Source organism: Eucalyptus grandis, chromosome 3 (assembly GCF_016545825.1).
Source record: "Eucalyptus grandis isolate ANBG69807.140 chromosome 3, ASM1654582v1, whole genome shotgun sequence".
Lineage (NCBI taxonomy): Eukaryota > Viridiplantae > Streptophyta > Magnoliopsida > Myrtales > Myrtaceae > Eucalyptus > Eucalyptus grandis.
Window position 1 is genome coordinate 66124409 of NC_052614.1, and position 143358 is coordinate 66267766.

At 40.6% G+C, this 143358-nt stretch overlaps 9 protein-coding genes and 1 long non-coding RNA gene across 15 annotated transcripts; 6 read left to right on the forward strand and 4 right to left on the reverse strand.

Moving 5' to 3' along the window:
• Positions 1-15138: 15138 nt before the first annotated feature.
• On the reverse strand, positions 15139-16905 carry LOC104438491 (GDP-fucose transporter 1). The gene has a single exon (XM_010051651.3). The coding sequence runs from the start codon at positions 16387-16389 to the stop codon at positions 15343-15345; it is 1047 nt and encodes a 348-aa protein (XP_010049953.1). The 5' UTR covers positions 16390-16905; the 3' UTR covers positions 15139-15342.
• Positions 16906-28902: 11997 nt separating this feature from the next.
• On the forward strand, positions 28903-32752 carry LOC104440475 (pentatricopeptide repeat-containing protein At1g31430). Of its 4 annotated transcripts, none has more exons than XM_039309005.1 (3): positions 28903-31235; positions 32009-32326; positions 32442-32752. In XM_039309005.1, exon 1 carries the CDS (start codon positions 28904-28906, stop codon positions 30896-30898), a length of 1995 nt encoding a protein of 664 aa, XP_039164939.1. In that variant the 5' UTR covers position 28903; the 3' UTR covers positions 30899-31235; positions 32009-32326; positions 32442-32752. The 4 variants fall into 4 exon arrangements, with proteins under 4 accessions (XP_039164939.1, XP_018727231.1, XP_010051700.1 ...); XM_018871686.2 differs by having other exon boundaries at positions 32009-32140; positions 32231-32752; XM_010053398.3 differs by having other exon boundaries at positions 32009-32752.
• A 366-nt stretch (positions 32753-33118) lies between these two features.
• On the reverse strand, positions 33119-35847 carry LOC104438492 (3-ketoacyl-CoA synthase 11). The gene is made up of 2 exons (XM_010051652.3): positions 35530-35847; positions 33119-34982 (listed from the first exon to the last, which is right to left on the reverse strand). The coding sequence occupies exon 2, from the start codon at positions 34975-34977 to the stop codon at positions 33442-33444; it is 1536 nt and encodes a 511-aa protein (XP_010049954.1). The 5' UTR covers positions 34978-34982; positions 35530-35847; the 3' UTR covers positions 33119-33441.
• Positions 35848-40501: 4654 nt separating this feature from the next.
• Positions 40502-45634, forward strand: LOC104438493 (26S proteasome regulatory subunit 8 homolog A). The gene is made up of 9 exons (XM_010051653.3): positions 40502-40824; positions 41633-41730; positions 41820-42044; positions 42155-42217; positions 42316-42479; positions 42952-43108; positions 43214-43312; positions 44201-44311; positions 45185-45634. Exons 1-9 carry the CDS (start codon positions 40602-40604, stop codon positions 45323-45325), a joined length of 1281 nt encoding a protein of 426 aa, XP_010049955.2. The 5' UTR covers positions 40502-40601; the 3' UTR covers positions 45326-45634.
• A 1439-nt stretch (positions 45635-47073) lies between these two features.
• On the forward strand, positions 47074-51350 carry LOC104438494. The gene is made up of 6 exons (XM_010051654.3): positions 47074-47564; positions 48275-48360; positions 48460-48606; positions 49068-49191; positions 50487-50773; positions 51009-51350. The coding sequence occupies exons 1-6, from the start codon at positions 47330-47332 to the stop codon at positions 51099-51101; spliced, it is 972 nt and encodes a 323-aa protein (XP_010049956.2). The 5' UTR covers positions 47074-47329; the 3' UTR covers positions 51102-51350.
• Positions 51351-57115: 5765 nt separating this feature from the next.
• On the forward strand, positions 57116-61146 carry LOC104438495 (boron transporter 4). 2 transcript variants are annotated; one of them, XM_010051655.3, is made up of 13 exons: positions 57116-57291; positions 57386-57468; positions 57542-57734; positions 57822-57960; positions 58049-58214; positions 58303-58469; positions 58603-58776; positions 58873-58968; positions 59064-59180; positions 59318-59628; positions 59928-60207; positions 60376-60513; positions 60862-61146. In XM_010051655.3, exons 1-13 carry the CDS (start codon positions 57188-57190, stop codon positions 60898-60900), a joined length of 2007 nt encoding a protein of 668 aa, XP_010049957.2. In that variant the 5' UTR covers positions 57116-57187; the 3' UTR covers positions 60901-61146. The 2 variants fall into 2 exon arrangements, with proteins under 2 accessions (XP_010049957.2, XP_010049958.2); XM_010051656.3 differs by having other exon boundaries at positions 58327-58469.
• A 298-nt stretch (positions 61147-61444) lies between these two features.
• Positions 61445-66835, reverse strand: LOC104438496 (potassium channel AKT1). Its single transcript, XM_010051658.3, has 11 exons — positions 66470-66835; positions 65829-66194; positions 65693-65750; positions 65282-65590; positions 64865-65110; positions 64658-64756; positions 64438-64470; positions 64174-64359; positions 63846-64040; positions 63681-63756; positions 61445-62487 (listed from the first exon to the last, which is right to left on the reverse strand). The coding sequence occupies exons 1-11, from the start codon at positions 66673-66675 to the stop codon at positions 61640-61642; spliced, it is 2622 nt and encodes an 873-aa protein (XP_010049960.2). The 5' UTR covers positions 66676-66835; the 3' UTR covers positions 61445-61639.
• A 9537-nt stretch (positions 66836-76372) lies between these two features.
• LOC104440476 lies at positions 76373-77318 on the forward strand. Its single transcript, XM_010053399.2, has one exon. The coding sequence runs from the start codon at positions 76564-76566 to the stop codon at positions 76990-76992; it is 429 nt and encodes a 142-aa protein (XP_010051701.1). The 5' UTR covers positions 76373-76563; the 3' UTR covers positions 76993-77318.
• A 3795-nt stretch (positions 77319-81113) lies between these two features.
• LOC104438497 (GTP-binding nuclear protein Ran1A) lies at positions 81114-93464 on the forward strand. 2 transcript variants are annotated; one of them, XM_039310432.1, is made up of 8 exons: positions 81114-81325; positions 81490-81541; positions 91817-91873; positions 91957-92074; positions 92284-92373; positions 92473-92652; positions 92730-92807; positions 93094-93464. In XM_039310432.1, exons 1-8 carry the CDS (start codon positions 81323-81325, stop codon positions 93161-93163), a joined length of 648 nt encoding a protein of 215 aa, XP_039166366.1. In that variant the 5' UTR covers positions 81114-81322; the 3' UTR covers positions 93164-93464. The 2 variants fall into 2 exon arrangements, with proteins under 2 accessions (XP_039166366.1, XP_010049961.1); XM_010051659.3 differs by lacking the exons at positions 81114-81325; positions 81490-81541 and adding exons at positions 90973-91132; positions 91338-91407.
• Positions 93465-119441: 25977 nt separating this feature from the next.
• LOC104452564 lies at positions 119442-121364 on the reverse strand. The gene is made up of 5 exons (XR_005548984.1): positions 120782-121364; positions 120598-120669; positions 120277-120335; positions 119739-120141; positions 119442-119553 (listed from the first exon to the last, which is right to left on the reverse strand). It is a non-coding gene; the product is annotated as an uncharacterized LOC104452564 (long non-coding RNA).
• Positions 121365-143358: the final 21994 nt, after the last annotated feature.

Genomic DNA, 143358 nt, shown 5'->3' on the forward strand with positions numbered 1-143358 from the left:
TTAAAAATAAAAAAAAATAAAGTAAGAAATAATAGCTTGCATTGTAAATGTCTCTTTTGAGGGTGATTGGAATGGGGGAGCAAACGTGGATAGAAAGACACTAAGTGATGGCAGTAGCTTAATTTAAGCAGTCGGCTCTTAAAATGGACCTGAAAATAACACTTTAACAGCTTGCATGGCCCTCGTACATTACTTTGGATGATTCAAGATTTCCATTCATTTGGATCGAACCCACGAACTAATTCAATAGCCAACGAGATTTCAAGCCTTTTTTTAGCTTTCTCGATTTTAATTCCATATTCAAAGAAAATAAAAAAAATATTTATGCTATATATATGTGAATATATAATAGTATATATATCGTCTACTGCAAGAACTTTATTCATTCCAAGATAAATTATTATTGCTCTGTTGTTATTTTCATCACTAAGCTTCTTGAGATTTGCAGCAGTCAACTTGGGACTTATGGGAATATTCACCCTGTCACCCACCCTCCTACCCTTCTCCCTTCTTAATTCAAGTTGACATAATTTATTTAATTTTTACTTCATTTTTCCATTAGAAAAATCGGACTATATATCCACGGTTCTGCAAGGATAAACTTATATATAATAAGGTAAGGTCTTGATTTTCCTTTTATTTTTCATGAGATTTTAAATGCGAGAGTGGTATGTGTTAGGTGATGATATTAGGTGGAGTGGCAATGCCATCGTGATGGGAATATTCCATCAAATGAGACAGGTGTCCCGAGATTGGGGCGACAGGTGTCAGTGTTGACGAATCAATCTACGTGCATCAGGTGTAATTATCATAAAGAAAGGAGGAATTTTGGGATTAAAATAAGGTAATCCGGACAAAAGGGTTAATTAATTTGATAACGAGATGGACAGCAAGTCGGCAGGTGAATTGTTTGCTTTAAATAATGAAAAAGTTGGAACTGACGAAGGAGTTTGCGGAGTTAATAAAGAGAAAGATAACGGGGTTTAATCAACTACCAATAACCAGAGCCAAGGATCAAATCCCGCTCTTAGCAAAATCTTGTGACGAATAAGTACTTACAAGATTTTCTGAGTTGAGATTGGCGAACTATATATTTGGCAATGCGATTAAGGACATTTATGTGTACAAACTCGCCCAAATTATCATCTGGTTATAGCGTTCAAATTAAAATCTTTAGTGGTGTGTTTGAGTAATTCAAAAACCCATTTGAGAAATACACACTTTGTGGGCACGGAGGGAGAGAGAGAGAGAGAGAGTTGGTGATTTAATAAGTATGAGAAGTGACTACACGAGCATAGTGGATACATCGAATCGAATCGAAACCGTGGAGAATGATATTTTATTTTATTTTTTTGGTGGGGGAGGGGAGAGAGTAAGTATGAGAAGCGACTGTGGGGGAGCGGAGAGAGTAAGTATGAGAAGCGACTATTAGAGCATAGTGTATGTATTGAATTGAATCCAAACTTTGAAGAATGTTGAGTCGTATATAGATATAAAGATATTTTTTGGCGCACGTATTGGATTGGGTGAAAACTTCCTCAATAAATACTGGCAGGGGTACGACGTGAATTATTATTTTAGGGCTGGAGGTCGTGGTCCTTCAAAAGTTGAAGGTTCAATTGATTGTCAGAACGTGGGCGTACCTGAGATTTCGTGAACAACTTGTCCAACCGTTGACCCCGCAAATCCTATGTTATAAACCAACAAATTCCAAAAGTCTAGGGAGTAGATTGCAACGATCAACCAATGAAAACTTTGAATACGTGAAAATTCATGGGTGGAATTATAAAATTTCTCAGAGAATTTCGGGCATTTTTCCCATGTGACCAAGTTCGAGTACGGGAAGTGGGTCAAACAATATTCAATGCGTGACATCTGCAGTGGCATTTACAACTAGAACAACTAAGGTGTGAAATTGAAGGGTACCTGCTTCGAGGCCGACTAGCTTAAACATAGTTTCGAGAGGAGTTACTGCTGTCCTCCGATGTGGCCAGAGAAGTTCGTCCTGAGCGATAGTTACGCCGTCACCGTCGATACGTATGATCGTTGCTGTCTTGTTAGCTCAGGTCGCCCTTAAAGTTGAGGAGTTGAGGGGTCGATTCCTAACGGCGCTAGCGCTCGGGCCCTGAACCATGCATGAGCTGCCTCGTACGGCTCTTCCTAAGAACTTGAAGCCCGTCTCTCTCGAAATAGTAACTTCAGGTCGCCCTTGTTCCTTGGTATTGTCTCGGTCCATAATTCCATCCTCTGTTCCTTGTAACCTAGTATGTATCCACTAGGACTTGATCGGTTCCCGGTCCGATCCGGTTCCAAGGTGGAACTGGGAATCGGACTAGGAGAACCAATACCCAGATTCCAAGACCGAGAATAAGATAGATCAGCCCCCGGAATCGTGAAGGACCAACCAACCGGGTCCAGTCCGGTGGGAACTGCTAAATTTGTTGTTGTTTGTTTTTTTTTTTTTTTTGTATAACCTGAGAATCCCGTACAACCGGTAGCTAACAAGGTAAACCCGGGGCTGCTAAGCCACCACCAGAGACTACATAGCAACGGGTGAGTCGCGCAATGGGGACGCAGGATTTCGAACTCCCCCCTTGCGGTGAGAGGGGAGAGCTCTAACCATCACGGTCACCGCGGGCGGTGATTTGATAAATTTATTATTATTTCTTAAGAAATTTAAAAATAATATATATAATTAACTGGTCCAGTCCGGTCGGTCCAATCAATCCAATTCCTATGTTGGAATCAAAACTGGACCACCCTCTTTGGGAATTGCCCAAAATCAGTCAATCCAATCTGGTCTGGACAGTTCTCAGTTCGAGCAATTCCAGTGCACGCCCCTAATATCCACAGCCGACGTGACCCCATACCAGCGCCTTTCCCTCGGTAGACGGCTAAGTGACTTCGCAACCTTAACCCACTTTCCTCCCTTTATTTCATAGGCCTTCGTCAGGGCTTTCGCCGGTCTCTTCACCAATATGCGAAGTCTTGGCTTCACCACTGCTCGTGACACGATATAGAGTCCGGGCAGTCGCCGGCCTCACGTGGCCAAAAGATCTCGACTTCCGGGTTATTCACGGCGGGCTTCAATTCGCGTCTTACCATTTACCGAGCTCGAAAGAGTCCACGAGACTAACCGAGTATTTCACGGATCCGAAATTTACTGTTCTTTTACAGAGTGAGTTTTCTTTTCGTAAAAGAGAGAAGATACTCTTGGGCTTCGACCGTGATTTTCTGACCTTGGTTTTATACAAATCACATTGTTTACAGAATTAGTGAACAAGTGTATTATGTATCTTATTAAATTATAAGATACAGAGATTCTCTGTCGTGTATATCTACGCCTTTTAAAGAAAATAACATAGTGTGTATAATATATATAATATTTTCTCGAAAGTTTCGAAGTAAATCATAAAGTACTAGAATATTTAGACGTTGGACGATCCATGCAAAAACCCTTTCTTTAATATCGCATGCACATGTCTTGCCCTAATTATTTTACGTTATCGAAAAGCAACCCTATCCCTCTCTCTCATCCCACGATTTAGGAAGACATAAACAAATGCTTATTTCAATCACATTTTAAACTTTAAGAAAAGGGACAAAAACATAATCTATTCTCGCGGCGGGAGAGAGCTGCATGTGAATTCGAATGAAACAAACTTAAATTAATTAATCGATATTTTACCGGTCAAAACATGGATTTGCACGATCGGGGTGCTTTGGAAGAAGTTAATTTTAGTGCTTTTATTATTCGGGAATAATTAGGGGCGACTAATCTCGATCCACAAGAGTGTCGTGGAAATCAGGGCATGTTTGGAAACCCTAGGCGGCTCGGTTCTAGGGGATTTGCACTACCCAAATTCTCGATTGTTTCATTTGTTTTTTTTTTTTCCCCTTTCGGGAAACTAAAGAATATCGTCCTCGCGGAACTGTAACACAATCGACAACGACTGAGAATCGAGAACTTAAGAATATAGGCGACCGCATGCGCACCCACCCGAGCGATTAAAAAATTATTCAATGTAAAGGCTCAGTGCGATCGGCTGTACGTTCATATGGCACGGCTCGTATATTCGAGATGCCGAAAACTATTGTAAAAAGAGCAGAAACGGGTTCGAAGAAGATTCGAGTAGCTTAGAAATCACTTATTTCGCGATTTCCCTCCGGGTTATTTAAGGACTAACATCCAGGGATGCGCCAAGGAAAGAAAATTCGTGAAAAAGCAGGCGAACGTGACGTGGTCCATCGAGTTAGAATTTGCATGGAATTTGGGGACCATCCCTTGGAATGGCTCCAAGAAATTCGAACGTATAAGGGCAAAAGAGCACGATTCTTTAATTACTTAGAAACATACATCATACGTATATAAATATATATAAAAACTAATTGAGGTACCGGCGGGATCCGAATGAATATGTGGGTTTTCGACACGTGTGATGTCGGGGCGGGTTTTGTAATTATTATTATATTTTGGGGTGGAAAAGAGGGAAGAGAAAAGAATTGGGGGACCTTATAGTATATATATGTGTGGGGGGAGACTTCGGGGACCATCAATTCCCGTTCTTTTAGCTGACATTATCATGTTATATTGCTCCTCCGTGATCCCTTTGGCCCATGGGGTCCGTTCCGGCGCGTCGTAATCGTGTGTGTAATTTCGCGTCAGCTCCTGCCGGCCCGAAGGCATCTCTCGATCCTTTCAGTCGCGTCGAATTCGCACGAGCATATGCGAAGGTGGGGCGTGCCGCGCTCTCGAGTTTTCTCCCCGCAATTCCCGTGTTGTGCACACCGGTCTCGTCCGGGGTCGCTGCCAATTCTACATAGGCCAGCTAAGTTGGATGGTGCAATTGGAATTTCGTGGACCGGCACGCGGTATTCTTTGATGGGCGACACCAGAACAAAGCAATGATTCCGCAATAATCTCTTGTTCTTTGCGTGGACCACTCCATGTGTCCATTCGAATCGGATCGATGGAGTTAGTCTGCAGTTTGGAAGACAGATCATTGGTAGACATGTCATAATGGGTCATAGACCCATTTTGCTCGCTCCTCGCTCTCAATTCAGTTTGAGTACGGGTTTTCTTAGATTTGGTTAAATATAGAATGTGTTTTAATATTATGAATCGAGTCGGGTATGAGTTACTAGATTTGTATTACATGAAAATGGGTCAAAAAATATTAAATTAGTCAATTTGGATCGGACTATTTTCATCCGATCCGATTCACCAGTTTGATAGATCTAATCATTAGTACTGCTTCACAAGCTTATTTAATTGTTTATGGCTTTCCAGGTCATCCGAGGCCAAGAATAGAGAAGTGAATACACTGGGAAAAAGGGTAGATGATCGTGTAGGTTTGCATATATGGCGAGTCAGCCAAGGACTGTGGTACATGTGAATGGTGGAGGGAGACTGAATTCCAACCTAACTCGGCTCGAGCACAATTATTCAGGGAGCAAATCTTGAAGTAGTTGGGGAGGGAAAGCGAAATAGTTGCAAAAATTGACGTGGATAGCAACTGCTACATGTGAGAAACAGTGTTCCATTTTGGAGAAAACAGTGAGATGATTTGGAGAAGCTTAAGAAACACCGACACTTTTCAAGAGCATTCGCGTCGTGTGGAATACTTCAACACGTGTCTGATACTCTCGGACGACACTCTGGTCAATTTTTTCGACACTCAAGTTGAAATTTCAACATTCGAGTTTCCAATAGCGATTCCGACATGTGAGGTCAATTTTAAAAAATTTCAATAAATGAATGGTCAAAATATATATGTGAAAAAAAAAAAATACAAATCAATAATAAAAATAACAAATTAGGAAAGAAGAAAAATCTAATATTTTATTATATTCTCTTTTGACTCTCACTTTTTGTGATACACAATTTACCCTCAAGTTTTTTCTTTTGACAAGTCTAACACGCAAATCTAGAATGTAAATTACTTTTTTTCTTTCCAAGTTTATGGATTTATTGAAATGGAGTTGAATTTTTCATATTTGAATAATAAATGATATTAATAAATGATGGATTAATATTTTTAGTATAGATTTATTATAGGATTTATAATTATTTATTTATTTGTGAATTTAAATCAAATTAATTTGATTGAAATAATCATAAAATTAATAATTGATTATTTATATATAAAATATATACTATATAATGTGTTCTAACGTGTCAGAATTCTTTATTTTTTAAAAATAACGTGTCAACGTGTCATGTCGTGTCGTATCACATGTCACGTGTCGGTGTCAATGCTACCTAAAAGATAACACGCTCAATTCTTCTTTCATTTTTTCTGCTTTTACACAGAGCCAACGTCCATTGGATGGGGGCCAGCCAGTAGGTGAGGGTCGGTAGCCCTCGACCCACGCCAACCTCTAGGTGAGGGCCGCCAAGCCCTCGGCAACCACAAGCGGCTCTCATCCAGCAATCGGCAGTGGGCTGCTGGCCCTATGTAAAAAGAAAAATAAAAAGACAAAAATAAAAAAATTATTTAAAAAATTAATTTTTTTTTAAATTGTAAAAATTGTCAGTGTCGGCGTGATCTATATTATATAGAATAGCCAATATCCATATCAATAACTTCTGGTTATAATTAATCAAAAGAATTAAATTGGCAAATCACTAATATGTTTAGGAATAAATTGGCCAACCAAAAGGTAAATTGAATTGGGGAAGGCCATGCATTGGCCATGGTTGAGGCAAAACAATCATTAGCAATGATGGGCTCTAGGGGGGTATAAGAGGAGAGGAGAGAGAGAAGGTGGCCGGATTTCTTTTGGCCGAGAGAGAGGGTGCGAGAGAGAGAGAGAGATTTCGAGAGAAAGAGGGAGAGGCCGAGAGAGAGAGGAAGGAAGGAGTCGCCGTCGCTGCCGTGTCCGTCCGCCGTACGCCGTCGTTTGCTCATCTTAGAGGCAAGTGGAGTCCTCTAGATTCTCTTGCATGTTTGTGTATTGTTTGCTTGCTAGATTTTGGGTGTTTTAAGTGAGAAAAACCGAGGTAAGGTTGGTTTGTTCTTAAGTCGTGTGACTGTTCTTGCTCGGATTGTGTGAGTCAGTAACTTGTTTGAGCTTGCATGTGTTTTTGGAGTTCGATTTTGGCTTCGATGTCTTCATGAAAGTTGTAGCTAACATCTTGAACTACCACATACTGAAATTTCGTGAAAAATGATGGCGATTTGAGGGGTTAAATTCTTGTTATACGGAGACCTCAGATTTGGAGACTTTTTACTGACCTCTTGCTAGATTCGTGGTTGCATGTTGGTTTTTGTTGAGAATCTCACTTCGGTTTCTTCATGAAAGTTGTAGGAGACATCTTAAACTACCACATACTCAAATTTGAAGTGAAATGAACAAGTATAGCCTAGTAAATCGACTAGATCTTGAAGAAGATGATTCTGGTGATGTATTCCGAGATACCCGAGACTTCAAGGACTTAAGTGATGACTATAATCTGGTTATTTGACATAGATCTCTTCATGAAACTTGTAAAGGACACCTTGATGCATAACATATCTAAATTTCAGAGGAAACGAAAGAGAATAACTAGGTGAAATCTCAATATTTCGGAGATGTGTTCACTGGACAATGCGGTAATGGATCCAGAAGCTTCGTGAGGTTGTATAAAATAATCTAGAAAGAATCTGGTTTGAAGTTCTTCATGAAAGTTTCACGAAAATGTCTTGGCTATCACTCTGTAAAATTTCGTAATTTCTGAAGGCCATATGGATATTTTAATCGAATTTATTCAGAAACTGTGCATTCTGGTTGTTATCCGAATATTATGTGCTATTTTGTGAAAATTGTGAAATTGTGTGAAATTCAAGTTGGCCATGAATTTTGCATGCAATTGTCATTCTATTGGTTTGATCAATGATTGCTTGAATTTTTATGATTTTGGGAAAATCATAGATATTGAATTTAATATTTATTTATGAAAATAAATAAATATGATAATAAAAATAATAATAATAATAATAATAAAATAATAATAATAATAAAATGGATTATTTTATTCGCCATAAATTCCATTGAATTTATTAGTAAATAATTATGCATTGTTGCATGTATGATAAGACATTGGTGTATGTATGACCATGAATTGTGATGCATGTGTGAATCACATGCCATGTTAAATGAGATCAAAGCAATGATAAATGTGGATAATGATAAGTGAGTAAGTTTTTGTGGTGAAGGATGAGGCCGGAATGTACAGAGATGTATTGCCGGAATTCCCTGGGAGATTCAGGATGCCCGGAATGTGGGGGGCCGGAAGCCTTGTCGGAGGTCTTTACCCGAAAGGAATGCCTCGCGATGCCAAGATTGGGGTGCGAGATGCCTGGCTAGAAGGGTAAAGGCCGGAAGCCCTGTCGGAGGTTTCTGCCTGAAGGGAATGCCTCGTGATGTTAGTTGAGATGCGAGATGCCCGGAATGTGGGGGGCCGGAAGCCCGGTGGCCATGGAATGGCTGGAATGCTGGGAACCCTGTCGGAGGTCTTTGCCCGAAGGGATGATGAAATTGATGATATGAGGAATGGGTGATGTGGTGATCAAACTTAAAGATAAAAGATGAAAAATGAACCCCTGATATGATATGCATGATGATATGCATGATGATATGTGATGCGATATGATGATCACCCATGATATGATATGCATGATGATATGCATGATGATAATGATGATGATGATATGTGATGCGATATGATGATCACCCATGATATGATATGCATGATGATATGCATGATGATGATGATGATGATGATGATGATGATGATGATATGTGATGCGATATGATGATCACCCATGATATGATATGCATGATGATATGCATGATGATGATGATGATGATGATGATATGTGTTTTGATATGATGATCACCCATGATATGATATGCATGATGATATGCATGATGATGATGATGATGATGATATGTGATGTGATGTGATATGATGATCTTCCATGATATGATATGCATGATGATATGCATGGTGATGATAATGATGATGATGACATGTATGATGATGATGATATACATGAATGTGTTATGAATTGATATGATGATGCATGATAGTATGCGCATGGCTGTAAGATAAGGAATGCCTACAATGTATGATAATATGCATGATGCATTGAGTTGTTATTGGATTTCTCTATCTGCTAAGTGGTTGTACTCACCCATTTTGGGGAATAACATTTCAGATTAGCAGTATGCCGCTTCCTACCGTCACGCGGGGGGTGTTTTACGGTCTACCATCCGATGTAGAGGTCGAGTGTGTTGAGATAGACTGTCCCTCTGTTCTAGGACTAACTTTTATTCGAGTACTGTTTGTCTAGTGATGTATGACATAGGCCTGGGCCGGGGGCCCCGTCATTCGGGAGTTCATTTCGTGCACGTTCGTCGGGATGGAGCAATGCGAGGGATGTTGCCGCCGCCACCGCCTGATGCACCGGGTTGGGTGTGAGACCCGCATGCGACGAGTAGGAGCCGGATCTTTTTGATGTAGATAGCCAACACTTTCGATGGGGGGTTTTTGTGCTCGTATGATGTTAAGGGTCGAGGGTTTTTTTGAGGTTTTATTTGGACGTGGCTGAGTCCTAGCCTTTCCTTTTGTTGTACCGACCGAAGGGAATCCCATCATGTTATATATGTATGTAAGTAAAGTGTCGAGGCATGTTTATAAAAATCCTGATGTTTAGTGGTGTGTATTTGTATCATGGTCAGTAGGGGGAGAGGCGGTGATGTTTTAATTGCTTCCGCATAATGAGTCGCGCCGGGACCGTGTTGTTTAAAAATAAATAAATAAAAATGTGTCTGCGAATTAGGACGCTTCTTCGAAAGACAGAAAGGTAATAAGGAGTAACATTGGCGTTGGTGACGACTGCGAAGCGTTCGGGGTGTCACAGCCACCCAACCCGGTGCATCAGGCGGTGGCGGCGGCAACATCCCTCGCATCGCTCCATCCCGACGAACGTGCACAGAAATGAACTCCGAATGACAAGGCCCCACCGGGCCTATGTCATACATCACTAGACAACGTACTCGAATAAAAAGTCATCAGGGGAACAGAGGGACAATCTATCTCAACACACTCGACCTTTACATCGGATGGTAGACCGTAAAACACCCCGCGTGGCAGGAAGCGGCATACCGCTAATCCGAAATGTTATTCTCCAAAGGGGTGAGACAACCACTCGGCAGATAGTGAAATCCAATAACAACTCAACGCATCATGCATATCATCATACATTGCATGCATTCCTTACCTTACATGACCATGCGCATACTATCATGTATCATCATATCAATTCATAACACATTCATGTATATCATCATCATCATACATGTCATCATCATCATTATCATCACCATGCATATCATCATGCATATCATATCATAAAAGATCATCATATCACATCACATATCATCATCATCATCATCATGCATATCATATCATGGGTGATCATCATATCACATCACATATCATCATCATCATCATCATGCATATCATCATGCATATCATATCATGGGTGATCATCATATCGCATCACATATCATCATCATCATCATCATCATCATCATGCATATCATATCATGGGTGATCATCATATCGCATCACATATCATCATCATCATCATCATGCATATCATCATGCATATCATATCATGGGTGATCATCATATCGCATCACATATCATCATCATCATCATCATCATCATGCATATCACCATGCATATCATATCATGGGTGATCATCATATCGCATCACATATCATCATCATCATCATCATGCATATCATCATGCATATCATATCATGGGTTCATTTTTCATCTTTTATCTTTAAGTTTGATCACCACATCACCCATTCCTCATATCATCAATTTCATCATCCGTTCGGGCAAAGACCTCCGACAAGGTTCCCAGCATTCCACCATCCCATGGCCACTGGGCTTAGGCCCCCACATTCCGGGGGCATCTCGCATCTCAACTAGCATCACGAGGCATTCCCTTCGGGCAGAAACCTCCGACAGGGCTTCCAGCCTTTACCCTTCTAGCCAAGCATCTCGCACCCCAATCCTAGCATCGCGAGGCATTCCTTTCGGGCAAAGACCTCCGACAAGACTTCCGACCCCCACATTAGGGCATCCCGAATCTCCCGGGGAATTCCGGCAATGCATCTCTGTACATTCCGGCCTCATCCTCCACCACAACCACTTACTCGCTTATCATTATCCACATTTATCATTGCTTTGATCTCATTTAACATGGCATATGATTCAGACATGCATCACAATTCATGGTCATACATACACCAAGGTCTTATCATACATGCAACAATGCATAATTATTTACTAATAAATTCAATGGAATTTATGGCCAATAAAATAATCCCTTTTATTTTATCATTATTATTTTTTATTATTTTTTATTATTATTTTATTATTTTTTATTATCATATTTATTTATTTTCATAAATAAATATTAAATTCAATATCTATGATTTTCCCAAAATCATAAAAATTCAAGCAATCATTAATCAAACCAATAGAATGACAATTGCATGCAAAATTCATGGCCAACTTGAATTTCACACAATTTCACAACTTTCACAAAATAGCACATAATATTCGGATAACAACCAGAATGCACAGTTTCTGAATAAATTCGATTAAAATATCCATATGGCCTCCAGAAATTACGAAATTTTACAGAGTGATAGCCAAGACATTTTCGTGCAACTTTCATGAAGAACTTCAAACCAGATTCTTTCTAGATTATTTTATACAACCTCACGAAGCTTCTGGATCCATTACCGCATTGTCCAGTGAACACATCTCCGAAATATTGAGATTTCACCTAGTTATTCTCTTTCGTTTCCTCTTAAATTTAGATATGTTATGCATCAAGGTGTCCTTTACAAGTTTCATGAAGAGATCTATGTCAAATAACCAGATTATAGTCATCATTTAAGTCCTTGAAGTCTCGGGTATCTCGGAATACATCACCAGAATCATCTTCTTCAAGATCTAGTCGATTCACTAGGCTATACTTGTTCATTTCACTTCAAATTTGAGTATGTTGTAGTTTAAGATGTCTCCTACAACTTTCATGAAGAAACCGAAGTGAGATTCTCAACAAAAACCAACATGCAACCACGAATCTAGCAAGAAGTCAGTAAAACCTCTCCAGATCTGAGGTCTCCGTATAACAAGACTTTAACCCCTCAAATCTCCATAATTTTTCACGAAATTTCAGTATGTGATAGTTCAAGATGTTATCTACAACTTTCATGAAGACATCGAAGCCAAAATCGGACTCCAAACACACATGCAAGCTCAAACAAGTTACTGACTCACACAATCCGAGCAAGAACAGTCACACGACTTAAGAACAAACCAACCTTACCTCGGTTTTTCTCACTTAAAACACCCAAGATCTAGCAAGCAAACAATACACAAACATGCAAGAGAAGCTAGAGGATTCCACTTGCCTCTAAGATGAGCAAACGACGGCATACGGCGGACGGACACGGCGGCGACGGCGACTCCTTCCTTCCTCTCTCTCTCGGCCTCTCCCTCTTTCTCTCGAAATCTCTCTCTCTCTCGCACCCTCTCTCTCGGCCAAAAGAAATCTGGCCACCTTCTCTCTCTCCTCTCCTCTTATACCCCCCTAGAGCCCATCATTGCTAATGATTGTTTTGCCTCAACCATGGCCAATGCATGGCCTTCCCCTTTGCCACTTGGCAAGGTCCATGCATGGGCCGGCCACCTCTTCCTTTGGGCCTTAATGGGCCGGCGATAGCCCTTCCGTGGGCCTCCATTTGGGCTGGCCATTCGGCCCACTAAGTTTAGGCCAATGGGCTTAAGGCCCATTCCTAAAAATTAACCATTTTTCCTCTCTCTTTTTTTTTTTTTTGAATTCCTTTCTATAATTATTTCCAAATTCAAATTCTATCTTGGCCAAAGTCTTGGGGCATCTTGGCTATTGAAATTTAATTTATTAAGCACATGGCCAAGCATAAATTATTAATCTATCGAATTTAAATTTTCGCAATCATAAACACAAATCATCTAATTAAAAGACTAATGGCTAAAACATAAGCCATGGAAATTCTATCACCTAATTAAAGACTTTAACACACTTTATGGCTTGGCTTTGAATTTTTGGGATGCCACAATTGGCTGACAATACAATAAATTTTATAACTAATTGACAATTTTCAATTTTCCCTATTAGCAATCCTCACTCTCACGCTGTGATACCACGTTGCTCTGTGCACGTCCATCTTACCTCGTAAATCGTTTAGCATACCGATCCTAACAAAAGGCAAAGGTACAGACGATGATGCTATTCATCATCATAAGTTCAGGCACCACATGCGGAAAATCCATCAACTGCTCTCGAAACAGACGATGGTTTCTCATCGCAAACTCTGCCTAGCGATATATAACGCTCGATCGCTCGGAATTTGGCATATGGTATCCTTATTCCTCCCGTTCCGAGGCAACTGCTCGCTTCGACTCGCCCTAGAATTTCTCCAGAAACATGAACAGAGCGGGGCGCCGTTGCAGTTCGAACTCAAAGTACCCTTAATTAGGCCTTAGTCAATCAGGGGTTGTGGCCTAATTCCTTGATAACTGAGTTCATGGACGATGTCTGCCATTGTCCTGGGCCTTAATTCACTCACCACACCGTACCTTCACAACAGACACGGGCTTCATGGGTACCAAAACCCTGAGCCCAAAACCAGTATGTTTTCTTTGAACCTGGCTTTCTTCCTCATCAACTCACCCTCCCCACGTCAGAGAACCATACAATGAGAAGAAATGGGCTGATGCAGGGATGAGGTTTTCTGAAGGTCATGCGAAACGGTTGCGAGGGCTGTATCGACGCTGGATACGGCTCCAGAACATAATTCTTGATGCTCTGGATCTCCATCAGATAATCAAAAATCGACCATGTAAACCCGAATGGTAAGGGTAGTATGGCTTGGAGTTGGCGATGTCTCATCAAATTATAAAAAATTCTAAGTTATATTTAGCTCAAGGTACAATTGCTGTGATATTTATGATGAACTGAAACACAGGGGTTCGGTTATGGAGTAGAGGCATTAGGAAACACAATTTCATCGGCTAGCTAGTTTAGAGATAGAATACTGAAAGCAGAGATCATAGCACCATGGATGACCTCAATTGATATCCAATGTAACTTTTACAAGACCAATATAGAAGATAAAACTCATCTATTCTTTTGGTGCAAATGGACAAGCAGCAATTGGCGTAGCATCCTTACATAATATGGGATTAGACATTCTTTAGTAGGATAGAATGAGGAACTTAAATGGATGATATAAGACAATAAAAGGCAAAGATTTGACAGCAAGACTCCTCAAGGTATCTTTCTTAGCAACAATATATTACATTTGGATAAAGTACAACCATAAATGGTTTCAAAACAATTCAACTGACATCCATATTATTTTAGCCAATGTGCATAAAAATGTAAGAGGTAGATTTTCACTTTATCAAAAACTTAAACCTTTTCAATCAAATGTGGTATTGGCTACTATGTGAAGACTTTCTACCTTCATCCTTTTGAATTATTAGCTCTATTTGTAATGCCAGGGATACCATAAGCTGCTGTACTTTATATACTCTATAATACTTACATTTTCAACCAAAAAAAAACAGAACGGTAGACTGCTTGATGCGCAAGGAACAACTGGAAGACATAGTAGTTGTGTACATGAGAGAGAGAGAGAGAGAGATTGAAGATCTCTACAAGTTAAGTTCATTGGATACAGGACTAGGTCTACAAAGGATAAAACCAGCAGTGCTTCTACTGGATACTGCAGCCAAGGGTGACCGAAACACGTTCAGAGGCAGCTATCAGCTATTTATACAGCCATTGTATAAGGCGCGTCACTTCTTTAACAAGTTCATTCTGCACAAATCTTAAGGTAGTGCCTAGATATAAGAGACAGAACATGTCGAAAGATGCAAACCTTCAGCCTCGTTAAACTTAGACTCTCACCAAACGATGAAAGAGTAAAACAGCCACATTGCCAGGTGCTTTATATGCATAACACGCAAGAATGCAGGGAAAAGTTGTAGAAGAAGCATCCATTGACATACGGTTTACTTGCAAAAGCGATTGAACAACACATCAAACATAATTCATAAGAACATCAATACATTCTAAAAGAGACAATAGAATCACAATAATAGTCAAAACACATTGCAAACTAGAGGCCTCAAATCTCAAGTAGCTTTATGCTAAAGATGGCGCATCACTATTCTATTCACCATCTAGAATAATCAAAGAGGCAATACAATGTAACTCATACAGCAAGTTTACTAGTCACCCTTCCCTGCCTATCCTCTACAAAATCATCACCTTCATTCTCACTGTCTACCTGCTTAGGCATAGTGGACTCACGCTGAGCTGTAGTATTGCTTGGTCCACTGACTGACTGCTGATATGTGACTCCTCCAATGATAGTAATGCAGAGACAAACTAAACCGAATGGACTCGCATGTTTCTCCCAGATCAGCACATTGATGACAACTGTAAGAAACTTGTTCACAACCCCCGTCACAGTAAATGCTGTTGCAGAGATTGCCTTTCTTGCGGCAAAACCAAAGAAGCTGATCAGCAAACCAAATACACATGACAAAGAGACGGCAAAGAATGCATCATAATCAAACCAGTTCCCTGCATTGGCTCCCAAAGCAGCGAAAACGTCACCGTACTCTCCTGTGAGAACCCAGAAGATTGGAGCCATCATCAACGACAGCAAATTGTTGTACAACACAAAACCCCAAGTGTTCAATCCAAGATTCATGACCATGTGCTTTATGTACACCATCTCAGTCGTGATCGTGATCAAATAAGCAACTGCCCAAGAATACGCAGTCAACGTGAAAGCCGAATCAGTGGCCACGTACCCAACAGCACCACCTAGGATAACGACTAGCGCCGCAAATGTTAACTTCGACGGGCACGGCTGTTTCCTGAATGCGGTATCGGCCAAGGCAACCAGAAGGGGCGTCAAGGACCGGAAGACAATGAACGTGTCCACATTGGCGTGGCGCAGGAGGTTCGTGTTCGTGAATATCGCGAGATAGAACACGAGAGCAGCAGGGAAGAACTTCTTGGCAGTCTCGACGACGAACGGATCGTGGTGCAGGAACCCGACCTTCCCCAGCACCCAGACGCCCAGAGCAGAAGTCAAGTACTGAAGCGCCGTCAAGAGGCCGGGGTAGTTGAACTTGGTGATGGCGTACTTGTTGATCACGGCAAGCAAACTCGAGGAGAGAGCGTAGCCCACCACGAGGCCGGTCGTGGCGAAGTACGGCTTCTGGGAATCTAATCGAATGGAAGACATGGTAAATTGCCAAACCCAGCTCCTAATTCAGCACCGAAGCTAGAAACTCGCGGGATCTTCGCTCAATTCAAGTGGGTCTAAGACAGATTGACACTTCCAATTCGGAGGACTTTCAACAAACACCTGACGCGCGGGTGCTCGAGGAAGCGATCCGCGTCGGTTTCGGGCGGAGCACGGCTCGCATTACCGGATTCGGGACGCGGGATCGGGGAAACGGGAGCCGGGATCTAGTGGGTCTGGCCGGAGACGGCCAGATTCAAGAAAATTCAGCTGCGAGGACGAGAATCGGAGAGCTACCCAGAAGAAGAGATCGAGAGAGCGAGAACCTGTCGGCGGGGAAGTGGAGGAGGGATCTTGCAGGAGATCTTGGAGCCTGGGATCGAACCGGATCGGGTTCGAGCGAGACGAGACGTGGTCGTGGGTTTGAGAGAGAGAGAGAGATGGAGAGGGCGTGGAGCACAGCGATTCGACGCGACAACCTCTGACTTGACTGAATTAAATGGTCGTCCCACATGAAGATGTTCCGACGCATCATCGTCAAGATGCAAGATGCAAGATCGTCGTCATTTCGGACCTTTTTGCACCCCGGCGATTCCACGTTATTGTCATTTTTTTTTCCCATTTGCTTTGCTTGCGATTTTCGTTTGGGTTCTCTATTTTCACAAAATAGAGAGATCTACACCTTTTTTTCATCTTGGCCAACAACTACACAATCAAATTCTAATCGAGTCATGCCAACCAAAATATAGCAAGTGAACTGGTCAGGGCATTACGCAATTGATTTTCACATCCATGATTCTAAAGTTAAGTAACTTATCTAGAAAAGTCAATTTTGATCTATGATACTCAATTACACATAACATAGGTTTCACCTTTAGCAAATAATTGAGCCGCATTGATGATATTGTTACGATATCAACAAAAATGGTTCAACACTAACTCCACATAGTGTCAAAGAAATTGAACTGATATATGCTACAATCTTCTTGCACATGATCAATCCGCATTGCAAACGTAATCACATTAGTTTAAAAATGGGCATAGAATACTTAATAGAATTTAAGCGGAGAGCAAAAATGGTTTACTCAAATTCATTGAAATATATGAACAAAAGATCACGATCACACTAAATAAAGATTTGGGAAAATTCCAAATAAGAACCCGAAGTTGATCAATTTTCTTAAATAAGGACTCGAAATAAATTTTGTATCAAATAAAGACCTTAAGTGAACTCATTGTCTCAAATAATGACTCAAAGTGGTTGAATCAATTCCAAATAAAAATCTGAACTTGTTGGTTAGCCAAATATTCGTCGCCTATCAAACATGTGACATTTTCGATGACCAGAGTTTGGGCAATTTTGTCCAAAAAAAAAAAAATCTAGGGAAAAATTAACAAATCCTAAAAAAAAAAAAAAAAAAAAAAAAAACCCTAGGTTTTCCAATGGTATCCCTGTTCCTTGTACTCATCCTCTACAAAGTCAAAGGCCAAAGTTCCACATTCCTTGTACCCATCCTCCGCAAAGTCGAAGGCCCAAATTCTCCGCCGATTGAGACACAAATTCAAAAACAAGAAAAAAAAAACCATATGCTTCTTTCTTTGTTTGCGAAGACCTAAATCTTCTATTTGACTTTTCTCTATTCATGAATCACAAAGCTTGAGCAGGCCCACCTCCCCATCAACTAAGGTTAGTTTTTCCATCTTAGAATTCACTCACGTTAAACCGACAAAATGTAGACAAAGCTTGTGTACAAAGCCCGATTCTACATCATCTTTTTCCAGGTTTTCCATTTATTTCAATTTGCACTCACGTCCAACCGTGGTTAGTTTTGTTCAAATTGGTGTACTCGATCCTTCATTCGTTGAATAGAAAGTGATTGTGGCTCATTGAAGCAACATGGCAACAAGGTATGGGCATGTGATGGGATGTACCAAAAAGCATCATTATTAATTCATTATTGAACACTTGAGTTAATTGAACTTCAATATTTCCATTACAAAAAGAGATAACAAAATATGAGTTTACAACTTTAATATGTATACATATTACGCGCACAACGCTACAAGAAAGAGAAGAAACAATTGAATTTACAAAACAAACTCCCACTGATCATATGCAGTTATCGCATCCCATCCTCTACTACAACCAATCTAAAGCACCCAATAAAAGTTGAAAGACTCCACTACTGAGCTAATGAATTGATGTGATTATAGTTCTTTGGGTTCCATCTTTTTGGTCAAAGATGACTATTCTGCTCATGACATAATAGGATGTTGCACCGTCGAGTCCACTAGTTGGCTTCGTCAAGGAAGAGAAGCTCTAGGCAGGTGACAAGCTTCAGGCAAATGCTAACTCTTCTCTTTATTCAAGTGGCCTTAGCTAAGGTGGATCTAATTGAGCCAGGTTGGCCGTCCGATCCAGTCAATTAGAGCCACCTTAGCTAATGGAATCGTGCTCGACCCGATTGTTCTCGGGCCTAGCCCAAGCCAACTCGGCAAATGCCTGAATTGAATGATGCTCTGTTGGAGAGAAATGTATTTTGTCCTTGCGGATCCGCCACGTGGGACCCACTACGTCGCCGATGTGGTGAGGCCGACCAGTCATCGTTGCTTGCTCATGTGCTATGAACTCATCTTGCTTGGCGTCAAGCATGTGTGTATCTCGCTTTTTGATTCATCAGTTAGACTATCTGTTAATACCAGGTGATGTATTCCTCGCGTTAAACATGTTCACAAGAAAGAGAGGATCGAAAACAGGCGTTGAAATATATAAAATTTTCTCAAATTTTTTTGTCACCGGTGGTTTTCAAGGGGATGAACTTAAAATCGAGATAATCTTCTAAATCTTGTAACCGATGATACATTCAGTGTGTGTATATCTTGCTTTCCGATTGGTTGGTTAGACCATTTATCATTGCCACATGATGTGTTTCTCACATTACATCCTCTTGGGAAAGAGGGGAAAGAAATGGAAGTAGGCATTAAAATATACAAATTTTCCTCAATTTTTTTGTCGAGGGTTTGTCGCGACCTACCTTTCAGGGATGAGAATAAGTTTAGGGGTATTGCATAAAAGGCGAGCTTACAGTTCATGATTAGGCACAAGTTATCCCAAACTCATATCTCGCGCGACATTAAAATGTTCATAAGAATTTTGTAATAAAGAATTGCCACTATTCTATTGGGGTTGGCTAGAAATCAAAAGAGGCACGTGGGTGTTTCTTACTTCCTACGCAACTAGAGAATGTAAGGTCGGAGACTTAATTATATTAATTAACTTATTAGTACAATTTCGATACCTAATCTTGTCCATTTTAGAAAGAAATTTTGTCAAACAATTTGTATTAATTTTAAATCAATCCACTAACACGTGATGTGATCATGCGGGTATGCAATCATTAAAATAATAGTAAGCAACCAAGGAAAGCATTTAAATAAATTGCATGGGAGAGCAAATATTTAACATTAAGGAAAAGATAAATGTTGAATTTAACTGGACTAAAGGGATCAAAACATCAAAAGCATGCAAATAAGAGTAATTATCTTTGAAGACCATTGAAGACCTAAGGTAGAGCCGTAAGGGCTTACTCAATTTTTTAGCACGCTTTAGAGTTAAGAAAATTCCATTTTTAAGAAAATAGCTCTAAAAGTTTGTTTTTAAAAATTTTCAAATGAAATTCTGAATTTTCTGACATTTTTAAAATTTTTTAATTTCTCAATTTTTTAATTATTATTTAAAAGACAAAACTCGAATTTTCAATATTTTCTGAAAGTTTCAATGTTCTCTGAAAGCTCTTGAATTTTTGGAAAAAAATTTTCGAATTTTTTTTTTTTTTTCGAATTTTTTAATTTTTTTAATTTTTAATTTTAATATTATTATATTCAGGAAAACAGGGTCGGACCAGGTAGACCCAATCCAACCCATTGACCCGACCTAAACCGGATCCAACATTGTCGGATTAAAAAGAAAGAATTTTTTTTTTTTTTTTTTTCATTTTTTATATTATTTAATGATTTTTTTCTTTCTTTTGTCTTTTCCTCATTTTGTCCTTTTTCCTGCACCTTTGCTCAATGGTCCTTCCCGAAGCCAAATTTTGCTATTTTATAGTTTTCTATTTTTTGTTTTTCTTTTTTTCCTTTTTATTCTTTATTTCTTTTTCTTTACTTCATCCCTTTTGGTCTTCTTCCTCACGAATTTTCCTCTCCGAGCATCTTCTTTTCCCTTTTGTCTTTTTCCACTTTTACACTTTTTTATTTCTTTTTTATTTCTTCTTTCTGCCCATCTTCTTCTTCTTAGATGGTTTCCTCCCACGCCCGAAATTGGCCCCCCCTTCCAAAGCCTCCAACGCCGAACGCCCAACTTATTCTCTCGCGCCGAGCCCTATAAACAAAGCAGCGGCCGCTTGACGCCGCCATCACTTCGTGACATCATTGCCGGCCCATCCGAGCCGCACACCACTTACAACCACCACACCCAGGAAACCACGCAGAAGTGCCCAAACATGGCCCGGTGATGCAAACGACAACTCGTATAAAACAAAAGGTTCATAACATGCAAAACATACTTATCCGTGTTCAAGAACACATGGGAATCGGTAATGCACGTGCCTAGGCCGGCTTAGACATATCGTCGAACATGTGGTGGGCATGGAATGGAGAAACGATGTCAACCCTTTTTGTACTCGGACTTAGCACCAAACTTAAAAAAAAAAAAAAAAAAAAAAAATCATCAAATGGGCATTTGAAATTAACCACATTAGCCCCTAGAAGCCCAGTATGCGTGACTAATAGGAGGAACAAAACTCAACGCCTTATCCTACCAAAATAGGGCGGAGCAGCGGGGGTTCGTAGGAACAGGCGTTTAAAATGAGAGATCCCTACTCGGCTTCGGCAGTGGTGACAGGAGAGTGAACTCGAAATGGATCGAGCGATGAGTGGTCGTCCCGCAATGTTCCTGAAGCGAGATCCTCGAGAAGGCGACGCAACTCAACACAAATAAAAAAGCTACCCACAAGACCTACCTGGTTCGGGGGAAGCACTACAAGGACGGTGCTTGACGAACGGACTCTGGCGACAGTTGACTACCCTCTCGAGCTCCCTCACAGGTAAAGCTATCAAATAGAAGTTAAGATGGTTAAAAAAAGCAATGTTGTAAAACTTGCGGAGATGGCCAAGCCACATACGGACATTTGGGTAGGTCAACATGGTAGTAACGTCAAACATGATTATGGCACACATTAACCACCATTGCTGCAAAAGAAAACAGCCAAACCCATACGAGCAATTATACATATGTCACGGCTCGAAAGAAAGACGATCCAAGAAGTTCCTATGGGACGGTCGTGACACATCAATGGATCAAGCGACCCTCGGCTTGTATCCCCGAGTCCTTAGGGTTTTCTTGAGTCTTTTAGAATACTCTTGAGGGCAGGCGACACGGTAATTGTAATCATATGTAATAAATGCGGATAGTTGGTAGTTGGAGAGATCTAATTTCCGCCGTTAGATCGATGAGAAATCTACGATACGATTTGCCTTGTATTTGTGTATAAAAGGAGTCTCATCCCCCTCATTGGAAGCATCTCATTCACAAGTAATACAAAACCAGAGCTTTTCTCTCTAGAGTTTCTCTCTCTAAGATCCTTGTGAGTCGAGTGTGAGAAATGTCTGCTTAGGAGAAAAATCCTAAGGCAGCACGGGTTAGCCTACAAGTGATCGAGAGTGATCAATCGGCCCGTGACAAATAGTATCAAAGCAAAGTTCATTCCAAGCGATGGCTGATCCACGATCTGATGAGGCGCTTGCCATGGGTGGTGACTGCGTTGATCGTGGGCGGAACGTCGAGAAGACCAAGGGAAGGAAAAACCATGGTGGTTCGAGTTCGAGGGATCCGACGGGGGATCTTGTGCAACGGATGACGAAGCTTGAGTTGTTCGTCACCGATGTCGAAGGATCGATCGACGATTTGACCCAGACCATGGATGGAGTGGACGACGGAAGGGAGGAGCTGGTTGCTGAGGTGTAAGAGCTTAAGATCGGCATAGGAGAGCTTCGACACGAGTTGCTAAGAACCCTACGGGAAGAACTCGCACAACGGTATGAACCCCTGGAGGCCATGGTGGCGGCCATGCGCGCGGAGATAACGAAGCTTAAAGGTAAGCTCGCTGAATTGGAAGCAGCACGCGTGAACGGGGTAATTACCGTGCAAGGTCCATGAGTGGACACGCTGAAGCCAAGGGAATTTCGGGGCTCACGGGTGGCCAAAGACATGAACAATTTCCTATGGTACATGGAGCGATACTTTCAAGCTATGGAGATCAACGACGAGCAATCACGGGTAAACACTACATCTATGTACTTAGCTGATAATGTATTGTTGTGGTGGCGTCGTCGGTCGAATGATAGGTATGGGGATCCTATCACGACTTGGGGTAGATTCGTCGAAGAGTTCCGACGGAACTGTTATCACACTTATGCAGAGGAGGAAGCTCGTGACGAGTTGAAGCGTCTAGAGCAAGGTACTCCACCCTTTCCTAGATCGGTTTGTAGTGGTTTATCTAGATGATATTGTGGTATATAGTCGGACGCTCGAGGAGCATGTCGAACATCTAAGGCAAGTCTTTCAAGTCTTGCGCGAGAATGATTTATATGTCAAGCGCAAGAAGTGTGCCCTTGCCCAAAAGGAAGTTCCTTTCCTGGGGCATATCGTCAGGGGTGGGCGTGTGCAAATGGACAAGGCAAAGATTCAATCGATCGTCGAACGGAAGCTGCCAACAAAGGTGACGAAGTTGAGGTCGTTCCTTGGCCTCACCAACTATTACCGACGGTTTGTGCAGAGCTACTTGAGCATCACCATGCCACTCGCGGACGTGCTGAAGAAGGAGAAGTTGTGGGAGGCTTATGTGAAGACTTGTCTGGTATGCCAACAAGACAAGTTGGAGCAACGATTGTCGCCGGGCTTGTTGGAAGGAGAAGTTGTGGGAGGCTTATGTGAAGACTTGTCTGGTATGCCAACAAGACAAGTTGGAGCAACGATTGTCGCCGGGCTTGTTGGAGCCGCTTCCCGTTCCCACTCGTCTATGGAGTATATGGGAAAGTGTTTCTATGAACTTCATCGTCAACATGCCGAAATCCAAAGGGTGTCGGACTTTCATGGTCGTGGTAGACCAATTTTCAAAGTACGCGACTTTCGTGTTTGCGACGAAAGATTGTCTGGCCGAGGAGGCGGCCAAGGTGTTTATGAAACATGTTGACACCTAAATTTTGGTAATATGGTTATATATTTATTACATAAAAAATTATGAGTCAATTTTTTATCCCTGAAAAAATATTAGTTGCATTTAGGTGTATTTACTTTTAATTTGCATTTTTTACATTTTATTGGACCGGTGGTGGATGTGTTCAAATTAATGGTTCTGAGTTTTAACTTGACAAGTTGGATTAAGCCCAAGAAATGAGCAAATTGGCCCGAGCCTATTTTCTTTTAATGATAAAAATTACCTAGATAGAGATTTGAAATAATATTACGGTGAATTTTTGGAATTTAAGAAAATCGGGTTGCAATCTTATCTTTAGACGATAAAATCGATAAAGAATATTCAGGGGATGAATTCTTACATTTTACCCCAAAAAAAAAAAAGTGTGCACAGAGGTCGAAGGGGATGGGGGCCTTCTCTGGAGTTTTAGGTTAAAAAAATTTCAACACGAAGAAGAGAAGAAATGTTTTGGGTTTTTTCTGCTCGTTCCTTCGAGGGAAAAAGAAAAGCTTTTTGAGGAAAAAGGGAAAAGTTAGCATAAGCTTTTGGGTTTTCTGCCGAAGAAGTACAACAGCAATAGGGGGCTGCAGAGAAGAAACAGCAGGGGAGGCGACGTGAGGGAGACGTGAAAAGAGAGAGAGAAAAAAAAGAGAAGGAAAAACAGGGGCTACTGTTCTTCTTCCTCGTGCAGCCCCTCGCCGACCCCCTGCGCTGCACCACCGCGCCTCCGAACGCCGGCGTATCCCTCCGACAGCCACCGTCGTAGCGATCTCCAGCAACCCGCGCGCCGGCCCGCGCCTGCCCCTCCACCCGAGCGCCGACGCTGCCGCCGCTGCCGTAGCCACAGTCTCTGCCCGCGCCTGCACCGGTGTCCCTGCTCGAGCCGCCAACCACCACCGTGCGAGCGCCACCCCCTCGCGTCGCCAGTGTCTCCACGAGCACCTGCGCTTCTGCCGATCCGCCTCTGCCGATCACCCTCCACCCGGGCACCAACGCCACCTCCACTGGACGCTACGCTTCTGCGATCTGCCCGTCCCCGGTGCTTGCTACCGATGCCAGTTTCCGCCGGTGCCTGACGCCTGCTGCAGCCACCGCCGCCCAAGCGACGCCCCTGCTCTGTTCACGATCTGGCCAAGTCCTCTCGCCCGCGAGCCCCACCGCGCACCACTGCCGCCCTGCTGATCCGACTGCGACGATCTCACGTTTCCTCCTCACCCGCGCTTCGCCGACGCTTGCCCGCCGCCGCGCCGGCCAGCCTCTGCTCCTTGATCGCCAGCTACAGCACCACCTCCGAGCCTCCTTCTGGCGAACCTAGCAGCTGCCCCTCGCTGGTCGACGCCTCAGCTCCGAACCCGCAGCCCGCCGGCCTTCGCCCGAGCACCAGCAGCACCGCCGTCCGCCAGCCTGCGCCCGACGCCAACTGGTCTGCCCGCTGCTGGTCCGGCCATCCGTCACTGCGTTGGCGCGCCCACACCCACCGCGGTTGCTACCCTTTTGAAGTCTCTCTTTAGGTGGTTTTTTTGTTATTTTTATTTTATTTTATGCTATTTTAGTTTATTTAAGTTCCATTGTTATTATACAAATTGGAACATTGGAAGTTGATTTTCGTTTTATGAATATTGTAGGCATTACCCACAGGGTTTTACGCAAAATTATTATAATTATTAATTTGATCCGTAAGAAATCATATTATTTTTTTAATTATATTAATTTTTAGGCATTTTGATAGTATTTTAATTATTAAATCAATATAAATATTAATTTGATCCGTAAGACTTCGGGCAAATTTTTAATTATTTTGAACCACTTTTTATTTTAGAGTTAGAGTAATTGTTAATTTAACTTACAAACAGTTTATTTTTCGATTATTTTAATCATTTATTTGGTGGATGGCTTGATTAGTTTAGATGTAATTTCATAATTGCTAGTCTTGGAAAAGCACTAAAAAAAAACATAAAAAAATAATAAAAAAAAATCAAATCTTGCATTAGAGTGTGTTGGTTTAATAAATTAGGATTGCATTTTTAGAATTGTATTTTTAGATAATTTTTTGGAATAGATTAGGATTGATATTTTATTTTTAAAAAATAGGCTTAGATAATCTTTGCACATTTTGATAATCTCATTTTTCTCAAAAAATAGTTTTCTAAGATAGGATAGGGTTTAAGTCAAATTAACTCCTAAAATAAATTAGAAAATTATTCCATTTTTAGATAATTTAATTAGGGTTTCTATTAATTCCGAATTTCAATAAAAAAAATACAAAAATATTAGGTGCATGTTAATTAGTTTGCATAATAGGTGCCTTTAATTAGAATTTGTTTATTAGTAAAGTTATGTCATGTAGTTAAAATGCATGTTTTGTAAAAAATCCTAATTTTAAGAAAACCCAAAAAAATAATTGCTTGCTTTGTGTAATGCAATTTGTTTATTTATCTTTTTATTCAATGTTTAATAATAATTGAGCATCTGTGTGATCACCCCATTGCATGATAATAATTTAAGTTAAATTAAATCCAAGCTGCCTGCAAAAATATTTTTGAAAATTAAAAAGAAATTGTACCGAAAGAGCATTAGAAAATTTAGTGTAACCAAATCCTTGTATTCAAAATCTCTAATTCATAGGAATAAAATAAATCTCTCATTATTTTATTTAGGTGTCTAATCGATCTACCATAAACTAATTAGTGGTAACTCTTGGTTAATAATCTTTTGCATGTTAAATATTTGAACTTAAGTCGCGAATTGGTATGGGCTTGGGAGAGCCCGAGCTAAGTTTAAAGACTTAATAGTCCATTAACCTAGTTTTAGGTGGTGTACCTTAAATTTAGGTTGCGATAAAGCACGTGGTCAAGTACTAGGGAGTGCCACATATGATCGTGATCCTCGTTTCACAGGGCATTTTTAGTTCGAGTTGTTCAAGCTGCTAGGGTCGGAGCTAAACATGTCGACAAGTTTGCATCCCAAACCGACAATCAGATGGAGTGGGTCAATGCACTCTTGGAGATCTATGGCATTATGTGAGCACAATGCAAGTGAATTGGGTGAAGTTGATCGACGTAATCCAGTTCTTCTATAACTTGCAGCGAAGCGAGTTGACCGACCAGAGCCCATTCGAGATCGCGACTAGGCAGCAACCGAATACCCCAAGCGCCATTGCTTCGAGTTATCGGGAGAGTAGTCCGCCCGCATAAGTTTGCTAAGGATTAGCAAGAGCAGGCCGACTTGGCAAGGGCGTGTCTACACAAAGCATCCAAGCGCATGAAGAAATGGGCGGATAAAAAGTCGAGGATCAAGTGTTGGCTAAGTTGCATGCGGTGCTTGATACAAGGACGTGCATAAGGGTTGATTCGTCGCTATGAGGGGCCATTTTGTGTGTTACAATAGGTCAAGAAGGTCGCATACAAGCTGAAGTTACCACCAAAACTGAAGGTACATCCGATTTTCCATGTGAGTATACTTAAGCCTTTTCAAGTTGATAAGGAAAATTCAGATTGTGGGGAGTCACAATGGGTGCCACTCAGGGCAAAAATCTCGTATGATCGAGAAGTTGAGAGCATCATGGCAGATTGAGTCATACGGAAGCGGTATTGCGTGCCCAAGCGAGAGTATTTGATCCGATGGAAGGGTCTTCCAAAGAGTGAAGCAATTTGGGAGCCCGCGGAAAGTCTTTAACAGTTCAAGAAAGAGATCGATGCCTTTCATGCCGAAGACGCGATGAAGGCGTTGCCTGATTAGGTGGGGTAAGAATGTCATGGCCCGGAAGAAAGACGATTCAAGAGGTTCCTATGGGACGTCCGAGACACGTCTATGGATCAAGCGACCCTTGGCTTGTATCCCCAAGTCTTTAGGATTTTCTCAAGTCTTTTAGAATACTCTTGAGGGCGGGCAATACGGTAATTGTAATCGTATGTAATAAATGCAGGTAAGTCTTTAGTGTTTTCTCGAGTCTTCTAGAATACTCTTGAGGGCGGACAATACGGTAATTGTAATCGTATGTAATAAATGCGGGTAGTTAGGGAGATCTAATCTCCACCATTAGATCGAGGAGAGATCTACGGATACGGTTTGCCTTGTACTTATATATAAAGGGGTCTCCTCCCCCTCATTGGAAGCATTTCATTCACAAGTAATACAAAACCAAAGCTTCTCTCTCTAAGATCCTTGTGAGTCGAGTGTGAGAAATGCTACTTAGGTCGAGTGTGAGAAATGCTACTTAGGGGTAAAATCCTAAGGCCTGTGAAAATCCTAAGGCCGCACAAGTCAGCAAGGCCTGTGAAAATCCTAAGGCCGCACAGGTCAGCTACGAGTGATTGAGAGTGATCGATCGGCTCATGACACATGCCTCTTGAAATTTATAAATCCAGAACAAACGCGATCAAAAGAATCTAAAATGACATAGTAACAAAGGCATATACCAAAAGGTTTGGAACGCAATTACTTACTAGTCATCTGTCAGACCACCACCGTACTTCTCCTGGTCAGCAGTATCCCAGCAGTTAAATGTAATTTTGCCTAAGTTGGTGATGAAATCGGCAGTATTCCAACAGTTAAATGTAATTTTGCCTAAGTTGGTGATGAAATCGGCAGTATTCCAACAGTTAAATGTAATTTTGCCTAAGTTGGTGACGAAATCGAACGAATAAACCTCAACACCAATGTTTGCTATTCAAGTCCAATCAAAATCCAATCAATTCCCATACAACCAGAGGGACACAATTGAGTGGGGCCAAGACATTAAGGCAAAGTCACGACACGTACGCTCACATTTCTTCTCAGACTCCACGAAAGTAGTCTTGCCTACAAAATGGATAAATATTTGAGCTCTGGCCCTGGCGGTAATAGCAAGTAAACATGGGGCGAACTAAAGTTTGAAAAAACACAGCCAAAGATTGAGAACATCAATGCCCAAGATTTCGAGAGGAGTCCTAACCATAAAGATCGATTTCCCCCTCCATTCGAAATCCAAGTTTTCAAAAGTAAAATACACCAATAGTCGTTGTTGATACTTATTATCTAGAATTCTAAAGAAGTGTTGCTGCCTTGCGTATGCTTCGATCGAGCATTTATGGTGGAAATGTGTATTTTACCTTTGAAAACTTGAATCTCGAATGGAGGGGGAAATCGATCTTTATTTGGAATTTTCCTAGAGATTTTAAGAACTAAAACCTCAGTATCATTTATTTTTCGTTTAATCTAAATATTCATAATAATAGTATTTAAAACCCCAAATTTTGTTTGAGTATTGAGCCTCGCACATGTTGACTCGACTGAGCGTCCCGTTCCGTCTGCCGACACCCCGCCCCGTCTGTTCAGCACGCTACCTCAACTCCTCCTCCCACTCCATCTCTCCCAGCCCGACAACGTTCGTCTCGTACCTCAGGAACTGCAGATCCCTACGTGAACTCAAGCGAATCCACGCCCGGGTCTTCCAGGCCGGGCTGGAGCAGCACGAGAACGTGCTCAACAAGCTGGTGGCCTTCTGCGCCGACCCTTCTCACGGGGACTTGCGTCACGCCGAAAATGTGTTCGCCCACGCCAGAGACCCGAGCCTGTTCGTGTACAACGTAGTTATCAAGGCGTTGGCGAAGAGCGGGGAGTTCGAAAAGGCCGTGTCGGTCTTCCGTAAGCTGAGGGAACGTGGGCTGTCGCCCGATAATTTCACGTACCCGTACGTGCTGAAGGCCATTGGGTGCTTGGGAGCGGTAGGTGAAGGCGAAAAGGTTCATGGGTATGTGGTGAAATCCGGGCTCGAGTTCGATGCGTACGTGGGTAACTCGCTCGTGGATATGTATGCGGAGTTAGGCAGGACGGCGAGCATGGAGCGGGTGTTCGATGAAATGCCTGAGAGAGATGTTGTTTCTTGGAACGTGGTGATTTCTGGGCACGTTAGGCATCGGAGGTTTGATGATGCTGTTGGTGTTTTCAGGAGAATGCTGGTTGAGAGTAACGCGAGGCCGGATGAAGCTACTGTTGTGAGCACTCTGTCGGCTTGTACAGCCTTGAAGTTATTAAAACTTGGCAAGGAAATTCATGATTATGTAAATAAGGAGCTTATATGCACGTCGATCATTAGCAATGCCTTGTTGGATATGTATTCAAAATGTGGCCATTTAGATGTAGCTCGTGAAATATTTGATGAGATGCTGACTAAGAATGTTATTTGTTGGACGAGCATGATTTCTGGATATGTGAACTGCGGTCAGCTTGATGAAGCCAGAGAATTATTTGATAGGAGTCCGGTTAAGGATATTGTCCTGTGGACGGCCATGATCAATGGCTATGTGCAATTCAATCGTTTTGATGAGGCAATCGATTTGTTTCGAGAGCTGCAAGTTAGGAGGATTAAACCCGATAAGTTTACTACCGTTGCTCTCCTCACTGGTTGTGCTCAGTGTGGAGCTCTAGAGCAAGGGAAGTGGATTCACGGATACATAGATGAAAATGGAATACAGCTAGATGCTGTTGTTGGAACTGCTCTAATCGACATGTATGCTAAATGTGGCCGTATAGACGAAGCCTTAAAAATCTTCTATAGGTTGAAGATTCATGACACAGCCTCTTGGACGTCTATCATATGCGGGCTCGCCATGAATGGTAGAACGGGGGAAGCATTGAATCTGTTCGTGCAAATGAGAGATTATGGATTCAAACCAGATGATGTAACATTTATTGGCGTTCTGAGTGCGTGTAGCCATGGAGGATTAGTTAAGGAAGGCCACCAATTATTTAGCTTAATGACAGAAACTTATGGGATTGTGCCAAAGGTAGAGCACTATGGGTGTATGATTGATCTCCTTGGTCGTGTCGGATTATTAGATGAAGCAGAGAAATTAATAGAAAAGGTTCCAACTGAAAATGATGAAATTGCAATTCCACTTTATGGGGCTCTGCTTAGTGCTTGCAGACTTCACGGTAATATAAACATGGGTAAACGGATGGCCGAACGGCTTGTGAAAATGGAATTTAATGATTCTAGCATCCATACTCTGCTTGCCAGTATCTATGCATCTGCTAATAGATGGGAAGATGTTGCAAGGGTGAGAAGTAAAATGGAAGATCTTGGCATCAAAAAGTCACCCGGTTGTAGTTCAATTGAAGTGAATGGTATCATCCATGAATTTATTGTTGGGGATCCATCGTGTCCTGAGATGTATGATGTATGTTTCATGTTGGACAAAATGATGTATCTGTTAGTGGGCTCTGAAGAAAGCAAAATGGGAGAAGAAAATGTGGCTACATTAAGTTTCTGAAGAGAACACGTTGCATAATGGAGTTCATTTTCAAATGAGACTCAAACATTCAACTTGAAGGATTACAACAGAGAGATGCATTTTGGCCATAACATTACTTCCATCATTCCTTAAGCCGTGGCCATGCTAGTGAGATCATATCTCTTTGCTTCTAAATTTGTCCTTGCGAATTCAAAATTAAACATTCTCTTGACAAATAGTCGTGGTTCGTCATTTCAGTTTCATACCCCCTACAGAATTATCTGCCCATATTTCTGTTGACAGTCACTGTGGTAATGCTGAAAGTTTATGCTGTGCTTTTTGGGGTATATCGAAGGAGTTAATCTTTCATATTCAGGTTGGTACTATTCCTCTTATCAGTCGTCATGGTTGCTTTCTCTTGTTCTGACTAAGTGCTTAATTTCTGAGTTTCATTTCTGCATAAGAGATCACTGCGTTCTGGTCACTGATAGTAGACATTGCTGAAGTTCCACTTCCAGGCTAGCAGTTCATACCCTATCCTTTTCCTATGAATGTCTAGTGTGGTTCCTTCTGTTAACCAAATGCATTCTATCCTCTAGAGAGAATATTTGGTTGTGAGTATAGCATCTGTGATGTTGTGCTATTAGTACCCTAGCTATGCTACCTATCTTTTTGGTTGGTGTGATTATCTAAATTGGGATACCATTTCTTAAGAAGTGTAATGAAGTTTCTCAGGCAGCTAATTTGGTGACTCCTAAATATCTAGGAATACAGGTCTATAACCAAGTGCCAATGTGCTTGAAGCTTCCTCGGATATTTCCTGTCTGCAAGTCTTGATCTTGAAAACTTATTTCTGTTGGTGGGATTGGCACTGTGCCGTAGGTTTTGACTGCTATAGCCCAATGCTCGATCAAGAAATTCATTAACTCAAGCGACTGTGGACTGAATGTTGAAAGTAGATTGTTGGTTTTGCACTATATCTCCTTAAAAGAGTGTTGTTATTTTCATTCTATATGACCTATAGAATTCTGCTAGTGAAGCTTTGAATCATACCAAGTAAAGATCTTGGAGATCTTCGAGCAACAATATTTTATTTCTTAATAGGAGACTTGATCAGAAAAATTTATGACAACAATACTCGACCTACAGGTCCCTGTGGGCTGAAAAAGTGTCTGCTCTGCTTAGGTCAAGGATACACGAGGTGGAGAGTGGGGTCTATTGGTGCAGTCTGCTCAAGTTAGGGAGCTCGCAGTCGCAGGAAATGCCAGCAAAGATCACGAGGTGCGCCTTATTACTCCCCGACACTTGCAGCTCAATATGCAGTGAAGAGATGAAGAGCTCAACATTCTTATTTAAAAAAACACTGGCCAGTGGAGGCTTTATTTCCCATTTTCAGGTCACTTCATGAATCAGCCAAGGACTAGATTCCTGTGCAGCTGTGTAAGAAATGCCAGCATAGATCATAAGGTTCACCTTCTTATTTCCCAACACCGGCAGCTCAATATGCAGCGAAGTGATGAAGAGCTTGACTTTCTTGTTAAAATAACTCTTGCCGCTGGAACTTTATTTCCCACTTTCACAGGTCACTTCAAAAACTAAACAAGGACAAGATTCCTGCGCAGCTGCATACCATTATAATGTTGTAACTAGAGCCTTCAATATGTGGTTTCTCTGGTAATGCGTCTAGTGTAATGAACGGGAGCACAAGTACGTTCACATTAGCTACATATATCTATGTTTCTATAAATTGCTTTATCAGTTGGCCAATAGGAATGCGGCGGCAGCTTCTATCATGTACTTTGTGCAAGCTCACATTATCAGAATCCTAGCGTAAGAGCTCTGTGCAAGACTGTCGTTCTCCATGAAACAAATTTCAATTGTCCTATTGAGATATTACACCTTGTAACATCAAGATACCATTTCATTGTTATTACCGTATTGATGATTGCAAGAAAAAGAAACAGTAGTTTTGCTTAAGAAGAGGAACCACAGCCTTGGATCCCAACTTCCAGTTTGGTTTCACGGAAGAAACTGCATTTAGGTGATACAGTGAGTCTAGCAGAGACAGGGAGTCCTTGCACAGGGTGAAAATAAAACATTTTATTGGCTAACTCATGTTCCCAGCAATGTAAAGCAGAGATGGGAGTCCCCAGGTAGATTTAATTTCAATTGACAGTACTAACACGAATCCGCATCTACTCACAATTCTAGATAGGAATCCAGTAACATCGCAAAGGCAATAACAATTCACAAAATCTGTACCGGAAATTGAGCCACTGATGAATTTTATGCAAACGAAAATAAATTCATGTCATTAGATGGTATATGTCACAATAACACATCCATGACCATCATACCAACAGCTGAGTTCTCCTCACCCATGTGTAACTACAAGAAAGTCCCCTGCTCCTCCAATAAATTAAAAGTCCAGCACTAGTAAGGGTAAGAGATAGCTACAACTCCACGGAAAATTTACATAAAGAATGGTAACGGCCCGATTAAGAAATCTAAAATAAAAGGAAGTTCGCTCAGCATATTTGGCAAGAAACTGCATAAGGATGATTGAAACCGAGGACCTGAAATCAGATGGTGGCCACCTTAGGAACATCCACTGGAAAGTTTTGGATTTCATCCATCCACGGGTTCTTCTCCTTCTGCGGGTTTATCGTCCTTAGAGCCTTCCATACTGCACTGTTACACTTAAACCCTGACCCAAAAGCAATCTGCCACGTCCTATCTCCCCTCTTGATTCTACCCTTTGATTCAGAATATGCCAACTCGTACCAAAGAGAACTGCTCGACGTGTTGCCGAAACGGTAAAGCGTCATTCTTGAAGGTTCCATGTGCCAATCCGAGAGATGCAAGTTTTTCTCTATCGCATCTAGCACGGCTCTTCCTCCAGCGTGAATGCAAAAATGCTCGAAAGCCAATTTGAAATCCGGTATATAAGGCTTCACCTTCATCTTCAGAAGTTTCTTCCCGACTAATGTGGCGAAGAACAGCAACTGCTCGGACATTGGCAGGACGAGAGGGCCCAGTGTGGTGATGTTGGTCTTCAGAGCTTCGCCAGCAACTCCCATTAGATCCTTCGACAATGTGACACCAATTTTTCCATTAGAGTCTTCTTCTTGGGTAACACAAGTGAAGCACTTATCATCAGATCCTTTGTGGGTCCGGACTGTATGTAGCAACCGGTATTTGGACCTTCTCCGGTCGGAGCTTTTGTTTGAAAGAAGAATGGCGGCTCCTCCCATTCGGAATAAGCAATTTGAAACCAGCTTCGAGCGGTCATTCCCAAAGTACCAGTTCAACGTGATGTTCTCCATGCTGATGACCACCGCGTATGAATTGGGGTGCACCTGAAGGAGATGTTTTGCGAGGTCGATTGAAATCAAACCTGCACTGCAGCCCATGCCACCTAAATTGTAGCTAACTATATTCCCCCGAAGTTTGTAATGGTTGATGACCATCGCTGACAGCGAAGGGGTCGGGTTAAATAAGCTACAGTTAACAATCAGGATGCCAATGTCCTTCGGCTTCACATTCGTCTTTGCGAAGAGCTCATCAAGTGCACCGAACATGACCATCTCAGCTTCTTTTCTAGCTTCCTGCATTGATGGATTTGGAGGAATATTGAGGACAGCTTCAGGAAGATAAGTCGAATCCCCAAGCCCAGATCTTTCGAGGATCTTCCTCTGGAATTCAAGACTCTCCTCTGTGAACGTACCAGCCAGTCGAGACTGGTCCATGAAGATCTTTTTGGTGCATTTCCGAGACTCATCAGCCTTGTAGCAGGAGAAATCGACAAGATAGACAGGACGGGGACGAGTGAGGAAATAGAGGGTGGACAAGAAAACGAGGAGAGTCGAACACACGATGACGGATATGAGGTTGTATTGCAGATGAATCCAGAGGTCATGGAGATCCTTTATTGAAAAGGTGGACAGCTGAGCAGCTATCAGCACAACAAAAGGGGAGAGGAAGAGGTACATTCCATGAGTGATCAGGATATGGTAACCGAGCTTCACATACTTTAGTTTGACGGATTTCTTGAAATCGGGGAGGTTCCGTGACGAAGATGATGGGATCAAGGGTGTATCCAGCTTCGGCTCTGTCATTTTCCCTGTCATACCATTCGCCCAGATTAGATCAGACACAAACAAAGGGCATCGAAGAACTACTACGGAAAACAGCACATGAAGAATCTTCCAAGTGACAAAAACTGTATCAAACTTTTCTCATACGGATCATCCTTCATATGCTTCCAGCATAGTTAAATTAGTTACAGACGGCATCAAAAGATGCAACAGAACATTGTTCAGATTATAATAACATTCCCAACACCAAACAGAATCTTCATTTTATCAAGAAAATCAAACAAACAATCTACATTGTCAAAACAAGCTGACCAAAACTGAGATCGGCATCACTAAAAACCTATTCTTTATCCCTCATTCGCATAACCACAGAAAGATAAAAACTTTTCAGGACCCACGATCGAAATTCGGAGGCCAACAAAAACGAACAACAAAACTTTCCCAGGACAAAACCGGAATGGAAGGGGCGACCAAGACGAAGAGATTCAAGAGAAACGCCAGGACCGGACGCCACCGAAACCAAAACCCATCAAGAACCCGCAAATCTAGACCGACCCAGATCGGAAAACTGACCTCGGACCTGGACGGCACCTCAAAAAGATCGATCGGAATTCGTCCCGGAGAGACGGGCTCAGGGGAGATCGAAGGTCAACGCGTATGCGACCGGGGAAACCAAGAACGGCCCTTCAACCACGCGACGTGGGGATCGTCAGACGCGAGGAGGGCGGAGTCATATAGGTGAGGGCCACGCGGAAAGACGAGGGAGGGAGGCGTGGTGGAGGGGGGAGGGATCGAAATTCGAACGAAAGTGGCGAGAAGCACGCGTCGCTGTAGCGTGTATATAATGTAGAATTCGGAGGCGGCGAAGCCGATTTTGAACGTTCAAAGGAAGACTTTTTTGTGGGGGGACAACATTGATGGCCTTGTTCAGATTCCGCGTCCACGCAAGATCGGAACGGAACGAACGAGGAGGGGACGAGACGAGAGACCATGTGGCCCACCGTTGGGACGTGCAGCGCCCGTCCTGGCCGCTTCCGCTTGTCCGAATCTCTCTCTTCGCTGGACAACATTATTTTTTGCTAATGGGCAGGAGAGAGAAGAGAACAAAATTGATGGAATTTCATTAATTTCCATCAATTATTTACTTTTTTTTTTTTGGATGCATGCGATACTTATGACCATATTATACTGAAATATTCTCCTCCTAAAATTTTCTTGTAAAAAAATAAAAAATTTGTTAGTTATTGTGATTTTTAGCGATTTTCCTTAGATATTTTTGCTTTTCTTGGAAAAGGAACTTTCAACTTTATTTGGGAAAAAGAAAGGAATCTCTTTGTACAGTCGAACACGTATAATATTCGAAAGCCGCTTTTATTATAATCTTTTCGTGAAATTAAACATATATAAAAGAGGGTATGTGCGATAAATGAGGTTGGGATGGCAATGAAGTTATTCTTTGGTATAATAAATGGGGCAGGGTTTTTATTTTATTAAAATCTAATTTTACCTGTATTTTCATTAATTAGTGATCTGAAGACTATTTTAAGTTATCCATGCCAGTTATAAAATAATTATACCCCTCCATGTCCTGACCACAAGCTACAATCCCTTTGAAACAGGTACATGCATATTTGATAGGAATGAGTTGTGTATGCAAGAAGACTCATGTCCATCATGCGTATTAAGTTGGGATCGAATTCTGCACTCAACCATCAGAACATGAAAGTTTCCTTTTTAACCCAAGTGAGGACATGTAAGACATATGAATAAACAAAGATGATTAAATAAAGGAATCAACAAATTTCCGCCCTTCATTTTAGAATTCTTTAGGGTTTCAAGCAATGTGACCAGATGTACATTTCAACAAGACATAATCGAGTCATTGAAAATAGAGTAGCACTAAAGGGCGAGTCTGGTTACACATATCCGAGTTTTCTGAGTAAAATTGGCGATTCTTTCATCAAGATTAATGTTACCTAAAACGATAAGGTAGTTATACGACAATAATCTAAGATGCGGTCCATCTGTGCATTTATTGTGCAGAATCTATGCAATAGAGCAAGGACATTACCAGACTCCCGACCAATCTGAAGTTGGCAATTCGAGCAACATTGAATGGACTGGGCAATGGGGGCCCTCTCAAAAACTTGGAATTATTCAGAAATACTTATCTTTTGGCAATGGAAATTAATGGGCATCAATGAAGGGGGCAGTTCACGTGCCTATAAAGAAGGAGAGAATATAACTATTTTAAAGTTATGTCCACTGTTGGTGTTTACAGTCCCTCATTATTATATTTGTTCGGACATCAAAAGGCACATAAGTGTTCCAAGTTGGTCACGTGGACATCGAGTGTTTTCACATGATGGTCCTCCTTGCGCAAGGATGGAAAATACCTAAAATAGGGCAATTGAAAGCTCAGTTTCCTCTCTGATGTCTAATCAGCCAGACCTCAATTAATGAAGCCTTTGAGAAAGTTCCTTCATTCATTCATCATTAAATGAACTTGGGACAAATCACAACCCTAGATCTACTATACAATTTTCGTGAATGGGCACCGTAACAAGGATAGAACTATAAATAGAATTTCTATTTAATGGATGCCGATTTATGAAGAATCAAAAAAATTGTAAACAAATATCATTGTAATTAGATGATCATGATACGTTCCACACTAGAAGTCAAATAAACCTGATCCAAATCTACCATTGTCAAAACAATTTAGGAAAAAGGGTTATGGTCCTTGGACATCAATCAATTATCCCAATACAAGGAAGCTTAGGTGTACATGAAAGAATACGATACATTAAAAAAATGAGAAATATACTGTATTTATAACATCTGGAAAAGTACCTAAAAAAGAAAAGAGGAAGAGTCGTTAGGAAAAGAGTTAGGTAAGCAAGCAAGAAGTAGAGGCGAGAAAAAGCAAAGACAAGGCAAGGGTTCTCATTCTCAAAGAAGATCGTGTCCAGAATCTTCATTAATATAAGTTGGAGTTTGCCCAAGTGCTAAACGAGATCAATACTTGAACACTTTCGTCAAGAACAAACAACCAACCAAGATGTAACGTGTCCAGAATCTTCATTAATATAAGTTGGAGTTTGCCCAAGTGCTAAACGAGATCAATACTTGAACACTTTCGTCAAGAACAAACAACCAACCAGGTCCGCAGATGTAATGTCCATCATCAATGGAACGGCAAGATTTTATGGGCTTCAACTCTAGTTCCCCCCCAAAGGCCTGTTGAGAGTGCCTCTGCTTCGAGAGAGGTCTATGGATCTGTATGCCCATTGGACTCTGGATTCTGCTTCCTGCAATGTTCTTCGGGTGCGTTTGGGAACCACTTCCCAAAGCCCCTTTGAAGCCAGAAGGTACTTGGGCAAATGCCAACCCGTTTGGCAAAAAATTTTGAGCCCGCATTCCTTAAATGCCAAAGCATTGTGAAGTTGAAAGCCCAAGGCAGGGAGGGACCTGCCTTGGGCTTTCGGCTTTTTCGGCATGCCCCTTTGACCTTTATTCATAATTTTTTTTTCCGAAATTGTCCTCACGAATTTTTTGTTTTTTAGGTTCTTGCCCTTGTGTCGCAACTTGTTCATCTTCTCAGGGGATTCTGCAGGCCGACGCGAGCGGCCGACGACCGCTAGAGGGACAAGGCGATCGTTGGGGGTGGCGCGCCCGACGCCGGAGGTGGCACAAACGACGCCGCAGGTGGCGCGGACCGAGGGCCGGTCACCGCAACCCGGATCTGGGGCGCTGCGCAGTCTTCTTCTTCCGCGAGCGATCGCCGACGACCGTCGCCCAGACGAGCGACGCCGGGCGGTGGCGCGACTGCCACGACCCACGGCAAGGTCTGGGTCGCGCGACCTCGCGGCCCGGATCTAGGTCGCGCGACCTCCGCGACCTCGCCGCCCAGATTCCGAGGTCGCGGGAGGTCGCGCGACGCCACCACGACCTAGATCCGGGCGGCGAGGTCCTCCCGCGACCTCGCCGCCCCGGATCCGACGTCGCCGGAGGTCGCCGAAGGTCGCCGCGGCCCGCCCTTTAGTCAAATTTTTTAATTTTTCTTTTGATAATTTTTTTTTTTACCACAAAGATCCTTTGTAAGTGTAATTCCCCAAATGCTATTTTGCTCAAAATACTTTACAAAGAGCTTTCAAAGTACAATTTACCAAACACGGTTGCATTTTAGAAAACACCTTTAACTCAAAGGTATTTGCGTTTTTCCTAAAAACTTTCCCAAAGTGGTTCCCTAAACGCACTCTTCTGCTTTGGAGCAAAATTTTTGCCCTAACTCTTGGGCCAAATGTTTAGGCCCAAGGTAGGCCTGCCTTACCTTGGGCTATCAGCATTTTCTTAAAGCTCACTCTGAAGTGAGTAAATATTTTTTTTCTTCCAACCATCATCGCCAATTTTTTTTTTCATTTTCCGATTTTGCCCTTGTGTACACTATTCATCTTCTCTATCTAGGTGAAGCTCTATCAAGAGATGCGTGAGGCCGGCCGATGTTTGCTCGACCCTAGGTAAGGGGTCATGTGACCTAGGCGATGGTCGTCTAGGTGGCACAACTCTAGGTGACGCTCGCTTGGGTAGTGTGAGCTAGGCAATGATTGCCTAAGGTCACTTGGCTAGATTTGAGCTTTTGGCCATTAATTCTTTGCTAGTTTGTAGTTTTTTTCTTAAATAGTTAATACCATGAAAAATCTTAAACCGATATATTTATGATAATTTTATTCAAAATTAATTTTTTGATCGCCAAAAATTCAAAATCGGTAGACTTATGACAAATATGCCTTCTATTAGTTTGCATTAAATTTTACCGTCAAGATGTTAAGTTGGATAACACATGACAATTAACAAATATATTAATTTGGAGTTTTATTCATTATTTGTGACAGCTATATCAATTATGACTTTTGATGATATTAATCTAATATAATTGAAATTAATGGAATTTGAATTTGTCATAAATATATCAATTTGGGGGTTTTTTGTGGTCAAAATTTTGTTTGGAAGTAAATTTATCACAATGATACTTTGGTTTATGGTTTATAATAGTAAAAAATTAACTTAAAGTAAATTTATTATAGATATATCAGTTTCGAGTTTTTTGTGGTATTAATCCTTTCAAAAAAAAATACTAAAACTGTTTTGCAAAATGTGATTTTTCCACGTATTGTTCCATATATTTTGAATCAATAGAATGTTAAAATTGAATATTTTTTACATAGGTTATGCACTAAATTTTAAAAAAAAATTAAAATTGTATGAATCACGTTGAGCAAACTCAAAATTTAAGAGTCATATTGTGCGTCGGGTCAAAATTGAACGCTATTTATGTCCTCATACCATGTTCAAAATGTCGATCCAATCGAAAAAAAACACATACATTCAGAACTTGCCAAAAGCCCACTGGGCCATCAAAGATTGGCGGCCCAAACTGCAAGCCCACGACGGCATCGAACGGCAACCATCCCCCACCTGCACCGCCCCTCCCCTGGGATCTCACCGAGGAGGCGACGATATAATCTCTCCCCTTTCTCTCTCTTCTTCCCCAGTGGAGTAACCCCAAAGAAACCTCTCTCTCTCTCTCTCTCTCTCTACATCTCGCCTGAGATCGTCTCTGCAAAGATCTTCCCTCTCCGGCAATGGCGGCGACGGCGTACGACAAGCCCCAGCCCGAATTGGCCCCGCCGCCGTCGGCGGAGGAGGGGGCCTGCAACTCCACGCGGGGGCCGGCCGCCGCGAAGCACGGCGAGGGGCTCCGGCAGTACTACCTGCAGCACACCCACGAGCTCCAGCTCCTCGTCCGCCAGAAGACCCACAACCTCAACCGCCTCGAAGCCCAGCGGAACGAGCTCAATTCCCGAGGTGCGTGCGCGGCTCTGCTCTTGTTCCCGGGAACCCTAGGGTTCGGACTTGGGGGGATTGTTTGTTCGTTCGATCTTCTGTTGGATTTTGGGGGGGTGGAGATGGTGCCCGTGTGTTTCGGATGGTGAATTGGTGAATTCCGATCGGTGGGAGGGACGGAGATTGTTAGTTTTCGGCTATGCGTGTGTTCATCGGGTAATGGTGGCTTATGAGGTCAGGATGGTTCTGTGATGTGATGCGAGGTTTTTGATGTAAAAATGGAAAATTGATGCGATTCTGTGCGATTATAGATGGGCTTGTTGTGGTGTGTTCTTGAATGAAGAGTGTGATCAGCATGCCAATGTTCTTCCTTCGCGTGAAATGGAGTCAAGTCTGTTTATAGGAGCCCTCCTATGAGAAGTGTGCCGAATGCTTGTTGTTTTGTAGATTGTGTGGACTGTGCAATTCCATGTGGATGTGTTCCCTGTAAATGGGCAAAGTAGTTCTTGTTGCCAGGCACTGTAGGATTTTCTATGCATTCTCCACTGGCAGCGTTGCTGTTAGATGTGCTAAAGTTCCTCCTTTGTTGTGGTTCTGATGTTTTCCCACCCAGCTCCGTTTTTTTGGGTGCGGGGATGGGTATCGGTGGTGTGATTTTTACACAGTTTTATTGGATATTGGAAAGCAACTGGAATTGAACGGATCGATTGCAAATTCTCTCTCTCCCTCCCCCTCCTTCTCCCCCTCCTCTTTGTATTTAACAGAGGTTCAAATAGTTGGTTTGGTTATCGAATTCTTATTTTCAATGTCAAATTTGCTCTTTGGACAGTAAGAATGCTCAGAGAGGAGCTGCAGCTGCTTCAGGAGCCCGGATCATATGTTGGTGAAGTTGTCAAAGTTATGGGGAAAAATAAAGTTCTAGTTAAGGTATGTTGTTGTTCTTATTTTGGAGTTAAAACTTTTGGAGTTAGATGCGATAAATAAAGTACCGATTCACTGACTTTTCATTTGTTCAGGTTCACCCAGAAGGAAAATATGTCGTTGATATTGATAAAAATATTGACATCACAAAAATTACACCTTCTACTAGAGTGGCTCTTCGCAATGACAGCTACGTTCTGCATTTGATCTTGCCTAGCAAAGTCGATCCACTGGTCAACCTTATGAAAGTTGAAAAAGTCCCTGACTCTACATATGACATGATCGGTGGTCTTGACCAACAGATCAAGGAAATCAAGGAGGTACTTTTGCTGCGCAGTTTTATTCTTTATATCTATTCAATGCCGTTGGCTTACCAGTTAGACCTGTTTTTATTGCTATTGCAGTCTTATATCCTGCTTGATTCTTTTAGGTTATTGAACTCCCAATTAAGCATCCTGAATTATTTGAGAGCCTCGGAATAGCTCAGCCCAAGGTAATGTTTTGCTCATTTGTTTTTGAATAGGTTCTGTTATCGTTTTATGCTTGGCTTCCTCTTCTGAGAGACTTACTTTTCTACTTTTGGCTTTATAGGGTGTGTTGCTGTATGGCCCTCCTGGCACTGGGAAGACACTTCTGGCAAGGGCAGTGGCCCATCACACTGATTGTACCTTCATAAGGGTCTCTGGTTCTGAATTGGTCCAGAAGTACATTGGAGAAGGCTCTAGAATGGTCAGAGAACTTTTTGTCATGGCAAGGTCAGTGTTCTTAGGTATTCTTGGACTTAAAATTTGCCATATCTTTTATCCGGCATTTCTACTTCTTTGCATCCTTTGGAGCTAAGGTTGCTTGGTTTCCTTAGTTTCCTTGTCAATTAGCTGAGTAAGGCAATGAAAAATGTGAGCTTTTATATATTATTCTGCCTTTTGGAGGTGGCAATTCCAAGTGATGAAGAATGTGAGGATGTTGCCGTTGTGCCCAATCTCTATGTTTTCTCCCTGTATCCATGCATCAGGAATCTCATTATAACTCTTGTCTCGTAGTGAAATTTTGAGCTTTGAACATGCCAATGTGTGGTTTAGTGACCTGCAATTTTGTATGAGTAGTTATTTTGCTGGTTATTTGTGTGGATGGAAGAGATGAGAGTCTTTCTATCCGAAGCTAATCTGTTTTGCCTCTTAGGCAGCAATTTTAACAGCTAATATGCTCTTTAATTTCATTCTCTGACAGGGAACATGCTCCATCTATCATATTCATGGACGAAATCGACAGTATTGGATCTGCTAGGATGGAATCTGGAAGTGGTAATGGTGATAGTGAAGTTCAGCGAACTATGCTAGAGCTTCTTAACCAGCTTGATGGATTTGAAGCATCCAACAAGATTAAGGTACTGCGAATGACCAGGCGGCTGTTGGTAAAAGATACAAGATTTGTAGTGTACTGCCTTATGCTCTAAATCATTCCACCACTCATTTATATGAGGTGATGACAGGTTCTGATGGCCACAAATCGTATTGATATTTTGGATCAAGCCCTTCTTAGGCCAGGAAGAATTGACAGGAAAATTGAATTTCCAAATCCTAATGAAGAGGTAAGATTTTGTGCCAGTGTTCGATGCTTGACCGTTTGACAAGCTGTCATTGTTTTGAATATTTCCATGTGAAGTGGCATGAATTTGGTGAACGGGACTTTAACGAGTCTTGTCCCCTTATGGATGGCCTTTATTTGGGAGTTGTAGTTTTACCTTTTACTTGTTGCACTTTTGTTTACACGGGGAACTACATTTCTTACTGCTCTCACTAACATAGAATCGGTACTTTTTTTTTTTGGCTTTATCACGTGGGTCATTTGTCAGCAATTCTTGGTTTAAGTATTTAAACTTAGATGCATGGGAAAGTTGGGTCTTTTATGCTTTTATGCTTCTTTTGGTTGGAAAGGCCAAATATATTGTCTGTAGGAAATTTTGTTGGAAGAGGAGTTATATGTATAGGATAGAAATGAATTTTGTGCCAAGTTTTTATTGAGGTGAGAGGACTTTAGGGATGCTTTCTTTTGGCTGTTTTTATCTGAAAAACAAGGAATTCGTTTAGGTTTTCCTTGGCAGATTGTGGAGGGTCTTTCATAATGTTGATATAAAGGTAAAAAAAAAGGGAAAGTGACTGAGGTATTGAAGGCTTGGCTGAAAGAGCAGGGCTTTTTTCCTCCAGAAAAGAGGTCAACCTTGTTATTAAAGTTTATTGGCATCTCAGTTTCTTTTTCAGGACTTTTCAAGTAGATAGTCCTGTAGATGTGAAGTAGATAAACTTGCTATTCGTTAGTTTCTTTAGAAAGTGATGATAGATTACTGATCGTAGGCTTGAGTTGACTTATAATCCATCATTTTCTACTTTATGATGAAGTTGCTTTTTGGCATAGTGAGCCATTGCTGTGTTGAGTTTGTTTTGCCATATTGATGGTGGTCCTTCTTGGTTGTTTGTAGTCTCGACTGGATATCCTTAAAATCCACTCAAGAAAGATGAACTTAATGCGAGGGATTGACCTGAAGAAGATTGCTGAGAAAATGAATGGTGCATCTGGTGCAGAGCTGAAGGTACTTTTGCAGCATTAAATCTTTGGTCTGTTGCTTAATTTTTCTTCCCATTGTGCAACCAGTTAGGGTTTTTGACTAACTTAAGTCTCTGTTAAGGATGGTGGATGAACTGTCACCAGAAAATGATTGCATATGGTAGATAATGTCTATTCAGTAATTGGGGATGTTTACTGTTCAAATGTGCGGGGCCTTTGCTATTTTTGTCTATCTTGATTGTCCATCAAATTAGATTTTAGGCTATTGCTGTTTGAATCAGCCACTGTGCTGGCTCTTTACTTGTATACATCTCGAAACCTCCCCGTAACTTAATTTTAGTTGTGGCAGCAAACGTTGGACTAGCTAGTGTTGCAACGAACCAAATTAAGTGTTAGAAGGAGAGTAGTAAATGATGGTGGGCAAGCTTTTAATCTTGGTCTTGATTGAAATTACGGATGGGACATAGTGAGGAAATTATATCATACATTGCTCTGATATGAACATAAGAGTTATTGCCCTTTTGATTCTTGTAAAGTTTCTGAAAATTTTTGTGCTTCCGAAGATGTAGACAAATTTTGATGGGTTTGATCTTCTTATTACTTAGATGGCAAATAAACTTCCATTTCGAACATCTAAAGTAGAATTTTTCTCTGCCTCATTTCTAGTTGGCATTGTAGGCATACCTGTCTTGTGAAATCAAACTTCGAAGTTGCTTGGTAGCATTCCACTATTCACACTGTAGTAATAGATTATTCTGTATATTCAGCTTGCAGTCAACTGAGCTTTTCAGTTTTACTACAGTCCTCTGTTTATACTAAGCTTGTACCTGCTCATCACTAGCTTATTACCCTAGGTCGGTGTTCTTAATGTCTGATATGTGAAACCACTTATCTGCAGGCCGTGTGCACAGAGGCTGGCATGTTTGCTCTGAGGGAAAGAAGGGTTCATGTAACCCAGGAGGACTTCGAGATGGCAGTGGCGAAGGTCATGAAGAAAGAGACCGAGAAAAACATGTCGCTGCGGAAGCTTTGGAAGTAGAAATGTCCTACAAGGGGGGCCATTACTTTTGTCCGAGCCAAACCGAGAGCATGGAGACCAGACACCCCACTCCCTTGTTTGCACACCTGAACATCTAGCTGCTTCCGTCTTTGTAATCCTGCTTTTCATTGATGCCGCAAAGTTTTAAAATGTAGTCCATGGATGAGGGTTTATGTCGCGTTGTGAACCTGGGAGAAGAGAGGATGGAAGACGGTGGGACCAAATCAATGTCACGTTAAGAACAGTCTCTCATGACTCCTATTTATGTATTCCTCCTTTTCAATGTGAATGTCTCTATTCTTGAGATTCTTTCTGGTAGCAGTGGTAGTGCGCATTGCATTAATCCGTTCTGTTTAGAGTTGCCCCTGGAATTGCCGCGCTATTTAAGAGCCGGGGCATGCCCGAAGTGCCACCCCGTCGCAAATGTATCAGGTCAGATCTTGTGATGGGAGCATATGCCCGCCTCGCACGCTCTCTCGAGTTCGGACTGTGCTCACTCGTTTACTCATTGGCCAGGCAGAGCTTTTGGTCCCAGGATTGCTCGCTTGATATCTGCGCGATGGCCTCGTGTTTTCGTATTTGCATTGCGGTTATTGCTTCAATCTTGCTTGGTCTTTTTCTGTCGCCTTTCTAAGGGAATTGAATGCTGCAAATGATGAGCAGCATCGCCAACAGCACAATTGGAAAGTGCGAGGAACAAGCACAATTGGAAAATGCAAAGAACATAGCCAGAAACTTTGAGTATTGTGATTATAGGTACATTGGTGACGCGCAACTCAATGCATCAAGACAAGACCGTTCTTATGTATTCTATCGAGTTTTAGTTGAATCAAAGGTTAAATTATTCATAATATATGAAAAAGAAATTACTGTTATTTCGGCTAAAGAAAATTACTAAAGATTTGAAGACTTATTTGAATTCTGGCTCAGCGGGAACCGTATGTCCGAACAAGCCTAGAAAAACAGGTACAATCTCGCTTTCGTTTGCCACTCAAGTACAAAAAGAAGAAGATGTTTTTTGTTGGACCCCTTGGACCTCCGACCAATGAGGTGAAGGTGGAGGTAGTACTTCGAATGGCATAGAGGGGCGGCTCGGCAGGTAAAGAATGGGAAATCGCTATTGGACCTGATAATTGAATGGCTAAGAGCATGAGGGAAAGATTCGACTTTGTTTGAAGGTCCTCCCTTTCTATTCCTTGGTAAGCGCCGCTTTCGAGCAGGAGTAATCACGGATGTTAGTCCAATTACTCTGAATCGGTAGATAGGCCTGTACTTTCCCCGATTTTATGAGTAAAAATAGAAAGATTCATAGTCTACTTTAGCTCCTCAATATCATAAGCCCAGCGTATAGTCGTTTGAGTCAATATAAAAGACGGATCGGCAGGCACTAAAGGGTAAGCTAGAATTCAATTAGTTGAATAGGTAGTGGAGAGGTGAAGTAAAAGGAAGAAGACGGTGCCAGTTTTTGCGGGATAGGACCTGGTCTTACGTCTGCTGCTATCGCCGTTTGAAATACACTTTGACTCTGTCGCGGAGGAAGAGCAACTTTTCTCATCTCCCGGGACGTGACGAGAACGTCGAGAAGGGCATAAAATCATAGAAATTTATTTTGGCCGGGGTCACACCACAAATCTAAATCCGTAGAGGGGTCCTTTTTCAGAATGATCGAAATAGGGGCGGGGTGCAAATTCAAGGAGTCAACGTCAATCTCCCTTTTTTTACCCAAATAGGAAAATATCAAACGTGTGGAAAAATCTCCTTCTCTCTCTCTCTCTCTCTCTCTCTTCAGCACCTTCACCTTCACCTTCATCTTCGTCTTCAACGTCGCTTCCGATTCCCTGCGCGTTCCAGGCACTTTCCTCGATTCGGAAGCCTTACGTCGATCACACGGTCGGTATCTCGAACCGAATTCGATCAGTCGGGGCTAGGGTTCTCGATCATCGGCCGCCGCGCGCGTGGCGATTGCCAAGCTCGGATTTTTCGGGGAGGGAGAGGAGGAGGAGGATGACGACGACGACGGGGGAAGTGCAGCTCGAGCCTCCCGGAGTGCAGCACGCGAGCGACACCGATCCTCTGCTGAAGGGCCAGGATGAGTCGGCCCCCGGGAGCCCGAGCGAGATTAGGGACGATCGGGACCGTGTCGTGTTCGGCGGCGGCGGCGGCGAGGGCGAGGACGAGGACCTCGAGGCCGGGTCGGTCCCGTGTTGCCGCATTTGTCTGGAGAGCGAGTGTGAACCAGGTGGAGTTTTTAGGACTTGCGTTTTTTTCATGTGCACAATGATGATTCATCGGCTGCTTGGACCCCTAGCTTAAACGTGTTAGTAGAAGATAGATGATTGTGTTGGAATATCTGATTGCGTTGCACGAGCTAGGAAGATCTTCTTTTTTTTCGAGTCGATCTTTAAAGAGAATAATTTGCCCATAGAGCATACAAATTTTGATTGTTTCATAGGGTTTCATTGTTTGGTTAATGATTTTGTATGTATTGGTGGTGGTGGGTCATTTTTAGTTGATGTGCCCATTTTGATGCCCAGGTTTGGGGGAATTATATCTGTTTGCTTGATCATACTTGTAGAGAAGTTTGATGTTAGGTTGGTAGCTAAAGGATGATTTTACATTGTCGATTATCTCATGGGGGATGCATTCCTTCAGGATGAATTATGCCCCATTAAATTTGTATAAGCAGCTGGGCTAAACCTACTGCAAGTCCTAGTTACTAGATGGTAAGGCTTTTACCTGCATATGGATAATTCTGCTTGGCGAAATCTAAACGTGAAAGGCGTTCTTTGAATTTGCTTGTCCTCTCACCTTGGTCTTTTATAGTATTCTGTTCATCTCTCTCCATGAGTTGTGATCACTTAGCATCCTTTTCTTGTTACCAGATGATGCTTCTGTTGCTCTATATTGTTTTTAAGCCTATAGTCTTACATTAGATTTTTAATTTTGCAGGGGATGAATTAATCTCTCCTTGCATGTGCAAAGGCACTCAGCAGTTTGTCCATCGTTGTTGTCTTGATCATTGGCGCTCAGTTAAGGTGCTTAATTCTGTTTAGACTTTCATGGCCAAATGTGAGTTTGGGATGAGCTCTGTGGACGTTTGGATTTTAATTTATTTTTTATTGTTGATCTACTAGGAAGGGTTTGCCTTTTCACATTGCACGACTTGCAAAGCGCAATTTCACCTTCAAGTTGCGTTGTTTGAGGACAATACCTGGCGAAAAGTTAAATTCAGACTCTTTGTGGCTAGAGATGTCTTCCTTGTTTTCTTGGCAGTGCAAACTGTGAGTGATCCTCCTCTTCTGTTTTTTTCACTCGGAATTTCTGATTTTACTCTGAAATTTATTGTCAGCACATCCCATCTCCTCTTTGTTTGGTGGGTGTATTTGTGTCTGTAACAGATATCACATGCATTTGTATTTTCAGACTAATATCTATACCTCTTTATGAACGTATGTTGGGTTGGGTTGTTTTCTTATGGAACTTGTATGAAGGGCTTGTATTGCTATTGTTATGAATCCATGTCCTGGTTTGCCTGATTGTATTTTCGTGATGAAACTTTTATGTTGTTGGAAAAATGCCACACTTCCTATAAATTTAAGGAGGACAAACTTTTCACACGATATTTTGGAGCTTTCAGTACTTAATCCTGTCTTTGCTGAACTCCTCTGAATTCGAGGTGAGTGCATGGTGAAAGCAATAAAGATGTTTCCTTCTTATCATCATTTTTTTATCTTGTTTCCAGGTAATTTCTGTGATTGGTGGCTTTGCCTACATAATGGACAAAGATGGGTCTTTTAGGAACTCTTTTAGTGATGGGTGGGATCGCATACTGTCCAAGCATCCCATTCCATTCTACTACTGTATAGGTAAACTGTCCTCACTCATGATCTTAATGCTTGTTTTGGCTGGCAATCGGCGATTGAAGTGGTTTTCTAATTTTCTTGCCATTGTCGATATTGCGTATCCAGCAATAGCGTCTTTTCTGTAGCTTTAGTATCAACTTGTGATAAATTCTGGTATTGAAATCAACTTATAGAAGTATTGTTGGATTCCAGATTTCTCTTGAAATTAATGGCATGGTTTGGTTCTCTCAAACTGACCTTCAAAATGAACCGAGCTTATTCATTTTGAAAAATCTATCCCTCAAACCAGATCAAATCAATCATATCACAAATCAGATGAAAGAAACAACTTTTGACTCTTTGTTTTTTTGTTTTTTTTTTGGTTTGCCTAGTATTTAAACCTTTTCATTAACTTGGCATGCAAATAAGAAGTTTAGCACTAAACTACATACCTTCAATGTATCGTAGAAATCAACAAAAAAGTGCATATTTCTTCAATCTATTGAGTAAAGGGGTGCAATCACAATCAAATAAAGTGTGTACATAAGATAGTAAACATGTAGCCTAACCAAACACATTAGCATAAAAGAGCATGATAGAGGGTGAGGCATAATCCATAAACAATGGTTTACTTGTGAAATAAAAACTCTTCTTAGATAGTGTAGAGGCATCTTTTATGTGAGGAGCTCATTCTGTAAGGAATAGCTTTTGTTACTTTTTACAAGAATTAATTTAGCTCCCAAACTTACGGTTTAATTTGGTTCGAATTTATGGGTTTCTGGGCATGGGGACCGAAACAATACCAAGTATCAAAACCAAACTGATGATATGATAACCCGAACTTATTGGTTTTACGTTTTCTTTTGTAATACCCGTGCTACTAGATGATCTTTCAAGTATCATGTTTCAGCTCTTCAAGTGGAGCAGGTTTTGTTTTAAAAATGTTAGTTAAATAACTGCAGATTTTTCATCACATCTCAAGTGAATTTGATCCTTTGATGTTCTAATTTTATTTCATGCTTCACAGTGTGCTGAAAACGTTTGTTCTTGTCAGCTATGCCACTTCCAGACACAGTTTTTCTCTTTCTTTCTCTCAATCGTCTCTTGTTAATGCCTCTTCTCAAAAGGAAATATCTCTTGGAATTTGATGTGTTTTTGCATGCCGTTAGTATATAATATATAATGGATGTATGCTATATTCTGGTTGATGTTTGCTTAACTGCATTCTTTTTCACCTTGGTTGAAATGCCCAACGAAAGGTCATTTTTCACTGGCCAGACTTGTTACTTATTTTCTGATTCTGTGCACTGATTCTGCAGGAGTACTGGCATTTTTCGTGCTGCTTGGGTTTTTTGGAATTATATTGCATTGCTCCTCCCTAAATGGCAATGATCCAAGGATGGCAGGGTGCCAGAACTGCTGCTATGGGTGGGGCATCTTGGACTGCTTTCCAGCATCCATGGAAGCTTGCTTTGCTCTTGTTATTGTATTTGTTGTCATCTTTGCGATCCTTGGCATTGCCTATGGTTTCCTGGCGGCGACCATGGCGATCCAAAGGATCTGGCAGAGACATTACCATATACTTACAAAGAGGGAGCTCACTAAGGTACAAGTTGAGCAATTTATTTATTTTTTAAACTATAGTCCTCAATGAGAGTTTTGATGCTGACATTGTCTAAATGTCTTCGGAACAAATGCCGTTGCTAGTAGCTTGGAGTGTTAGATGGGGTTATATTCACTTGCAAAGTCTTTAGCTCCAAGCTTTTAGCTGGCCTATTGAGCTTCTCAGTTAAGGTCTTTCACTAATTATGGTCTGTATTCAATTTCTTAAAATTTTGCAGGAGTACATAGTGGAAGATCTCCGAGGCTGTTACTACCCACCGAAGTTGGATGCAGAACATGAAGAACGGCTTCGAATACTAAAGCTCTTGTAAAATTTTTCCAAATATGACTTGCAAATAAGCATGCGGAGGGAACTCTATATAATATAATCCCTTTCTAATCTACTGTCACACCACCAACATTGTCCTATCGTTTTCATTTGACAAATGTTCCCTTATCGAGGAAGCATCATCAGAAGAGCTCTACTCAACCTTTTTCTGTAATTGATCGATGAATCTTTTCTGTTACCACTATCGCGAGATTTCACTCTATTGAAATGCCGCATTTTGTGCTGGGTTTAATTGCAATAATGCTTATTTCGAGTCGTTTTAGATTCAAAGAACAAGCATTGATCATGAATGTAGGATTGCATAATATGGTTTTCTTAGCAGAAAGCTTCATGTTTTCTTCCCTTCACCGATGAGACTGCAGAGATGTAGAAGCTGCGCCTCTCTTCTTTCACCTTGTTCATAGAGGGAGTGATTGTGGCTATAGGTAAGCATGATCCAAATTAGACTTGTAGGTGAGCATGGTCCAAATTAGACTTGTTTAGCACCTAATTAAGGATCAATTCGCACAGTATTGATTTCTAATTTTTGGGATTGGGGACCGACTCTATAGAATTTGAGACTAAGGACCAACTAAGGACCGGATCGATCCAGTCTACCTCTAGGGTCAACTCGAGTCCAACTTGGGATCAATCGATTAATTTTTTATTTATTTCATTTTTGGCATTTCCTAAATTGATAATATTTCAAATTACATATCCGATGATATTGAGTAACTAAATTATGAACATAATACATATCAAACATAAGTATAAGATACGTAATTGCATATATTTACACTTCCTAAAAGCAACAAACCATAAAAACAAATAAGTGAGATGATGGAACGGAGGTGGGCGGTGAGGTGAGGGAACAAAGTGAGACGACTAAAAAGAGGCAAGCCGCTAGGTGAGCAGTGAATAAGGTGAGCGAGGTGAACAAGGCCAATGAAGAGGTTTTTTTTTTTTTTTGGGGGGTCAAATTAGGGTTGTGCGTCTTTCTAGTTTCTAATTTACATGATAAATTGAACTGCAAAGATAATAGAGGAGGAGAAGCTAGAATTTAGAGTAGATAAAAATGTTATGTAATATGTATTATGTACAGGGTTAGTCCGGATTGGATCAACTCCAAACTCTAAGAATCAAGACTCAATCCGCATAGTGTAGGGTCTAAGGGTTCTAGGACTATGGTGCATTTGATTGGACTTTTGAGGAAAGTTTTTGGAAAAATGCAAAGAGATTCTCTAAAATACAAATTGTGTTTGTTAATTGTAATTTGGAAGTCCATTATGAAGTACCTTTTAAGTAAAATAGCATTTGGAGAGATTATACTTATAAAGGACTTTGGTGATTAAAAAAAAAATTATCAAAAGAAAAATAAAAGAGTTGGCCAACGGCCTCAGGCAACCCCTGGAGATGACCGGCGAGGGCCGCGTGGGGTCGGGCGACCCTCGGCAGCCCTTCATGGAGGTTGCCTGACCTAGATCTGGGTTGCCGGAGGTCGCACGACCTTGTTGCGACTAGATCTGTGTTGTCGAGATCATGCGATCTCGCCACAACCAGATCTGGTCATGGCGAGGTCACGCAACCTCCGACGACCTAAATCTGGGTTGCACCTGAGGTCGCGCGACCCAAAGTTGGGTCGCGGTGACATGACTCGCAAGCGGTTGTCGTAACTCCCGGGGTCACACAACTGGCCGATGACGGTCGCCGCGACCTTACTTGGCTCAACTGTGACCTCACCGGCCTCTCTCTCGCTCCTCGCTGACCAGTCACATGCCACTGGAGAAGAAGATGAACAGTAGACATGGCGCTTTCAGCATTTGTAAGGCAAACTTTGCCTCAACGTGGGGTTTCAAAAATGAAACCAAACACCCAATATTTAGCCTAAAGATTTTTGAAAGCCCAAAGGCCCTTCCCAAAGCCAATTCCAAACGCAGCCTAACCGGCCCACTCCTCCTAAGAACCAAACTAGGATCGGCCGAGTTGGGCCAATCTAGAGTTCGTTCAAGATTGACCTTAAACAGATGCTCAACCCTAATTGTGGCATTCTAGGGTACGATTTGTGTGTTTGGCTAAATTAGAATGAAAATTTGATCCGATCGCAAATCTCAAAGTTTTGCAAACCAGTTCTGGCTGAACGACTAGTGCAGCTTTAGCGAAGATCGTCTGATATGAGGTTTTAAATTCTCGAAGAACATGGTTCGACTGATTAATTTCAAGTTACAAATTTCCTCCAATCCGGAGATTGACATTCTTTTGATAGCCACAATTCACAGGCTGTTGGTGAATATTTCGTTTGGTATTTAAATCGGCCATCACGCACTAAACTGAGATTAGTACTACGTCGGGGTTACTTTTTGAACAAGGAGCCGGCCCGCTTTGAGATGATCATCCTTGCTGCTGTACAAGATCTCAGTAGTTTTACCGATTGGCAATTTTGTTCCTTTTCAGAAAAAAATTAATAAATTGAAGAACGCCCTTGCCGGGTTCACAGGTAAGACTGTGGACCCGTTTTTAGCCCTAGTATGTCCCTATGAAAAATATATCCGGGTGTGAAGTTGAGATGCGATATTTAGGGCATGCACGGTTGCGTTTTTAAATTTTGTTCATGAACAGATTTTTTTTGTTTTTTTTTTCGGGAACAAAAAAAAAACAAAAACGCGTTTGTTTGCGTTTTTATTCAAAATCTTTTTTTTTTGTCCGAGAACAAAATTAGAACAGAAATAAAAACAAAAAAAATTTATTTTTTGTTAAAAACTTTTGAAAACAAATTCTCTCTCTCATTTCTTTTCTTCTTCTTTTTTCTTTTTTTTTTTTCTTCTTCTTTTTTTCTTCTTTTTCTTTGACGGGTTCGGCCCCGGCGAGGCCGAGCGTCGCCGCCCCCGGGAGAGGCTCGGCCTCGGCGTGCGGGGCAAGGCTCGGCGAGCTCGGGCTCGCCCAGATCGACTAGGCCAAGCCTCGCCGGTGGTGGGCGAGCTCGGCCTCGCCATATCCGGGCGAGCTCGAGCTCACCTAGCCAAGGCGAGGCCGAGCCTCGCCGGGGTCGGCGAGCCTTGTCGTGGTGGGCAAGGCCGTTGGCCCCGTCGCCCGATCGCCAACCATGGCCGAGACCGGCGACCGGTCAAAGGTAAAAAAAAAAAAAAGAAAAAAAAAAGGAAAAATAAAATAAAAATATTAAAAAATTAAAAGAAACAAAAAAAAAAAATTTACCAAACATGTTTCTATTTCATTTTTTATTCCCGGAACAAGTTTACCAAACGCGTCTTTCGATAAAAATTGTTCCCCAAAACAATTTTTGAACGAAATATAAACAAACGCACCCTTAGTAAATGAGTCATCCCATTTTATCCATATTGTAAATAGGATAAAATTGTAAACTTCATGTGAGGCTCGCAATCACGTTTAAAAATGCACAGGATGCATTTATGCAGGTCGCGCCCTACTAACCTCATATCCTCCCTCTTTATTTATGTTGCATTTACGTACTTTTAAAAAATAAAAAATAAAAAATAAATTGAAGAACGTCCTTACCAGATTCATGGGTAAGATCATGGATTTTTCCCCTTAATATATCCCTATATAAAGTTGAGATGCAACATTTTGCCAATGGATCATCTTAATTTATCCATATCATGGATCTCATGTGAGGCTCGTAATCACATTTAAAAATGCACGGAATGCATCTATGCACGTCGCACCCGACTAACCGCATATCCTCTCTCTTCATTTGTGTTGCCTTTGTGTACTTTGTTAGTCCGGTTTCACAATGAACCGCTCTTTTCTTTTCTTGGGCACAAAGGAAACCTGTTGGCATGGCCCTTGGAACTCCCCCACCAAACATCCCAACAATGGCCGGCTCTCCCAGGACAAAACGCTGCCGTCTCTCGCATTGCATGTGACGCACCATTATGGTTTGCCGAAAATACCAGCAACATCGAATCCCTGAAATCTCACAATCCTTACTTGTCTCGTCCTCTTTGGATGTTCTTTAGGTTCCTAAATCCTTCTTGCGGGACAAATCACATCTGTTCTTGGAATCAAAGAGGAGAAGATAGATTCCATTTTGGACACGGTTTACCAGATTCAGACCGCCATCTAATGTAATACTGCGATATATATGAGGAGGAGAATCGTGGGTAAACTAAACTTTTGTGGTCGAGCCAGACTCGCGATCAGGTCACGAGATTCGTACCCGATAATATCCATTTTGTCGACCAATTTAATTATTGGCAGATGTTTGTTATGGCCGAATTTAGTTTCCCCACGAAGCAATCACGCAGTTTGACAACATAGAGATGCCAATACGTCGTATACTCTAGTTGGTGATTGAGCTTTGGTTTTTCCTTTTGATCCATGAAAGCAGCCTTGCATTCGCGTTAGTATGTCGCATGCTATTGTTGGAAACGACGGTCCTTATTGACTAAGCAAATGCTGCTGTTAAGTTCAGAATCATGGTCTCTCTCAGCAGCAGCAGCAGCAGTTGTTTTCCTATTTTAGAAGTTCTATAATTAGAACAAAGCTTTCTAGAGAGGAAGCATCATACCATGGTTTATAGAATAATTAGGAATTTCAAACATATAACATCATGAACTTGGCTTGCGGCCAATGACACAGCGCCATGTGGTGGCAGGATTAACTTCGATTGCTACGAGCTGTATATATTTTCCTTTTGAAGACTTTGTTGCCAACCCGCGTGTTATCCATCGTTGAAAGGAGAGAGAAAGGGAGGGGGTGAGAGAGAGAGAGAGAGAGAGAGAGGGAGAGGGAGAGAGAGAACCGGACGTTGTCTCGCACTAGCTAATAATTTGCAAGGACAATACGAAATACCAGAAAAAACAATGACCGGGCAGTTCCTTTTTACCCCATAATAAACTTCACGTTCCTCTCTTTCCCCCTTTTTATCCTGTAAATTTTCTTTTGGTTTTCCATGGCTTGATGAACATTGTTGTGGCGTTCAGAGAAGTTCTTGATCTTCATCGGTTGGTAAGACGCCGATCACCTTCATATTGATCGGCGTCGAATTTCCGGGTATGTGAAATTTCGCGATAATTCTGGATCGATCTTCTCAAGTTCTGAGAATGCGTCATGGATGTTGACACATTTGTACGCACAAGCTTATTCTGTGTAGCACTGGAACATTCATGTCACCACATGCAATCCCTAGAAAAACTTCTCTTTTTAATGTTCGTCTTTGTTTCTGATTTCTTCGGTTATTTGTCAAATCTTCTCCAGAAAAATTTCATGGTCTAGAGGCATGATTCAAGACACATCATGCATGAGGAAAGCAAATGAAAAACTGGCATTGGTTCTGATAAAAAAGGAATTGTAATAATCATCTCTCTGGAGATGAGGATTTGGATGGGACAGACAAAATGACAATAAGGGTGTCTTCATTGACATTTCTATCTTCCTCAATTACTCTTCTCCAAGATCAATTTTTCGATATACTTTTTTGCTTAATCTCCAAGTTCAACTTGAGACATAAAGGTCTAGTTATGGGAATAATAAAATCACAGGAACTACACGTTTTATCCCCTTCCCCCTCTTGTCCCTGCACGTCATTGAGCACAAACAGCCCTGTATCCATTTATTGTATGCTTAACTTAATCTTGAAACGCATCAAGCTATGAAAGAAAGCTGCTAGTTTCTTCATTTATTTTTCCTTCTCCGCTTGCCTGATGTGAAATGTCAACCTTACCAATTGTCGATTGCAATCCCTGTATCAATTCGATGTGCTTCATTGTTCTTGTTGTCTGAACTAGTGAAAATAGAAGAATGACCAAAATTGGCATTGGCTCACCTGCTAGGCCCTGCATTAGCTCTGCTTAGCATTCTTGAGTGTCAAGGAAATATTGCTAGAGATTGAAGGACTAGAGATGATTATGATGAGCGTAAAAGGTATTATTCACATGTTAGTTTCGATCTTGATTACTTTCAATAGCCCAAACAAGGGGAAAACAGAAGCCTTCGCGCAGAAGTTGAATTAGTTGTCAAAGGGTTCTCCTCCCTTCTTGTCCCTCTGCAAAAAATCAATGTTTTATTGTTTGACTGTTCTCTTCTCTGTCTGATTCATCTTTCGGCAAATTCAGCATGGAAAGCATAAGAACTCCTTTTAGGGGGATTATACAGGACCTTAAAGGGAGGAAAGCATGTTACAAGCAAGACTGGGCCAATGGAGTTTGCTGTGGAGCTAGGTAGTGTTTCAGCACCCGCTTGGTGCAATAAAGCTTGCCTTATCTTTGGAGATTTAACGATTTGATGATTCCCGTTTGGTTGGGTCTATTTCAGGATCTTGGCTCCAACTACCTATGTCTTCTTTGCATCGGCTCTTCCCGTTATTGCATTCGGCGAACAACTTAGCAGAGAAACCGGTAACTCATCAAGTCTTTCCCTGTACTGTGACGATAATCCTCACATTTCTTCTAAAGTTCTCTGCTTGCTCAGATGGAAGTCTGAGCACTGTGGAGACTCTGGCCTCGACGGCCATATGTGGCATTATACACTCAATTTTGGGAGGCCAGCCCCTGTTGATTTTAGGAGTGGCAGAGCCTACCGTTATAATGTACACTTACTTGTATAGTTTCGCCAAGGGTCAGCCTGATCTTGGGAAAGAGCTATACTTGGCCTGGGCAGGATGGTAACAAGAATCACCCTCTTCTGTCATCATTCTCAATTACACAGTCGTATTATTCACTTCTTATTAAGGCCAATAATTTCTTTGTAGGGTCTGTACTTGGACTGCTCTACTCCTTTTTCTTCTTGCAATTTTCAACACTTGTGAGATCATTACCAAATTCACAAGGATAGCCGGGGAGCTGTTTGGTATGTTGATTGCTGTTCTGTTCGTTCAAGAGGCAGTGAAGGTAATACCTGCATTAACTAAAAGAGACCTTTCTCTTAAGTTATAAGGAAGATATTGCTTGGAACTCATACTGATCTCTGAAATTTCAGGGGGTAATTAGTGAATTCCACGTTCCTCATGCCGAAGACTCATCTGCAGAGCGATACCATTTCCAATGGCGGTATGTGAATGGGCTCCTTGGGATAATATTCACATTTGGCCTAGTTTCTACAGCTTTAAAAAGCAGAAGGGCAAGGAGCTGGCCCTATGGCACAGGTATGTATGTTCAGTGAAGAACGCAAGCGTTCAGTTAAGACATCACTTGCCTTTCATGAGCTGAAACTTTACCCTTGTTAAAATTAAGGGTGGTTCCGAAGCTTCATTGCGGATTACGGGGTTCCGTTAATGGTGTTGATTTGGTCGGCATTGGCCTTCAGCGTGCCGAAGTCAGTTCCGTCCGGAGTCCCGAGGAGGCTGTACAGTCCTCTGCCGTGGGAGCCAGCATCTTTGCATCATTGGTCAGTTATCAAGGTATGAAAGAATTTCGAAATCGTGCTGATTGAGCTATATTCCGCATGGACATGTGGAGAAGAGGAGAGTTTGTTCTTACTTCTGAATAGCGACTGTGCCAACGTGATCGAGAGACTGTCTTGTTGATTTGCAGGATATGGGCAGAGTCCCTCCGGCCTACATTTTCGCTGCTTTCATACCAGCCGTGATGGTTGCCGGTCTATATTTCTTCGACCACAGCGTTGCTTCACAAATGGCTCAGCAGAAGGAGTTCAACATCAAGAATCCGTCTGCTTACCATTACGACGTACTTGTTCTCGGGCTTATGGTACAAAATCTGAGGAGCTCTTTCCAGTTAACTGAAACGCCGATACCCACATATCTGCAGCTTCATGTCTTTCTCCCCCCCTCTTTTGTACTGTAGACTTTGCTCTGTGGATTGATTGGACTTCCACCATCCAATGGCGTCCTCCCGCAGTCCCCAATGCATACTAAGAGTCTGGCAGTTCTCAAGAGACAGGTTCGTCGATGCACAAAAGAAAAAATTGCACGTTTCATCAGGAACAATGACACAACCAGTCAATACAGCTCTTGTAATCTCTTGGAAATTTTCAGTTGATCAGAAAGAAGATGGTAGAGAGCGCCAAGGAATGCATGAAACAGAAGGCCAGCAAATCCGAAATATACGGAAAGATGCAGCAGGTGTTCGTCGAAATGGACTCTACTCCTACTGTAAGTCCACTTCTTATGAAACCGACACCGCCTGATACTGAATCTTTTTTCATGATATATGCTGTGAGGAATACGAAATTTGTTTAGCACCCCTGTTTAGATCTTATTGAATAATGAAATATACTTTTGTTTTCCAGCTATCGGTCGCCAAAGAGTTAAAGCAATTGAAGGATGCTGTTATGGGAAGTGAAGATGAAGACAATGTGGACGGCCAATTTGCGAAGCACATTGATGCACATTTGCCCGTCAGGGTCAACGAGCAAAGAGTTAGCAACCTGTTGCAATCGCTTCTATTGGGTGCAGCGATATTAGCCATGCCCGTGATCAAGCAGATACCCACATCGGTTCTTTGGGGTTATTTCGCGTACATGGCGATCGACAGCCTTCCTGGAAACCAGTTCTGGGAGAGAATATTGCTCCTTTTCGTCACCCCAGGACGGCGATACAAGTAAGTTACCACCTAATGGTCATCTGCCATGCCACCTTCACAGGTTCAATGCCATGCCTTTCCCAGTTATTTAGAAAATAAACGTCGCAGGCAGTTTCTGTATCTAAATTCTATTAGAGTTGTGAAATTAGTGCACTTCGCTCATTGTTAATGCCCTGAAAATGTAAAATTTCACGGTATCACAGCTCAACTAAGTTTACAACCTACTGACTGAACCGATCGAAATGTTAAGATGATTAATAAATGAGCCTTTCGACTCCCGATTGCCTTACTGACTGAATCATCTTTGCTTCGACCAGGATATTGGAAGGAGCGCACGCTTCATTTGTTGAGTCTGTGCCTTTCAAGTGGATGGCTGCTTTCACGCTTTTCCAGGTCGTGTATCTTCTAGTATGTTTCGGAGTCACTTGGATACCTGTGGCCGGAATATTGTTCCCATTGCCGTTCTTTCTACTGATAAGCATAAGGGAGCACATACTTCCCAAGTTCTTCCACCCGCATTATCTTCACGAGTTGGATGCAGCCGGCTATGAAGAAATCCCTGGTAATCCACACGGCAGACATGGGGTCTCACTCACGGTACATAAAAAACTCGAGCCATTTTCCCTGCAATTATTCTGCACTGATCATCTCAAAGCGGGAACGATATTATGACATATGGAACACAATGATTCTGAGTTATTTTAGGCATAAGTGCTTTATGCATTCATGAGAATTGCAGTAACACTTTTGACTGTCCTCCATCAGCAGGGCGTAGATCGAGAGTATTCCGTAGAAGAGAACGAGGAAATGGACATATCTGATTCAGAAGTATTGGATGAGATTACTACTAGCAGAGGAGAATTGAAGCTTAGATCAGTAAGCTTTGATGAGAAATTCGTTCAGGTAAGTGTCATATGTTGTATTAATGTTCTTCGTACCGGCCCTTTCAGGCCATTGGTCATATCATAGACTAAGGGCTGAGATACACTTGATGAGAGGCTTGGTCACCTATAGAAAGACACAGATAGCTTTAACTGGAAATTGATAAAATTTGAACAATCGGGGAAAACAACATTGAAGTCATTCACTTGCACTTAATTTTCCGCGAACCATTTCTGATAAACATGCTGAATTCATGATGAAAATGATGAAATGATCAAAACCTCTTCCTAATTGAATTGCTGTTACCTGTTTGTGTGGTTTCTTGTGATAGGAAGTATTACAGAAATGCTTGAACCTCTGTCATTGCAGGTTTTTCCAGAGGATGAGGAGCAACCAAGAGATTCTTAACTGGAATAGTTGTTTCATTCTTCTGTCAACTCTTGTGAACTAAAGGCACTCAAAGAGTATCTTCATCATGTCCCTCTCCCTGATGTCGAATAGGGGAAGTAGCAGCACGCTATTAGATGACATTCTTTCGACAGCTTTTGAGAGGGTCCAAAATGTTGCCAGAAAATGTATCTTGTAGATAGAAATCGAATCCTTTTATCATGTTATGTACACTAATTCATCCATCAATAATCTGTTTCTCACACACACACATACACACACATACACATAAGATTTACATCTGTATGTGGCCTTTATTTTAAGGCACTATATTCATGTCGTCAATGTATTACGCTTTTCCCTACTGCTGTCGTGGATTTGCCCAGGTGATGGCTCTTAGAGGGGCAAGGTCACTGCAGGGAAGGATGAATTGTTGATTGAAGTAGACATGACCAGAGAAAGATACCATCCAAGAGGTTCGAGTGCAAAAGTAGCAGTCAAATAGCAGGAAAAAGAAAAGCCTTTTGGTTTGTCAAAAACATGAACTCAGCTCTTAGAAACAATAGAACAAGAGAAGATTGGAATAACATGAATTTTCTTCAGATTACTTTCATAGTACATGTACAGTTCCTTGTGTTGATTCATGTAAAAAGAGCAAAAGAACATAAAGAAGATAATGGAAACAGTCGTACTAGACTTTCCATTAGACTAAGATGTGGACATGGAAACTGATTCAGAAGGACAAATCCTATGCACTTCCTTATTGGACCTTCTTGTCATTTCTGTTGGCAAAATCATCCTTCACTTCCTTGCTCAAAAAAACCAGATGGTCGCCATCCCTGATAACTGCTACATCATCAATTTCAGCTCCATTTTTGGTTAAAACTTTGAGCAGAGTAAGCCCAAATTTCTTACGTGCCATCTCCAACAACTCCTGAAAATTCTCGGGGAGTAGCATAAGCTTCCCCTCAACATCTCCCACTTCAGGACAACTAACAACCACACGGATAGCCGGTCGTGCCACAAAAGACTTATTGGCAGATTTATTATGATTAATGCTTAAAAGCACATCTCCCTCACCATCACGTGCAGCTGACATAATGCCAAACAAGGAATTGTGGAAGTTACTCGTCCTCCTCCTTGGACGGCTTTGGCCAAAAGCAGCATCCACAGTTTTTTCTTGGGATGCATGAGGCAAATTGGGTTCGCTTCTAATAGCAGGCAGCATTTCAGTTTCTTTTATGGATTGAAAAAGAATTCCTATCTCTTCGTGTCCCTGTTGATCTGCTAAATCTCTGGGTGTCCATCCATGGATGTCCGGTTTGTTGATGTCTGCCCCTCTATCCAAGAGGAACTTGACTATCTCAATGTTATCCTCAGAAACAGCGACATGAAGAGCGGTGGTCCCGTTGCTTTTTGGAAGTGTAACATCCCCACCATAACGACTGATCTCCTTGAGCAAGTCCAGATTATTCTGTTCTGCTGCCGTGCATGAAAATTGACCCACGTCTCCAGATACTAAATTAGCACCATTTTCTGCTAGCAACTTGACCACGGGTTCACTACCGCCCTTTATTGCCTCCCAAAGAGGCACATTTCCTTCTGAATCTGCAATTCCAATTCAATTAGCTGATAGCAAACTATTGACTACAGAAATGCTCATAAAAAGTTGAGTCATGATAACCCGATGAACAAGGTTGTTAATGCAGTCAGACATGTGAGGATGATTCGGTGATATCTCCATGCCAATATTTCAAGAATGTTCCAAAATTATTTTCTCATGACCACCTAAAGGTTTGCTTTATTAAGATTAAGTCAGAGAGTGGAATAATCTGTATCTAAAGAAGGCAATTGTCAGCGTTGACTCATCATTCTTTTAATATATATACCCACAAGAAGGGACAGCTATGAAGAATAACAGCACAGGGTATGCCATAAGCAGAAGGCATCAAAAACTGTTTTTCATCAAGAAAATAGGTATGACTATTTGTATGACAAAAACTCTAGATCAGCTAAAGAAGGAATTGATGGAAACAAGATGCCAATAACTAAAGAATAGACCTTGCTTTGTTCCTCTCCATGCATCAGGCAACATGCTGAGAACAATAGTGTGATGTGAACTCATATTAAACACAGAAGAAAATTGAATTAGCATTGTATTATGTGTTCCCTGGTGGCCATAATTGGCAAAACAGAATGAGCATATTTGATATTCTATATTTAACACTGTGCCTAGAGTCATCTCAAATGTATTGCTTACTAAATGCAAGTGGACAACTGGACAATGTGATGTCAGGTTTCATTTGCAGCAAACCTGACTTCAAAAGTTGAAATGATACACAAAAAGGGATGCCTCCACAAGTTGGTTCCAAATTTGCATGCATATTAATACGTCCTTTTGAATGATAGAGAGGTGATAAGGTCCATTGAAACCCCAAAACTTCTTAATTAATATTACATGATCCGGAAAGCTGTTTGGGGTTTATCCTTCAACACCCAATACATTGACCAGGCCAAATCAGATATTAAGCTTACGTCGTACTCTGACTTTTTAGCAAAACTCTAGTTTATGAATGTGGTTGTGGTGTTTATACGTCAACACTCAATGCACTGACTAGGCCAAATCAGATGATAAGCTTATGTCCTACTCTCATGTTTTAAGAAACTCTAGTTTATGAATCTGGTTATTCACAAGCACCCGGTAATAAGCAACTTGCAGTAGGCGACTGACCAAAAAAAAAAAAAAAAAAAAACATTTTGAAGTCGAAAGTTTTCCTCAGATATTAAAGGAAAAGAGCAACCTCGGCTATCAGGATCTGCACCATAATCCAGAAGGAGGAGCGCACAATTCTCGCTTCCTTTAGATGCTGCAATATGCTGGATACACAAAAGTCGGAACAGACAAGGAGAGTTGGTAATCTCTAGTAAGTAACATCGAGGCAAAGCCAAAGGCAAATTCTACTAACCAGAGGTGTCCTCCCACTGTTATCTGATTCATTAGGATCTAGGCCCCGTCTCAGTAGTTGGCTCAACATCAAGTTGTCTCCTCTCAATGTGGCAAAGCATAAACTGAGAGGCAGGTCCAATTGACCGTGTGCCAGCATGTTCTCTGCGTCAATCAGAATGCTCTCCATGGTTGGATCCTTGAGGTCCTTCAAGTGCTAGTCAACACAGAAATAAAAACAAAAAGGTTCAGTAAAATTCATCCAGGAATCTGGATAAAAAGTTGAGTGAACATGGACTAAGAAGACAATGGCGTGAGCTGCAGTATCGTGGTGTTCCCAGCATAAACACCTGAAGGAGATTGTTCATGATAATGGTCCCATCTTCAACATTTGACTGGATTATATTGAAGAATGTGGTACGATTTAGCCGTAGCAGCTGGCTCAATCGTTTCGTCCGCACTGTGAAAAGCTGTGGCCTGTAGCAAAGTATACCAATCTCCCCGCAAATATCACCACTTTTTGCCTCTCCAACAGGCTGCATCAGTTTACAGTCATGTCATTTTGTATTTCCTTCAAGCCTACAGTATATTGATGTTTTTAGAGTTATACGTGCCTGTTCAGTTCCATTTTTAACAACTAGCAGATCCTGCAAGACATCAAATTAAAAGAAGTATTAAGGATATCACTTCACCAGACAAGGATAGGCACTTTAAAATATGCCCATCAAACAAAACGGCTAACATCTCCCAACTGAAGAGTTCAATAAACCCGTCAACTTCTATCCATGATCCCAAGATTTACAATTGCCCATTTAGGGTGAGCTGAGCAAGTACCACAGCACCAGTGACGAGAATGTAGAAGTCTGTCGGTGCTTCATTTTGCAAGATCACATCTTCATTTGGAGGAAAATACTCGTCTTTCATTTCTGAGACCTTGAAGTATACACAAGGAAAGGTTTCTCCTAAGAATAATACTTAACAAGAAAAAGTAAATTTTAGAATCAAGAGAAATTATTAGAGGGGCAACTCTGCTTCTTTTACCAGCTGAAAGAGCAAGTCATTTGAAATGCCACGGAATAAGTACACCCGGTCGACAATATTGTAAAAAAGATAATGTAAGATGCTGGATCGGATGGCTTTAGGGAGAGAATCGAGAGTCTCTTTTTGCCGAAGTCCCTCAGAATCTGTCCTATACTTGAGGCACAAATGAGCAAGCATCTGATCTTGTAGCCGAGGAGGCAACTGGTTCCTTTGACCAAAACTTGAGGCAGCTTGTATTGTATCCCTCTGGGACAGAATATGAATGAATAATTGAACCTTTTAAATTGTAGGATACGCTTTGAAGTCATGAGTGCTTTTACTCATACAAATCAATCTTTTCAAGGAGTCATACGTCTTCCGCTCTGTCTACTCATTCAAGTACCAAGTTAGACCTTAGGAAGGAGGGATTTTACTCACAAATTTTCTGGTGCGACTCGTACCGTGAACAACCAAGTTCGTCATATTACCAATCAAGTACGCCGTCAAACCGAGGTTGAAAAGCATGAAGAATATGTCGAAAAGCATCTCCCTCACATTCACCGGGTGCAGATCGCCATATCCAACCGTTGTTAAAGTAGTAATAGACCAGTAAAGCGAAGTCACATACCGGATCCCCAAGCCATCCTGGAGAATGGCTTTCCCCATCCAAGTTTCTGCCGGGTCATGATTACGAGCAGCGAGAAGATAATAGAAGCATCCTGCACAATGGACTGCAAACACAGTAACCTGCAGAAAGGAATGTGAATTCTCATGAGACACCAACAACCTCAGAGAAGGCCATTGCTTTTTAATCAAAATGGTATTGCCAAAGACGGATTCGATACTGACACAGAGGAGTTTTGCACACCGGAGCACAAAGTAGTTATAGTTCCTATCTTTCTCCAATCTGACAAAAGAAGGAAAGACAAATTTCAGACGCTTGCATATGTGCAACAGAATGAAGAGACTCATTGTGCAAAGCTACCTCGAAAACAGGGCGCTGACCCTTCGGAGACGCCAAAGTCGGAGCATGTTGAATAGGCCATAGCCCCCGAGTGGTGAATGCGAGATTTTCTGAGCAAGTTCGGAGGGAATGGTCGATATGACATCAAGGGCGAACCATGAGGTCGTGTACCTCCAAGCAATCTTTTTCGGGTCGTCGACAAGTAGGTAGGTGGCTTTGTCGAGGTAAGCCACGAAGAAGGTAAGGACGATATCGATAGCAAAGAATCCATTGACGACATTGTCAATGATGGACAGCGGCGGCTTTGGCTTCTTGAGGAAGCCGAACTCGAACGGCGACGCCCAAGCAGTGTACACAACCAGAAGAACCAGGAAATTCTCCCATATCCTGAAACAACCAGATTCATCCGATCTTCATCAGACTGTACAAGTCAACCGAGGATTGACAAGAACCTCCAATCCCAACGTTTTTTAAGCTACCAGTCGCATTTCAGGGATTAAAAAAAACGTGAAAACATCAAAAACCATGTGAGCAGACGAATATCACAGCTCAATCAAGACAGAGCACAGAGGAAGTGGGACAAGATCACCTCTTTAGCCGATGAAAACAATGGAACGGATACAATGAACGAGAAACACGACACGGGTCGACATCGAATTCACCTGTAACGACGATCGAGGGAGGACACGATGAAGCTGCGGAGCTGGACGGCGCGGTTGCTCCTCGCGCCGAGGGACGGCAAGATGCCGGTGGCGAGGCTGTATTGGCTGCTCCCGTCTCTGGAGAAGGCCTGCATCTCCTCCTGACCGCACACCGAGAGCGACACTCCGCACAGCACCCCTCCCCTGTTTCGCATCAAACCCTCCATGCTCTGCTTCTTCTTCTTCTTCACGGCACAACACAACAGTTTTCAGACAGAGAAGAATTCCCCTGTTTTCTTTTTCTTGTGCTCAACAGTTGAGCTCGTTGACATTTCATTCTCACATCAAGAATATCAAGAATCTCTCTCTCTCTCTCTCTCTCTCTACTGTGTTGCACAGTGTACTTCCCATGGGTGCATCACTCCTGCCGACCAAGACCCGTCATTTCGGCAATCGGAAGATATAAAATAAGACAGGATTGGTCCAGCATCCTCCTGAGGTCATCAGATGTGGATCCAAAATCAAAGTCACTACCAAAAAGAATAATCACTTTAGAGACGCTAAGAATCCATTTTGATGTGACTCTATTGCAAAGTGCTAAAAGTGCTAGAGTGGCAGGTGGTAAAAAAATTGAAATTGTATAGTCATGCGCAGTTGTGTATACTGTATTTGGCTATTTATATTTAGAAGTCGCATCATTGAAAAGTGGGTGGGGGCAGGTTCCGAACAGAGGCTAGAAGTTGTGATGCTTGCCAAGTTGAACACTACGAAAGTACTGTACTAGCCCTTTTCAAAGTTGAAACTGACGTAAGAAGTTGTGCTGATGAACTATCGGAAAATCTTCGGCGCAGTTTTTCAATGTACTATATAGAAAAAAAGAAATTAATTTTGTAGTTTTTATAAGATGTTTGAAGTATTCCGCGTGCTACAATTATATCATTACAATTAGGGCTGCGTTTTTTTTCCACCACTGATGATTACAAATATAAGCACCGCCCTTTTTGTGAATTTAATCACCAATGACAACATATCAATTGGTGCCATGGTTGGAAAATGTTTCTTCCAGCCTAGGAGTATGGAAAACATCGCTTTTTATTATTATTTATTATTATTCATATACATGTGTTAATATTTTTTCAAGACATGATTATGATAATTTCAAACATACCCTCAAATTTATTTGTATGATCCATTTGTGATATGATCCGGCAAAGTTTCGTTAAGCGCATTAAACATGACTTATACATATAAAGGTCTCATTAAACGAGTGTTTCGAGTACTCTTCAAGTACACTAGGTAAGAAAATATTTTAACTTCCAATGCGCTAATTATACATGACTCTAGAAAGACATATCTTAACATAACAATTCTTGGGGAATGGATCACTAATCCTCGATAACTGTCGGAGAGAAAAAGAGAATCTCGACTAGTAACATCTTATTCTTTGGGAATGGATCCTAGTCTCTTGACCATCAGATCAAAGAAAGAGCAAATCCCAACCATCGATACTAATGGCAAAGGTTCAAAAGCTGCCACGTGCACTTGGATGGACAATTAGAAAAAGCCCAGCTGGCGGGCTGATTCGTGGTCGTGGGGAATGAGGAAATGATGCGTAAGTAGTGCAGCTGAAGATTCGTGTCCATTTTTGAGGAGTTTTACTATGTAAAATCAGCCCTTTGGCCTTTTCGTACCTGCACAACGTCGTAACCAATGTCCTCTCAATCGGGCACAACGAAACTATTGTATCGTTAGTGATTCGCACGTGCCGAATCGACTGGGAACTCATGCGATTAAATCTTTTATTTTTCTTTGAAAATTTATAATTAGCTATATTTTCCTTGATTCCTAATTGAGATGTGATTGGTGGATTGTCACATCAAAATATTAGGAAACATACATATGGATGACGTCCATATTTCTAATTCATAGGTTAAAAATTCAGCCAAGTATGAATCTTTGGAAACTCTGAATAATGTTCTCTTTTTTTATTTTGGGAAAGAAGCAAGCATACGCGTTGTGCTGCATATGTCAAACCTCTCCTTTTCTGTTATTTTTTATTTGGAAAAGAAATTAATATGTGCTCTATAGTAGGACCTACGAAATTAATGGTTGTTAGAGAGTGATAAGTTCCATTAAGAACTTACGCTACGTTTGTTTATTCAGATTTCTAATTAAGATAAAATTGAATATGATAAGATATAAAATTAAAAAAAAATTGATATATCCCATCCACTGTCTGGTTATTGCAATAAGAAAGTCAAATATATTTACATCCTATCATGTATATTGTTTAAGATAAATGACGTATCGGTAAAAATGAACCAAAAATTTTACAAATTGAGATGGTAAAAATTTCTCGCGACACTATTACCTACTTTATTTTATTTTCCTCTCTTTTGTTAATTAATTTATTTTTTATTATTTTCTTCCCTTCCATCATTCTCTAATAAAATTTTATTAAATAGTAAACTGTACTAATATACCCAAAATATTTAGATACCAAAAATATGTAATAAATATAAATGTATATTTATAATTATATAATTTAAATACTTTATAAAATATAATTAAGTTCAAATATACATAAAGAAAAATAAGATTAAATTGAAATAACTAAATTGTTATTTTTTGTTATTTTGAATTTCTCATATTAGAATTTAGATATTATTTATGTTGAGATACAATTTTAAGGGAAAATTTTAAATAAGGACCTAAAGTACCATCATTTTTTAAATAAAGGCATGGAATGAACATTGTGTTAAATAAGAGTTTGAAATACCTTTATTTTCTAAAATAAGGGCTTGGACGAACCCTATTTCAAATAAAGGACTAAAGAGACCATATCAATCTATAAAAAGAACCTCAACTCACTATTTGATAAGAGCAATTTTGCCTTCTATTTTTTATAAAAAAATTTAAAAAATGCAAAAAAAAAAAAAAAAAAGAATAGAGAAGGGAGGGAGGTCCCTCCCACATCTTTTTTTTTTTTTTTTTTTTTTATTTTAATTTTCAATCTAATTTTTGCTCTAAAAAACCTAATTTAATCTAAATTTACATGTCCCTAGCCGGCTTGAATTTTTTTCTTTGGTCGGTGATTGAAACAAATATAAACATTTCAAATCCTTATTTGGCGATATTGTCACTTACGGTTCTTATTTGAGAAAATGAGTGTACTTGGGACATTTATTTGGATTTTTCCCTAATTTTAATATTGTTAATTTAAAAAGTTCATCATTTGAGAAAATAACTTTCTCTTTGTAGATGATAGAAATCCTATCAAACTTTATCCCACTTCTCTCATGAGATAATTTTATCTAGTCTATATTCCCCTTATATCCAATTTTATCATGTCTTAAGCAAGTATCAAACATAGAATATAATAAATTATATCCTATTATGAATTATATATTGATTGCCAAATGTAACCTTAGAACCTACCAACTGAGAATTGAATTGTTCAACCCTTAGGGCCGACATCGTAGTTGGTTTCTCTCTCTCTCTCTCTTCTTTTTTTCCCTATTTCATTATTGCCCTACCATATCTTCACCTTTGCAAAAGCTCTCAATTAAGACACGATATGACTTTCTTGGGTGGAATGCTCAAACTCACGGTTTTATGCAAAGATATTTAATCAAGAGACTTGATTGATTCGATTTTTCAAACGCGCTTCTAAATGAGAATTGGCATTAAAATTGGTTTTAGGTAGAAATCTAGAATAAAACAATTAACACTGATTTCCAAATTTTTTATATGAGAACGGAACCAATCTCGATTCGAATAAGCTAGCTAAAGCCGGTTTGGCTTAGTTATCAAGTTGAATTGGCCTAGTTGCTCACCCTTGATCGACACGATCTATAGACAACATAACAACTTCTCCTTTCATTTGAATCCCACTTAACTCATCTGGTACAGAAGCATTGACTCGTAAGCAAATCCAAATGTACAAATGAGTACAACATCAGCAATGACATATACTTTTGATACCACTAAATATTTTATTGCTCTCATGAACAATGACAAAAACTTAGGGATGCATGCTATCGAATGCCCCACACATCGAATTGCAAGCAAACAAACAATTTAGCCATTTATAAAAACAATAGCCAAGAATTGAAAAGTCGCACAGACGAGTATGAGTCTTCAAATACCCTCTGGGCCTTTACTAGTGAATTTGAAAAGAAGTGATGAGATCCGACATGGAGAAAGAAAACTGGGCAAGGCGTGTCAATACTACCGTCTTAAAGATAGTGACTTAAAATAGATACGAAATCCAATTCAGTCAGCTACATTAGAAATCCTGTATTACCGTATACCGTCTTAATGTGAAGAACGATTGATTAATGAAAATATTTAAAATAAATTATAAAAGGAAATCACATGTTCAACTTATGAAAGGTAAACTTTTAAAATATCTGTCATCGATCGACCCGTCTTTTAGATTAATTAACCATTTAAATATATATATATATATATATGTAAGAAGTACGACATTTTTGTTGTTTAATCCTTTTTTTAATGATTGATTAATGAAAATATTTAAAATAAATTATAAAAAGAAATGGCCTCAACTTATAGAAGGAAATGAATAACCGAAAGCTAAGGTGAGCTTTTAAATATTTGTCCTCGATCGGTCAATCTTTTACATTAATTGACCATTTAACTAAACATAAGAAACATTGAACTTTTGTTATATGACTTTTTTGTTGTGTAAGCCTTTTTACATTTTCCTTAAGTGTGTTTCTTTTCCTTAAAATATCTTATAATTTCAATTTTTATTTCCATCAATTTTTATCAAATTTAAATATTTATTCATATTTTCTGGTATTAATATTTTCGTTAATTTGTTCTCCCCAATTTTTTTTTTTTTAATTTTTCAATTTTTTTCCAGAAATTAGAGTAGCCTGCGGAAGCGCCCCTTCTCCTTGAGAAGGAAAATGATTTGGGTGCCTATTGCGAAAGGGGAGGATTGGGCTTCGTTTGATGGGCTGGCTCGAAATTGCATGAATTCGATGGCCTCGTTAACGATTGGGCTCCAAATTCTAAACGACGATTTAGTTCCAAATTGCTAGCTTGATGAATTACAAAAATCAGGAAAATAAAATAGTATATTTATGGATAAGTTATTGTACGATACACCGATGTGAACCGATATGACCTCAAACATTAATTATGTGGGTTCCACTATGGAGCATGTATGATTGACCGTTGAGATGAACTTGGTTTACATGGTCTATGGACATTATAATAACCATTCAAATTTATGGTAATTATATCCCATCTTTTGTTCTGAGTCAAGTAACATTGAGAGCATTGATTCTGGTTCCTCAATAAGCATATCATTAAAAATCACTACCATGTTGAGACAATCACAATTCAAGACAAAAAAAAAACATGAATTTCACAAACTCTCTTCCATTAGAATTTCACTTCACATGTGACATGAACGATGAAAATAAGTCCACACGATCTTTTCTACCCAGGGGGTCACATAGAGAGGCTGGCGGTCGGCCGAGCCGGCTGGCCAAACGGAGCATATTCAATCTCGCCATGTTGTTCTTATTTTTCTAGTTCTTCCCCCTTATGAAGTCTCCATCCTTGCAAAATTACAAGACTAAATGGGCCGCTTTCGTCAACGTGCATGACTTCATGCGGACACGAGAAAGTTCGTGATAAAAGCCCTTGGATGGCGACGACGCTCGACGTAAATATCTTCCGGGCGCTGTTGCTTGTGGAAATTGGAATGCTTTGCGGATTCAACCACTAACGTTGTCCATCCATCATCTGTCGACAATCAATTTGAACTCGTACTCTGCAAGCAATCTTGAGTCGCACGTTGGATTTTGAATGAAAAAGTATAAAACAAAAAAAAGTCTTATCAATTTAATTATAAATATTTCAATTGTGCTGATGTAATACTAAACCATTTTTACATTTTGTCAATTTTTTTATTTATTGAAAATCATTGACATGAACATCGATAATTTGACATGACATACCGTCGTTGATGTGAATATTTTTTATAATATTTTAATATTATTTGAATTTGCTATAAATTTTTTCTTTTTTCCTTTCATTGATAGCACACCCTTGCCAGCAAAATGAAAGAAAAAGAAAAAAATAAATCCAAAATATTTAAAAATTATAAAAATAATATATTAACACTAGTCATATCATGTAAAACTAGCGTTCATGTCAACGATTTCTAGTTAAAATTAGCTAGAATGACTTAATTGACAAATTACGATAATGTTTATGACTAAATTAATATAATTAAATTGTAAAATGCAATTGGTACAAGTGCAATAGATTTTAGGACTTTTTTTTTTTGGTACTTTTTCTGAATTTTGAATATTCTACCCTTCGAGTTGTTTCCTTTTGCTCCTTCATATATAAATTTTAGCGGGTTAATGATAGTATTACAGAATGGGCATGCAATTTTGTTTAATTTCACAGAAAAATGGTTTCAAAATCCAAAAAGAGGAAGAAAAATAATGGAGTAGAATTTTTAGTCGAACACGCCTTGACTTGCGCTACACTATGATGTGATTTTAAGTCGAGTGTCACAATCGTTTGTTTTCTAAGTTAGGCCGTCAAGAACAATGCGATATATTATCCTAAGATGATTGTGATTTTTTCAATCTAAATGCGATTTGCATCCATTTTCCACGTCAATAATTCAAACATAAAAACAAGTCTGTTTTCTAGAGCGCGCAGGTTTCACGGTTAGTAGGGTATATTTCCCCTTAACCGTACCCTGCAGGCTTAAGAAACCATTCTGAAATCCAACATTTGCCAACTCCCACGGGCTCTGAAATATCCTGTACTACCTTGTGTTTTCTCGAGAATTGTAACAGGGACATATTCTCAAAATAAAAATAACATAAAAAATGGACAGAACACAAAAAATATATTAGCTTTCTCCCATCATTTAGAAAGATGAGTTTAGATGAAAAGTTATCCACTTTATGGATGGTATGAACTAAAATGTATTGTCCTCCACATGGTCAATGTGGAGAGATAGATTTATTTTCATTTTCTATGAAGTTGGAGATTGTCAATCAATAAGCACTTATCCGCATTAAAATGTGAAAATTTAAGATAAGTTCGTGATGGTTCAATACACGTATACCTAGTTAAGATATGTTCTACTAGGTAAGCTACGAATGACATGAGTTGATATAACTCCTAATCCTGAAATCTACAATGTACTCATCGATTTTCAAGTTTGACATCCAAAACCCACCTGCCGTCTCTATCTTGTAATATCTAACACCCACCCTAAAACCTACCCCAACCATGTCGATTCCACGGTATGCATCGACGCACTTCTTATCCAATAGAACACTTATAAAAAACGAATATTCAAATCAATTCTTTGATTATTAGCCTCTATAATATTTTACTCCATTAATTCATAATTCTCTCCATTCATAGAAGTTGATCTCTTTGGTTTCGTGAAGGATGATTTACAAACAGAGGAAAAGTGGTTTTATTACAAAACTTATCATCACGGGACAATGACTTACGTCGACATATTTTAAACACTCAGTATGGAATGAATAGATTAGATGATGAAATACATGTTTACGCCTAAGGTGACATATTCTCAAAATGAAAATAACATCAAAAGTTGACAGAACAAGAGAAGAGATTAGCTTTCTCCCATCATTTTGAAAGATGAGTTTACATGAAAAGTTATCCCACTTTATGAAGTGTACGAACTAAAATGTCTCATCCTACAAATAGTCAATATGGGGCGAGAGAGAGAGAGAGATTTATTTATTTATTTATTTATTTTTTTATGGATTTGGATATTGCCAATCAATAAGACTTATCCACATTCAAATGTGAAAATTTTAGATAAATTTGTGATGGTTCAGTCGTATAACTAGTTATGATATATTCTACTAATAAGCTATAAAGGGCATAAGTTGATATAACTCCTAATCTTGAAATCTACCATGTACTTATCGATTTTCGAGTTTGAAATCTAGAGCCTGCCCGCCACTCTATCATGTAATCTCTAACAGCCACCCTAAAACCTACCCTAACCATGCCGATCCCACAGCATGCTTCCACGAACTCCTTATCCAATAGAACACTTATAATAATCGATTATTCCAATCAATTATTCGATGATTAGCCTCAATACTTTTTTTTTTCTCCATGAATTCATAATTCTCTCCTTTCATCGTGGCTGATCTCTTTGGTTTCATGAAGGATGATTTTTTTTTTTTTTTTTTTTTGGTCGGAACATGAAGGATGATTAACAAACACAGAAAAGTGGTTTTATTCACAAAACTTATCTTCGACCAAAAGCAAGAAAGAGAATATAAAACATAAGGTTTTATTTTGATTAACCCAAAATTAGGACTACATATAATAAATGATTCTATTATAATTAGCACTTTGACACCTTTCTGTTATTTCCCTCAATTATAAAAGATATATATATATATATATATATATATATCCATTAGATATTCATAGGCTTAAGTCCAAATTATCAATAAAAGCTTTCAGATAGCTCCAGGACACGCCCTTGCAACCCTTCCCAAGGTGGCCCTTGCAACCCTTGCTATCATGTTGATGGGAATTATAAATCACATCTCAACAAACATTGTTGCTTGTGCTGGGTGCGCATTACATTGCATAATTACTCTCTGGGCCATACAGAGATTATTTAATAAAACTCTTCATCTTGCTGGTCAATAAAGTTAGAGATAAGGTCATTATTGGTGCCGATTATTTCAATCCTCATCAGCTTGCATAAGCCACCAAAATTTAGTCCAAACTTAATGATCAAGTCATGGGAAAAAATAATTCAACGAAAATGACTTCTCTTTTGGCCATCGACATTCCTTTCTAAATAATAATAATAATAAATGGTAAAGATGATTAAGCACTATGGACTTTGATCGGAACTTTTTATGGTCGATGCTACCTCATACTTCCATTTACTATAACATGAGTAATCATTTAAACATTTGATGAAAAGTAGAAGATGCGATATAAAGCTCGACATGGAACGTCAAATCCCTAAAATTTGAGACTAATTCCTGGTGGATTATTTAGTGAGTAATTGGCTTACTTTTTTCGTTGTGACTTATGAAATTAGTAATGAAGTAGAGACTATAAATACAAAAAGCGATTATTAAATTTTTACACTTTGAAGGGCTCCTTCTCTATTTTTATTCCCTTTTTTTTATGCTTAAAATTTATGAGGGTTCCAATCATGATTTAGATAAAAATTTTGTTATGTTTACAATACTATTTTCTTTTCCGCCAAAATTTAAAATACCGTTCTAGTTTCCTAAAATTATAAAAAGAAAATTACATATGAATCTACTTATCTGTCTTTGAGACAAATCCAAACCGTGTACCACAAGGTTTAGATTAAGCCAATCTAAATCACCCGTGATTTGTGGAGATAGTTTATCAAATGTTAACTCCTCGAACTAATAATTATTTTACGTATGCATTGTTATTAATTTTTCGACACGTGTCGGCATTTTCATTACCCAAGTGGTAATTCTGCAAGCCGGATCCAACGATCAACATCGCCGGTAAAAAAAATAAAATCTTGAGAATAAAATAAAATAAAGTATTTTGATGAAAACAAAAGTAGGTCGCACGCTCCAAAGTTGGAAGAACTAATCCCTCAAACGGTCACAGGACTATAGGACTAAACTATCCAAGCATCAATTCCAGTTCCCATGGAAGGACATAATCCAAATATATATATATGAAAAAGAAAAAGAAAATATTTGTTTCTTAAAATAATCACAGTCCGAAGGGTCACCGGACTCCCCGGTAAAAAGCGCACGAAAAAGCAAACCCCCTCCCCCACCACCTGTCCCCTCCTGACCGACACGTGTCCACGTCCTTATCCGCTTTCCTTCCTGAAATAGCTCCCCCTTTCTTCTCCATTTCTCTGCAAAACCTCCATCGTCTCCTTCCTCCTGTTTCTCTCTCTATCTTTCTCTCTCTAGAAGCAAAAACCAGAACTTTGGCCTCGGCAGAACCTTCAGAAGAATCCCCATCTCCTTCTCTCTCTCTCTCTCTCTCTCTCTCTCTCTCTCTACAACACACGCAGCACCTCGAGAGGACGCGGAATGGCCACCAACCTCCTCACTTTCCGGCCCTCCGGCGGCATCTGCGCCTCCGCCTCCGCCGGCGTCGGCGACAAGAGACCCGAACCGAACCGCCGCCGGAGCTTCTCCCCCGCCGCCCCGTCTCCGTCGCCGCCGTCCCCCTCCTCCTCCAACTCCGGCTGGTGGAGCCCTCTCTTCGGGTGGTCCTCCGAGCCCGACTACATTGACTCCGGCAGCCACAAGGCCGGCCGCCGGGAGGACAAGGCGGAGCCTGGACCCGACCCGAGCCCCGCGCGTCCGTCCCGGTTCGCCCCGGGCAGCTTCACGGCCGAGAAGGCGAAGCAGCTGAGGATGATGACCCAGGACGCTGGGTCGTTCCACGACGCCATGTACCACTCCGCGATCGCCTCCCGGCTGGCCTCCGACTTCGGCGGCCGCCCCGATCTATGAGGATCCCGATCCGGGTCCGCCCCAAGGAGTCGCCTTAGAATGCCCCCCCTTGCTTGCGTCGCCGGATCTTACCCTCTTCCCTGTTTTCTCGTTCGTCTTTTTCTCTTTTCTAGCTTCTTGATCCTGGATGTATGCGTCCGATATTATAGGCGACGCATTTCGTATATATGTGATTCAGTGGTGTGATTAAAAGAAGAGGGTTCTGATGTTGAACTTGAAGAAGGATCTATGTAATGATCGCCATCGTTGCATAAATAACGTTTCTTTCCAGAACGATCTCTGCTAATCGCGTGTATTAGCTGATAATCTTGCTGGGTGTTCATCGATGGATTCCGTTTATCAATCTTTTAGTTTTATAAAGCTCTGATTTTGATCCGGTAGATCTACAAAATTTGCGTTCTTAATGAAGCGGGGGCGCTCCTAATCGAAACCAATTATGGATTCCGGGGTTTATCTTTCTTTTTCTTCGAGCAGAAGGTTCAAAAGTCAATTTTCGGTGATAAGGATTGGTTGGTAGTACTGTTTGCTTTCGGCGACAGTCGCATCGCTTGCGTAGCATTTAATTTCGACGGCCGTGATCCCACGCTACTGGGGGACGTGGGGTCCGGCGATGGGTAAAGTACGGATGGGATCTTGTTTAGCGTGCATGCCAAGTTGCTTAACTCGCAACATGTTGCTTGGTGCTCATCTGGGACATAAAGACAATGGTGGAATCATTGAATCGGATTCTGGGATTGTTCAGAAAGGCATGGAGAATCCTGAGAAAGAATATGCTCGCGGTTCTGTTCGCTCGTGTGCTGGTTTGTGTACCACATTCTTGAAGTGTTTTTGAGGTGCACGTCCGTGTTCGGGATATTTTCTGCTTCGGCATAGGTTTTAACCGCAAGATCCGTCGAGAAACCGCCGGGTTCTGGGAAAAGGGAGATAGAAGGAAAGGACCTGAGAGCACGCGGGTCACGCGGGACGTAAATGTGACTTATCATTGCTCGTGAAGCACGGGTTCTCTTAAGTGCAACTTGCTGCTCGACATGATCTGTCAAGGTCGTGTAATGGTCGGGAAATGACAAATTGGTTTGTTTTGTTTTTTCGGGTGATTGTTTTCTGACCGGACCGGAAAGGCGGACTTGGTGCATGATGTGCCGCTGATTTTGAAACTTCGCCCGCAGCTTCGCCCGCCGACGCGGAATATACTGCGAATGAGCGTGTAGTCAAGTCTGGAATTGTGTCTGGCTCTGTCTGATGGACTATTCAGGAACGTGGAATTTGAATCAAATACATCGAAGGAGGGAGGTGAGAGCGAGGGATGTTTTGGAAGCGAGTGGAAAGTTGGAAGAGGGAAGTGGTCCAGGCCAGATCTTGAATCATATGCAATTAAAGTTGGAAGAGGGAAGTGGTCCAGGCCAGATCTTGAATCATATGCAATTCACACGCACCGTCGAATTGCTGAACCAGTCGTTCTCCTGATTCTGTCATCTAGCTCGTTAGCTTCTTTCAAGCTCATTTCTATCTTGCCTTTCATATGTTTTGACTGCACGAAAAATAGCTTCAAGCGCTGTCTTTCTTCTTGCCCAGAATGTGTTCGTTTCTTCTTCTTTTACTCTTGAGAAGAAAAATATATCCTAGAGTAAATGAGCAATGAGCAAACAGACTGCTCCAATATCTGCCCATAGTTGCAATCGAGTTGCTGATGGACTCCTGACCTGATTTATATGAACCATGAATGATATGTTTCTTGATGAAAATTGAGGATCCTGCTTATTTTAATGGGTGTATTCAGCAGGAATTTCCACTTTATGCAGCTCGTGCCAAACTAACTCGAAGAGGAGTCGGACCTTCAAGGTTGGATGTCCGATGAGTAGCCAGTAAGCCAACAGGAATTTGTCGGTCTTTGCGTGAATGTTTGTTGAAAGTCTGAAGGCAGACTTCTGCAGCTAGTAGCTGCGGAATTAGAAATGAAAGCAACCTTCTTACACAACTTTCGAATTTCTCTCAGTTTCATCCTTTTCTTGTTCATTAGAATGCGATTCTAAAGAAGCTCAAGATGAAATCACAAGCATTTGCTTCTCTTGTATGATATGTCGGCTCTTTTCTGTTGTACGGTAATGGTGATTTAACCCGGAAACAATGTCGTGAGGCAAATTTACCTTGAGGGAAAGTGCTCTGTTTTGATCATCTGGCATTTGTGCATCACCGTTCCGCCAATGGATTGTTGTCTTAAAACTGAATCAACCAAAATCCTCCATTCGGTTTGTCTACAACCTGGGTTTTTTTTGGCTGATTGAGTTGCTCCGTGCTTGGAAATTAAAGAGTGACTCCACAAGCTTCTGAGCAGCGTACACTCTACTCACACAACAAGCATACCAGAAACTAGTTCCTGGGTAGTTGTGATCTTGACATCTACCGAGCAGTAGATCCTTGATGACATCTCTTGAAGATTGTTTTGCCGTGAACTGCTTGTTGTTTCATTTGTCCATTTGGTTCGGCATCAACTCAATTATAATTTTCCGACACTTCAGTAGGGAAGGATTTTTACCTTATACTCTTCTTCCCCAGGAACCTTAAACTTCACAAGATTCATTGAGTACCAAGGTGTATTTGCCGAGACCTCGCCGTATAAGTGCCACGGTTAGCCTAAAAGCAGCTAAGAGAAGTTGGCTGCAGCCCTTTCGCATGTTTCTCTACATCTGATTTGGCTGAAGGTCAATGGCCTGCTGTATAAACTGGACATCGTTACTAGATTAATAGAGAGCGTCTCCATCTCGTCGGACCATTCTTCTCTGTTTGTACGTGCAATAGTGAAGAACACGCGACTGTCTTTTCAGCAGGGGAAAAGAACCCAAAGCGACGTCATCCGTCTATCTGCTGCTCTTTCTGGCACACAGAGCACCCTATCGAACGCATTGTGTTACCTCATTGATCGAGCACGTTTGACATGAATCGCTCGTCGACCAGCTCCAAGGCCCTGCCTTCTATCCACAGGCACCATGCCCGGAGATAAGTAATGTCATATGCTGTTCTTTAATAAAGGTGGAAGGCGAAAATGTCTGATGTTGCACTTTATAACTTCACACATCCTAGCAGATTCAAGAACAACCAGGATGATACAAGCCAACATTCTGCATTCCCCCTTACGATCTCTAACATCATTACTCCAAATCTGAGAATCTTCGATCTCGTGGAGAAAAGACTGCCCGTTACATACTCAGGATATGTATAGCTGCTGCTGTCATCACTCAAAAGAACTGTAATATCGCGATACGGCTCGTGCAAAAAGGAACACATATACTTCAGCATATCGTAGGTACATAATATTGACAATCGTATTTGCGTTTGCCTGGGATTCATTGTCTTCGAAATCCCATGCTTCTCCAAAAGTCTGATATCTTCGGGTTCGAGTCGCTGTCCAACGGCAAGAATACTGGCTTTTAAGGTCACCATGAATGATTCCTCAACCAGAGTATTTGTGGAGGTAGAGAGCGGCCCTTCAATGATGATGAAATGATGAGTTGTGCCTTAGAAATTAAGGATACTGAATGTGTTAAGTTCTATGACTCAAATGCAATGTCAGCAGTTACAAGATTTAGAAAATTATCCCAATTTTTAAGTTCTTCCCTCCAAAACACTCTCGACAAAAAAGTACAAAACGCGTCCTAATTCTTTCGCTCGCGTTCCTGGTGAGTGGGATCATGGTGAGTGGGTTTTTCTCCGTCGTTTGTCTATTTCGGCCGATTATTGCCGGTGGATCGCCGTTCGCGAGCTCTTGGAGGCAGGGACGGTCGAGTTGTTTCGGCCTGGAGCTCCAGCAGAGCATCATTCCATTAGCTGAGTGGGGTGCAGCGGATAGAGTGAGTGGGGTTTTCTCCGGCGTTCGTCTATTTCGGCCTACGTTCGAGTAGATCCCACGTTGTTCAGCGTTTCAAAATTCCGGGCGAATGGAAGGAACCAGATCGCACGGTCGACCTGGTTCAAACCCTTGGAGGGAGTAGGTAGGATCGGACGGCCCAATCCGTCCGGGTTGTTGCATCAAGTACACTCCTCTCTCTCTCTCCCTCCTTTCTCTCCCCTATAAAACCCTCGTCCTCACTGCTCAGCCCCTCTCTCTCGCCCTCCTTTCTTTCCCATAAAAAACCCTCGTCCTCACTACTCAGCCTCTTCAGCGGACTGATCATGCCGCGGATCGTCCGTATCCAAGGAGTTGTATCCAAGGAATTGTCACGGTGGATGAGGATTTTAATCAGTCGCTCATCGGTGTGGAAGGACCGATCACGTTGAGTACGGGGAGGAGAGGAGGATTTCTTCTCGATCGCACGTCGATTCCGCAGGACCGAGCATGGTGAGTGGGAATTCTCTCTGTCGCTTGTCTGTTTCGGTCGATCATCGCCGGTGGATCGCCGTTCGTTAACTCTTGGAGGCGGGGACGGTCGATGCCGTTTCGGCCTGGAGCTCGGATGCTGTTTTTTCTTTTTACCTGATTCTTTGTTTAATTTTTTTTGGTAGGCTTTGCTGAATCAACAGTTCAAGCTCCTCATCCTCGGCGACGGAGGCACTGGTGAGTTCTTTCCTCGTTTTCCTAGTCTCGATTTGATGGAACGACTCGATTGCTGCTCGTGTTTTTGCTTTCTCTTTGTGTTCCGTCCGTACTTTTCGTCCGATCTGTGTTTTCTTTTTCTTCTTTGGTTTTTGGTTTTGGGGAGGAGGGGAGGGAGCGGGGTGGGATGGGGATGGGATCATTGCTCGTGGGATTTAACTTCAGTTTCGATGGCTGTAATGGATAAAGATTGGTAGCGATTTCCTGTTTTTCAGTGTTGATACTTATTATCTGGAATTCTGGTCTGGAATTCTGGGAAGTGTTGCTGCTATGCTTTGATTGAGCGGTAGAAATGTGTATTTTACCTTTGAAAACTTGATGCTGGAATGGAGGGGGAAATCGATCTTTATGGGTTAGGGCTCCCCTTGAAATCTTGGGCATTGATGTTCTCGATCTTTGCTGTGTGTTTTTTCAAACTTCTGTTACCGCCAGAGCCAGAGCTCAAATATTTGTCCATTTTGCAGGCAAGACTACTTTCGTGAAGAGGCATACATGTCGTGACTTTGCCTTACTGTTTTGGCCCCACTCAATTATGTCCCTCTGGTTGTATGGAAATTGGATTTTGATTGGACTTGAACAGCAACCAGGCATTGTGGCGTTGTTTATCTGTTGGATTTTGTCATGAATTTAGGCAAAATTATATTTAATTGCTGGGATACGGTGGTGATTTGAGAGATGACTACTAGTAAGTAAATGGGAAACTACACATTTCTTTGTTAGAACTTGTTTTCATATGGTATCGATTGGTTTTGCGTTCTAATTGGTATATGCTTTCGTTACTATGTCATTTCAAATTCTTTTGATCGCGTTTGTTCTGGATTTATAAGTTTCAAGAGGCATGTATAATTGTTCATATGGGTTTGGCTGTTTTCTTTTGCAACAATCGTGGTCAATTCTTTACATCCACTTCTTTCCACATAGAAGAATGGGTATGTCCTTACAGAACCTAATATTAAACCTAATATTAAAAGGCCATAAAAAGTTAAAGTTACTTAGATAAAGTTTTAAATAGAAGTTAAAATGGTTAAAAAAAAACAATGTTGTAAAACCTGCGGAAATGGCCAAGGCATGTACGGACATTCTGGTAGGTCGACATGGCAGTAACGTCAAACATGATTATGGTGTATTGATGTTTGACGTTACTGCCATATCGACCTACCAGAATGTCCGTACCATCTTCGCAGGTTTTACAACATTGTTTTTTTTTTAACCATGTTAACTTCTGTTTGATAGTTTTATCTAAGTGGCTTTAATTTTTTATGACCTTTTAATATTAATATTAGGTTTTGTAAGGACAATACCCATTCTTCTATGTGGAAAGAAGGTGGATGTGAAGAACAGCAAGTTAAGGTAGAGGAGGGTACATCCCACTCGGAGGAGGAATCTCCCATACTATGAGATATCTGCTGCCCAAAGCGCTCATAGTATGGGAGATTCTCCTCGAGTAGGAGATTCTCCTCCGAGCAGGATGTAACATCCTCTGCCTTAACTTGCCTATTCTTCACATGTAATTCAAATTATTCTTGTACCCCTCAAATCATCTTTTGTCTTTGTTGTGGACGATATAACATGTTGGTTCTTTTTGGAACTTTAGGGACCCTAACCTTCACTTTGTGGAGTGTCCTGCCCTTGCTCCTTGAGAAGCAACTTGGCTGCCCAGCAACAGTATGGAATTCATCTCTCTTTTTCCCATTTGTTGGAATTTTATGTGATAATTTAGGAAATTATCATCATAGCGGCTTGCCATGGCATCCTGATTCCTCAAGTGCTTATGAGATTGTAGACTTGGAGTTTAAAATTTCATTTGCTGACTGTCTTTGCTATGTATGTTATTTATATATTCAAATTAGTGCACATGTTGAAACTTCAAATGCAGCCAGAAATGCTTATTTGGTGGATTGGCTTTAAAACACGAGTTCTGATTAGACATCTCGCTTTATTCTTTTGTTTGGTGCATTGCTGCCTAACTTCCTGTTGGTTAATTATTTGCGTCTGACAGCTAGGGCTCGCGCATGTATGATTGCTTTTGCTGGTGGTCAGCTTCTTTCCGACGACGACGACGCAGTTTAGATGGAGTTTTAGTTGTGATAAGGCAACAGAAGGGTGTGAATAAAGGGAGAGAGAAACCATTGTCCTTCTATCATTGCGGGGAAATTATTAAATAAAAAAGAAGAAATTCATATGCAGTCGAGAAGAATTCCTCCTCCATGTGCTTTGCTTGCTCCTACAAATCCTCAGTACTCGGTTTATTCACACCATTCTACTACAGCTAAAACTCCATATAAACTGCATCGTCATTGTGAAGAAGCTGACCACCGGCAAGCTCCGTCTCATACCCGCGAGCCTTGGCCGTCATATGCAAACAATTAACCAACAGGAAGTTGGGCAGCAATGCACCAAACATAAGAATAAAGCAAGATGTCTAATTAGAGTGTTTTAAAGCCAATGCATCAACCTGAAAAGGAAAGAGAAGCAAACCATTTCCCTTTCCTTTCTAGATAACTCAAACCACTTCTTTCTCCTCGAGGGAGGCTTTCAAATTTTAAATCCCAAGCGTGTGGTTTAGGGTGAAGTTGGAAGCCCTTGGCGGCTGGTTGGTAACGGGGCACGTGGCTGCGGCGTTGCCATTGGAGGACTTGGATAGCCACTTCTCAATGCTCTCACGCTTGTAGGTTATGCCTGTCACAGTCATCATGGGGTGTTGCGACCTACCCTCGGGGAGAGAGAACAGGTTTAGGGCTATTGCCTAAAGGACAGGCCTAAGGCCTATGATTAGACATGGGCTCTCCCAAGCCCATCACGCGAGTAGGCATGGGCTCTCCCAAGCCCATACCTCGCGTGATGTTGGGATATATTTTATGAATTTTGCACAAAAAGAGTCGCCATTAGCTTATTAGGGTCGGTTAGAAACCAAGTGAGGCATGAGAGTGTACCTCACTTCCTACGCAACTAGAAAATCTAGGATTGGGGACTTAAATACACTAATTGACCAATTAGTGCTCATTTTGGTACCTATTCTTGTTTATTTTAAGAGTAAAAATTTTTGTTAGGCAGTTTTGATTAATTTTATACTTATTTACTAACATGCGAGGTGATCATGCGGGTGCACAATCGTTAGAGTAACAATCATAGTTACTAAGACCTTAATTGCAATAAAATTAAACACTTGCAATTAAACATAATTAGAAAGACAACTTAAACATACGACATAATCAAAATATAAGCAAGTAAAAGCCTAATTATACTGAGAATGTAAAATGTAGCAATTCCTAACCAAACCCCATCATTTTTGGATTTTCGAAATTTTTAATTTTTTTAATTTTTAATTTTTTTTTTTGAAAGTCGAATTTTTAATATTTTCTGTTTTTTTTTTTTAAATTTTTTTAATGTTCTCTTAAAGTTGTTTGAATTTTAGGAAGTTTTCTGAATTTTTATTATTTTTCGATTTTTTGATTTTTTTGATTTTTGATTTTTTAATTATTTTTTTGTCCTTTCCCTGTTTTGTCCTATCTATTCCCAAAGTCACTTTCTCTCTTTTCTATTTTTCTTTTTTTTTTTTTTAAATTTCTTTTCTTTTCCTTTTATTTTTCTTCTGCCTTTTGGTCTTCTTCTTTGTGCGTTCTTTGCACGCCGGACTTTCTTTCTACGCCTTCCCCCAAACTTCACCCAGACAGTAACACCAGCATAGCAACCAGCGACCCTTTCACCACTGAACCGCCACTGTCTATCGGTTGTCCACTCCGAGCGGCGACGACCACCATTGGCCACAAACACCGGCGGCCAAACCATTTTCAAGCACAAAAACCCCCTCGGCTTAAGAATACACGATTGCTCCACGAAAATTGTATGAAATCACAATGGAAACATAAAAGGCGGGCACAGTCCGACGTATATAAGAACAAGCACAAACCAAACCGAGATTCGACCGGTTGCTTCTCAATTCTTTTTGGGACATTTTATCAAACACATGAGATACGCAAGTATAACGAGGGGTTTTTGGCTCAACGCAGCTCGAACCATAACGGGATCTTCGACACACAACAAACAAGACGTCGGAAACAAAAGTAAGGCGATGCAGGCCGCAGCTCGCGTGAACTGAACGGCCAGGAGCTCCGCCTGGTGTACCCGAGAAAGAGAGCACACACAAAGGCCCAGGGGACTTACCTGGTTCGGGTGGGGCGCGGTGGCGGACAGCGGCTCTCGGGCGGACGGCTGACGATGGCGAAGCTTTCCTTCGAGCTCCCTCTCTCCCTTCGGGTCGTCCTCCCCTCTCTCGCTCTCAATCCCTCTTGGTTTCTCTCTGGTTCCTCTCAGCTCCTCCTCAGCTCTCTTGGTTTCTCACAGTTCCAGAAGAAGGCCGTCGGGGAGTCGAATCTCGTGCATGGTCGAGCCTCTCTTTGGCTCTCCACCCTCTCTCAAGTACTCCAGCTCTCACTCTCGAGCACCTCTCTCGCTCAAGCCCTCTCCCTGTGCTCTGGTGTGCTGTCCTTTGTGGAGTTCTTCTGCTGAGCTCGTTCGGGGAAGAGTTGCGGTCGACAACGGCGGGCGGATCGGCCTCCGCAACAACTAGTTTGTTCCCTCGATTTGTCCTCCTCGTTCTCGTTCGCTCTCTCTCGTTTTTCTCTCTATTTTGTCTCGGCTTCGTCTTCAGCCCCTCGCCCCTCTTGGTTCGGACGGCAGGCAACGGGCGAACGGACGGGCCTCCGGCCACGACTAGCTGCTCCCTCGAGCTTCCTCCCTCCCTCCAGTTCCTCTCCTGTGTTTCTCCCTATCCTTCCTCTTTTTGCTCCCTTTTTCTTCTGCAGGACCTCGCAAGAAGACCAAGACCGTGCCAGTTGCCAGCCGGGCATTCCCGACCGCGAATCACGCTGCCATCTCGATCTCCTTGCTCCTCCATCGTTGCTCCTTTTGCTCTCTGCTGCTGATCTGTTTTCTGTTCTTCCTTGCAGGTCCTGCAGCGAAGACCGGCTAGAGGGAGGAGAAACGAGCATGGGCCGGGCCGAAGGAGAAAGGAGGCTTGGGCCGGCCCAGTGCGGGTGGAGGAAGAGAAAAGAAAGGGGCGTGGGCTGGGCCAAAGCTAGGTCCGGCCCGACCCGATTTTTTTTTATTTTTTTTTTTTTTTTTTTTTTTTTTTTTTTTTTTGTGGCTAATTCTTAACTTTGTACACAATTAAGTCATAAATAAAATTATAAAATTTAGGTGTCAACACGGGGTCCCTCATGATCTACATGGATATCGAACAGAGGAAGTACCGAGGGATCTCGACGTCGTGGCCCTCCATGAATCGATGCGGCAACTCTCAAATTAGAGAGAGAGAATGTCTTGAAGTTGAAGAGAGGGAAGTGGTCCAGGCCGGATCTTGAATCATATGCAAATCACATGCACCGTCGAATTGTTGAACCAATCCTTCTCTTGCTTCTGTCATCTAGCTTGCTAGCTTCTTTCAAGCTCATTTCTCACTTGCCTTTCACATGTTTCGACTGCAAGAAAGTAGCTTCAAGAACTTTCTTTCTTCTTGCCCAGAACGTGTTCCTTTCTTCTTCTTTCATTCTCTAAGAAGAAAAATTTCTCCCGAAGTAAATGAGCAATTGAGCAACAGACTGCCCCAAAATCTGCCTATAGTTGCAGTCCAGTTGCTGATAAATGAAGTCCAAATCCTGAATGATATGTTTCTTGATGAAATTGATGATCTGCTAATTTTAATGGGTTTATCTCTAGGAGTTTCTGCTTTATGGAGCTTGTGCCAAACTAACTCGAACAAGAGCTGGACCTTCAAGGTTGGCTGGTAAGCCGATGACAATTTGTCGTGTGTTTCGCAAATGTTTGTCGAAAGTCTGAAGGCAGACTTCAGCAGCTAGTATCTGCAGAATTAGAAATGAAAGCAACCTTCTTCGAATGAAGAGACATTTGCTCGAGGGTGTTTCTTACCCAATTTCATCATTTTCTTGTTCATTAGAATGCGATTCTAAAGAACTTAAAGATGAAATCACAAGCATTTGCTTCTCTTGTATGGTTTGTTGGCTCTCTTCTGTCGCATGGTAATGGCGTTTTAACCCTCGGAAGCAATGGGGCAAATTTACTATGTGGGAAAGTGCTCTGTTTTGATCGTTTGGTATTTGTACATCATCGTTTCATTGACGGATTGTCGTCTCAAAATTGAATCAGCCAAAATCCTCCATTCAGTTCATCTACAATCTGAGCGCATTCCCATCTCGTCCGGCCAATCTTCTCTGTTCGTACATGTGATAGTGACGAACACGTAACTGTCTTGCTGTTCAGCAGGGGAAAAGAACCAAAACCAACATCATCTATCTGCCGCTCTTTCTGGCACACAGAGGACGCTGTTGAACGCAATGTTTTACCTCAATTGAGCGAGTCTGTTTGATATAATCACTTGTCGAATAGCTCCAAGGCCCTGCCTTCTATCCACAGACACCATGCCTGGAGAAAAGTAACGTCATATGCTGTCATTTTCGGAAGGTGTGGAAGGCGAGAATACATTATGCTGCACTTTATAACTTTTTATACATCCTAGCAGATTCAAGAACGGCTGGAGGATACAAGCCAACATTCTGCATTCCCCCGTACGATCTCTAACATCATTACTCCAAATCTGAGAATCTCCGATCTCGTGGACAAAAGACCGCCCATTACATACTCAGGATACGTATAGCTACTGCTGTCATCACTCCAAAAAACTGTAACATCACAATACGACACGTGCAAAATGGAACACACATACTTCAGCACATTGCAGGTACATAGTACTGACAATCGTATTTGCCTTTGCATGGGATTCATTGTCTTCGAAAACCCGTGCTGCTCCAAAAGTCTAATATCTTCAGGTTCGAGTCGCTGACCAACAGCAAGAGTACTGCCTTTTATGAATGATTCGTCAACTTGAGTACTTGTGGATGTGGAGAGCAGCCCTTCAATGATGGTGAATTCAGTATGAAATGATGAGTTGTGCCTTAGAAGTTAAGAATGCTGAATGTTCTAAGTTTTGCCACTTAAATGCAATCTCAGTAGTTACAAGATTTAGAAAATTATCCAGATTTTAAGTTCTTCCCTCCAAAATACTCTGGACAAAAAAGTTAAAGAAAATTCTATATATTTTGATGCCTACCTTCATTCCCCTCTTTCTTGAAAAGATGTTTAATGCGAGAAATACATCATGTGACAATGATAAATGGTTTAATCAACTAAACGGGAAGTGAGCTATACACACATTGAATGTATCGTCGGTTACAAGATTCAGAAAAATATCCCGATTTTAAGTTCTTCCATCCAAAACCACTAATGACAAAAAAATCTGAGAAAATTTTATATATTTCAATGCTTGCTTTCGTTCCCTTCTTTGTCGTGAACATGTCCGGCAGTGACAAATGATCTAATTGACGAATGGTAAAGCGAGATATACACACGTGCATGGCACCGAGTGAGATGAGTTTAAAGCGTGCGAGCGAGCAACATCGATTGGTCGGCCCCACCACGTCGGCAGCGAATCCCACGCAGCGGATCTGCAAGAACTAAAAACATTTCTCTCCAACAGCTGAGCATCATTCGGGCATCGTTGAGCTGGCTTGGGCCGGGGCTCGAGAACAATCGGGCCGGGCCCGATTCCATTAGCAACAATTAATCGCTCGAATAGATCCCCCACCGTTCTGCGTTTCAACCCAAAAAAAAAAAAAAAAAAAAGCAAGTAAGCGGATCGCACGGTCGACCTGGCTCAAACAGTTGGAGAAACGGCCGGATTGGACGGCCCAGATTGTTGCGTGAAGCTAAAAGCCACTTCGACTAAAACACGCAGCCCTCTCTCTCTCTCTTCAGCGTTTCTACAGCCATATACCACCTGCCCCGAAGACAGGAGAACAATTGTCCAGACCTCTCTAGGATAAAATATTCAATTGTCCGAAATTTGCCAGATCGGACGGCCCAGATTGTTGCGTCTGCTTGAAGAAGAAGTTCGCACTTCGCGTATAAAGGTCCCTCTTGTCTCTCTTTCCCCCCACTCCCTCCTGTCTCTCTTACAACTTTACAAGTCCTAGTTGCCTTCTTTACGCTGGTCGTGATGCGCATAATCATTCGAAAGTAGCTGATTCTTTGTCTGTTTGAATTTTTTGGGTAGGCTTTGTCTGTTCAGCAGACCGTTGATTACCCAAGCTTCAAGCTCGTCAGAGTCCGCGGCCCAAGTCGACTATGACGAACTTGAAGCTCGGACAATCAACAGTCTAGACCAATTGTGATTTATGCAGATACGGTAAGGTTTAGACTAAGCCAATCCAGACCAATCGATTGTCAGATGTTGACCTTCGGCACTATAAGTGTCTTCGAGACCTATTGTTGACACCTTAAGTGTCTTCGAGACCTATTGTTGACACCTTAAGGCCCAGCCCCCGTTTTACTTCCTCTCGCGCTGGCCCGTATGATTCAGTGGTATGATTAGAAGAAGAGGAGAAGAGGGCTCTGTGACTATCGCCATCGGTGCATAGGTAACGTTTCTTTCCAGTAAGATCTCTGCTAATTGCGTATATTAGCTGATAATCTTGGTGGGTGTTTCATCGATGGATTTCGTTAATCAAATTTTTTATTTTCATAAATTACTGATTTTGATATGGTGGATCTGCAAGATTGACGTTCTTTAATTAAGCAGTGGCGCTCCTAATGTGCAAGATTGAGCCAAAGGGGTGCAGATATGGTAAAAGCGGACGTGCAAGCAATTATGGCGTGAATGATAACCATTTTGGTCGAAATTAATTTCGGAAGATAAATAGATTTTCTATTTCTAGATGAATTTTTAAGCAAAAATATCGGTTTGATAACGATACAAAATTTCAACTCTAAAAATAAAAATTCGTTTAATAATAATACAAAAATTTCTCATTTTTGGACGGTGGTGACCGATGGATCGCGATGATGACGGCGGGGGCCGATGAACGATGGTGGCGGCGGTGGTGACCAGCGAATGGTGGCAACCAGTGACCGAGGTGGCAGCCACGAATGGACGACCGATTCATAATAAAGACGAACGATGAGAAGAATTTTTATTTATTATTTTGTTACAGAAATAGAAAAGTCGAAATTTTTTCGTTTGATTTATTTAAAATCTATTTTGGAATAAAAATTTATTTTGAAAATAAAAAATAAAATAATTTTATCAAACAGATTTTTTTTTTTTCCAAAAATAAGTCTGAAATAAAAAAATTATTTTTAGAATAAAATTTTGATTTGTCGTGCACCCTTAATGGCTCGAGTAAATTCGCGTTTCAAACTCCCCGAGTGAAGTAATGAGATCGCACAGCCGACCTGGTTCGCGCCCCTCAACAGGGGGAATCGGCGGGATCGGACGGCCCAGATTGTTGCGTCAAGCGAAAGCCACTTTGAATAAAACGCACGCGCTCTCTCTCTCTCTCTCCCCCCTCTTTTCTGTCTCTTATAAACCCTAGCTGCCCTCACTGGTTTCTCCCCCTCTCGCTCTATCTCGCTCGCCTTCGTTCCGCCTCGTCTCCCTCCGAAACCTCGCGCCGCCGCCGCCCGGAGGACCTGATCATGGTGAGTGCGTTTTCTCTTCCGTCGCTCGCGTTCTGTTGTCCTTGAGATTTCGCTGTTTGGGCCCGATTGTCGCCGGCGGATCGCCGTTCGCGAGCCCTCGGACGCGGCGGGGATGGTCGATGACGTTTCGGCCTGGAGCTCCGATGCTGTTTTTTTTTTTTCTTTTTTTCCTGATTTTTTTGTTTGATTTTTTTTTTTTTGGTAGGCTTTGCCGAATCAACAGACCGTCGATTACCCGAGCTTCAAGCTCGTTATCGTCGGCGACGGAGGCACTGGTAAGTTCTTTGTATTTTTAGTTTCGATTTGATGGAACGACTCGATTGCGGCTCGTGTTTCTTCTTTCTATTGGTTTTTATTGGTCTTCTTGAGTGCTTTTCGTGTGATCTGTGTCTTTTTTTGGAGAGGGGTGGTGGGATCGTTGCCTTATTTCCTAATTTTTCCGGTGTTGATGGTTATTATCTGGAATTAATGGGAAGTGTTTCTGCCTTGATCGGGTGTTTACGGCCGGAAATGTATATTTTGCCTTGGAAAATTTGGTTGCTGGAATGGAGGTGGAAATCAATCTTAGGGGAGCAATCTTGGGCATTGATGTTCTTGATCTTTGGCATTTATTGTTTTAAACTTAAATTTCACCCTTGCCGCCTGATCTGAACTATTTATCTGAACTATTTATCCATTTCGCAGGCAAGACGACTTTCGTGAAGAGGCATCTGACTGGGGAGTTTGAGAAGAAATATGAGCGTATGTGTCTGGATTGTGCCTTATTGTTTGGGTGTCCCTCTTGTTATATGGGAATTGATTGGATTTTGATTGGGTTTGAACAGCGACCATTGGGGTTGAGGTTCATCCGTTGGATTTCTTCACCAACTGTGGCAAAATTAGATTTTACTGCTGGGATACTGCCGGCCAGGAGAAGTTTGGTGGACTGAGAGATGGCTACTAGTAAGTAAATGGGAAATTACATATTTCCTTGTTGTTTTCATATAATTTTGTGAGTAACTATTGGTTTCGTGTTCTAAATTTTTTGGCATATGCATAATGTTTCACATTCTTTTTATACATTTATAAGTTTCAACTTTTTATACATGTTCTGGATTTATAAGTTATGTATAATTGCTCATTCATGTGGGTTTGGCTGTTTTCTTCTGCAGCATTCATGGTCAATGTGCCATCATCATGTTTGACGTCACTGCCAGGTTGACCTATAAGAACGTCCCCACATGGCATCGCGATCTCTGCAGGTTTTCCTACAATGCATTTTCTAATCAGCTTTTAACTTTTCTGTTTCATACCTTACCTTTGTATGGAGGTGGCTTTAACTTTTTATTGCCTGTATGTAGGGTCTGTGAGAACATACCCATTGTTCTATGTGGAAACAAGGTGGATGTGAAAAACAGGCAAGTTAAGGCGAAGCAGGTTACGTTCCACAGGAAGAAGAATCTTCAATACTATGAGATTTCTGCCAAAAGCAATTACAATTTTGAGAAGCCCTTTCTCTATCTCGCCAGAAAACTTGCTGGGTAATTTGAAATATTGTTTTGCCCCTCAGATTTTTTTTGTCTTTTTTGTGGATGATGTAACATTTTTTGAACTGTAGGGACCCTAACCTTCACTTTGTGGAGTCTCCTGCTCTTGCTCCTCCGGAAGTACATATTGACTTGGCTGCCCAGCAACAGTATGGAACTCATCTCTCTATTTTCTCCCATTCGTTGGAATTTTATGTGATTATTTAGGATATTATCTTACCTGCTTGCCATGGCGTCCTGATTCCTCGAGTGCTTGTGACATTGAAGATTTGAGTAAAAATATCATATTCTGACTTTCTTATGCTACATCTGTTATTCGTATATTCACATGTTGGCACACATGTTGAAACTGCGAATGCAGTTATTTGGTGCATTACTGCCCAACTTCCTCTTGGTTAATTATTTGCATCTGACAACTAGCTACTGTGCTTGCAGGCATGAGGCGGAGCTTGCTCAAGCTGCTAGTCAGCCTCTTCCCGACGACGACGACGATGCATTCGAATGAACGCAGCCTCTTGAAGCTCATGTTGTCCACCCGTTTTGGTGCATTGCCATTTATTGAAAAAATGTGATTTGGTGACATGCAGAATGATGTGCGTGAACTGAGTACTGAGGATTTGTAATAGCTTCTTAGCAGCTCCTTTTCTTTAGAGTTGCTGCACTTGTGTGCTTTTTTTCTTGCTAGAGATGATTTAATATTTTACATGTTTGAGCTTCAATGCGACTGTTCCGGAGTCACTTTGAGTTGAAGTATATGATGCTGCGTCCCATCTGGATGTTCTATATGGATGTTCTATGTTCAACCACCAGTGTGTTGAAGTGATCTTATCTTGCCCCCTTGATCTTTGTGCATGCCATGGTATCCCTACCAAGGGATTGTGGAATGCGGTTGCTTTGCGTAGTGTGAGGAAAATTTCTAAGCCCCGAAAGCATGAATGAGGGAGTCGTCATTGGACGGTATGGAGTGGAGCTTGGTAGTCTTTTGGGGCTTCTTATATAATCGAGTGAAAGCGCATGTTAGGTTGATCCGTCAAAAAAGGGTAATACGTGAAAGTGTATGTTGGGTGCCAAACTTTATCTACTTGCTTCCTTGTTTGGATCGTTTATGTTCAGTCGTTGTTTGATTTGATTGCATTATTACCTTTATTGCATGGAAACATAGGCCTGCGTGTTAGGCCATAAAACCAACCGAGATTGCATGGAAGGCTTTCTTTAAAAGAAAATGGGTACTGATTATGGGAGTTAGGTTAATCTCTGAGGGTGAGTAGGTTTATGAAATGGTCAGATTAGGTTGGGTTGAGGTTGGATCGAAATTGATCAGACTTCAATTCATCCATTTAACTTGTATTGTGTTATTTATAAGCGACACAAATTTAATAACATGTTTTCACATCTATACACATAGTTAACCTATTTTAAAGCTCTTTAGTTGTGTATCTTATTTGGATAGAATTGGCTATTTTGACCATAAGATGTTGAAAGAATCAGCTTTCAATATTGCCAAGAATTTTCAATTTTTGTATTGATTCATAATGGGCAATAAGAAAAAGTTAGTATGTGGTAGTGCATTTATGAAATCGCAGAATGAATAACATGGAGGAATTGAAATTTTAATTAAATAAGATGCAAGATATTGAAAAGATGTTTTACGTTGATCACTAATTGTAATCATAGAATTAATATTAGAATATTAAGTAAAAGTAATAATGTTGAATGTGACCATAGAAAGATTTGCTCCGTTACCTGACAAACAAAACTTACAAGATTGATAAAATAAAATAAAAAACTAATGGGAAAAAAAAAGAACCCGTTTCGATATTTTGAATTCATGCGTATTCTCTAAGCCCATCAAGACTTCTTTAAACTAAGAGCAATTTGGGGAGTCCATTGTTTTTTTGGGTTGGGTTGGATAAACTATTGACCCATTTAACATCATATTTCTTTGGACGTAGTCATTTTAAGTCCATCAAAATCAATTTATTGAATACAACTAATCATATAATAACTCAGCCCATCAAATATGAGTTGTACAGATTAAGAAATGAATCTTTGACTCATGTTGACAAGTCTAATTTTCTTACATAGTTTTCTTTAAAAAAGAACTATCTAACACAAAGTAAGTAGTAAACTATCTTGAGTATTCTAACAAAAAAATAAAAAAACTATCTTGAGTATACATCGACAATCACAGTAACCTAAATAATCCATATCCCTCAATTTGAAATCTCATATAAATTTTTCCCTTTTAGTTGAGATTTCTTTTCCCTCTTGACTAGTTTATGACGAGGTGCGTTTTTGTTCCTCATATAGCATAATGAGTTCGCAATTTTCAATCTCTGTTTGTGTTTTTCGAGGATTTGTACAATGTAGAATACGAAGGAATTGATCCATCCCATATGGATTGTCTCCTGTTTAACTGCAAAGTAGATTCATTCAGGAATTTTGCTTGTATAAAAACATGGGACTGGGTTTACATGCATCCTTGACAGTAGTAATAGTTCCCTATCCAAATTGTAGGCACCCGCGTCTGGAACTGTTGACATTTCTCCATGCTATTGGGTTCATAATACTCTTGTTTTGCACCACTCCACTGGAACGATTTGTTTAGTGGCTCGTAACCAATATGTTTCTGTTAGAAGATTTAACTTATCGTTACTTTATGTAAGTACAACACCCACCATTAATGAAGAGCGGTGGACTTGTGGGTAGTAGACACATTTGCCTAGACTGAATTCCTTAGTAACCATCCGATCCAGAAACTCCATCGTCGCTTGCCACTTGCCGCTGCATGACCGCTGACCCCACTATCGACCGCCGCCCACAGCTCACCAGCCATTGCCCCCTCCTGCGGCCGGTGGACTGTGGGCGGCAATCTTGCGGCGACGGTTGGTGATGATAGTCGGCGGTTGTGCGGTGGTCGTGCGGCGATCGTGCGGCGATTGTGCGACAGTCGTGCGGCGGTTGTGCGGAGGTGGACGTGGTCGGTGATCCGTGAGTAAGAAGAAAAAGCAAATAAATACAAAAATTTATAAATTTTTATCAAACGCATTTATATTCTTTTTTTCTATTTCAAGAATAAAATTTTTGTATAATTACTAAACACTTTATTTTACTTAGAAATTGTTCTCGGAGTAGAATTAGAAAAAAATATTTTTGAAAAGAAATAGTTAGAAATAGAAATGTTGCCATGCGCACCCTAATATTTTCTCGAGCTGCTAGTTAGCCTTTTACTAACAACGGCAATGCCGCAATTTGAATGAAGGCTCAGCTGTTATAAGGCAGCCTCTTGAAGCTCATGTTGTGAAAGCCCCTTTTTAGGTATTGTCATTCATTGAAAAATGATGATTTGGTGAAATGCAAAAATGTGTGAGTAAACCAAGTACTGAGAATTTGTGATAGCTTGTTAGTAGCTCCTTTTCCTTCGAGTTGCTGCACTGGGTGTGCATTTTTTTTGTTGGAGCGCATTTAATATTTTACACGTTTGAGCTCCAATGAGACTGCTCTATAGTCACTTTGAATTGAAGTATGTGATCATCCATCCCCTCTGGATGTTCTATGAGCTATCTACTCAGGTCAAGCTCAGAAGAGGCTCAGGGAAGAAGAGCGATGCCTTCCTCCCTTCTCGGCAATCCTGAATTTTCTTTTTCTCGTTTCTATCTATTTTGGGAGAAAAGAGAGATAATAGATACGCCAATTCTCATAAAACTTGTCTTGTAAGTGCGATTGATGATATCCCCACTTGATAGTATCCCAAAATCTCTTGTATGATATGTTGGCTCTCTTCTTTTCTTCTTTTCCTTTTTCTTTTCATCTTAAAGTTGCTTTGCAAAATATACACAAAAAATGAGTTTCCAAACACACTTGCTTTCACAAAATGCCCATTCATTCAAAGATATTTCGAGAAAAGCAAAGTTATTTCCCCAAGTTGAACCAAACAAGCCTTAACTGACGAATCTGAAAGCGAGATATACACATGCTCTTGATGCCAAGCAAGATGAGTTCATAGCATGCAAGTGAGCAATGATGGTTGGTTGGCCTCGCCACGTCAATGCAGCGGGTCCCACACGGCGAATCCGCAAGAACAAAATGAATTTCTCTCCAACCGGGCATTTCTTGAGTAGGCTTGGGCTCGGCCCGAGCTCGATTCCATGAGTTCGGGTGGATCAAATTGACCGGATCGGACGGCCTAGATTGTTGCGTGAAGCTAAAGTCACTCTTTATACCCGCCTTCCAAACCCTACATCGCGAGTCTGCCCCCATCTCCCTTCCTCTTCTTCTTCGAAAGTGTCCATGGCAAACTGCGATTTCTCCCGCTCCGTTTGCCCTTTTCCGAGGACCGATCATGGTGAATGGGTCGCCTTCTTCACCATTCGTCGTTTTGAGGAGCGATCATAATGAATGGAGTTTCTCCGCCGCCGCCCATCGGTGCGTGGGATTTGTTCGCCGCTGCCCATCGAAATATATAAAATTTTATGTGATGATTTAAGATATTATCTTACACCTTTGCCATGGCGTCCGATTCCTCAAGTGCTTATGAAATTGAAGATTTGAGTAAAAATATCATTTTATTTCTTATGCTGCATTTGTTATTCGTATATTCTCATGTTGGCACACATGTTGAAGCTGTGAATGCAGCCATAATGTTTATTTTGGTGCATTACTTGGTTAATTATTTGCGTTTGACAGCCGGCTTGCTTGCGGGCTGAGTGGGTTTCCGCCGCCACCCCTTGATTGGGGACCGATCACGGCGAGTGGGTTTCTCCTTTGTCGCTTGTCTATTTTGGCAATCCTGCGGCGGCAGTTGGGGAAGATGTGCGGCGGTCGTGCTGCAGTCGTGCCATGATCGTGCGGCGGTCGTGCAGCGATCGTGCGGCGGTCTGTTTGTGTTGTTCTAGGATCTATACAAACAATTTTCTTGTCTCCCCAACACAACAATCTTTGCTTGTTCTCATCCTCAAGTCTGCCACTAGAGTCAACTCAAAAGAGAGATGGGGCCGAAAAACAAATGCGAAAGCACCTCGTATAAAGTAAATTAGTATTAGAGAGAACATGTGCTTCCGCCCGTGAACTCTTCCTGAAGAGAGGCTATAAACGCTGCTACTTTCTCCTGAAGAGAAATGGGGCATGTTACGTCCCAACCCCTATCTTAACCCTTCTCTCTCTCCTCTAATCCTTGACCCGATCACCCCCAGGTTAGGTGGAGCGAATATGGTCATATTTGGATATGAAGCGATTAATCGGTCCAATAAATCCCAGTTCAGCATTTCAAACTCCTCAAAGAACATGTCAAACTCCTCAAAGAAAGTAGGCTGATCGCTGGACGGCCCAGATCGTTGCGTCAAGCTAAAGCCGAATTAAATGCAACGCGCTCCTCCTCTCTATTTAAAACCCAGTTGCCCTCAGCGTCTATCTCATCCGCCTTCGTTCCGCTGCTCCCTCTTTCTCTTCGGAATCGTGCAATGGAGACCGCGATTTATCCTCCTCCCTTCGTCCATTTCCGAGCACCCATCACGGTGGATGGGCCATTTGTTTCCCATTCATAGTTTTGATTCACGGATTAAAATGAGTGGGGTTTCTCCGCTACCCCGATCGATTCGGGATCGCGCAAGGATTCCCCGCCTTTGTCCGTTCGGGAGCCTGTATGTTATTATTTCGATTTCTGATGCATGTTAAATGCACCTATAATAGTGTTCAGTTATCAGAAATTGTGATGATTAAGGATGAGGTTTGTCGCTGGCTGACCGTCCGTGAGGTTTGTCCACCGCTGCCCATGATATTATCTTACCCGATTCCTCAAGTGCTTATGGTTAATTATTTGCGTCTCACCAGTGAGGCGGAGGTTGCTCAAGTTGCTAGTAAGATGGAGGCTCGAAGTTATGAGGCAGCTTCTTGAAGCTCTATTGGTGCATTTGCATTTATCGTAGAATGAAGATTTGATGACATGCCTACTTCACGAGTATTTGTAATAAGTTGCACCGAGTATTTGTAATAAGTTGCTGCACTTGGTGTGCTTTTAGTATTATACATGTGTCACGGTCCGTGAATTCTCCCATACTCGTGACACTTGTGAGTGGCGGTAGAATATAACTGGTCTGTGGGAGTGGTGTCAGGATGGTTGGTGTTAGGAGTTCTAGGATAGAAATATTACATCACTTAGGAGCTTTGAAGACGAGGTAGGCCTCCCGTGCACAAACTAGTAGGGAGCTGATGCCGCTCTCCTGACGAGGCCATGGCAGGCCGAAATTAGTTGTTGTGCCTAAAGAGAACTGCTGTCGTACTCGATGGACTAGACGGCCGAGCGAAGCTGGGTGTGGTAGGATCTCGCACGAAGAATCATTCACCGTATCATTCGTGGAACAGCTAAAGAAAGGGCTGGCCTGGAAAATTTCGCTCGCTAGGCGCTCGCGGGTCGTTCCGAGGCCAAGGAAACTCTCGGCCCGTGACAAGTAGTATCAGAGCCGGAATCCCTCTAGTAAGCAAGTGAGCAAGTCGGAGAATCGAGCTTCTCGCTCTAGTGCGTTGAATTGATGAGTGCCCGGTCTGGTCTTAGCGCAGTGGAAAGCGAATAGCCGGGGCAAAAGATGCTCGAACGTAGCCGCGCTTTATGCTCCTAGGATGGCAATGGTACTAGGACGAGTCGATTTCTCGCTGAGCCGATAGCGAGTTCGAGAAGAACCGAACCTTTGCTAAATGGGGATAACGTTCCTGGATCGATCGGTGAATTCGAAGAAGAGGTCTGCTATCACGTTTTCAACAAAGAAAGAACCTCTATTGGTTTGCTGGGGTCAAGATGCTGGTTAGGCTGAAATGGTGCTGCCAAAAGATGTGGTTGGCGAAAAATGCCACACTTGCCAGAAAGCGTGACTGAAGGGCCGAGCGGCTGAGATCAAAAGAGGCCATCGATGGAGCAAAACCTGTTTTGTTGGGCGAGCGTGACCGTTTGATGTGAATTCCCAAAAGCGGCACATCAATGGTTAATTTACGCAAGGAAGCGACAGAGTAGAGATTGCAACGAGGGCGTTGCGAATTGAGTGGAGGAGAATGTCACGGTTCATGAATTCTCCCGTACTCGTGACACTTGTGAGTGGCGCTTGGGGTTATCTGGTGAAGAGTGTGAGATAGAAGGGTAGAACACAACTGGTCCGTGGGAGTGGCGTTAGGACAGTTGGTGCTAGGAGTTCTAAGATAGAAAGATTACATTACTTAGGAGCTCTAAAGACGGGGTAGGCCTCCCGTGTACAAACTGGTCGGGAGCTGATACTACTCTCCTGACGAGGCCATGGCAGGCCGAAATCAGTTGTTGTGCTTAAAGAGAACTGCTGTCGTACTCGATGGACTAGACGCCCGAGCGAAGCTGGGCGTGGTAGGATCTCGCACGAAGAATCATTCATTGTATCGTTCGTGGAACACTAAAGAAAGGGCTGGCCCAGCGAATTCCGCTCGCTAGGTGCCCAAGTCGTCACCGAGGCCAAGGAAACTCTCGGCCCATGACACATGTTTGTCGCTTCAATGCGGCGGTCGAAGTCCCTTTAATTGAAGTATATGAATATTCTATGCTGAGTCCCTTTCACTATGAGTATATATCGACGATCATGGAACCTAAATAGTATAGATCCCCGCAATTTGAAATCTCATATAAATTTTCAGTCTGTTTGTGTTGTTCTAGGATCTGTACAAGCAATTTTTCTTGTCTCCCCAACACAACAATCTTTGCTTGTTCTCATCCTCAAGTCTGCCACTAGAGTCAACTGAGTTATCTCAAAAGAGAGATGGGCCGAAAAACAAATGCGAAAGCACCTCGTATAAAGTAAATTAGTATCAGAGAGAACATGTGCTTCTGTCCGTGAACTCTTCCTGAAGAGAGGCTATAAACGCTGCTACTTTCTTCAAAGACAACAAGCATAATAACACACTGTCAAACATCCACTTTCGAGCACAGTGGCAGCACACGTGCATATAATTAGCTGACATAAGAAAGAAATGGTGCCTCTTTTTCCGGTGCTTGCAAATAATGTCCCCGATCATATGCTCTGATTAATTGCTAGACCTCACAATTATGGACTAACTTCATAGTATGATGACAGAGATGTTTCCCATTTGATCATTTCAATGAGCTGAACAAGTAAAGCTTGCTCTGTTGAATTCTTTTACTCAATCAAAACAGCTCCTTACGGTACATGTGATCACATCCATTCTTTCAATCCTAAAGATCAGCCAAACGGACATTAAAGTATCCAGCACATGAACGAGATGTACTAATAGCTTTAGATCGTGTTGTTCACTCTTTTGTGATGACAAATCTCTGAAGTTTCTCACAAGTTAAAAAAGTAATATTTCCACTGATTAAATTGGCACCGTTTCAATACATATAGACATATCGGCAAGACATCCTTTTCAAACATAATTCTCACAGCCATTAGCATCAAAACCCCAAAACTTAAATTCTTAAGCATGGCTTACCCAACAAAAATGTCATTGTAGGGGAACTCAATTAGGAAAAAGTGGAAAAGCAGAAGCACGGTAACTGAAACCGAAAAAAGTTAAAACTGTTTATCAAAGCAAAAAAAAAAAAGTACCATCACAGGAGTAATAAGAAATTCTGCTTTATATCATTCTGGACGATGTACACTACCATGTTGGCAAAGGAGGCATTCTGCATGTATAGTTTCGAACCATTCAGCATTCTCAAAAGTTCATGAGAGAGTTGACCAAGCCAAATTAGTAACAACAATAATTCACTTCACCAATAATCTCCGCATGAACAAATGCCTCTGGAATTATCGAGGCCCTGGTGTTGACAGAGGCCAAGTTTCATCAATAACATTTTTAACTGAAGCTTCAGCTGCATTGTGCACGCGTTTGGATGATAGAAAAATCGATCTAAATGGACATATATTGCATTTTTTCTCATCGAACTGTTTTTGTTCCATTTTAAAATTAAGACTTCACAAAGGAAACTTTGCAAAAGAGGAAGCAGTCAGCCAAAGCACTTCGGAATGTGGATGCTTTTGGACTCTTCCCTCATGTATCCTCAGCACCTTTTATCATCACGCCAGACGAAAAATCTTTATACCTTCTTATCACTAGCGATTTAGAAGTAGAATTAGATTAGGCTTATGGAAGATGATTAGGTCATTAGCGCATACCGGATTATCGCTTGGAAATTCCACAAAAGAGGAAAAGAAGAAGAAAAAGAAATAAAAAGGTATTTGCCAGATACAATCTAGAGTGAACCTTGAAAGGAAAAATCTTTATTCCACAAAAATATTGAACCATGGAAAGACAAAATATTCTCCACAGACATATACATCGGTATGAACGTCCGCAATATATCCTCCGGGCAAAATCTTTCTTCATATCCCTACTTTAATATTTAACAAATTGAATACAACTCGGTAGCATATGATTTTGCTTCACGGGTTGTTCTGCATAAACGTTGGATTCGCTTTCAAGCAATGGACAGATTACCAAAAGGATGGCACCCAACAATAGCGATTGCGCTTTGTCTAGGTTGGAGGGCAGGCGAGCAATGCGACGATCATAGACCAGAAGGTCCTGAACGAGTCCCTCAACGAGATCAACCGGGCCCTCCTCAACGCCGACATCCGGCTCCAGCTCGTCCACAACATACAGAACAACATCAAGCGCATTGTCAACTTCAACGACCTCGCCACCGGGCACAACGAGCGCAGGATCATCCAGCAGGTACGCGTTTTCTTTTTTCTTTTTTGGATTGAGTTATCTATAAGCTATCTGCTCAGTCAAGCTCAGAAGAGGCTCAGGGATGAAAAGGGATGCCTTCCTGCCTTCCTTCCTTCCTTCCCCGCCGTCCTCAATTTTCCTTTTCTCGTTTCTATCTATTTTGGGAGAAAAAGAGAAATAATATATACACCAATTATCATAAAATTTGTCTTGCAAGTGCCATTGATAGTACTCCCACTTGATAGTACCCCAAAATCTCTAATTATGAATGTATTTAATTTGCAAAAATAACTGATTTTAAAAGTATTTTTCAAAAAAAAAAAAATCACTAGAACTGCTTTAAAAAAAAAGAATGACAAAGAAAATTTTCATTATTATTGAAATTATTTGAACACAAATATTGTCAATCATATAATATTTTTATTGACTATAATTCCACGATGATACAATCGGTTACTTTTAACTCATTTATATTTGCAAAACAAAATTTTGACAAATGGTGCCAGTGACAGATATGTCCTTAAAATATGACCAAGAGATCAAATAATACAATACACATCTCCAGGATATTCCACCCATTACCGAAACACAAGAAGGTACATGGAATAGAGCTATTCTAAAAGCAAAGATCATATCAATACTAAACATAAGAACTAGCATTTACAGTCACATTGATGTCTTGAGGAGCTGAAGTTCTTCCAAACGAGACGCCCCTTGGAATAACACGTTATTTTTATCCCCATATAGCAAATAAAAATTAACCACGTATCTAGAAAGTAAAGTAGGACGTTTCCTAATCAAAGCTTCATATCAAGGAACTTTTTAAGGATGAGAGCCTATCATATTGGAGTCAAAATCTAAATACATACTCAAAATTGACAATTTCCTGAAGGAACAAAATTAATAATTTCCTACTTTAATCAAAGAAAACTTAATCGCTATCGTTGATTTACGCGAGGGAGATGTGCCAAATCTTCTAATAACACTGAGCTCACAACCACATATCAACATAGGTATATCATTAAATCATATCATGAAGCACCTTCTTATGCATCGCGGTTGGAAATATTTTGGAACCCAATCCAATATAAAGACTTCATCAAATCATATGCAAATTATTCAGCAAAGTTCATCAAAAGCCCGTGCGAATTCACGTACGGCTTATAAACTCTCTCTCTCTCTCTCTCTCTTTTTTTAACATGCATACTCGGTACACGCCGTGGTCTTACCCTATCCGTCATAATAATGCATGCTTGAAAACTCTACTCACGTCAAAAGAAAGGTTGGAAGCCAGCTCAATCCAAAAAAAGATAAAAGAAGAAAAAAGAAAAAGAAAGAAAATGTACCTGCTGGATGATCCTACGCTTGTTGTGCCCGGCGGCAAGGTCGTCGAAGTTGACGATGCGCTTGACGTTGTCATGCATACAGGTCTACGATCGTGGCGTTGTTCATCCGCCGTATTGCGGGGTTATGGTCCCGCCTAACTGTGCCAGCACCGTCTTCTTCCGCTCGCGCAGCTGGAGGAAAAACGAGGTCGAAGGAGAATGAACACGAATCGCGATGAAAGAATCCTCAGACTCTTAGGCCGGAGATTCGAGAGCTTCTGATCTCTCAAGATTTGTTCCTTTCTAGGGCTAGAGAGGAGGAAGAAGATAGTAAGATAATTAGGAGACTATTGTCTAGTACTACTACTGTTCTGAAAAATTAAACTTCTATACGAAGACATGATTTAATATTTAAATTATTTTAACGATAATGATTATATTCGTTATAAATAAAGATAATTATTATCCGTAAGAAAATATGAAAGTAGGATAGACGGGGAGTCTTGGTTTGTTTCTGTAGAGATAATTTGGTTTTTGAAGTGTTTTAATTTAATCATCAGAAGACCATGCGTCGCGCCTCGTTTGGGATTCTCGACCAATCGGCGGTAATTTGGAAATTTTCCCCGAGTCGGGGTTGAGATAATGGGCCTCCAAATGGGCTGCGTTTTGAGCTCAAGTCCAAATGTTTGTAATTTGAGCCTGTCGTATTCGCGGACCAAAGCAAACTTGCGTGAGCGCGAAGCAAAACCTAGGGAAAAATCCCACGTAAGAGCACGAAGTGCCCTCAATTTCTCAAATAAAAAATATGAAATACTCTTTTTATTTTCTTTTTAAATAAAGACATGAAATGAATATTGTTTTTAATAAAATTCTAAAATGACTATGTCAGTTGACCTCACTGGTTTAGTCAAGAGCATTTTCGTCATTTACTTTTCTTCACTTTTTTTTCTTTCTTTTTCCTTTTTATATATTTTTCATAAAAAAGACTTAAAAAAAAAAAAAAAAAATGCAAGTTGGATGGTTAGCAATAGAGGTGTTAAATGAGTTGCACAACCCATTTATAGACCCATTTATGGTTAAATGGGTCATTAATGAGTCAAGCTTTCTTTTTATAAAGCACCCATAATGAGTTTTAATGGGTTAAAACTAAGATATGGGTTTTAAATGGAGTTAAAGTTGACCCATTTATCAACCCATTAAAAAATAAACCTATTTATTTTCATTCAAAACCCCACCATCTCTCTCCTCTCTTTGACTTTATAATTTTTTTTAAAAAGAAATTATAATTATAATTATTTTTATTTTTATTTTATTTTTATTTTTCTTTCTTCTTTTTTTCTTTCTTCTTCCTCGATTAGCCGGCACGTAGTAGAAGTGGCTCGGCGAGCGGGCGAGCCTCAGGTTCAGCCGGCGACGGCGTCGGGCGAGCTCGCTGGCTCATGGATCTGCGGCGGAGGCTCGAGCCTCGCCGTCTGGCGAGACTCGAACTCGCGGCGAGCCTCGAGCTGCCCGGATCCCAGCGAGCGGAGGCCTCGCCCGACGTCCGCGAGGCTCGAGCCTCGCCCGGATCCGGCGGGCGAGCTCGAGGCTTGCTCGACGGCGCGAGCCTCGGGCTCGCCGGATCAAGCCTCGCCCGTCTGGCGAGACTCGAGCTTCCCGCGGCGTCGGGCGAGCTCGAGCTACCAGGATCTCAGCGAACTCGGCTCGCCAGGATCTGCGAGACTCGAGCTTCCGCCGCAATCAAGGAAGCTCGAGCTCGCAGGATCTGGCGAGCCTCCAGCTCGGCGGCGTCCGACGGCGGGCGAGCTCGAGGGCTCGCTGTGGCCGGCACGCCGGCGGTCGTCGTGGCGGGCGGGCCAAGAAGAAGAAGAAGAAAAAAGAAAGAAAAAGAAAAATTATATTATATTCTTAAAAATAAAAATAAAAATAATTAAAAAATAATTTTTAAAAATAAAAAATAAAAATTAATTTTAAAAAAAACAAAAAATAATTAAATTCGATTTTTTTAAAATAATTATTTTAAAAATTATAAAAATTATCTATTAAATTTATGTTGTATAAAACCATTTTAGCAATATCATTTTAAAAATATATATATAAACTTTTAGGTTTTTCGTTAAATAGGTCGGGTATGGGTGAGGATGCAGGTCGGGTCGGGTATGGGTCAAAATTTTTTTGCATTGTAATAAATGGGTCATAAACGGGTTAAATAGGTCGATTTGGGTCGGACCATTTATGACCAGGCGACCCACCCGTTACGGGGTCCACAGTTAAGCGTGACCTTCCCTTGCCTTTAGTTGGTGCCCCATCGCTAGGTGCTACCTTGCAGGTGAGGCCAAAGACAGGAGATGGTCGCGCTCGCTGCGCGAGTGCCGCCACTGGCCGAGCACCCTACTAGTAATGGGTCGAGGTCTTTCTTTGGCGATATAGCCATTATTTGAAATAAATGTCACATTACATTCTTATTTAAGAAAATAAAGCCATTTTAGATCATATTTGAAATAATGTTCACTTCATATCCTTATTTGAGAAATTAAGAGTATTTCAAGTCATTATTTAATTCTCCCGGAATCAACAATGGATTCAAATTGTTATATCCATCGGATTCGGTTCAAATGAAGTCTTCCTTTGCGTGAAATTTACCATTAGCCGATCGAAACTCAATGTTGGCTCAAACCCTCAAATTGCAAATCAAAAACCGAGGACTAGCGCTTTCCAACTTATGAACTTAGAGCAATGGAACGGAATACAGAGATGATGTAAGGAATTCTTGCGCATATAAACCCTCTGGAGTGGCTCATAGGCAAACCATCAATTAATGTATCGTAGGCATTGGATTAGGTCCTCCCATACATCGAGCCTAAGGTGAAGATACACCTGTCTAAATCAAAGTCGAAACAATATATCAAGACTCATAATAATGACATCTACAAAATCGATTCTATGAATGGGTAATTGATGGCTTTGCATTAAACTTCGAGAATTTGGAAAATATTTTTCCAAAAAGTAAATGATTGTATCACTTCAAAAAAATAATCATTCAAAAATGTTTTCTTTGTCAACATTAATTAATACCTAATTATTGTTGTAGATAATAAAAAGTTTTCATTCATTTTTTTTTTTTTAGCAATATAACCTAATGGAAAGTATATGTCCCAATTCATATTCCTCAATAAACTAATGATGTGACAGTGTCATCCACACTTGTAATGACATAACATAGTGACGTGGCAAAAATTGGCAAGACAAAGCATGACACTGGCATATAATGGGTGACATGACATAATGACATGGCAACTAAACAGCATGGCAACTTAAATGGCATGGCACGTAAATGACATAGCAAATATGCAATTTATGCACCCGTTTGGCCAACGATCCCAATCTTGTGCCCTCCTTTTATTTCACAGCTTATCCCATGAAGAACGAGGGGAGAACCAGGCCGATACCTTACCTGTTAATGTCTCGATGATCAAAACCAAGTGAACTACAAGACAAGTCCAGAATGGAGAGGTGTGCTAATAGTGCGTGTCAACCTTGGTGGATTGCTTTTTGGGTACGATCTAGGCGTTTCGGGTGAGTCTTTTTGTCTTTCATCTTGGCTTTTTGCTTGGATTTTGAATGCGTCTGCTGTGGTGTTTCGTGAATTGCGAAGCTTTATCCGGGGAAGATAGCTTCTTTTGGTGTTTGTGGAAGATAAATGCGGAATCTTGATTTACCCAAAAAAAATGTGGAATCTTGATTGAAGGTTGATGCAGAAGGGGTTGCTTTTTGTCCCGGAAGTAGTAGTGAATATGCAGGGAAGGGGAGAGATTTCTGAAAGTACTAATTTCACTGGGTGTTCATGTCAGCCAGTGCTGTTATTGGTCGTGTCTTTGGTATTAATCTGGATTTTTTGACGTATGCATTTCATCATTCTTGATTCCTCCGGTCCAAAACAGAATGAAATTTAGGAAGAGAATCGCCCTTTGAATTTACCCAGGAACGGGCGATCTTGAAAATTAGCAGATGCCAAGGGCTGTGCCAGGAAGAAGATAATCCCTTCTTCAACCCGAGTTCTTTAAAAATCGACGACCTATGATCTTGATACTTGCATTCGTTTCAGGTGAAGTGACCTCCATGGACGATTTCCTGAAGGAGTTCTTCCCAAAAGTGAACCGGAGAAAGCAAGAGCATCTAAACGAGACCAATTACTACAAGTACAACAACTAGATCCTGACGCTCTTCACTTCTTCTCTCTACTTTGCGGGCCTGGTCATTGACTAGTTAATGTTGATCATTGACTTAAAATAAGTATTGACAATTCATGTATTATCTCTCTGATTTTCAATTTTTTTTAAACTAAAAAACCCTCATATCATAGCATAAACCAAACAAAAAGACCTTAGTTGACGAGGAAATTTTGGAGTTGTTTATTCTTTTTGCATAATTGTAACATTAGAGTGTCAAATTACTCCTTGATCTATATAAATGTTATGGCTATTTATAAAAGGTTATGACTACTTTTTTACAAAAAGAAAAAGATTATGAATAAACAAAAACATCGAAACTAAAGGTTCTCACATTCTCATTCCTTAACAACATTATTCTAGATTTAGGAATTACATAATTTTTGAAGATAAAACGGAAAGAATGAATCCAACAACAAATAGATGTGGTTTTTCGAGCTTGATCATGACCGGGAAAGTCGGGTCCAAAGGCCCTTTTGATAGTCTGGGCCTTACTACATGATTGAAACTTGCCTAACATGCAAGGCATTTGAGGAAGACCTCATTTGCAATCGGGCCTAACTTGATCCATGATTGGAATTTTCTTTACCTCATTTGCATTCCTCTTCATTAATTGTTACCACCCTTCATTAATTTTTTTTTTTGTTCCTCGTATTTCAATTATGTTTTGTCATATCGCTACTCAATTGGTCCATATTGCTATGTTTTAAAATACTAAAATGCCCTAGCAGGGGAGTGAAATTGAATGATGGGGTGCCATAATATTGCAACTCCATGTGATCTAGGCTAATCTGATTCAATAAAACACATTGAGTAGCCTTTCGAATGTAAACAATTTTAACTAAATTTTCATGCTTAGTTTGAATTAGCAATTGCATTTTGGTGTGGTTTTGGTGCACTTGTCCGCCATCATAGTATCTTTGAAGCACTTTGATTGAATAATATTAGGCAAAAGAGGAGTCCCTTTATATTTTAAAAAACCATGAGATGGATATGACCAACGGAGTAAGGCTCCGTGGATTTCCGCCACCCTTTCAACAACGAAATGATGTCATCATTACGCATTTTTAGTTCTTTAGTCTAGATCAAACCACCTCAAACATTGAGAAGCACCGTGCTTGAGAGACTCTTTCCACATCTTCTCAATAGACTTCCTGGAATTAGTTCTCTATCATTAAAATAAAATAAAAAATTAAGGTATGAGTCCACGACAATAACTTGGCATACTCAAATCGCAAGTGCAGAATAGCAATGTCCAAAGTATGCTATGGAAGTGGAAACCATGGCACAGTTCACTTCATCTCCATTGGCTCAGGACAATGCTAGACTGCCTGGTGATCGAGGCAAAGATACTTGGACAGTGCTCAACTTTTGATGATTGTATCGCTAATAATCGGAAAGCACAAAGTTGAAATCGCTAATAACTATCATAAAAGTTTGTAAAAGATGAGGAATTAAGTCATGTGTAAGGCTAAAGTAAATTAAATTGTGACCAAAATTCAACGTGGGCTTTTAATTTTATTTTATGACGATTGAGACTGATGAAGTTTTAACTATGTGTTTACTTTGAGCCTATAATAACTAAAATAATATGGAATTTGCCGAGGGGTCTAGTTGCCCCCTCCTTACTTTGACACCGAGTGTGCCCAAACAAAGTTATGTGGTTTACTGCATCCGCTTAGGAAATCAATTAATTTGATTTGCAAACATAGCACATTTAAATTTACATTGTGCAAGCATATATTTCATGGATGAATCTCGACAATTAAATCTATTTATGCCATTTAATTGTGGGTATGTCTGAATAGTATGATTTGTGTCCAACATAACATAACTCATTGTAATAGCCACTGTAAAATTAATTTTTTTTTAGATGCTCAAACATTAGTTAATTTTATAGCTAAGTAACGAAGGAGTACATGCAAGTAAAGTACAAAGGAGACCTTGTCCATTGGATTAGATTTTTTGGGCACGTCATATCCAGACTTCTCAACGGGATTAAAGGCAACAAAAATGGCGAGGAGGGAAAACCGACGTGCGAATGATCGTTCAGGGATCGTGTGCTGTTTTACGAAAAAATCTTGGGTAGCCTCCACGTCACCGTGGGAATGGCCCATTTAATGGACGACAGATGGCGCCACGTGTCATCCGGGTCCCACCACTCCCTCCCCCCTCTTCCTTCCTGTGATCTCTCTCCTCTGTGCTTGCGTTTCTTCACTTTTCATTGCGGCCGCCATGGCCGCGGAGCTCGACCTCGTCTGCATCCTCTCTCTCTCTCTCTCTCTCTCTTCCTTTTTTCTCAACAGTGACTACTTGCCGTTCTTTTTCTTTTTCGCGCGCCACCACAGCCGCGGAGCTTGAGCTCAGGACTCTCGCGGTTGCCACAAGCTGGACCTCGAGCCTAGGGCTTGTGGTAGCCACGGCAGGTCAAGTTACGAGCACACAGACATGGCCGTTCCCTTGGACGCGAGCTCTAGGTCAAAGCAGCCATGGTCGAGGTCGAGGTCGACCTGCAGTCTCGCATTTTCTATGGCTGTGGAGCTGAGCCTTGAGCCTAAAGCTCGAGGTCAAAGTAGCCATGGTCACTTGAGAATGAGCTCACGACAATTGCCGTAGCTTGAGGTCGCGACCAGAGTCACTCGAGCTCCATGGCCATGGCGCCCACAAGAGTAAAAGAAGAAACGCAAGCGCAGTGGAGAGAGGAGATAGATCACAGGAGGGAGATAGTGGTGGGACCCGGACGACGCGTGGCGCCACGCGTCGTCCTTTAAATGGGCTTTCCCCACGACGTGGTTTAGGCCAACCCGAGATTTTCTCGTAAAACAGCACATGTTACCTTCTTTAGAAAACCACGTACCAAATTTAGTGGCATTTTCTTTTTATTTATTTTCAAAAACACGTGATATTCAAATGTTTGACTTGTCAACCGCCGGATAGTCCTCCGCGCTGAAAATTAAAGCGATTAAAACTCTAATTAGTTTTTACTTAAAAGATTTAATTAATCTAGAAATTGACTAATAATACGTAAGAAAAAGGTTGGGGGGTTAATTCATTTAGTAGAAAAAATAATTGATGATAATTAAAGTTTTATCTATCAATCATGTGGTGATTCTATGTTTGGAAACAAATTATAAATATGCAGTGATTGTCAAACAACTACTTTTTTTTTTTTTCCTTTTTAACACTTGAAGATTATTAACACTTAAAAATGAGTTCTTTAAGTTCCTAACACTAATTTCTCAACATTGTCAAATAGGCCAAAATGCGCATTAATCAATACATTGTAAATAGAATAAGGCTCTGGCTCTACATGAGTGGTCAACAGGGCCTCCAATTCAAATTACTTTGAACTGGAGACGTAATATAATTGAGCATTTATCCATGCAACTCTCTCATTTTTTTTTTTTTGGTCATTTACCCATAGAAAAGTATTAACATATTGTTGATTGGCTAAAAGGCAAGGAATGCATAAATGTTAACGCATTGGCTCTTTGCCAATGCATTTTTTTGGACTACCATTGACTGCATGTCATGGATTTGAGGCATTCATGTGTTTTGTTCCATTATTCGTTCATTGCGATGTGACTGGATTATGCTTACACCTCAATTTTGTCAAGAACAAGGAACAGCTCACAAAAATCATTGTATTGAGGTTTCCTAGAGATGTATGCTTTTAAAAGTAGCAATGCATCTTAATGAATATCAACAACAACAACAAAAGAATATAAACCACCATAAGTTTAAACTGTGTTTGAACTTATTATTAATATTTTGTTTTAATCTAGTAGCACCCACACTTTGACTTTGTTTTTAGTCTTAAGCATCTAGGCTTTCGTAATACATAAATGTCAACACATGAATTCACCGGATCTTTCTTATTGTCTCTTTCCACATCTGTCACTATGGATCATATATGAGTGCCAGCAATGGGTCTTCTTGCTTAGTAGACAGTTCATCATTTTTCTTTCCATTCCTTCTAATTACCAAATGAAGAGCTGGTGTTGATTTTCTGTTGAAATTGTTGCAGCTCTTTGAGTATACGTAGAAACATGAGAATATTAGTTCTGCAAGTTATAGTAGTTATATAAAGTTTGCAAGGACAAGCAAGTTTTCCGAACGCCTCAATGTGAATCAATGTCTTTATTAAGTAATGTTATTCTTAGTTGCCTTGTCAGAAATGGTAAGTTTGGCATCTGCATGAAATGTTTTCAACAAATGAAGCAAGACGGGCTGAAACAGGATTTCGTTACGAACAGTATAGGGCGCGACTCTGACCTCATATTGGTTATCTTTCTTTAAGTAATCAAATTAGCAACTTGTGTGAAATGGATTTATGACCAATAGAGAGCTAAATTTAATGTGATATCTATTGTCAAATTACATTAGACTTTCGATACGTAAACTTTAGAAATTTTTGTGAAAAGATATGCTATATACATTGTAGCCTCGTAGGCCTATTCTCAACCGCTTAAGCTTTTGAGGAAAACGATTACTTAATATGGTAGAGCACGAGATAAGTGTTAATATTCAAAAATGACTAAATGAAAAATATTTTCATATTCTACAAAATATTTTCTGGTTTTACAACATCAAATTAATCCGGAATTCCCCCTGCCTTCCGAACAATTAGACTCTGCCGTGACTTTTTCTCGTCCAAAGAGATAAGCTCATCAATAATTTTTTTTTTTGGTCGGTCCAAGCTCATCAATTAAGTTCACAAGTATAGAATTAAGTTGTTTGATCATTTGCGCCTGAGTCGTTTCGACCATTTGGACCGTAGGAAAAGCCCAAGGTCCGAACCCAGGATCTGGCCCGTATTCACCTACGCACTATCATGCTCGTCTTCTTTCCTCCCCACGATGAAGCAAACCGAGATTTTAGATTCCACGTGCGGCATTGTTCCAATCGCAACCGTCCACTTCAAATGACGGTTACTTGCTCATGAGAACAGAACCGCTTACTCCTCTGCCCTCCAAAACCAGCCTTTGCCTTACGCTGCTAACCCATGGCCTTTTGCATTAAAGAAGAAAACAGAAAAACTTTATGTTCATGCAATTGCATGGCCTTTTGCATTGCTTCACTAGTTCAGTATCCTCATGTTTCCTTTAACCCATGGGTTCATCACAAACCTTTTCTGATCTGTCATTCTGATCAAGGAACTTCAAATATGCCTTTATGAAATTCCATTTGATTACAATGTTATCCTTTTTTCTGTGAGCTCATGATGACCAGCTTAATTTAAATAGCGTGTTGATCTTCAGTAGTTCCATGGCTGCTACTCAGTATGGTTGTCTGTCTGTATTCATAGCCTGTCTGCGCTGGTAGGAGTTTCCTGTGTTGACAAGGCTTGGTTTATCTCATCTGTGTTATTGCCTGTCCATATTTGAACGGTGCATCTCTTTAGCTTCTGTAAGAGTCATCTTTTGCATATCGTGTTCTTGCTTTAGTTTGAATGATGTCGGGACTCTCCTTTATTGCAGACAAGCAAGGTTAAGCGAGATTTCATCCTACTTGATATGAAAACATGTTGCTTAGTTTCTTGCAATATAACAGAATATCTCGTCGTTTTCTTGTCCATAGACATATATTTTAAGGGTGAAACTAATGCCTGCTTTGGTTTTCTGGTGGCTAAACTGGGGTTTACTTCAATAGATGGCTATTGACATCATAGTTTCTCTCCTATGATTGCCAAACCCTATGTTTACCCAGCAAGACAAATGATCTTTGTTAGAATAGAAATTTCATGCTATTTTTGTCATGGAATTTCCAGATGGGGCAATGGCATGCTGCTTGGATTTTGAATGCGTCTGCTGTGGTGTTTCGTGAATTGCGAAGCTTTATCCGGGGAAGATAGCTTTTTTTGGTGTTTGTGGAAGATAAATGCGGAATCTTGATTGAAGGTTCATGCAAAAGGGGTTGCTTTTTTCGTCCCGGAAGTAGTTGTGAATATGCAGGGAAGGGGAGAGATTTCTGAAAGTACTAATTTCACTGGGTGTTCATGTTAGCCAGTGCTGTTCTTGGTCGTGTTTTTGGTATTAATCTGGATTTTTTGACGTGTGCATTTCATCATTATTGATTCCTCTAGTCCGAAACAGAATGAAATTTAGGAAGAGAATCGCCCTTTGAATTTACCCAGAAACGGACGATCTTGAAAATTAGCAGATGCCAATGGCTGTGCCAGGAAGAACATAATCCCTTCTTCAACCCGAGTTCTTTAAAAATCGACGACCAATGATCTTGATACTTGCATTCGTTTCAGGTGAAGTGACCTCCATGGACGATTTCCTGAAGGAGTTCTTCCCAAAAGTGAACCGGAGAAAGCAAGAGCATCTGAACGAGACCAATTACTGCAAGTACGACAACCAGATCCTGATGCTCTTCACTTCTTCTCTCTACTTTGCGGGCCTGGTCACTTGAAGATGAGGCTAATACCAGTGTTGTGTTTTACAGCCTCACTATCTGCTAGAGAGAAATGGTGGAGAGCTGTCGGCGGTGGACAGTGAGGTCAAGCCCGAAGCGCCCAGTCTATCAGGTAGCCTGGATGATTCCCGGCTGGCGAGGCGGGGAGCCAGCAAAGTTGGGGGATGATCCGGGTTACGAGGACATGCCCGTGGAGGAATTTGCAACGGCATATCTTAGAGGGGTTTTGGATGGCAAGAGGGGAAAGGGGTGGGAAAGAACGCCAAGGAGGATGTTCCGGTTAGATGCAAGGCTTTTATGCTTCCTGTACTGCAAATTCTGCCCCTTCTTTTTATCTGGTCTTTTTCGTTTCGTTAACAAATGATTGTTCAAATCCTTAACTTTGGCCAAAAAACTCAAGGCATGTTTACTGCTTTTTCCCACCATTTTCTTTTTATATCATGTAAAGGCTTCACTTAAGTGCTTTTTCTAAGGGGTATCCATGATAAGCCGATTTACAGACACAGGAAAGTTAAATGTATTCATTTTATCGGGATATCATGTATGATTCTTGCTACCATGAACTCTCTATTTTTTCCTATATTTAAATGAAGAAAACGCTTCATGCTAATGAATGAAGTTGTCAAAATAAATATCTCTGTGTTTCTATGACTTTTCTTTTCTTAAGAAACATGCATCTGTGGATTTCTAGTTTAATACTAAATGGACTTTATAGGACCACCAGAATGACTGGACAATATTCTTGATAGTCTGTTTATTACTTTTTTTGCTTGAATTAACGATACAGCTTGCATATATTGTCAGGAACTGTGTTTATGCCACCAAAGTGGTCCTTAGGCTATCATCAATGGTGCTGGAGCTATGACTCTGATAACAAAGTTTGGGAGTTTGAGAGGTTGGCCCTTCCGATGCATCTTGCTTGATCCTACGGTCTTTCCTCCACAACCCGCATTTCCTTCTACCTGATTGAATAACAAGGTCCAACTTTCATTGTATGCTGTGGGCATATCATTTATGAGTCAATGCATGATAGTTCTTTAGTTATTGCAGATCACAAGTAAATTTAGAGAAAAGAAGATTCCTCGTGATGTTGTATGTATGCATATGGATTATATGGATGGGTTTTGCTGCTTTGCTTTTCACGAGGCATGGAATCCCATTTTGTGTTAACCCTATTATTGCCCTGTTTGGAAAAATAACATATTACCTTCCACTAAGTAGGTCCAACTTCACATCATTTACCTCACTTTCAATAGGTATCAAACCACTCGCAACTTATGTCTAGAATTGATTGTTTTATCCAATTTCAAAAAGACGTTGTGCACTTATCACCTAAAACAAAGCATAACTACATATCTACATGAATTTTGACCTAAAGCAAAGCATATATCTACTTCTACATGTAAGATGTAAGAATATTGTCAAATATGAATGAAAATCTGTTTTTCATCTAGTAATGATCTAGAAGATGATGGTGTTATTCATTTTGGAAGTGAGGTAAGTCGTGTGCAAAATGTCGTTAGTTAATACACTTTGGAGGCACTGCGATGATCAATGTTCTTTGGATATTTTATATTCAACCAAAGATACATGATGACGCAGAAATGCCATGCATCACTATTTTGTCCATCGCTTCGATACATTTAATCCATCGAGTCCTTTAATATTGGTGGCCACTTTATGTTTGAAGCCTCCAAAGCACATTCATGTCTGGGACTTCTTGCCTCGCCAACTTGTCTAACAGTAAAAGGACTTAGGTTGAATGCTTAGTAAGCAGTAGAGACCTTTCAAAGTAAATAAAGAGTAATATTTTCAGCATGGAAACTGAAACGGAGGATTTATTCTCAGGACTACTTCTCTGATCCAAAATCTTTGGTAGATGGTCTCCACCAACATGGCTTCAAAGCCATCTGGATACTTGATCCTAGTTTTAAATGTGAAGAGGGGCCTTATGTCTATGACAGTGGTTGCAAAAGTGATGTCTGCATCAAAGCAGCGGATGGAACTCTATTTGTTGGTACTTCGTTGTCTTTCTCTGTGGTTTTGGCTAATTTTTGTCGTTGTCTATCTGGTTTTGCTTTTTGCTTTTTTACTTTTCATCTTTTGCTTTTTTGTAGCATTTGAAATTTGATTAACCCTTAAAACCTGTCAAATGGTGACATGCTGAGTCATTTGGATTTAGCTGAAAATAAGTCCACATGTATGTAAATGCTAAGTAATTTTTGCTTGTCAGGGGAGGTGTGGCCCGATCCTTGTGTATTCCCTAAATTTACACAGTCAAGAGTCTATCGCTGGTGGGCTCAGTTAGTTCAGGATTTCATTTCTAATGGAGTCGATGGTGTATGAAACAATATGAATGAACCATCTTTTCATTAAGGTAATTAGTGCTTTTAATTTTTGTCATTTTCCTTAGTTGGACTATGGCTTACAACTTCTCTTATTCCATGACGAAGACCAAGCCCGAGAGCAACATTCATAAGGGAGATGATGAACTTGGAGGTCTCCAGAATCACTCACACTATCGTAATGCAAGTTTTCTAGCCTTTTGCTATTTGTAGCTTGTGTTTCACATTTTAGAGTTATATTGAAATAGATAGTAAGTAATTTATAATGTATCCACCATGATTTTACTAGAAAAGTTTTTTTTTCCTAAGGCATACAAATTCTTCGTATATTGTAATACGATGACTTTCCTCCTGTCACTAAGTGTCATTTTATTATTACTGAGTCGGATGTCAAGGCGCCAGACTGTCTTCAGTAAGGTCGCCACCTGGATGGCGACCATGTTCACAGGACTATCATTTGCGATGCCTGTCGTCATTCTGAACAAAGACTCTGAAAAGAACCCAACGTATGCAAAGGTTGGGATCGTAATCTTCCTCTAGGTTATCGAGGAAACCCATGACATCAGCGACAGGGCCATGAACGTCGCTGTGAACGTGCCGGTGGAGGCCAGCAGCTCCGACGTCCCACCAACGATCACATTCGAGGAGATCGACTTGGGGAAGGCGCTGATCCTTAACATCAGGCATTATAAGTACGCAAAGTTGACGCCTGTACAGCATCATGCGATCCCGATAGCCATGAACAGCCTGATCTCATGGCGGCCTGACCTCATGGGGGACGTTGGAGCCACCGGTCTCCACTGACACGTTCTCGTACACGGCGACGTTGATGGCCCTGCCGCTGGTGTTGTGGCTTCCCTCGATAACCTAGACGAAGACTACAATCCCAGCCTTTGGATACGTTGGGCTCTTTTCAGTGTCATATTTCATAATGACTACAAGCATCGCAAACAAGAGTCCTGTGAACATGGTTGCCATCCAGCTGGGGACCTTAATGGAGACAGTTTGGCACCTTGACATCCGGTTCAGTAATAATAAAATGACACTTAGGGATAGATGTAAAGTCATCGTATTACAATATAATGCCTTAGGAAATTTCAATGCCATAATGGGCGAGCCAATTGCGTAATGTGCTTTCGGTCCCAGAGGAGAGAGGGCTGCTTGAAACACGATGGTTGCCAGCAGGATCGCTATAACCATGATCGCGTTCATCGAGCTTTCATTTTGTAATTGCGTGCCTTCACCTGGACCGACCATATTGTTTTCTTCTTTCTTCTTTCTTTTTTCTCTTGAAGTTCCCTCTGTTTTGCCATTTCATGAATTTATAGTCTTTGACAGAAACTGCAACTCTCTCTTCCGCCGTATACTCCCCGACAATCCCTAAACAGCAAAACTAATGAGACTCGTCCTTCCGTTAGTCGAACCTCGACTAAACGACCGTTGGTGATCCTCAAATCAACAACTTCTTCCTCCGCTGTTCCTAGGCGTAATTTGAAGCTGATCCAAGCCCCAACGATGATCCGACGTTTTGATTCTCAGCCCACTCCAACCTCTAGTCTTAGCTCCCAGCTTATAGTAAGCTTGTTCGATTGAGCTTTGCATGAAGATTAATTGAGGTGAACTTTTCGATCTTGAGCTTGACGAGGCGAGATTACCTTATGGAATTGGGCTACAGCTCAACCCTTGGATGATGTTCTATGCTTGTGTGGATGACCTTTGCAGCTTAAGATGGCTATAGATGATGGATGATAGCCTAGAATGGTTTGACCAGATGATTGCTTAACTGACTGTCTATTTTGTAATTCGAATGGCTTGACTGGACTAGTCGTCTTACTGTCTTCGTTTGAGCTAAATATTATCGTTTTTAGTTTTCGAAATCCTCATGAGGTTCATAGATGGTTTCACGAGCTTTCCAACGGCATATTAAACGTGTGAATCGGATCTCATTTGCTATACCAAAACCTGTTTCTAAGTAGGGTGATCTGTTCTAGAATATGCATGTGCTACTGCAATGATTGAGGTTAACAAGATCTATAACCTCATCTGCTCTCCAACCCCACTCCCAAAAAAACGAAGAAGCAAGCTTTAGAAAAGGAAAATGTACGAAAAGAAAAAATATTGTGCATGTTACAAATGAAAACCTGCTGCTGCACAACCAATTTAATATTCAAAAAAGATTGACGCAGTGCAAAACCAATTTAGCAATACAGCTTGTTGACTCGCATATTTACCTTCTTTTTTTGAACCCTTGTGATTCCAATTACACACAGATTTGTCTTGCCTTAACTCAAATTTTGAACACAAGTAGATTTTCATATTACGGTTGAATTACTTTTTTAATTTCATCGCAACCTTAGATTTAGATTAAAAGAGGTATAGCCACTCCCAAAAAGCAGCACGGAGCATGCGATTCTCTCGACTTCACTGAAAATCACATCACATTCTCTCTCGCAAGTAATCAAAAGTACACCACAATGAGAGTCATAAGTTTGATCACTCGCTCTATTAAAACAAAATAGAAAGGTGAAATCTTTATTTAAATGCATACTAGGCGGAAACTATGTGGAGAAATGAAATAGATTTGATAGACCGAAGTAGCCTCGTCTTTCTATTGTTTCCCACTTCTCACGAAGGATATTCTTGGGATTATAATTATATGTATCAGCACATGACAGCTTCCATCATTTATCTCTGACTTTGGAGAAACTTCTTCTTTGAATCCAAACAAATAAAATCGTGGTTTGCTTTTCTCGTTTTCCTGGCATTTTGCCACCTCTCCAACTGCTTCTCGACCTTTGCAATATTCTGATCCCCAATCTGTTTCTGATATTCAGATCGCTCCTGTCGCCCAGCGCTCTTCTGCTCCAGGAAATCCTGTTCAAGGATAAAGCACAGATCAATGATGTGCACCAAAAGGACCGATTAGAGACAAAGGGCAACTTGCTGACATGTGATGGAGAGGAATTATTAGTTTTTCTCCTGTTCTTGTAAACACCAACAAAATGATGAACCAATTTCGTTTGCGCTATGTATTAGTGCATATATTCAGATCAAAATACCTATATATCACTATAGATGCACCTGCGCCTCAACTTTCCTTGAGAATAACAGCAGAAAGAAACCAACTTGCTCCTTTTGCCGCTCAATCAAGGTTGCATCTTTCTTTCTTTTCTTCTGCCTTGGCAGCAATTCTAATCAGACAAAAGAGAGTAAATGTCAACCGCTTCATTAACTAATCAGACAAGAACCAAATACTTTGATTCTCTTTCTTTCTGAATTGATATAATTATAACTAAAAGAAAAGGCCAGCCAAATCTTCCTTCTCTTTTCTGCAATTTGCTCATGCTCTTGCTGCCTCAGCTTCTCACTTTCTTCACGCACTCTCTGCTCAGCCTACAAGAAATGTGATGTTTAGGACTAGATGATGAGAAAGAGTCATCTTGCTGCCACCGAGTAGGTTCTCTGATAAGTCACAAAAGATGAGTCAAGTAGATTCTTTAGTTTCATGTTAGATTGGAACTGCAAAGGTCCATACAGAGGAGCCATGATCTACTCAGATGTCTAAAATATGGACAACTTACAGTAGCGAAAGAGTACCTGTTAAGGCTATTATGGTCCAGGTCAAGAGCATAGCCAGCATGATCTACTCAGATGTCCTTCAATTGTTTTGAGGCAAAGATTATTACATAATGCATACATACTAGTCCAGCCATAGAAGAAAAGGAAATAACAGCCATTTACTTCATATTAGCACACTGTACAATCAATCGCATTCTTGTAATCGACTTTTTTTCACCTGAATTTTATAAAGAATACCAACTACTATAATCAGCAGGAAATCATCATAGGTAGTTCATAAAATGCAGATGCTTTGGCTAGTTCAAAAACCAGAAACTGGCAAGAGTAACAAGTACATACTCTTTGTAAAGAATTTGACCTCCGCGTAAATGCATCCGATCCCAACAGTCGCATGTCCTCCTTTCTGAATCTCTGGAAGAATTCAACAGGGCAGAGAATAATGAAGGGATTAATCACTTTCAGAATTCCTCATGGTATTAAAGATAGAAAAAAATCACGAGACAGAATGAAGATGCAAATGTACATTGCCGAGCGGTTTAGAAGAACCAATGGGATTTTCTTTCGGAATGTAGGACACGAGTGACAAATAAAATCTCTTTAACTATCTTGTTTTGCTCAAACCAGAGGGAGAAATCGTCAGAGATGATGACGCTGGAATGAAAGATCATCAAAGCTGCTAAGAACACAAAAACAGAGAGAGAATCAAAAATACAGACTGCAATAAAATTAGAATTAGAGTGAGGGAGAGAACTTAGCTCTTGCAGCAATCAAGCATTGAAGGACTAACTTCGATTGTTTGAGTAGAGCTTAACAGAGTTGAAGAGTGTACACTGGAATAGAGTTGGTCTTGCGCTGGATTTGCGGAGGAGGTTCATGGCTGTCGGAACTTCACTAGAAACGATCATCTTGAAATTCAAAGATCGGGAGCTGGTTCAAGAGTTCATACCTAAAGAAGACGAGATCCTGAATGTGTGTTATCCCAATTGAAAAGAGAGCACTGATAATGGAAGCAAGATACCAAGAATTAGTACGGCCAATTGAATCGAGTATTAAAGCCAAAGAAGGAGAGAAATTAGCTCTTAATGCTCTTGTGGCAATCGGATTAGTTGAGCATTAGTCACGGCCATTTTCCTCTTATCTAAGGACGATGATGATAGAGGTCAGAAGTTGGATAACGAGAATCTCTAATGACGATGCTCGGCGGTGACAATATCCACCAATGGAATTATGCAACATGGATATTCATCTGTGATTGTCTCCGATCTGAGTTAGACGAAGAAGCTTTGATCGGATGTAAGCGAACTCAAGAGTGATCGAAGCAACTCGTTGGAGAGTTGTCACCAATAAAGAGAGCGTATGAAGTCCACGACGGTCAGAGATGGTCCGGCGCTACTCTGTGATGGTGATGTTGCAGCGGTTGGAGGTGGTGATAGGAAGGGATAGTTGCAGGCGAAGGCACACAATTTGGTTTAGTTCCATTCTCAACAGTTACAAAAACACTTGAAACATGATAGCTAACAAAAAAATTAACATTATGTAAACCGTATCAAAACACCTTCGGATTGAACACTTCCACGTATCATTTCACAGCCGTGCCTTGGTGAAACTTGATCAGACATATTATGTACAATTGGTTGAGAAGTGGATTTTAGCTATTTCAAACTCTACTTATGTCCGTTGGAATCTTAAATCAAATGAACAGGAAGGGTCCAAAGTTCGAACTTCACATATATCCCTTCAAAAGCATGAAAAACCAGCACAAAGGAAACCCAAAGATTCCCCTTATTGGCTCTTTTTCAGTTATTTGGACGGGGTACAAAATCAAAAGCTCCAATCCACATTATCAAAGCCGGAACAGACCAAAATTATCGGCATGAGAATAATTAAAAAACCAAGGTACGATACTGTCTCAATAATGAAATGGAGTTTTTGATTAGTCATTAGATGATTAAACAACTGAGGTACGATACTGTCCATATAGGTTTTCATGTTGATGATATTGCAAATAGTCACGTAGAAAATGTTCCACTAACATGACGTAATTGAAAATAATTAGGTAAGGAACTAAAAAGAGTAGAGGGACCCAATTGCAACAAACGCTCAAAATTAAGGATAAAGTTTAAATTTAAATTCCTCAACCGTTCCCGCCTTCGTCAGTTTTCACCCTCATCGCTCTTTTGCTCGGTTAGGCTTTAATCGGCCGTCGTCGGCATGAAGCTCTCTTTCGACACCTCCAAGAAGCCCCTGAAGCCGGCCGCCAAGCCCCTCTACACCACCTTTCGCTTCACCACTACCACCGCTGTCGGTTCCGAAGCACCGCCTTCATTGGCGCGTGAGCAGTTACCCAATTCGATTCCTCCGAGACCCCCGACGGATGACGTGAACTGCAGAAACCTGCTAGTTATCCGCCAAACCCCAACAAGTAGAGCCGCCTCCCCCTCCCCCCTGGAGGATAAAGAACCTCGACCCACCTCTCCACTCGGACTCCGCCTCCTCCTCCTTCTCCTTCGATATCTCCCAGTTCCAGTTGCAGATAAAGAGCAGTCACGTGTTGTAATCGAGAGAGAGAGAGAGAACGAGGAAGAGAGACAGAGAGCAAGAATGGCGGGTGGAGGATTTGTAGAAGCCGGGCAGCTGAAAAGGGCGCATCTTTATGAATACCGGATCACTGGGTATTTCGTATTCGCCTGCATTATTGCGGCCCTTGGCGGATCGCCTTTTGGGTACGATCTGGGCGTTTCGGGTGAGTCCTTTTTTCTTTCGTCTCACCTTTTTGCTTGGATTTTGAATGCGTCTGCTGCGGTGTTTCGTGAATTGCGAAGCTTTATCCGGGGAAGATAAATGTGGAATCTTTATCTAGAATTTTTGGAAGATGCAATTTCCCTGTGTAATGTTTACGACTCTTCAAAGAAAATAAAACTAAAGAAATACATCATCGTATTAGTTGTAATATAATTGTTTTGCTTTCTTTGATCTGATTAACTAAACAAAACTTAATGAAGCAGAGATTTTTCTATAGGCCTACCAAAGTTTACTCTTAAGTCTCAACTTTCCTTCCCAAAAATGGAGACTTTGAGTTTAATATCGAAATTGCCAACAAGTCGAGCTTGCCCACAAAGCCCCCCGTTTGCGCCGCTAGGGGCGCATGAGATGTCCGATGGGCAGGCCCAATGGTAAGGCAATGGGGGTGGTATTATTCTAATCTTAAATACATGTGATGTGAATTTTTTTAAATTAATTTTTGCTTTTATTGCTATGCTGTTTTTTATCTTTCTTTTTTTTCAAAAAAAGAAGAAGAGAAATAGCACAGGAATCAACATTTTTCCAACCATCTTAATCACTTTTGAGCAATTGATGTTTGTTCCTAAAATCGTTAGCATACCTATTGAGTAGTTACTAGAAGTAATTAACATTGTAAATTATAATTCAAATACGCGTTGATAGTTGGAAGAACAGTGTGGTGGGAATGGAAGAACCAATTTCTGATTATTTTTTCAATTTGACAATTTTAAGTAACTTTACTTTTATTTAATGTCGAACTAATTTTTTTTTTTTAGAATATACAATTATCGGCATGAGAATAATTAATCAACCAAGGTATAATATTGTTTCAATAATGAAATAGAGTTTTTGATTAGTTATTAGATGATTAAACAACTGAGGTGCGATATTGTCCATATAGGTTTTCATGTCGATGATATTACAAATAGGCACATAAAAAATGTTCCACTAACGTTTTGGAAAAAAGGACGTAATTGAAAATAATCAGGTAGGGAACTAAAAAGAGTATAGGGACCCAATTGCAACAAACGCTCAAAATTACTATCGATTTGACAATCTTCCTACTTGTTCCGTTCCTTCGGACATTTTTGAGTCGCGATGGGTGAACGTAAAATTGTGTAGTATACCTTGCGTAAGCATAGAAATAACAAGGCTAGGATCTACTTGGAAGATATATCATGGGTGTCGTGGGCAACATTTATATGCTTTTTGACTTCTTTATAGAAGTCGAGGGACAGCATTGCTGTTCTAGGAGCTTCAGCTCTTAAAGTTCAGTACCTGGGGTATAGGAGTTCCTTTATTTATTAAAATATCCTTTTGACATCATTGACCTCCTGCATTTGAGTTCACTTCTAAATAGTTAACTCCTGATTTGGTTGATGACTCTCCGTGATATTTTACAATATGCTTACCATTCAATGGATTTGAGGTATCATTCAACGATTTTGAATTTCTTGTCAAGTGTGTGCGCATTTAGCTCTTCTCTGATGTTCGTCGGCTCAGAACATGTGGCGTGTATTAATTTGCAATTTCTTGTGAAGCTGCAATTTTGCCGAAGAAAACATCTAATATGATACTTGAGTGGTGAAATCACTTTTATATTTGAACCAAAGGAGGGAATAGCCTTTGTCATTTCGTGTACAATTTCATCATCATCATGGATGTAAGATGTGACCAAAAAAAATAATTAACATAAACATCCTATAAGGATGATTGCCAAACCAGTGTAACTGATATTTTTTTGACCCAAAGATGACGAAATTAAAATTGGAATTGCGAATGTTGTACCGGCCAACAATATCGTAATCCAGATTAATAATCTAGAATAGCCTTTGTCATTTCGCAATCCAGAGTATTAATCTCGCAATCAAGATTAATAATCTGGATTGCGAAATGACAAAGGCTATTCTAGATTATTAATCTGGATTACGATATTATTGGCCAAAATGACAAAGGTACAACATTCGCAATTCCAATTTTAATTTCGTCATCTTTGGGTCAAAAAAATATCAGTTACACTGGTTTGGCAGTCAGAGAAGAGCTAAATGCGCACACACTTGACAAGAAATTCAAAATCGTTGAATGATACCTCAAATCCATTGAATGGTAAGCGCATTGTAAAATATCACGGAGAGTCATCAACCAAATCAGGAGTTAGCTATTTAGAAGTGAACTCAAATGCAGGAGGTCAATGATGTCAAAAGGATATTTTAATAAATAAAGGAACTCTTATACCCCTGAACTTTAAGAGCTGCAGCTCCTAGAACAGCAATGCCGTCCCTCGACTTCCATAAAGAAGTCAAAAAGCATATAAATGTTGCCCACGACACCCATGATATATCTTCCAAGTAGATCCTAGCCTTATTATTTCTATGCTTACGCATGGTATACTACACAATTTTACGTTCACCCATCGTGACTCAAAAATGTCCGAAGGAACGGAACAAGTAAGAAGATTGTCAAATCGATAGTAAATACAAATGTTGGCGTTTCCTTTGCATTTTCAAGCAAAATGTGAATCAAAGTGAGTTTTTTTCTTTATAAGAGTTCTCAATCTCTTTGTGCCCTAATCCTGAGAAAATATCACCATTGTATTCCAACTTTTTCTTAAGTCTAGTGGATTTGCAGAGTGCCTCTGCGCGAAGACGTAGCCCAAGTTTGGGTGAACTTGGATAACAAATTTCCTGGCATGTTTTTTAGATTATGTTCTTTTATTATTATATTCTGCTTGGTGAATTGTTTGCGAGCGTTATTTTTCTAGAATCGACGTGCGATTTCGTAACAACTGGTATCAAAGCCCAGGTTGGCTAATCGAGAACATCAAAGGTTTTTTGGTGACTTCGATTGAAAGCAAATAGGAAGGCAAAAGATAAAATCATAATCGATAAGTTTGATGGGCAGGATTTTGGATAGTGAAAACTACAAATCGAGGATTATCTTTAGCAAAAAGATCTCTATGCACCACTTGAGGGTTGGAAACCCGAGATGGCAGAAGTGGATCCGGCAGCAAAAGCCAAATGGAAAATTCTCGATCAAAAGGCATTAGGTGCGATTCATCTAAGGTTGACGAAAAAGACAGGGTACCACATTGCAAAAGCAAAAATTGCAAAAGAAAACATAGATATTCTAACGAATATTTATGAGAAGCCGTCCACATCAAATCAAGTATTTTTGCTAAAGAAACTAGTTAATATAAAGTTATCTAATAGAGGTTCTGTAGCAGAGCATATTAATAGTTTCACGCAGGTCACGGGTCAATTGGAATCCGCAGGCATAAATTTAGATATGAAGCTTCAAGCTTTATTATTTTTATGTTCTCTTCCAAAAAGCTACAATACCGCAGTGCAGGAAATTTCGAGCACTATGAATGATGATTTAACTCTTGATGATAGGTTCAGAGGTATTTGTTCATAAAATAATATAAGTGAGCATTCCCACAACATACAGCTCGAACACATCGTCTAGTTGATGATCCACACTTGGCCCATCGATTATGAATGTGGGTTCTCTCAAACCCACACCTTGCATGACATTAATTTTCTTAATCTATGTGTTCAAAAGAAGTCGCCACTAGCCGCTATTAAGGGTTGGCTAGAAACACTAATCAAGATGCGAGAGTGTCGTCTTTTTTTTTTTTTTTTCTATTTTTTTGATGCTGGAGGAATTGCTTTGGCCGACAGCCACCACGTAAACCCCTAGGTGACGCTAGCCCAAGACCCACCACTAGGGTGCCACACGTAAATCACCTAATAACCTGCCAGCCTCTCTGCAACTTGTGTTGCAGGGGTTTCGAACTCCTATTATTTCTATGCTTACGCAAGGTATATACTACACAATTTTACGTTCACCCATCGCGACTCAAAAATGTTTGAAGGAACGGAACAAGTAAAAAGATTGTCACATCGGATAGTAAATACAGATGTTGGCGTTTCCTTTGCATTCTCTTTCCTCATCAGTCCCTTCCTCCTGCTAAGATTCCACTATTTTCTCTTGACATAGACACACACGTCCGCACAAAGCATTATCAAATGGCTAATTGCCTTCTCTACCAAAAAAATATTTTAATTGAGTGAACCATTTTGGAATTTATCTCCAGAGTCTCATACCAAACAGAGCACCACTACAAGCAAATCTCAAGTTCATTGCATAGTACACATGTTAGTAATGTGAAGAGGGTTATTCTTTTGTTTCTTTTCTTGATCAACCTCACGCAATTTGTCCGAATCTTTTTCCTCTCATCAAGAGCTAAGAGAAACACAGATCAATCTACAGGCTTGCTCCTTTTTCATTGACTCCCAATTATACAGTATCGACAGATGTGTGCCTTTTTCCAAGAAATAACCGTAGCGAAATGTGAATCAAAATGAACAAACAAAGCACCCAAATTTTCAAAAGCGTGATGAAAACCAAACCTTTAGCGAATGTCCACTCTATTCTAAATCCAGGTAATCACTATAACCGTGTCACGCCTTTAGTTAATTCGCCAAATATGACAAGAAATTTTTGTACACTGTTTTTCCAGTAAAAACAGTGTACAAAAACTGGTTAACACTGGAAAAGATGAGAATGATAAACACAAGAAAAGACAAAGGAGGAATGGGCTTCGGGGATTTAATTACTATCAACAAAACTGTCCTGGGTAAACAAGATTGGAGATTGGCGAAAAATCTAGATGCATTATGGAGTAAGTCGCTAAAAGGACCGTATCTCAATCATATTGATTTCTGGCATACTGAGAAAGCGTCAAGACCATCATGGGTTTGGCAAAGTATCATGATGGGAAGAGAAGCAATTTCGAATTCAATAATGTGGTCAATAGGAAATGAAGAAAAGGTTCAAATCAGAATAGATAAGTGGCTGAAGACGGGCATCGTTGGAGGTTCAAAGAATAGAAACGATCCACAATTTTTTTTAGAGTTAATGAACTTTGAAAGGGGAAGTTGGAATGAGCGACTTCTAAATAACTTGTTTGATGAACAAAACACACAGGAGATCTTAGCTATTCCAATCAAGCGTCAGAATTCAAATGATGAACTAGTGTGGACGGGCACCAAGTGTGGAAATATCTCAGTAAAAAATGGATATGATATCCTTAGACAAGAATCGGTAAACAAGGCACAACAAGTTCAACTATCAACGTCTTACCAAATCCCAAAATTCTTATGGATTGCATTTTGGAACTTGCAGACATGCACAAAAGTAAAATCTTTCTATGGAGTTTATGTCAAAATACCATTCCATCCAAGGAAAATCTATGGAAGAGAAATATCTTAACCGATCCTATATGTGACTCGTGTAGAAGCGAAGTGAAAATGATTGAACATATATTCTTACGTTGCAATTGGACAGAGCTCGTATGTCATAAGCAGCATATCCTTAAGAAGGCACATGTGCACCATGTTTATCATGTTGGCTCTAATTTTGTTTTTGTAAAATTCTCTTGAATGCTTGGGCTTTTGTCCTGACCAATTGCTCGTTATGTTTCAATGTTAATTTATAGGGCTCCGACCTAACTGCTCCTCTCTCTCTCTTCCTGCGCTTGTGTTTCCCAACAATGCCCATTTCTTCCTCCTTCTATGATAGGGTTCATTTGCCTCACCCCCCTTGTAGGTTGCACATATTTTTCTTCCCCACAACAAAGAATACCGGCAATGTCACACTAACTATTCCTCTCTCCTCCTTTGCTTATTTCCCAACAACGCTAATTTCTTATTTGCCTCAGTTGGTTGCATATATTTTTCTTTCCCACAGCAAAGAATACTAATGATTTCACGCTAACTGTTTTTCTCTACTCTCCTGCTTGTTTCCGAACAAATCTCATTTCTTCTTCCCTCTTGAATATGGTCCATTTTCAAAATACAGCAACCTATCTCCACTCGTTTCCCAACAACGCTCATTTCCTCCTTCTAGAATACAGCTCCTTCTAGAATACAGCTCATTTCCAGAAGCGATTAAACCTACCTTCGCTTGTTTTAAAAAATACAGCTCCTTTCCTCCAGTAAAATGCAATTAAAAAAAGAAAAAGAAAGAACAATGAACTGATCATCTAGGTGGTGTATTCGGTGGGGCCGATTTGTGCTGTTGGTCGTCATCAATCTTTGAGTCTAATTAGTCTTGGATCATTGGAAGGGTGTAGGCTTGCATTAAGGCTCGAGTCCTTATGGTTCGTCAATCTTAGCTAAGAGTTTATTTGAAGTGATGTTTGCATGTTTAACAATAAGATAATCATGCATGGATTGTGTGTTTAAGATATCATGTAACAAATATCATCGTAGAGTGTGCCGACAATACCTTATGGACTTGAAAGGAAATTCGAGATGCCCCAGGAGAGCGTACCCTAAAAACCTAGGAAAGGCATACTCTAAATGCCTTGGAGATTAGGATGCCATGGTTATTGGACCATGAAGCCCACGCGGGCCAAAAAGCAGACCAGCGTACACCGCGGTGAACCAAACAGCATACTAGCATTCCGTTAGATGACATTAATTTTCTTAATCTATGTGTTCAAAAGAAGTCCCCACTAGCCATTGTTGAGGGTTGGCTAGAAACACTAATCAAGATGCGAGAGTGTCGTCTTTTTTTCATTTTTTTTTTATGCTGGAGGAACTACTTTGGCCGACAGCCGCCACGTAAACCCCGAGGTAACGCTAGCCCATGACCCACCACCAGGGTGCCACGCGTAAATCACCTAATGGCCTGCCAGCCTCCCTGCAACTTGCGTTGTAGGGACTTCGAACTCCTAACCTTTCCCTCAAAGGTCAAGAGCCTATCCAGCAAAGCCACCACAGCCGGTGATTGGGAGAGTGTCATCTTGATACATACACAACTAGAGATTTCAGACTCGGGGACTTGATTATACTAATTATACAACCAAAGCCCTTTTGAAACCTAAATTTGATTAAGTGTTAATTAAAGTATCAGGGTAGCTTATCGAAGATTTTAAAGTTTTTCCTGACCATTCTAAAAATGAAAAGAACAATAATATATGAGAAATGTGCAATCAAGTATAATTGTAATAACAAATGCAAACAACAACCTAGCGTATCTCTAAAAAAAAAAAATGGCATCCAAAAAATCCTATGATAAAGCCTAAAGGATTATTCAATGAGGTTTCAATTTATATATATCTAATTTTTAAGCTTGTTTCTTAAATTTCTGAATTTTTTGGAATTTTTTCGAATCTCCAAAACTAATTATGGATTTCTTGAGTTTTCTAAAATTTTTACAAGCTTTTAATTTTTCAGGATTGTTTACTTTTTTATTATTTTTAAAGATATTATTTTATCGGGGAAAAGGACTCTGGGCCGGGTCGAGAACCCAATCCGGATATGTGTCTGACCCAGAACCTAATGGTCTAGGTAGAGTTTGAATTTAGGCTGGCCCTAGTGACTAGCCCAAACATATCAAATGGACCCATTCGCGTCTAAGCCTGCGGCCTCCAATTTATCTCATTTCTATTATACACGGCCCAACCACTAAGCATGCGGTCTGTAACTAACTAGGCCAACTAGATCCGACCCATTGGCTGGATTTGACCCATTTTCTACTACAACCGAATTTTTATTCTTTATCTTTTATTTTATTTTTTTTTTAAATTTTCTTTTTTTTTTTTCTGCATCATTTTCATCCCGACGCTTGCTCACGCCCACTTCTCTGTAACTTACCCGAACCACCTTCCGCCTCCGACGACATCTCTTGCCTTGGGTTCAGGCCCACCACCCTTCACCGGTCGTCCACACCGACCGGGCGTCGAAAACTAATTGCTTGGTGATTGCTAACGCCGCCGGACTAGCTCCAGTCATCGGATTTTCGCGACTATAAAGACATGTATGACAGAAACCCAATAAAACTAGCATAAAAATCACTCAGATGTATATTAAATGAAGAGGAATTGACCGACTATGGCAGCCACTAACCGCAGGCTTCACCGGCGTGAGAACAGATTTTCCGACGAGGAGGCGTTCGTCCATGGCCGACTTGGTAACGCATATATGCCATAAAAACGAAGGAAAACGCAGCATTACCTTCTATTCAGTCGATGGATGAAGTGAGCATAAACCAAAATCGGATCAAAACAATATCACACAGCGAATCACACAAAATCCATTACGGAATCTCAGTTAGGCATTTTATCGGACGACTTAAAACATGACTTCTACGCTGGGTTCCAGAGCAATTCTCGACTTGGCAATAATATATCACACTCCAAATCATCATTATACGCTACAAATCGGCTTCAGCATCACACGATTCACCCAAAACATAAATTTTATGCTAGAAAGAAGCAGAGCGTTCTTCAGGCCTACCTCTCTCTTTTCGGGCGAACCACCGGCGAATGGAGAGAAATTCACTCTCGGTCTCTCTCTCCTCTCTTTTCTCCTTCAGTCGTCGTTCCCCCCCTCACAGACGTGCTCGCTCAAAGCCCGAGCGTGCAAAAGGATGAGAAGAAACCGCAAACTGGCCACGCCCCGGCTGCCTCGGATGGGCCAATATTGACAAAATAAAATAAAATAAAATAAAATGAAGGGAATGGACGGTTCGAGGGAAAAGAAAAGGATTGGGTAACTGTTCAAATCGAAATCAGTAATTGACGACACGTGATTTTAGAAACGATACCCGAGGGTCAACTGTTTTCCCCACGTCGATGGGACCCGGACGACACGTGGCGCCACGTGTCGTCCATTAAATGGGTTGTCCCCACGTCGTGGAGGCTTACTCCAGATTTTCTCGTAAAACAATCAATGCAAAACCTTCTCTAGGAAACCACGTTCCAAATTAGCGGCATTTTCTTTTTGTTCACGTGATATTCAAACATTTGACTTGTCAACCGGCGAATAGCCCTCGCGCCGAAAATTAAAGCAATTAAAATGCAACTAAGCTTGTTAGATAACTCTAATTAGTTTAGACTTACAAGATTTAATTAAGCTAGAAATGACTTATTTAATACATAAAAGTACGTCATAAAAGGGGGCCATTTAATTCATTTAGTAGAAAAAAATAATCGATGACAATTAAAATCTTATCTACCAATCATGGTTGCGATTCTATATTCGGAAAGATTATAGATACTTAGTTATTGTGAAATAATTATTTATTTCCTTTTTAACACTTGAAGATTATTAACACTTAAAAATGAGTTCTTTAGACTCTTAGCATTCATATCTCAATATTGCCAAATGGGCCAAAATACACATAAATTAATACATTCATGTATATCAAATAACACCCTAAAAGTGTGGTCACCGTGGCCTCTGATTTGAGATTACTTAGAACCAGTGAAGTAATATAATAAAGCATTTATCCATGCAGCTCTCAAAACATGTGGATCAAAGTAACATCGAGTTTGATAGTAGCTTATTTCGTGATGAATAGTCTCCACATAGCGAGGGATAAAAAGATGCTAGGCAAAATAGAAAGGAACTTAGGAAAAGAATCAAAATGATGGAGCTGATTACGTCGCTTTTTCCAATTAATGCCAAAAGAGGAGATAGCAGCCATGACTACTCAAATGACTTACATGTTACCCCCGAAAACAGCGAGGACCATGACGATTTGCGTAATCAAAGGTTTGACCATGAGAATTTTGTTTTTGAAACACCTTTGCCTGTTTTTTAAGCCAACGTCCTGTACGCATGGGAGTCAACCGCTGATGAAAACTCCCATTTGTTCATATTCCTTGAACTGCAGTATATATTTTCATATGTGATATTAAGGAATGGTTGATGAATCAAGACATCGATAAGAATCGACCTTTAATTAGTAAAAGCATTGAGATTTCATTACTAAAAGCCTCCAACAAAACTAAGTAAAAAGCTGCCATTAATTTTTACTACCAAAAATGAAAATTCTAAGTTCCTCAATCTATCTAAAAACAGATGACTCTCCTCACAGACGTGCTCGCTCAAACTCTTCATATGACATATGTAAAGATACTTTAGTGGTCCGAGAAACCACCTATCATTTTCTCTTATGTTTTCAATTTAATTTATGTGAGTTCCATCAAGAATAACCCGAATCTTATTACACTCCCCAATTATGCAGCATTTTAGTTGCTCCATGTCTCAATCTCAAAATTAGGTAGCTTAGTGATGTTCGTAAGGCAATCTAAGAAAAATGCAGTAGTATGCTGAAGCAACTTCTTGATATTAGTAGAGACATCCATACCAATTACATATTTCAAGGATCTATCCCAATGTTCTAACCCAAATTCAACATCATTCAAGAGATGAATCATGATGCATTCATCGCCATCACCAACAATGAATTTGAAATGTGACAACGATCTAGGCGCCGTTGATGTAACGAACCATATGAGTTTCCTTAGAAGTTCTACTTGCGGGAAGTACAAATTAAGAGCATCCAACCTCCCGAAGCCATAAACATCATAAACAACAACTTCCCCAATACTCCATCTCTCATTCTCCAAACTTACTAAGCTCTTCTAATCAAGCGAGCACAGAAATAGTGCCCTAAGGAATCAATGCATATACTTTCACGTGTTTTGGGGCACGATTTATGCGTTGGCAAAAAGATACCTCTAAGAAAGTGTGCTTCATTAGCTTTGCGACCTCCTTTAGCAAATTCATGATCATAGTCCCATCAAAATCAAGAGCCTCAAGCTGCTGAAGTTCTCCAATTTGTGGGGACAATTCCATCAATAGATCACAATGAGTTAAGAATACTCTTTTTAGGCGGGTTAACCCGAACCGAGACTCTAGCAAGGAGGAGTTGATCCGAGTTCGGGACAAATTCAGGATTTCGAGGGCTGGCATGTAATCAAAGAAAGACAGACTAATGGTTCTAGGCTTGTAATTCCTATTTAAAAATAATACCGAGAGATCTGGACACCGAGGGTTCTCTGGCAACTCGGTCAAGTAATTTTCCATGAAGTGAATCTTTGTGGAATTCTGCCATTACGCGACCTCCGGAGGCTCCATGAGTCCTAAACCCCCGCACATAAGGACCGGTCTTCAATATTCATCAAAGCAAGTACCCGACGAGTTAAAAGATTCATTGATTCTTATTCTCCGTGATGACCAACGAAGCCAAACAACAGATAAATTTCCAACCCAAAATCCCCAAAATCAAGAAAGGGCAAGAGATGTTGGAATTGAATGCTCAAACCAACTTGAAGCGGAATCTAAATTGAAGGTATGTGTCCGAAAAGTTGCTGTCTTGCGACTCCTACAGCATCTCCAACATTGGCTGCTTCTGATATCCCCATGATGAGGAAGAAGGAGCAAACGGCATGGAGATTGTCAATGGCCGCTCCGGCGAGATGCCTTGAATCCTTGCAAGAAGCGGAGTCTCAAGAGCCAAACCAATCGCCGATCGCCGCCTCACCATGCGACGGAAGGGTTCTGGCAAGACGCCAGGCAAACTGATCGTTGGGGTGGTCTCCCTCGCGGGCGCAGATTAAGAGAGAATTGGAGTGTGCGACTCGTGAAGAAGAAACTGATTTGGAGATGGAATGGAAAAGCATAAAAAATAATTTTTCAAACATTAGCGCAAAAACACAAAATTACTGCAGTTTCAATCCCGTGGTTTAGACTAAATTGCGTGAGCGGCCGCTTAGTTTCCGAATTCGGTTTTTGGATGAAATTGGTCGAAGATTTGGGTCAAGATTGATTTAAGATTAGTTCATTATTTTTCAAACATAATCAAAAGCATATATAAGATCTAGCGTAAAGTTTGAAAAGAGAAGAGATGGACCGAGTCAAATTAGAGATGAAGCGATCGAGGATGGGCTGGCTTTACGTAGTCTTTCAAGGGATTTAATTTTGTATTCACAAGACAAAGAAAAACCTAAAAAAAACAAGGGGCAGCGTGCCCCCAATGCATTTACAATTTGCTCGGGATCGCTTAACTCCGATACGGTATTAAAGAAATATAATACGACGTGTATTATCTAATAATTACAAAAAAAGATACAAGAAATATACTTCAAATAGAGTCAACTAAAAGAGCCACTGCAGCAACTCAATCCCTTTTCGATAAAAATTATGCAAAAGTTGTAAATATATTGCATTTTTTAAAATTCAATCCCAAATCTTTTTATTTTGTAAACTGAGTCTCAAATATTTTTCCGGCCAAATTTGGCCAAAAATCGTTAATATAGACACGGACCATTCTACACGGCAAAATAGGTGCCGACATGAACAATTTTAATAATATTTAAGTATTTTCTAATCATTTTTCTTTTCATCTGATTAGCTGAATTCGGTACTGCTTAACAATGAGATATTTGAGGAAATTTGCCATTGGTTCTTTACTTGCCTGTCGCAAAGTGAAATGATTCTTATCACTGCCTTAATTATTAAATGGAATACAATGATGGATTGCAAAGGCGTTGATTAGTCAAGCGTTTCAATGTAGATCTCGCAATTTAAGATGATGATGTTAACCTTGCTATCCACGTGACCTCCTTCCATCTTAGATAAATTTGGGGGCTAATCAATTTGTACTCGATTGTGACAGGTTCTTAAAGGTGGAGACAAATCAATGTAGAAAGGCTCGATTCAGAACAAACTCCTAAAGCACACAACACCTACTCGAAAAATCAAAAGAATGAGGGCTCATTAACACAGAAACAAAAGTTCGGGGCTACATGGAAAAATTTCCTTGACATAAGGAATTTTTGTTTCTAATTTAGACCCAAGTGTTGCACGATCATACCAAAGGTCGCATCCTGGTGCAAATATAGTGTCCGTAGTTTCATAATTGGCGTAACATTGTATCGATGTATATTGATGAACTGGTTCCAAAGAAGCTTTCAGCAGTCCATGATAAGAAGGTGCTCCGCCCACTCCCAATTGAAGCGATCTGCTGACCCGCATATCAGAGCTTCCACAAGATCAGCACAGACTCAAACAGCAAAAAAATCATAGATCTCTATTTTCGCTTGAAGCTACAAGTTGGAATGTTTTCAAGGACACCATAACTGCAAATGCTAGTTATGGCGCCATCCCCCGCGAACCTAGGTCTGCGATGCAATAAAAGTGGCTTCTTTCCTTGTTTATGATGCATGAGAGTTCCATTTCCTATAATTTGCTTGCCACTATCTCTCGAGCATCCAGAGATTTGCCTCGAAACACAAAGTCATTGTGGGATATCCATTGGTTGAATGTTTGCTTTGGCTTTGGCGTTGTGTAGTTTCTTTCCCAATCAGAAGCTGTAACTTCTTCTGACACAAAAAAAAACTATGATTTGAAAGTGACTAGAGACCCCCTCACCTCTTTGACAACATTGTTTTGTGACATCAAATTGGACCGAAGGATTAAAAGGGTCATTTCCCTACACAATAAAAACTATCATTTTCTCCAAAATATTTCAATAATCAATAAATGAAAAAGTAACTTAATATTGTTTCTCTCTTCCTCTCTCGGGTGTAAAAGCTGACATGTTGGGAGTCCGTTGCTTCTACTTAATGTCAATTTAATTAGCCAAGCTTTACATTGGGGCAAAGTCATTACAGTCCCAGGTGACTCTAATTGAGATGATGATTCATCTAGAATAATTATTCATTTGTCTATTATAGCGGGACCCCTTTGCCGACTAAAAATAAAGAAAACGCTCAATAAATTTGACAATTTGTCAATATAAGGCTTTTAAACCTTAAGGGTTTAAAATATTTTCCCTAAATATTTATAGGGGTTATAAGGGTTTGAATACCTTTTTATAATATTCTACCTATAAGGGTTTTAAAATATTTTCTTGATATAAGGGTTTAATATTCTACCCAAACGCTCAAAAGTATTATACTTTTGTCAATTTAATTTTAAACCTTTCACTTTTACCAATTAAATTTTAAATATTTTCACAATTTGTCAATTAAGTTTATCCAACCAATTTTGGCCAGAAATCACTAAGGTGACACTTTTTAATAACATTTTTGAATTTTTTATGGTTTGCTTGCCAAGCCCTTACTCAACTAGAGCTGGCAAGGGGCACAACAACCTTGCTTAGGGCTGGCAAGGGTCGATTGGCCCTTGCTTATTGCCCTCCATCCCAAAAACCTTTTTAAAAGCAAAGAAAAGGAAAAAGCCATAAAAAAATTCAAAATTATTAAAAATGCCACATCAATGTTAGTGTTTATGTTAGTAATTTCCAACTAAAATTAGTTAGATAGACTTAATTGGTAAAAGGTGAAAAGGTTTAGGTCTCGATTGACAAAATTGAAAGGTTTAGAACTAAGTTAGTAAAAGTGCTAGCTGTGTGCAAAACAAACTACCCAAATTTAGTTGAACCAATTGGTTTGGTCCAATTCCATAATGTGTCAATCCGGTTCCTGATTTCTAAAAGTGAAACTTGTGTTTGGACAATCCGATCTCGATTCCAAGGGAGGAATTGAATTGAGTCAGCTACATGTACCTTTTTAAAAAGAAAATTATTTCTTTCAAAAAATTTAGTAAAATGTGAATGAAAAGCTATCTCCATCTGGTTTCAAATAGTGGGAAAAAAGTCATGGGAGAAAAAGTAGTGAAAAGAAAGTGATCGGTTCCATTAAACCTAACCAATGGTGTAGTCTAGTTACTGGGCCCAAGACCAACCAGTCCATTTGGGAATCGGGAACTGATCATCCCTAAAAAGTGTAATAAATTTATGATTTTTTGGATAATTTTCCCCCTTATGTCTAGTTAATGTTGATCATTGATTTAAAATAAGTATTGACAATTCATGTATTATCTCTCTGATTTTCAATTTTTTTTTAATACTAAAAACCCCTCGTATCATAGCATAAACCAAACAAAAAGACCTCAGTTTACGAGGAAATTTTGGAGTTGTTTATTCTTTTTGCATAATTGTAACATTAGAATGTCAAATTACTCCTTAATCTATATAAATGTTATGGCTATTTATAAAAGGTTATGACTACTTTTTTACATAAAGAAAAATATTATGAATAAACAAATATATCGAAACTGAAGGTTCTCACATTCTCATTCCTTAACAACATTCTTCCAGATTTAGGAATTACATAATTTTTTTAAAGATAAAACCACGGAATTTTATTAACTAGATCAATATGCGATCTGGCTCAAAATGTCATGCAAATATTTCTAGTCATTGCGGTATGGATTAATGTGGTTTTTCAATAAGATCCTCCTAGCATGCATGTCAAGCCTCAGCCCATTTCGATTTTTGAAAGTCAGGTCCAAAGGCCCTTTTGATAGTCCGGCCTATTCCTCCTTCCAACTGTGTAATGGCATGGAAATCATACTATTCTCGGGCGTTATTGTTTGCCACCTTTGGATCACCCTAAGCAAAAGTTTGAATCAAGGCATTTAAGGAAGATGGTGATAAGTTTCATACGAATTGAAGAAGGGAAAGAATGAATCCAACAACAAATAGATGGAGCTTGATCATGACCGGGATAGGGCCTACTACATGATCGAAACTTGCCAGCATGCATGCGACCTCATTTGCAATCTGGCTTAACTTGATCCATGATCAAAACTTTCTTTACTCAGCATTCCTCTTCATTAATTGTTACCACCCTTTTTTTCGTTCCTCGTATTTCAATTATGTTTTGTCATATTGCTACTCAATTGGTCCATATTGCTATGTTTCAAAATACTAAAATGCCCTAGCATGGGAGTGAAATTGAATGATGGGGTGCCATAGTTTTGCAACTCCATGTGATCTAGGCTAATCTCATTCAATAAAATGCATTGAGTAGCCTTCAGAATGTACACAATTTTAACTAAATTTGCATGCTTAGTTTGAATTAGCAATTGCATTTTGGTGCAGTTGTCCGCCATCATAATATCTTTGAAGCACTTTGATTGAATAATATTAGGCAAAAAGAGGAGTCTCTTTATATTCAAAAACCATGAGATGGATATGACTAATGGAGTAAGGCTCCGTGGATTTCCGCCACCCTTTCAACAACAAAATGATGTCATCATTACGCATTTTTAGATCTATAGTCTAGATCAAACCGCCTCAAACATTGAGAAGCACCGTGCTCGAGAGACTCTTTCCACATCTTCTCAATAGACTTCCTCGAATTAGTTCTCTATCATTATTAAAAAAATAAAAAAAAATAAGCTATGAGTCCACGACAATAACTCAGCATGGTCAAATCGCAAGTGCAAAATAGCAATGTTCAAAGTATGCTCTGGAAGTGGAAACCATGGCATAGTTCATCTCCATTGGCTTAGGAGAAAGCCGAGACTACCTGGTGATCGAGGCAAAGATACTTGGACAATGCTCAGCTTTTGATGATTGTATTAGTAATAATCCAAAATCATGAAGTTGAGATTGCTAATTACTGTCATAAAAAGGTTGTAAAAGATGAGGAACTAAGTCATGTGTAAGGATGAAGTAAATTAAATTGTGACCAAAATTCAACGTGGCCTTTCAAATTTATCTTATGATGATTGAGATTGATGAAGTATCAACTATGTGTTTACTTCGTGCCTATAATAACTAAAATAATATGGAATTTGTCAAGGGTCTCGTTGCCCCCTCCTTAGTTTGACACCGAGTGTGCCCAAATGAAGTTACATGGTTTAGTGCATCTGCTATGGGAATCAATTATTTTGATTTGCACACATAGCTTATTTAAATTTATGTTGTGCGAGCATATATTTTGTGGATGAGTTTTGACAACTAAATCTATTTATACCATTTAATTGTGGGTATATTTGAATAGCATGATTTGTGTCCAGCATAACATAACTCAGTGTAATAGCTACTGTAAAATTTTTTTTTTTTAAATGTTCAAACATTAGTTAATTTAATAGCTAAGGTAACAAAGGAGTACATGCAATTAAAGTACACCGGAGACCTTGTCCATTAGATTAGATTTTTTGGCCACGTCATAACCAGACTTCTCATAGGGATTAAGGCAACAAAAATGGTGAGGACGGAAAACCGACGTGCGAATGATCGTTCAGGGATCGTGTTCTGTTTTACGAGAAAATCTGGGTAGGCCTCCACGTCACCGTGGGAATGGCCCATTTAATGGACGACAGATGGCGCCACGTGTCATCCGAGTCCCACCACTCACTTTCTCCCCTCTCCGCTCTTCCTTCCTGTGATCTCTCTCCTCTGTGCTTGCGTTTCTTCTTTTTTCCTTGTGGCCGCCATGGCCGCGGAGCTCGACCTCGTCTGCGTCCTCTCTCTCTCTCTCTCTCTCTCTTTTTTTTTCTCAACAATGCCATACTTGCCGTTCTTTTTCTTTTTCGCGGGCCACCACAGCCGCGGAGCTTGAGCCCAGGACTCTCGTGGCCGCCATAAGCTCGACCTCGAGCCTTGGGCTTGTGGTAGCCATGGCAAGTGAAGTTACGAGCACACAGACATGGCCCTTCCCTTGGGCGCGAGCTCAAGGTCAAAGCAGCCATGGTCGAGGTCGAGGTTGACCTGTAGTCTCGCATTTGCTATGGCTATGGAGCTAAAGCTCGAGGTCAAAGTAGCCATGGTCACTTGAGAACGAGCTCGCGACAAGGTTGACCAAGTCAGCTCGAGCTCGAGCTCCATGGCCATGGCGCCCACAAGAGCTAAAAGAAGAAGCTCCATGTCCAGTGCGAGAGGGGATAGATCAGAGAGATAGTGGTGGGACCCAAACGCCACGCGTCGTCCACTAAATGGGCCATCCCCGCGACGTGCAGGCCAACCTTAGATTTTCTCGTAAAACGGCGCATACAACCTTCTTTAGGAAACCACGTACCAAATTAGTGGCATTATCTTTTTATTTATTTTCAAGAACATGTCATATTCAAACGTTTGACTTGTCAACCGCCCGATAGTCCTCCACGCTGAAAATTAAAGCAATTAATGCAATTAAGCTTGTTAGACAACTTTAATTAGTTTAGACTTAAAAGATTTAATTAATCTATAAATTGACTAATAATAAGTAAGAAAAAGGTTGGGGGTTAATTCATTTAGTAGAAAAAATAATTGATGATAATTAAAATCTTATCTACCAATCACGATCGTGATTCTATGTTTGGAAATAAATTATAGATATGTAGTCATTGTCAAACGACTATATCTTTCCTTTTTAGCACTTGAAGATTATTAACACTTAAAAATGAGTTGTTTAAGTTCCTAACACTGATTTCTCAACATTGTCAAATAGGCCAAAATGCGCATTAATCAATACATTGATGTAAATAGAGCAAGGCTCTACATGAGTGGTCAGCAGGGCCTCCAATTCAAATTACTTTGAACCGGAGACGTAATACAATCGAGCATTTATCCATGCAACTCTCTCATTTTTTTTTTCTTTTGTCATTTACCCATAGAAAAGTATTAACATATTGTTGATTGGCTAAAAGGCAAGGAATGCACAAATGTTAAACGCATTGGCTCTTTGCCAATGCATTTTTTGGACTACCATTGACTGCATGTCATGGATTTGAGGCATTCATGTGTTTTGTTCCATTATTCGTTCATTGCGATGTGACTGGATTATGCTTACACCTCAATTTTGTCAAGAACAAAGAACAGCTCACAAAAATCATTGTATTGAGGTTTCTAGAGATGTATGCTTTTAAAAGTAGCAATGCATCTTTATGAATATCTACAACAACAAAAAAGAATATAAACCACCATAAGTTTAAAGTGTGTTTGAACTAGCTATTACTTATTATTAATTTTTTTTTAGTCTAGTAGCACCTACGCTTTGACTTTGTTTTTAGTCTTAAGCATCCGAGGCTTTTGTAATACATAAATGTCAATACATGGATTCACCGGATCTTTCTTATTGTCTCTTTCCACATCTTTGTCATTATGGATCATATATGAGTGCCAGCAATGGGTCTTCTTGCTTAGTAGACAGTTCATCATTTTTCTTTCCTTTCCTTTTAATTACCTAATGAAGAGTTGGTGTTGATTTTCTGTTGAAATTGTTGCAGCTCTTTCAGTACACGCAGAAACATGAGAAGATTATTGCTGCAAGTTATAGTAGTTATATAAAGTTTGCAAGGACAAGCAAGTCTTCTAGACACCTCAATGTGAATCGATGTCTTTATTAAGTAATGTTGTTCTTAGTTGCCTCATCAGAAATGGTAAGTTTGGCATCGGCATGAAATGTTTTCAACAAATGAAGCAGGATGGGCTGAAACCGGATATCATTACAAATAGTATGGGGCGCGACTCTTACCTCATATTGGTTAGCTTTCTTTAAGTAATCAAATTAGCAACTTGTGCAAAATGGATTTATGACCAATAGAGAGCTAAATTTAATGTGATATCTATTGTCAGATTACATTGGACTTTCGATACGTGAACTTTAGAAATTTGTGTGAAAAGATATGCTATATACATTGTAGCCTTGTAGGTCTATTCTTGACTGCTTAAGCTTTTGAGGAAAACGATTTTATGCAATACGGTAGGGCACGAGATAAGTGTTATATTCAAAAATGACTAAACGAAAAATATTTTCATATTCTACGAAAGTATTTTCTGGTTTTACAACATCAAATTAATCCGCAATTCCCTGCCTTCCGAACAATTAGACTCTGCCATTACTTTTTCTCGTCCAAAGAGATAAGCTCATCAGTTAAGTTCATAAGTATAGAATTAAGTTGTTTGATCATTTGCGCCTGAGTCGTTTCGACCATTTGGACCGTAGGAAAAGCCCAAGGTCCGAACCCAGGATCTGGCCCGTATTCACCTACGCACTATCATGCTCGTCTTCATTCCTCCCCACGATGAAGCAAACCGAGATTTTAGATTCCACGTGCGGCATTGTTCAATCGCAACCGTCCACTTCAAATGACGGTTACTTGCTCATGAGAACAGAACCGCTTACTCCTCTGCCCTCCAAAACCAGCCTTTGCCTTACGCTGCTAACCCATGGCCTTTTGCATTAAAGAAGAAAACAGAAAAACTTTATGTTCATGCAATTGCATGGCCTTTTGCATTGCTTCACTAGTTCAGTATCCTCATGTTTCCTTTAACCCATGGGTTCATCACAAACCTTTTCTGATCTGTCATTCTGATCAAGGAACTTCAAATATGCCTTTATGAAATTCCATTTGATTACAATGTTATCCTTTTTTCTGTGAGCTCATGATGACCAGCTTAATTTAAATAGCGTGTTGATCTTCAGTAGTTCCATGGCTGCTACTCAGTATGGTTGTCTGTCTGTATTCATAGCCTGTCTGCGCTGGTAGGAGTTTCCTGTGTTGACAAGGCTTGGTTTATCTCATCTGTGTTATTGCCTGTCCATATTTGAACGGTGCATCTCTTTAGCTTCTGTAAGAGTCATCTTTTGCATATCGTGTTCTTGCTTTAGTTTGAATGATGTCGGGACTCTCCTTTATTGCAGACAAGCAAGGTTAAGCGAGATTTCATCCTACTTGATAT

Excerpts from the sequence above, each read along its gene's own strand:
- LOC104438491 (XM_010051651.3), bottom strand. The coding sequence starts at position 16,389 with ATGTCTTCCATTCGATTAGATTCCCAGAAGCCGTACTTCGCCACGACC.
- LOC104440475 (XM_010053398.3), top strand. The coding sequence starts at position 28,904 with ATGTTGACTCGACTGAGCGTCCCGTTCCGTCTGCCGACACCCCGCCCC.
- LOC104438492 (XM_010051652.3), bottom strand. The coding sequence starts at position 34,977 with ATGACAGAGCCGAAGCTGGATACACCCTTGATCCCATCATCTTCGTCA.
- LOC104438493 (XM_010051653.3), top strand. The coding sequence starts at position 40,602 with ATGGCGGCGACGGCGTACGACAAGCCCCAGCCCGAATTGGCCCCGCCG. Across the intron at positions 41,731-41,819 it reads AAAATAAAGTTCTAGTTAAG|GTTCACCCAGAAGGAAAATA; the intron begins GTATGTTGTTGT and ends TCATTTGTTCAG. Across the intron at positions 44,312-45,184 it reads CATCTGGTGCAGAGCTGAAG|GCCGTGTGCACAGAGGCTGG; the intron begins GTACTTTTGCAG and ends ACTTATCTGCAG.
- LOC104438494 (XM_010051654.3), top strand. The coding sequence starts at position 47,330 with ATGACGACGACGACGGGGGAAGTGCAGCTCGAGCCTCCCGGAGTGCAG. Across the intron at positions 49,192-50,486 it reads TCCATTCTACTACTGTATAG|GAGTACTGGCATTTTTCGTG; the intron begins GTAAACTGTCCT and ends CTGATTCTGCAG. Across the intron at positions 50,774-51,008 it reads CAAAGAGGGAGCTCACTAAG|GAGTACATAGTGGAAGATCT; the intron begins GTACAAGTTGAG and ends AAAATTTTGCAG.
- LOC104438495 (XM_010051655.3), top strand. The coding sequence starts at position 57,188 with ATGGAAAGCATAAGAACTCCTTTTAGGGGGATTATACAGGACCTTAAA. Across the intron at positions 57,735-57,821 it reads TACTTGGCCTGGGCAGGATG|GGTCTGTACTTGGACTGCTC; the intron begins GTAACAAGAATC and ends ATTTCTTTGTAG. Across the intron at positions 60,514-60,861 it reads TTGATGAGAAATTCGTTCAG|GTTTTTCCAGAGGATGAGGA; the intron begins GTAAGTGTCATA and ends CTGTCATTGCAG.
- LOC104438496 (XM_010051658.3), bottom strand. The coding sequence starts at position 66,675 with ATGGAGGGTTTGATGCGAAACAGGGGAGGGGTGCTGTGCGGAGTGTCG. Across the intron at positions 63,757-63,845 it reads ACAGTGGGAGGACACCTCTG|CATATTGCAGCATCTAAAGG; the intron begins GTTAGTAGAATT and ends TTGTGTATCCAG. Across the intron at positions 62,488-63,680 it reads TGCAGATCCTGATAGCCGAG|ATTCAGAAGGAAATGTGCCT; the intron begins GTTGCTCTTTTC and ends TTGGAATTGCAG.
- LOC104440476 (XM_010053399.2), top strand. The coding sequence starts at position 76,564 with ATGGCCACCAACCTCCTCACTTTCCGGCCCTCCGGCGGCATCTGCGCC.
- LOC104438497 (XM_010051659.3), top strand. Across the intron at positions 91,408-91,816 it reads CGTCGGCGACGGAGGCACTG|GCAAGACGACTTTCGTGAAG; the intron begins GTAAGTTCTTTG and ends TCCATTTCGCAG. Across the intron at positions 92,808-93,093 it reads GACTTGGCTGCCCAGCAACA|GCATGAGGCGGAGCTTGCTC; the intron begins GTATGGAACTCA and ends CTGTGCTTGCAG.